This window comes from Phocoena sinus, chromosome 16, assembly GCF_008692025.1.
Source record: "Phocoena sinus isolate mPhoSin1 chromosome 16, mPhoSin1.pri, whole genome shotgun sequence".
Classification (NCBI taxonomy): domain Eukaryota; kingdom Metazoa; phylum Chordata; class Mammalia; order Artiodactyla; family Phocoenidae; genus Phocoena; species Phocoena sinus.
The window spans coordinates 13,969,395-14,076,128 of NC_045778.1; the positions used below are offsets into that span (position 1 = coordinate 13,969,395).

Sequence of the window (106,734 nt, forward strand, 5' to 3'; positions counted from 1 at the left end):
TTGAAAGCTGTCTGAGTCCAAGGAAAACTAAGTTATATAAGAAAAGGTCAGAGAGATTAGGACTGACATATACACACTATTATATATAAAATAGATAACTAATAAGGACCTACTGTATAGCACAGGGAACTCTACTCAATACTCTGTAATGACCTATATGGGAAAAGAATCTAAAAAAGAATGGATATATGTATATGTATAACTGATTCCCTTTGCTGTACAGCAGAAACTAACACAACATTGTAAATCAACTATATGCCAATAAAAGTGTAAAAAAGAAAAAAGGAAAAGGTCAGAAACTTGACCTGAGTCAAACGTCTGACACGAAGTACTACAAACCGGAAGCAAAACAGAAGGTACTTGACAATTACACTCGTGGGAAGCAGTATAAAGACATTTATGCCAATAACTGAGTTCCCATTCTGGAGAGCCTAGGTTTCTAAACTGTTCACTTCCTCTGTAGAGAGAGGAAGGCAGTTGAATTCCAGGAAATGCCACTGGATTCGAAACAGACGGGAGGCGTGGTACCCCCTAAGTGATGAGGGGGTGGAAATATAAGTCTGGGCTTCCAAAAGCCCTCTGAGCTTACACGAGATAAAACTGCCTTTTCTAGTGCCAACTCTGGTGACCTGGTTGAGTACAAATTTCTGGGAGCTGATCAAAAAGGACCAGGCAGGACCCAGCTTCTCCCGTGGGCTACAGATGCTACGGGAGCTCCAGCTGAGGGTACAGAGGCTTCTAAGTAAATGCCCTGAGCTGGTGATGCAATCCCGGTGATTTGGTTTCTTTCTTTCTTTTTTTTTTTTTTTGCGGTACACGGGCCTCTCACTGTTGTGGCCTCAAAAAAGAATTGTTTTGGAGGAAAAAAAAAACTGTTTTCATTTCAATGACCTTTATTTATTTGTCCTGATTTTAAAAGTAATATATGCTCCCTATTAAAAATCAGGAAAATACTAACTCCAAAAGAATTAAGAAAGAAACCAGGGCTTCCCTGGTGGCGCAGTGGTTGAGAGTCCGCCTGCCGATGCAGGGGACACGGGTTCAAGCCCTGGTCTGGGAGGATCCCACATGCCGCGGAGCAACTAGGCCTGTGAGCCACAACTACTGAGCCTGCGCGTCTGGAGCTTGTGCTCCGCAGCAAGAGAGGCCGCGATAGAGAGAGGCCCGTGCACCGCGATGAAGAGTGGCCCCCGCTTGCCACGACTAGAGAAAGCCCTCGCACAGAAATGAAGACCCAACACAGTAAAAATAAATAAATTAATTAATAAACTCCTACCCCCAACATCTTCTAAAAAAAAAAAAAGGAAAAAAATAATAGAGTCGATAAAGCCCTTAATTTTTTTCTTTCCTGCTAAGTAGGTTAAACAAACTCCTACAAGTTTTGTTTATGCTGTTATTTTGCTTGGCAAAATATACCCTCAGAGAAAATTCATAGGTCAGTTTCAGACTGGACCATTCCAGTCTTCATTGGATAATCAAAATTAATAAGGTCTTAGTGTTCATATGTATGTACCTTTTTTATTTTTCCTCAGGCTGTGTTGGGTCTTCATTGCAGTGCACAGGTTTCTCATTGTGGTGGCTTCTCTTGTTACGGAGCACGGGCTCTAGGTGCGCAGGCTTCAGTAGCTGCAGCACGTGGGCTCAGTAGTTGTGGCGCACGGGCTTAGTTGCTCCACATGTGGGATCTTCCCGGACCAGGGATCGAACCCGTGTCCCCTACATTGGCAGGCGGATTCCCAACCACTGCACCAGCAGGGAAGCCCAGGGAAGCCCAGGGAAGCCCCTGAGCATTGTTTTAATAGCAGCTATTGATAGATAATTCATATACCATATAATGCACTCATTTGAAGTACACAATTCAGTGGCTTTTAGTATGTTCACAGAGTTGTGCAACCATCACCACAATCAATTTTAGAACATTTTCGTTACCCCCCCCCAAAAAGAAGTCTGTATGCATCAGCGATCACTTCCCATTTCCCCCGACCCCTCCATCCCTAGGCAGCCACTAATATACTTTCTGTCTCTATAGATTTGCCTATTCTGGACATTTAGCGTAAATGGAATCATACAATATGTGGTCCTTTGTATCTGGCTTCTTTCATTTAGCATAATGTTTTCAAGATTCATCCATGTCATAGCATGTGTTACTACTTCATTCCTTTTTAGTACCAAATAATATTCCATTGTATGGATACACCCTATTTCGTTGATCTGTTTATCAGTTGATGGACAATTGGGTTGTTTTCACTTTTTGGCTATTATGAATAAAGCTGCTATGAACATTCGTGTGTGTATACCTGGGAGTGGAATTGCATGGCTACGCACTGTTTCGAAAGATTAGGGTTTTAGGTTGAAGAGGCAGGGAGGGTCAGAGGAGGGAGGAAGAAGGAGGGTGAGAATTGGAAGGTATTTTGCATTTTGAGCAAAACCATGGAGGTATGGAATAAAAAGGCATGTGCAGGAAACTTGAAGTGGTTCTGTATGGGGAGTGGTGATAAATAAGGTTAAAGAGCAAAGAAGAATTCAGGTCTTGGAGGGCCTTGCTGGTCTACCCTTTCTTCTGAAGGTACTGGAGAGCCACTGAATGGCTAAAAGCAAGGCAGGGGCAGGAAACTTCTGGAGGTCACGTGGAGGATCGGATTTGGTTTCACAGCTGGGATCCTACCTGTCAGGCAGCTCTGGTCCACATGTTGTTACCTGCAGAGAATTTTGCTCTTCAGAACTATCCACATTAAATATTTGGACTGGCTTATTGGAATCAAAATAATGTAAAAAGGATTGGTGATATGCGATATATTCATAATATGGTTAAGGGAGTTTTAAGATAAGCCATTTTTTTGTCTTGAAAGACACTGCAAAATTGGGTGAGGCTTATTTCTGTTGGTAGCAAAATGTGTTTGGATTAAGTTTTCAACAGTGAGTGGGCCAATTTGCTTAGATTCTATTCCTTTTCCCCTGCAGTAAGAAATGTTCATTTTAGCTAATAAAAAGTATACCAGAATTGTGATTGAAATGGAGAAGATGACTCATGATTTGAACTTGAATCTTCGGAAATTAAAATCCCTTCTGCATTTGTCGCTCTTAAAAATAGGACATTCAGAGGGTGCTCCTTGTTTATTCCAGGTTGAAGGACAAGAAGCTGAATTGACATGTTGTCATTCAGAATGAATTTTTTTGTGTCCCTGTGCTATGAGAATTATTAGACATTATTAAGAATGTTGTTATTTCCTCTTTCAAAGCTGCACATATCAAGCTACGATTGATTCTGAGCTTTATTTATTTTCCATTCCTTTTCAGTTAAGGACCTTCAAAAATAATATATCTTTGTGTTGATTCCAAATTGAATTTGTCTGACTATTTAAACAGCCTGCCGCTGCTTTTTAATTTCCTTATTCACTCAGTAAACAGCAGAAGTGGAAAAATATGAAAGGATTTGGAAAAGTTGTATAAAACGTTCTAGTCTCCATTTTCTAGCATTTAATTTATTGGATTTACTTCTTCTTTTTGAAATTAAATACAGGTTGGGGAAGTTTAAAATGCTATCAATATGTATTAAGTCCACAAATATTTATTGAATACCTACTGTGTGTCAGATACTGTGAGAGACTTGGGGGATAAAATGATTAAAATGAAGGTCCCTTTAGAGGTTTTCATGACTTACTGGAGGAGATAAGAAGGATACACAAATGTCTCTGCTAGGATGCAGAGGGGATAGGGCCCAGGAGTGGTGCAACTTAGGTGCATGGGGTGTAGCCTATTTTTATGGGTGAATTAATAAGGGTTGTGCAGAGAGGGGGCCTGTTGATTAAATTTGTTAGGAAGCCCCGCTTAAACAAAAGTAAATGAGCAGTATAGTAAAATGGCTAAGAGTGTCTGAGCTGAAAACCAGGATCTTTCTCTTATCAGTAGTGCAATTTTGGTCAAATTATTTAACCCTAGAGTGTCCTCATCAGTAAAATCAATGTATTCTGTAGAGTAAGTAGGGAGGGTTAAATAAGATACGACATGTACAGCAATGAGAACAGCCTGGTATAGCGTAAGCTCTCAGTAATGATTATTCTTGTAGAGCGGAACTTCTCAAGTCCCAAAGTACTCACAGGCATATTGACAGAGGAATAAAGAAGATGTGATATTTACATACAATGGAATATCACTCAGCCACAAAAAAGAAGAAAATAATGCCATTTGCAGCAACATGGACGGACCTGGAGATTATCATAGTAAGCGAAGTAAGCCAGACAAAGACAAATATCATATGATATCACTTATATGTGGAATCTGAAAAAAATGATACAAATGAACTTATTTGTAGACTCAGGGACGTAGAAAACAAACTTGGTTACCAAAGGGGATGGGGGGAGGAGAGAGAAATTAGGATTTGGGGATTAACATATACACACTACTATATATAAAATAGATTATCAACAAGGACCTACTATACAGCACAGGGAGCTATACTCAGTACTTTGTAATAAGCTATTAGGGAAAAGAATCTGAAAAAGAATATATATATATACATATCTGAATCACTTTGCTGTACACCTGAAACTAACGCCACATTGTAAATCAACTATACTTCAAATTTTTAGAAAAAGAAAATAATAAAATTCAATTGTGAGAAATAAAAAAAAAAGAGAGAGAGAGAGAGAAGTCATGCAACTTCTCCCCAATGTTTGACCATAGAACACTTCTGGGGTAGGGAGATCAGAGGTAAAAAAGACAGCCCTTGGGCTGGGCCCTGTAAGATGGGAATGACTAGGTCAAATAAAGATGGGGTACAGGATATTCTAGGGAGAGAAAAGCAAAAGCAAAAAACAAAGTGTCATTTTAATTGAGGGCAGCAAAAAATCTTTTGTAGAAGGTATATTTATTCATGGGGAAAAAAGTGGACTTAGTGGTGGAAGGACTACAAGCCAACATGATTGTAGTGGACAGCTACTATTTTGGCCTGCCAGAATCCATTCCCCCTTCTTCAGGAAATAGCTTCAGAATTTTCCTTGGGGAACCACCAGAGGTGGGTATACTGTGAAGTTACCGAAGCCTAAGCCTCCAAGCTTCTCATTGGCATGACTCTATCTTTCCACCCTGACCTTCCTCATTCACAGTTCCCCTTGTATTTAAAGTATTAGAAGGGCTGAAGGCATATTTTTGAGTCCAGTTAAGGGGAAGTTGAGTTTGTGCTTCAACGGATAAATTTATGTGGTTCATAGTCACTCGATTATAGTTCAGTGTTTGCTGGCATCCTAATGTCTTCCTAATGACTTCCAGGAATACTCACTACTGCCCACTGCGGTGACTGATCTGATATGACAAGAGGACATTGACAGCAAACTGGTTAATGAGTGTCGTCAATTTGAAGAGTATTTAAGATGAGTCAAATTTTGTGAAGAAAAATTGAAATATCTTGAAATCATCCAGCACGTTCATAGGAGAAATGTGAAAAAAGTCCCAAATTTGGCAATGATAATAATATAATAATAATTTGGCATAAAATACACAGAAAATTACCAATACAATATGAAGTTGAAAGTGCATTTTAAAGTTATCGGTGATTTCAAAAAATGTTATTCAACCATAGTAGAATAAGGACTGAATTATCTTTCTATTCTCCTTAAAAAAATGATATTTTGGGGCTTCCCTGATGGCACAGTGGTTGAGAGTCCGCCTGCCGATGCAACGGACGCGGGTTCGTGCCCCGGTCTGGGAAGATCCCACGTGCCGCGGAGCGGCTGGGCCCGTGAGCCATGGCCGCTGAGCCTGCGCGTCCGGAGCCTGTACTCCGCAACGGGAGAGGCCACAACAGTGAAAGATATTTTGAAGTGATTGTTGTATGAATAAGTGATTGAAGAGTATTCAGCCAAAAACTGTAGGAAAAAAAACAACAATAATAGAGATATTCTAGGGAGGATTTTGTGATAATGGTGACCTTCTTTTGTTTTGGGGGATTTGGGGTTTGTTTTTTCTTCTTTGAAATATTTTCTTTCAATATCTAATTTTGAAGTTTTGAGTTTGTAATTTCTGTCTTTTTCTTAGAAAGCTCCTCCTGCCCCCCAGTTGAAAAAATGTTATAACTCACAAAACTTGATCTGCCTCTGAGAACCACCCTTCTTATCACACTCACTTTATGACATTCAAGTGGAGCTGGGTCCATTCCAGACTCTACAAGGGCAGGTGTTTGAGGGCTGGCCTATGCTACACTGCATTTAATTGGTTGGAGAGAATGGTTCAGGGGTTCAGGGTCACATGACCCAATCAGAGCCAAAGAGACTCAGCTGTGGCTTGTGTTGGAAGCTGGTGGGTTGGGAAGCAGAGCCTCCACGGACAGCAGAGCTGCTGTGGCAAGGGCACAGATCAAGGTCATGCCTTACATCTAAAAATGATGAAGTTATAAACCAAGGTACCAAGGTGGTTAATGAGATATTCTGTCCTTCTACCATGACAAATACACCTTCATTATGACAGAATCAAAATGCATAAAACAGTGGGTTTTATATGATGGAACACTGTCAAATACCCAATGACAAAGGAATTAAATTTTGACTGAGCATAATTGGGTGTTTTGTTAGTGGGCTGGTGATGATTAGATAAGTAATTAGTAATTAAATAAACACACACACACACACACACATACACCACAAATTATGTACTTATTCCATAGCTTTATTTTCCTTTTATTTATATCAGCAAAAATCACTATTTTATTATCAAGGTTTTCACATAACTTATATTCTACTGACAGTAATGATTGAATAAATTGAAAAATGAAATTTGAACATATTTTCATCAAAAAATATAGAATTCAGGTAAATGTAAATTAAAAAAATAACAATATTTGTATGTTTTCAAAGTTATTTAGCTTTTAATATTTTAACATTATCTATTAAAATAAAATAAAAATACATATTATAGTTAATATTAAAAATGATAAATCAAAGATATATAATATAGCTTAAGTTTTAAATTAATTTTGAAATTTTAATTTAATCTTATTAAATTAAAAAACACTACTCACAATTCTAGTGTTCATTGTTCTTCTAGTTGCCACTGAATTAAATCAGGATCCATTTGTGTGTGTAATAATCTAGACCTATGTGTAAAAGACTTTAATATGATTCCTTTAATATCGTGAAATGTTTCTCAGCTACCATGTGCAGATATTGCAAACACCGCTCTAATTGTTGACTTGCTCTGTAACGATAAATTGGGACATGAAGAAGCAGAAGAAAAATGAATCCTTGGCACTCCTGGGGATTAATATTTCATTTGCTAGACTTACTGCATTCATGCCAAGTGAAAGGATTTGACAAATGAATTCATTTGTCTTTTCTCTTACCCAAAGTCTTCCGTCTTTCAAATCCCCCCTACATTTCCAAGCAGTTCCCATCTCTGACATTGTCAGTGGGACGACGTGCAGAATTTCATGGCCTTCAAATGCAGTTAGTTTGAGGAAACAGAACAAGAGATGGGGAGAAGTATTTCCTTGGGACCTAGAAGTTGTTATGCACAGAGCAGATTTTTAGCACGTCCTCTCATGAATATAAACATAGTTATGTGTGTGTGTGTTTGTGATTAAATGGAATCCTCTAAACCATGGGGCCCAGGACAGGGGTGCCTCTTGCCTCTGGGAAGAACTGCCCACCATTCTATTGCTCCGCACAATTCTCGGGGCTTAGTCTCCCAGATACACGTCTCCTCTCCAGGGTTGAGAGGGGTGGGTGGGAGATGGAGGTGAGGGGAGCTGTGAGTGACAGAAGGCCATCTCTCCCCTCGCTCTCACTGCTCTCAAAATCTGTTTTCTCCTGTCTCTCTCAAGGACTCTGTATAGTCTCTCTAATGAGTTAAGTATTTCAAAAAACCTGACTTCAGCTAACCTCAGATCTCTGGGTGGAGGTGGAGTCGGGGTGGGGGGGGGGGGTGGAGAGGTGACACTCCTGAGGGAAGGAGTTGTGAAGGGTCTGGATGTCTGCTTAAAATAGGAAGAGGGAAGGTCACAGGAAAACCAAACAGAAATTAGTATCTCGGTAAATTACACTGCCAGTAACTGGCATGGCTACTTACTTCCCAGTTGATTGGTGGGAAGGTAACTTTCAATTGTTATCTTCAGCCCCTGAATTACAATGGGGGCAATTCTGGAAGCCAGGTTAGAGAAATGGAAACGGGTATTAGAGATAACACCTGCAAATCCCACCACCTGAGAGTGATGGTGTTTCAAAGGTCAGCTGACAAGGGGCGTGGGTGAGGCCTCAGTCTGGAGGTCTTCAGTCGCTGGGAGAGTCTTTCCCAGAAGCTTAGAGTGACCCTTTGTCTTCAGGAACGGGTGTTTTTGTTTTTGTTTTTGTTTTTTTGGAGGTGGCTTGCGGGATCTTAGTTCCCGGACCGGACCGGGGATGGAAGCCGCATCCTTGGCAGTGAAAGCTCGGAGTCCTAACCACTGGACTGCCAGGGAATTCCCAGGAACAGGTATGTTTAAACAGGACAGTGACCAGCTAGCCAGCTTGCATTTTATAAGCCTAGCATAGAAAGAGGGGCTGTTTTGCGTCAGATTGAGCAGGCATAATTACAATATGGGTTACAAAAATGGTAAAAGACAAAAACCCAGAGGGAAAAAATATCAAAACTGAATTGTAATTTTATGTTGTGAACTAATTGGAAGATTTACATGGCCATTGAAATTCTTTCTGGGCCTCCGGGAGAGGAAGCTGCCTTCTTCAGGATGTTTGAACTTAATTACCAGGGCACCAGAAATGGTTCTGTTTATCTAAGGGCCTTCACACACCTTTCAAGTTGAAAGATAATCCGTATCGTTGAAAATTTAGTTGAATTTTAACGCGTCTACAGATGAGTGGGAGAATGTTTGAAAAATGTGCTTTGTACTGTATGGGAAATTCATTTGGGTTTAAAAATATATATAGCAGCAAATTGCTTTTATGTTCTTAAAAATATTTTTAAAAGGTAAAATACAATAACATTACAAAGTTTTAGAGAAACAACAACAAAAAAATTCGCTTATGATCTTACCAGCCTGCTACAAGAACTCATCTTTTTATAATCTTTTGTGGACATATGGTTTTCACATTGTTATGCAATTTTGTATCCTGTTCTTTTCTTCCTTATTATAAAATAAGTTTTTTCTTATGTTGCTACATATTCCACATTTTAATTTAGAATTTCAGTGGTTACATGATATCCCTTCTAGGAGATGTGCCAAAATTCACTGTTTTCTGTAGGATGAAATATTTAGACTTTTTTTCCATTAAAAAAATGCAATGAATGTATATAGTGCCCCTCCTTCATCTCTTGTCCTGGTTCCAGACTTTCAATTATTTCTAAGAAAAGGGATTAATGGGTAAAATGGTATAGGACATTTTCTTGGCTCTGAATAGTTATTGTTAAGTTACTTTTCAAAAGGGTTGTTCCATTGAAATAAAACACTACAGTGTATCAAACCAGCACATTCATTATACTCACTAGCGTTTTGTCTTTCTCTTTTTTCTAATTTAATAATAGCCATTTTTAATGTGTGTTTTTTCATTGTGAGCTAGAGCTAAATGTTTTTGCTTGCATTTACTTATTTTTTTATGTCCATTATGTATTTAGGGCTCAAAGATGTGAACCTAAATTCAATTGATGACAAATTTATTACGTTTCTGAGAATTTGTTAGAAGACAGTAATTTACTCCCAAGTTAAGTGAAAAAAATTTTAGTTATATTTGAATTAAGAATTGAATGTTTCTAATGAAGTTTAATACTTTTAGATAACTGTTTTCTCTGGTTACCTCAGTCTCAGACTAATTTCTCTCAAAATGTTAATAAGGATTCACTGAAGAAAAGAGTTCCGTGATCAAAAATGTTGGGAGAAAGCACTGAGGGGGATGGTAGGCAAAAAGAAGAATGCTTTTTGTGAATAGTTTAGACAAATTGAATCATATAATCCCATATTCCCAGTTTGTAGGGTTCTCACTCTCTTCCAGGGGAACCAGGCTCCAGCCTCCTGGGGCTTTCCGAAGCATATTAGCGTATTGACAGCTCTGGGAGGTCCTATGCTAAATATATATATATTTTTTAAAGAAGATGTTGGGGGTAGGAGTTTATTAATTCATTTATTTATTTTTGCTGTGTTGGGTCTTCGTTTCTGTGCGAGGACTTTCTCTAGTTGTGGCAAGCGAGGGCCACTCTTCATCGTGGTGCGCGGGCCTCTCACTATGGCGGCCTCTCTTGTTGCGGAGCACGGGCTCCAGAAGCGCAGGCTCAGTAGTTGTGGCTCACGGGCCTCGTTGCTCCGCGGCATGTGGGATCCTCCCAGACCAGGGCTCAAACCTGTGTCCTCTGCATTAGCAGGCAGATTCTCAATCACTGCACCACCAGGGAAGCCCTGCTAAATCTTTTTAACAAACACGTTTTTCGTGGGTGTGATCTGGAGAGGTACCTATGACCTTCTATTCTTCAATTAGAGGCATTTCCCTCCTTTGACTCTGCCCCTTCCTACCAAAGCCAAATGAGTAGGAAGCGGGTGTCGGAGCAGGGGTTGCTTCTCTGGGTCTGAGGGAGAAGCCTTCATTTGCCCTGGATCTCCGTTTTCTTGCTCTTCTTTGTGGTAAAATCTGCAGCGGTGGTGGTGGCTGAGGATGCTTTGGGGTGCAAAGAACATCCCCTAGAGCTTTAGGGGAGCTTAATAGAACCTCTAATTATGTTTATTTTTTTCATTTTATCTTTTGGATGTTTCTATTTCTGTGTATTTGATCATGTAGAGTTGCATATGTTTATAATAAATACACACGTATTAGGGGTACACAACCGAATCTGGATACCAGTGATCTAAAATGGCTAAGAATAGCTTGTGAGTTTAAAAAGAAATAAAGAGGCTGTTCATTCATTTATTCAAAATTATACTTCTTGAGCAAATATTGAGGGTCAAACCTACTAGGCACCGAGGATATGATAAGAAACAAGGGTTCCCTACCTTCACAGAGCTTTTAGATCTCAGGCTGGAGGGACAAAAGTTCTAGTACCTCACATGTAATGAATGTGGCTCATTAGACAAGAACTTTGGGATTTGGAGCAAAGTTTTACCTAGAGTTTCCTTTCTGCACATGTCCATCTTCAAACTGTGATGGCAAACTGTGATTCTCATTAAGAATTTGGGACTGCTATTACCTGGCCTTCTTTCTTGCTATGTGTTTCCTTAGTAAAGATAGGATGTACAGTATGTTTGATTCTAAAATCCGTGATTCGCAAACCTGAGTGCACTTTAGAATTAGTCTAGCTAAGAGGTTCAACGTTATATGAATTGTCCAGTTGATTGATATCAACTTGGGGTCACGTGATGACATCAGTTTGCTAGGGCTGCTGCATGTAACAAAGTGCTACAAATGGAGTGGCTTTAAAAATTTTATTTTCTGGAGGCTAGAAGTCTGAAATCGGGGTGCTGACAGGTTTGGTTTGTTCTGAAGGCTCTGAGAGAGAATACGTACCATCCCTCTCTCCTAGCTTCTGGTGGTTCACTGGCAATCTTTGGTGTTCCTTGACTTGTAGATGCATGCTCCCCGCCTCTGTTTTCATCTTCACATGGCATTCTTTCTGCATGTGTCTGTCTCTGTGTCCACATTTCCTCTTTCTAGAAGAACACCGGTTATATTGGATTGTCTCACTCTAATGACCTCATCTTAACTCGACCATCTGCAAACACCCCATTGCCATATCAGATCACATTCACTGGTACCGGGGTTAGGACCTCAACATCTTTGGGGAGGGACAAAATTCAACCCACAACAGATGGTTAGAATGTGCTGGCAGCTGGATCTGGAGTCCTACTCTGAACCTGCCCCTGTGGCGGGAACTCGGGCCACGCACCTAGCCTTTGTGGGTCTTGCTCTCCAGGGTGATGGATCCTATCCTTGTCATCCTGACACTGGTTTCTATTGGAAAGAATGTGGTTACGTGAGACGGGGAACTGCAGAGGACTCTTGGCGCCTCTAGAGATTTGAGAGGCTTTGTGCTGATATTGAAAATGAGAGAGAAATGGAAAAGGTCATGAAAGTATATTGCCACCATAAACACAGACGTGGCAGAAGACAGGACATATACGTAAGCGACAGTGATTTTTATCTTGGTGGGGATGCATTACTCAGTACTCTCGGAAATTATCCTCCACACTAAGGACTCTGTGGGGTATCCTGCTGTCTGTGACTAGGAGTCTCATTTCCTACCCTGTACTTCCCTTTATTACAGGTATTACTACAGTCTGTGCATTTGCTTATCTGCCTGTCTCTTTGCAAGACCGTGAGTCCCTCAGTACTTCATTTTTACATCCTTACCATTTGGCAGGGCACCTGGCATTGAGTAGGTGCTCAATAAACGTTTGCTAAATAAATGAAAGATTTAAGTCACTTTTTATTAAACCACGTGGTAAAGGTATCAAAAATTAAAAATAGTCAAAGAATCAAAACAAAAGAAATAGTCAACATTAGAGGCGTGGATAGATACATTATGACCAGAACCACACAACAGATTATGTTTTCAAAGAAAGTTTAATGACATGAGATAGTACATACTTAAGTTAAAGAGCAGTGTATAAAACTCTATGGTATCATTCCCATTTTATAAAGGATGCTCTATATCTTGGTGCATACGTATGTAAGGGCATAAAACATAATTACGTGTATATATTAGACATACAGGACTGAGGGAGGAAGGAAACAGACCCACATATGATCTGTGATCATCTCTGCTTGGTGAACTAGTTTTTATTTTCTTTGATAAAAATGTCTGCATTTATATTACAAATTTTCTACATGTATTTTTATGTTCTGCGAGAAATTGATGGACTGGGTTAAAAAAATAAAACACAATCTAAGAAGCCTTCATGAAGAGTTGTGAAGGCTGTTTTCACAACGAATAAAAAGGGGAACAGTATCATTCATTACCCCAAGGGTAAATTCGAAATTTATCCTCAGGCCTTGAGCGCCTTAAAGGAACCCTCTGCTGTTTCATTTCGAAAAGCAACTCCCTGGAATAACCCCACCTGCCCCAGGACGACCGGGGTCAGCCTGGCTGGTGCCATGTGAGGCATGGCAGCTGCTTGCAATTTTGCTGTTTTTCCCTGTTGCAGTCCAAGGTGCCTTTAAGACAAGAACTCTACACAGAACTGGCCCCAAGTGGTGGCCTCCCCTCTGTCCCACCGAGGCTGACTCCTTCTGCAGGTACACAGACGGCCTCAGAGGCCAGAGTGGCAAACACAGCACAGCCATGCGCCTGTGCAGAGCGGCTTGGCTGGCCACAGCTTAAAACCTTCAGGTAGATAATTTCTTATTTAGAAAGAAAAAAAAATCATTGCAAGGATTCTCAAATGAGGGCTGTTGACACATTCTGGGACTAATTTAAGAAGGTGGCAGGGTTTCAGAATTGGCCCTGATAGAGGAAGATGAGGAAAGGACTGGAAGCTTCTGAAAGGAGAGGTAACCAAGGAGAGTGGGAGACGAGGCTACATTTATACTCGGCTCGCGGGTCAGGCTGACCTGCTCCGGAGAGGGAAGTTGAGATTGGGGCTGAGCGTGAACCTGAGGCAAACGCAGAAATAGAAGTGGCTCAGGCCCGTGCTGCTTGACTCTCACAGGCACACAAATCCCCCTGTCCCAACCCCCAGGGATCTGGTTAAAACGCGACTTCTGATCCAGTCACTCTGGTTGGGGTCTGAGGGTCTGCATATCTAACATGCTCCCAGGCGGTACCTATGCTGTCGGTCCACGGACCACACTTTGAGAAGTGAGGGCTTGGGATGCAGAGGGGGCAAACGACGAGCTCTGAGGGGCCCAGAGGGGTGCAGTTCACCTCATTGAGCTTGCAAGCTGTTGGGACTTTCGAGTGACAGGAGACATTGTTTCATCAAGTGGGAGGCCATCTGGTCACAGCCAGTCATATTTGGGAAGCTATGTGGTAAAAAGGAGGTCAGGGTTTTGAGTCTTGTTGACACGGGCGTGAATCTTAGTGTTTACCTTGTAGGGGATGGGGAAGCTTTGAGGGTTTAAGCTTCTACTGGTCAATTCCTTCCTTGACCTCCTGGCTAAGTGCCTCCTTTGTGCTTGAGACATGGCCAGGTCTTCAGTGGAAATGGCCCGCTGCCACCATCCTGGCCAGACTGAGGGACGCCTCCCGCCCGGAGCCACTTGCCCGGAAAGGGAGAAAGGTTTGAAAGGCCAGACTTAATAGCTGCGGTCAGGGTACACACTGGACCCTCAGGGCCTCTTCTCACAATGAGGTTGGCTTCTTGGTAATGTTACCTGTGCTTTACACCCTCGGTACTCAAAGTCCGATCCACGGCCCAGCTGGATCTGCATTACCTTGTTAGAAACACAGAATCTTTGAGTCCATCTCTGACCTTCTAAATCAGAGTCTGCATTGCAAGAAGCTCCCCAGGTGATGTGGGTGCACGTGAAAGCTTGAGAAGCACCACCTTACATGACATGCTCCTTGGCACCCTTCTGTCCAGGAAAAGAAACTCAGTACAGTAAACAAATGCTCGCATAGCCGTACTGTGGACTAGGCAACGTTCTGAACACATTTCAGATATGAACTCTCTAAGAACCCATCAGTCACACCGTTGCACTCTTCTCTCACCTGATGCCTGTGTCAGGGCCACCCGGAGGGCAACAGGTGCCTTGTCCCATGGAGCCCCCACACTGGCCAGGCCAGCTGGGGGATGACTGGAGCCTTTTTCTGGGGCTCATCATAAGGCAGAGCATGGTGTGGGAGGGGGGAGCTTTGTGTGAGAGGGGGCACGCTATCTGGACCAGCCTTTTCTAAGCGCTGTGGAAATCTTTCTGGATTCTGCCTGTGACTGCATCTCAGAAATGGGGTTGGTAGACTGGCTTCCATCCTCTCTCCAACCACTCTTCAACCTCTAGAGGGAAGGGAAAATGCTGTTTTAAATCTCAGGTCATGCCGATGGGGTGAATCTCTGGAAGGGGAGAACCTGAGATGGTGCTTCCAGCTTCTCACTCTCAAGGGTGGGGACTTTGGCCGCACAGAGAAGTGGTTTAGAGTTTGGACTCTGAAGAAAGACTTCTTGAGTGCAAGTCTGCATCCTGTCCCTTACCGGTGGTATGGACGTTGGATATTTGACTTAACATCTCTGTGCCTCAGCTTCCCATCTGTAAGAGGGAGATATAAAGTACCTACCTTATAGATGTGTGGTGAGGATTAAATGAATTAAGACTTGGCACGTATTTAGAAGCAACCAGCTAATGTTACCTATTGTTGGGGCGGTTGTGTCCCACGTCAGACTTTTCCTCTCTCCTTCGTCCAGGCACGTTGGGTTAGGGCCAGAGCCAAGCTGGAGGATTCCAGGGTTGCTCCACGATGTGAGGAGGGGATTGCCAGGTCTTCCAGGACAGACAGGGATTAGGGGCTGTATTCGTTTCCCATTGCTGTGGTAACGGATTACCACAATTTCGTGGTTTAAGACAACACAAATTTAGTATGTTACAATTCTGGAGGTCAGAAGTCTGAAGTGAGTTGCACCAGGCTAAAATCAAGGTATCCACACAGTGACGTGCCTTCAGGAGGCTCTAGGAGAGAATTCATTTCTTTGCCTTTTCCATTTTCTAGAGGCTTCCTAGGTTCATGACCCCCTTCTTCAAGCCTCAAAGCCAGCAGCCTAGCATCTGCAAACCTCCCTTGCAACTCTCCCTTTGCTTCGGTTTTAACCTGTCCTTCTCTCTCACTTCCCTACCTTCGACTTTCACCTATAAGGACCCTGGTGATTACACTGGGCTCACCTGGATAATTCAGGTGAGCCTCTTCATCTCACAATCCTTAATCACGTCTGTGAAATCTCTTTTGCCGTGTAAGGTAGCATTCATAGTTTCCAGGGACTGGAACATGGATATTTTGGGGAGATAAGCATTATTTTACCTACCACAAGGGCTAAAAAGATTAAGCAGCGTTTACTTTGCTAAGTAAAGGAAGAAAACCCATGTCAATGCTCAGATGAGGTTGGTAAGAAGCTCTTGGTAATCACAGGGCACTACCGTTGTTGGGCATTTCTACATGCCAAGCCCTGCTATAGGTGCTCCTGTGGTTTTTAGCATTTAATTTGCATACTAACCCAGTTTACAAATGAGGAAACAGAGGCTGGGAGAGATGGGTCCGTTCTCTGGTGGCAGGGCTGGTGTTTGAACTCCAGTGTGTCTGGTTGCAAAGCCCAACCTCTTCCCATCGCGCCATGATTTTTTTTCAGAGTAAATAGAGCCCAGCGACGCAGGCTCATTCAGAAGGCTAAACGTCCTCCCTGGAATCCATGTTTACTAATACTGCTTGAATATTTCTACAGCTGGGAGCTGGCCAGAGCGGAATTTGGCAGTGGCCTTTGGAGTCTCATTACCCAGGGCGGGGGAGGGCTGGGGGAGCCCCTTAGGGAAGAGGTCTCCATTTGCTACGGGCGCCCCCGCTTGGGCTTCATCTCAAAGCCCCGTGGTTTCCAAGGCAATGTGGCCCAGAAACCTAGTGCCCTGCACTGCCTGGCCCAGCCTGATGCTCAGCTCAGGGTAGGCTCCTTTCACATAAATAAGTGAGAAGATCTTATATATAGTGTGCAAACCACTCCACAAAATCAATTCGGCCCCTCTGGCAGCAAAACTTTTGGCATTAAGACTACTGGAAGAGTTCATGAATAATGGAAATCACACTAAACGGCGGGAGAGAGAAACATGGTTTGGCGAGAGTGCTGTTTTCTTGAAGGCAGAATATTCAAGAGTGGAAACAAACTTGGACAAAGCCGCTCCCCGATGGGATGATGGCCAAGCGGAAGAGCCCCAGGAGTGACTGTGATGAAGGCGCTCTTGTACGGGCAAGGGGCCTGCTCCCTCCGTAGAAACTGGGGAGCATCTCTGTATGGCTTCTACTGGAAGCAGCTCTGGGAGATGCCAGTGACCAAATGGGTTCATGGGGGAAATGACAGAGAAGCAAACTTCGGCTTCATGTGGGAAAGAGCAACTAGAGCTGCCCATAGATGGAATGGGCCAATACAGAGAGCAGTGAGCTGTGTTCAGAATTATTTAAGGAGAAGCCACACACAGATCTGATAGGAAGTCTGGAGAAGGAGTTTCTACTGTAACCTCCAAGTCCCTCACTTGTGGATTTAAAGAAGGCGACAATAGCCTCTAAGTCCACACTTGAAAAGTGTGTTCCACCTGTAGAAGCCTTCCGGGTTATTGCTGGAGTCCCCAGATGTTTTGTGTATGCTCAGATCAGTTCTCCTATGGTTTTTTGTTTTAACTTTCCAAGGCAATTTTTATTTATTTTAATTTATTTTTTCCTTTTTATTTTTAAAAATTAAAAAAAATTTTTCTTGGAGTATAGTTGCTTTCCTATGTTGTGTTAGTTTCTGTTGTACAAAAAAGTGAATCAGCTATATGTATATATATATATATATATATCCTCTTTTTTAAGATTTCCTTTCCATTTAGGTCACCACAGAGCATTGAGTAGAGTTCCCTGTGCTAAACAATAGGTTCTCATTAGTTATCTATTTTATACATACTAGTATATATATGTCAATCCCAATCTCCCAATTTGTCCCACGCCCCTCTTCCCCCCTTGGTAACCGTAAGGTTGTTCTCTGCATCTGTGACTCTGTTTCTGCTTTGCCAATAAGTTCATCTGTACCATTTTTCTAGATTCCACATATAAGTGATACTATACTGTATACTGTAAGTGATATTTGTTTTTCTCTTTCTGACTTCACTCTGTATGACAGGCTCTAGGTCCATCCACATCTCTGCAAATGGCACTATTTCGTTCCTTTTGATGACTGAGTAATATTCCATTGTGTATATGTAACACACTTTTTTTTTTTAACATCTCTATTGGTGTATAATTGCTTTACATTGTTGTGTTAGTTGCTGCTGTATAACAAAGTGAATCAGCTATATGTATACCTATATCCCCATATCTCCTCCCTCTTGCGTCTCCCTTCCACCCTCCCTACCCCACCCCTCAAGGTGGTCACAAAGCACTGAGCTGATCTCTCTGTGCTATGCAGTTGGTTCCCACTAGCTATCTACTTTACATTTGGTAGAGTATATATGTCCATGCCACTCTCTCACTTCGTCCCAGCTTACCCTTCCCCCTCCCCCCTCAAGTCCATTCTGTACATCTGCATCTTTATTCCTGTCCTGCCCCTAGGTTCTTCAGAACCTTTTTTTTTTTTTAGATTCCATATATATGTGTTAGCATACGGTATTTGTTTTTCTCTTTCTGATGTACCACATCTTCTTTATCCATTCCTGTGTCAGTGAACATTTAGGTTGCTTCCATGTCCTGGCTGTTGTAAATAGTGCTACAGTGAACACTGGAGTGCATGCATCCTTTCGAATTACGGTTTTCTCTGGCTATATGCCTTTCCTGTGCTCTTTTGAATCATCCTGCTTGTTGATGTCATCTGCCTGTGAGTCGCTAGAGGAGGGCCTCTCATGCCCATCACGACTCCGTCTATGCAGCTGATTGCCAAATGCTTTATGTACCAAATGCACCGTAGTCCCAAAGAACTGGAAGAAGGCAGGAGGGTGCTAGTAAATGTTTGGTCACGGGTTCCCCAGAAAAAAAGAAGAAAGTTTCTGAGTTATAGTATTTTTCACTTTCTGTGGTATAAATACTTCCACCATGGCTGATTGCAAGCTATCAACTTGTCAGCTGGCTTGCGGAATTCCTGAGACATTAACAGGTGCAGGTCAGCCCCAGCACACCCCTGGAAAGAAGTTTTCATTGTTTCTCTTTGTCCTTCAGAGCCCCTGCTTCTTGTGAACAGAATGCATTGTGAGAGCAGCCATCGGGTTTCTGCAGGTGGCACCCTTTTCCATGGGGGGCCAGTCTGAAGTTCTGGGGCAGCCTGGGGGGTGGCATGCCATCCTGTTTCTCATCCCCACAGCACAGTGTTTTCCTGGCTCTAGGCACAATCGGAAGATACACTCACCATTTCAAGAGAGACCTTCCCACGTGTGCTAATAGTTCCCTCACGGGGTCTCTAGATCATCACCCTTCAATCTCAGTTTAAATCTAGCTGTTTCTGCAAAGTGGACAATCATCAGAATTTAATGGCGGGCCATAAAACAAGTAGAAAGCTGTGCTGCTCCTTTCTCCAGAGATTCTGATTTGGTAGATAAGGTATGGAGCCTGGAAAAATGTAATTGTCTAAAGTTCCCTGGGTGATTCTCTTGATGAGACAGGTTTGGAAGTCACCATGCATCTTTGCTTTGGGAAGGAGTTTAGTTAGGGAGCATAGCCTTTAATAGCCCTTCCAGAAGAGTCAGCGCCATCACATCTGCTTCTCAATGGGAACGATGTCCTAAGAAGTGAAGCAGTGAATCCAAGGGATAAGACTGTATCTTCCTTCTGCCCGTAGCAGAGCAGGTTCAGAAAGCCACACCACAATCTGAGACAGTAGCTAAGTAGCAGAGTGAGGTGCCTAAGTAGCTCTGAACCATGTGTTATACTTGTTTAATTGGAGTATAGTTGCTTTACAATGTTGTGTTAGTTTCTGCTGTACAGCAAAGTGATTCAGTGTTATATATTATATATATATAGAGAGAGAGAGAATGAGAGAGAGAATTTTTCATATTCTTTTCTGTTATGGTATATTATAGGTATTGAATATAGTAGTTCCCTGTTCTGTACAGTAGGACTTTGTTGTTTATCTGTCTTATATATAGTAGTTTGTATCTGCTAATCCCAAACTCCTAGTTTATCCCTCCCTGACCCTTTCCCCTCTAGTAATCATGTCTATTTTCTATCTCTGTGAGTCTGTTTTTGTTTTGTAAGTCCGTTCATTTGTACTATTTTTCTAGATTTCACATATAAGTGATATCATATGATATTTGTCTTTCTCTGTCTGGCTTACTTCACTTAGTATGATCTAGGTCCATCCATGTTGGCACAAGTGGCATTATTTCTTTCTTTTTGATGGCCGAGTGATATTCCATTGTGTATATGTGCCGCATCTTCATTACCCGTTCCTCTGTTGATGGACACTTTAGGTTGCTTCCACGTCTTGGCTATTGTATATACTGCTGCTATGAATATAGGGGTGCATGTATCTTTTCAAATTATAGTTTTGTCTGGATATATGCCCAGGAGTGGGATTGCAGGATCATATGGCAACTCTATTTTTAGTTTTTTAAAGGAACCTCCATGCTGTTTTCCATAGTGACTGCACCAATTTACATTCCTACCAACAGTGTGGGAGGGTTCCCCTTTCTCCACACCCTCTCCAGCATTTATTATTTGTAGACTTTTTGATGATGGCCATTCTGACCAGTGTGAGGTGACACCTCATTGCAGTTTTGATTTGCATTTCTCTAATAATTAGAGAGGTTGAGCACCTTTTCATGTGCTTCTTGGTCATCTGTATGAACCATGTGTTCCCAGTGACCATCACCCAGTGCCGCTGGGCTGTGGCTGGACTTTCCCTCGGGCTCTGCTAGCCCTGCCCCCCTCCCTCATCCTTTTTCCCTAAGTCTTCCTCGGCACCTTGCGTGCCTGCTGCACAGCTTGGATACTGCGTTTCTCCTGAGGGCAGAGGAGCTTTCTTCTCAGCCTGGCCTAAGAGGGAATGATATCAGACACAGGCAAAGAAGGTAGAAAGGGCAAAAGAACTAAGGGGGCTGCAGTGGGAAGAGACCGGGGTGAGGGGAGGTCTGAAACGTTTCAGAGTCCTCACCCAAAGTGACAACCCAGGCTACAGAGCCTGCTATGAGCAAGGTGGGTTAGAACAGCAAGGCTGTTTACAGGAAGAAGGCTTAGGATTTATGGCTAGGGCTGCGGATAAATCACAAATGAAACCTGGGTAAGACTCTCAGTAGCCATCTGTCTCTGCATGTGGAACCTCATTCCCTCTGCCTCTGATATCGTCCTTCTCTGAACTCTAGCGCATTCTGTGCTGTACACACCAGCGTTGATTACTAGGATTGCTTACTGGGTTCACACTGATGGCCTCCTTAAAGACCAGCTAGCGTTTGGATCACATGACCTCACAGGTCCCTTCCATCCTCCTAATTTCCAAATTTGCTGCCAAGACACTTGAGGGCGGGGAATAGGTTTTCTGTGTCATTGTTACCTCTCCCAATGAAGTGTCTCCTAAACAGGGGTTACCGGAGAAATACTGTGTCCAGCTGGCCTCCTACCTCTCCAGAGAACAAAGATGCAACTGCAGAGCCCACGTCTGCCAGCCTCGGGGCTCATCTGTTACCTATAGCTGTAGATTACAGCTCTGGTGAACTGTGGATGACTTCAGAATCCCATCATAGGTTAAACTTTAGCCAACTAGTGAGGTGGAAAGGAGATGCACATTTCATTCAAAGGATCCTGGAACCTAACACTGGGTTCTGTGCACATAGTGATAAGAGGGCTTTGTAGGTGTGAGAGACAGTCTGCAGACGTGGCCTCAAGAAGAGAACAGGAGGGTTATGGGCAGTATTAGAAAGTCACGGGGGACAGCATATGGAAGTACCCAAGAGTGAGGTCAAAGAACCTGGCCTTACCCTCAGGAGTTTACACGAACCCCCTGTGGCCTGGGTGACGCCACTTACATTCTCTGGCTCTCAGGATAGAATTTTGATTTTATATAGTTGACACTATCAGTTGTTTCTTTTATTTCCTAAAGATTTGAACCAGACTCATAAATGTCATCCCACTCTCAGGAAATTCACCCAGAGTTTTGTATTAGTTCACTCTAGTTATATTTGTTTTATTTTTACATTGAGATCTCTGGAGTTAAAAATGATGTGGAAGTATGGATGTGTTTCATTTTTTCTTTGCAAATGGCCCTCCAGGTGTCCCAACACCATGCATTAAAAATTCCATATCTTCCCCAGTCCTGTGAAGTACAACGTTAATCATAGGCTAAATATACTCTGCAGGTGTTTATTTCTAGACTTTCTATTGTGTTCTATTTTTATGTCTGCTCTTGGGCTGGCATTAGCTGTGTTCATTGTAAAGCCTCCTTAGACATTTTCATATCAAACAGGGCTATCCATCTCCTGTTTTTTTCTCCTTGTTTTTAGAGCTTTCATGGTGTTTTAGTCGTTTGGGCTGCTATAACAAAAATCATAGACTGGGTGACTTATAAACAACAGAAATGTATTTCTCACAGTTCTGCAGGCTGGGGAGTCCAAGATTAAGGCACCAGCAGACTCTGTGTCTGGTGAGAGCCCACTACCTGGTTCCTAGATGGCTGTCTTTTCTCTGTGTCCTCGCATGGCAGAAGGAGGGAGGGAACTCTCTGAGGTCCCTTTTACAAGGGCGCTAATCCCACTCATGAGTGCTGTACCCTCATGACCTAATCGCCTCCTAAATGCCCTACTTCCTAGTACCATCACACTGGGGGGTAGGTTTCAACATATGAATTTGGGGGTGGGACACAAATATTCAGTCTATAGCACATGGCTATTGTTATGTGTCTCTAAGAACTTGAGAATAAATTTGTCTAACTCTAATAAAAAAGTAAATAAGTAAACAAACAAACGAAGGGTGCAAATGAGGTACTGAAGCGAGTTAAAATCTCTGCTCTGGTACTAAGTGTGGAAACTTGGTGAATTATCCCGCCTCTCTGGGTCTGGTTTCCCATCTGTAAAACAAATAGGAAGATGTAATGCAGAGCACTATAAATTGTCGTGAGGACAGCGCAGGCTCTGAGTGAGTGGAAAGAAAAAAAGGTAGCTGTGTGCCTGGGGAGCCATTTAGCCATCTCTTCCTGTCTGCAGGTTCTAACCACTAGAGGAAAGATATAAGCACCCAGAAGGTGATCATTGTTAGCTATATGGTGTCACGTGTGCAATAATCCTGAATTTCAGGGTTTCCTGGTGAAGTTGGAGTGGAGACCAAGCGAGGGCTTCCTGCTGCTTCTCAAACCCAAGCCTTCGTCCCTGTCTGTGGGGAGCGCTGGGTGGCACAGTGGGCTCCAGGCACTCTTACCCGGTGGGCTTCAGCAGGGCGGGAGCCTGCTCACAGCATCCATTGCTGGCAGAGAAAGGAAGGTCCTTGAGAGAATGGCGGTCCCCAGGCAGCCTCTTGAAGTCCTGACCCAGGTATTCTCTCTGTTGGGGCAGGGAATAGAAAGGATCCTTTCCCTTTCTGCACTTCCTGGAGGCAAGGGAGAGAGACTGGGCCGTCCCATCCTCTGCTGCTCTGTGGGGAGGAACCACAGGGGCACAGAGAGGCTCTGGGACTTTTGCTCCAGGAACCCTCCACCGTGGAGAGGGCTGTGAAAACTCTGCGGAAGCATGGACAGGAGGCTGAGGGCTCCCGTCTAAGGTGGTTGTGCCTGTGGTGCTGAAAATAACAATTAGACTCTTATGAAGAGCTTGGGCTCGAGGTATTTGCAAGTCTGGCAGTTGGGTGGCACCAGGAAACCTATCGGATGAATACCCTTTCCGACACCTGTCTTAGATATAATCTGCCATGTGTCCATCCACCTTGCATGGTCTGAATATCATTTCCTGTTGAAGTTTCTGAAAGCCAAGGGCAGAACAGCTGGAGCTTTAGAGTGCCAGATGCCCAGGAATACATAATGAGTTGGTGATTTTGAGAGAAAGAAACAGGATGTCTGTTGCTGGAAAGGGTACCCTGGGGGAAGGGGGACTTTTTCCTCCCCAACATGCCCGTCCTCTGACCCTCACTGCTATACTAGGACTTCCTAACCGGTCTCCCTGCTGGTCATTTCTTCGCCCTCCACTCTTTCTGCACCTGCGTTCAGCCTCCTTAGACCCAGAGGGAGGGGGAAGCCAGAGAGCAGCTGGGGTTGCAGCCAGGCCAGAGGGCTGGTTTGAAGGTAGAACAATGAGTTTACCTAGAAATCGTCAGCACTCTTTTCAGGCGTGTGGGAGACTGGGTTGCTGCTTCGTTGCACTGATGGTAACATTGACAAGTGAGCCGTGATGTGTGTAATTACAGAACTTCCAGGCTGAATTCCTTTCAACCCTAAGCTGAGATGGTTTCTTCTAGTTATCACATGAGCCTCTTGGGCCTCCTTGAAGATGGTTACACAACTGGATAGAAACTCAATGAGGTTTATATGGTGGGACATCCAAGGAGCAAGAGGGGTGCTTCTTGAAGCTTTATGGTTCTGGCGCAGGTCCTTGAATTGAGGCGTGAGTCGAGCAGTTAACCGGGGAAAGAGCATCTGATGGCTGAGGGAACAGCATGTACAAAGATCACAGGACAAGGACACAGCCTAGTAAAAGCTCGTCAAGAAGACCTGTTTGGGACTTCCCTGGTGGTCCAGTGGTTAAGACTCCACACTTCAACTGCAGGGGACCTGGGTTTGATCCCTGGTCAGGGTAAGATCAGGATGGCTCCCCCCAAAAAGAAAAAAAAGATGTTTGACTATATATAAAATAGATAACTAATAAGAACCTGCTGTATAGCACAGGGAACTCTACTCAATATTCTGTAATGACCTGCATGGGAAAGAATTTTAAAAAGAGTGGATATATATACATGTATAACTAGCACAACATTGTAAATCAACTACACTCCAATAAAATTTAATTAAAAAGAAGAAGAAGCCCTGTTTGGCTGAAGCACGGTAGGCAGGGGAAGCAGGGTCAGGAAGGGAGTCAGGACACATCAGATTGACAGAGCCGCTCAACCCCCATGCACATTGGAAGTGCCCGGAATGCTTTCAAAACACAGATATCCTGGCACCGTCCCCTCAGCCGTCTGAATTGACTTTTGGGCTGTCTGGTTCCTCCACTGAAAAGAATATTGTTGCTGTTATTGTTGTTTGAGAAGAAATATTTGTTCTCTGAACTTTTACTGAACAAAAGGCCGTTAGCTCAAGAAGGTCAGACCCTCTCTGAAGAGTTTGTGTGAGGATAAAGAGAGGACATAGCCTTTAAAGAGGTTGTGTCTTTCATGGGAGATCCAATAGGAAAATAGCTGGGCCTCCAGCTGAATAATTTTCAGACAGTTGAAGCTGCTGAAATACAGTAGCTGCCCCTCTTGGGGAGGTAACCATCTTTTTTTTTTTTTTTAATTTTATTGAAGTATAGTTGATTTACAATGTTGTGTTAATTTCTTCTGCCCAGCAAAGTGACTTCGTTATACACATATGGATATATATATATTCTTTTTCATATTCTTTTCCATTATGGTTTGCCACAGAGTATTGAATATAATTCCATGTGCCATACAGTGTGACCTTGTTGTTTATCCATCCTATATATAAGTTTGCCTCTGCTAATCCCAAACTCCCAATCCTTCCCTCCCCCACCTCCCCTCCCCCACCTCCCCTCCCCCTTGGCAACCACAAGTCTGTTCTCTGTGTCTGAGTCTGTTTTTGTTTCGTAGATATGTTGATTTGTATCGTATTTTAGATTCCACGTATAAGTGATATCATATGGTATTTGTCTTTCACTTTGACTTACTTCACTTAGTATGATAATCTCTAGGTCCATCCATGTTGCTGCACATGGCATTATTTCATTCTTTTTGATGGCCGAGTAATATTCCATTATATATATATATATATATATATATATATATATATATATATATATATACATACATACACACATATATGCCACATCTTTATCCACTCCTCTGTTGATGGATATTTTGGTTGTTTCCATGTCTTGGCTATTGTAAGTACTGCTGCTGTGAACACAGGGGTGCATGTATCTTTTCTAGTTTTCTCTGGGTATATGCCCAGGAGTGGGATTGCTGGATCATATGGCAACTCTGTTTTGGGGGAGGTAACCATCTTGATGACCAGAAGCTTGGGTGAAGTGGGTGGAGTTCCTGTCAGTTAAGTGAACGGGGGTTAATGCAGGAATCGGGCAAGGAAATACAGAGAGTGGTCCAGGCAGTAGCTTTCAAGAAAAAGAAGATGTCACATAATAAAGCAAGCAGTGGCAGAGCTTTTCTTCCTTGCTCTGAGCCCCGACTCCACCTCAGGCTCTCCTTTCCTCCCTTTGGTTAGCTCAGTTAAAAATCAGGCAGTGAATGCCGTGGAAGTCAAGCAGTTGGTATTGAAATAAAAATTTCCAAAGACTTAAAATCTTTAGACGTTGATCATTTCCTCTGGACTGATTCTGGTGTGTGTAGGGAGGTGGTGGGTGTGTTGAGGGAGCATCAGAATTGCCATCCTGGGCTTTTTTCCGAAATTGCTGTAAATCTAGAAAATGCTGTGTGGCAGAAATCTGTTCAGGTTCAACTAAATCGTTATTAAACTTGTTTTGTACAATCTAGGGGAAATTCAATGATGCCCTTTCCAATAAGGTCTTGGGGACATTTTGGGGGAGGATGATTATGTTTGAGATTCGCTAATTTTGAAAAATTGATCCAAGATGAATTTCTCTTCTGATGCTCTTCAGGTTGATTTCTGAAGCTTTTTGACAGGAAGCAAAAGAGGATGCAATGTTTTGTCAGCACACAAGACTGCCATCAGTGTGCCCCATCAAACAGTCCAGGTTGTTTTTCAGAATTTCAAGATAGAGGTTAGTGGCCAGAGTAACCTGACGCCGTTAGGTCCATTTCACTTTTCTGGGTGTCCCTCCCCGGCTTTTGTGTTCTGCTTACCCTTAACAGCCTACACCCATGACTCACCTCCGAGGATTTCCTACATGCTACTGGAGCCACTTTATTTTTATATTTTTACAACTCATTTTTAAAAATTGAAGTATAGTTGATTTCCAATGTTGTGTTAATTTCTGCTGTACAGCAGTGATTCAGTTATATATGTTGAATATAGTTCCATCTGCTAGATAGTAGGACCTTGCTGTTTATGTATACATCATAGCTTACATCCGCTAACCCCAACCTCCCGCTCCAGCCCTCCCCCAACCCCCTCCCCCTTGGCAACCACCAGTCTGTTCTCTATGTGTGTGATTCTGTTTCTGTTTCATAGATAAGTTCATTTGTGTCATATTTTAGATTCCACATATAAGTGATATCATATATTTGTCTTTCTCTTTCTGACTTACTTCACTTAGGATAATCTCTAGTTGCGTCCACGTTGCTGCAAACGGCACTATTTCACTCTTTTTGTTGGCTGAGGAATATTCCATTGTATATACGTACCACATCTTTATCCATTCCTCTGCTGATGGACACTTCAGGTTGCTTCCATACCTTGGTTATTGTGAATAGTGCTGCTGTGAACATTGGGGTGCATGTGTCTTTTTTTTTTTCCCACTCTGTAGATTTTTACTTGCACCCTGTGTGCATATATCTAGGGCACAGAGGGCCACCAACATGCGCCAGTACAGTGTAGGAACCCTGCCTTACATCCATTAACTTAAACCTATCTTTAAGATCCTGCTTTGAACAAAAAAGAAAGCTTAGAAGGCAATATATTGAGTGGGAATAAACATTGAAATATAGCCATCATGTCTTCAACTTCTACAATTGTCTTTATGTGCCAGCTAACATTTATGCAGCCTCTTACAGATCTTTTACCATGTAATTGAAGTTTTAGAAGCTTTGATAAAATCACTAATAGTATATAACCATGCAGAAAACACATCACGCTGACAGCACAGAGGCAAAGATTTTGCACAGCTTTCCACATTGTGCAGGTTACACACAATACAATATCAATCTTATTCCTAACAGATCCTGAAAAAGATATTTCAAGGCCTAGCTGTAAACTACAGTACTTTATATCTATATTCTTAATAAAAATAAAATCCACAAATCTTAAAAAGGAATTTTAAATGCAGGGCTATATTGAATTGGTAAACTGCAACACGAACTGGCACAACAGAGGTAACTGAATACCAGTCTCACTCTATATGATGCAAGCATGCTACTTTCCCACTAATTCTTTTTTTTTATGTAGTTATTTTTTTAACATTTTTACTGGAGTATAATTGCTTTACAATGGTGTGTTAGTTTCTGCTGTATAACGAAGTGAATCAGCTATACATATACATATATCCCCATACCTCTTCCCTCTTGCGTATCCCTCCCTCCCACCCTCCCTATCCCACCCCTCTAAGGTAGTCACAAAGCACCGAGCTGATCTCCCTGTGCTATGCGGCTGCTTCCCACTAGCTATCGGTTTTACATTTGGTAGTGTATATATGTCCATGCCACTCTCTCACTTCATCCCAGCTTATCCTTCCCTCCTCCCATGTCCTCAAGTCCATTCTGTAGTAGGTCTGCGTCTTTGGAGTGCATGTATCTTTTTGAATTATAGTTTTTTCCAGATATATGCCCAGGTGTGGGATTGCTGGATCATATGTAATTCTACTTTTTGTTTTCTGAAGAACCTCCATACTGTTTTCCACAGTGGCTGCACCAACTTACATTCCCACCAACAGTGTAGGAGGGTTCCCTTTTCTCCACACTCTCCCCAGCATTTGTTTTTTGTAGACTTTTAAATGATGTCCATTCAGGCTGGTGCGAGGTGATACCTCATTGTACTTTTGACTTGCATTTCTCTAATAATTAGTGATGTTGAGCATCTTTTCATGTGCCTGTTGGCCATCTGTATATCTTATTGGCATAATGTCTATTTAGGTCTTCTGCCCATTTTTGGATAGGGTTGTTGTTGTTTATTTTTTTTTGTTCAGTTGTCTGAGCTGTTTGTATATTTGGAAAGTAAGCCCTTGTTGTTTGCGTCATTTGCAAATATTTTCTCCCATTCTGTGGGTTGTCTTTTCGTTTTGTTTATGGTTTCCTTTGCTGTGCAAAAGCTTGTAAGTTTGATTAGGTCCCATTTGTTTATTTTTGTTTTTATTTCTATTGCCTTGGGAGACTGATCTAAGAAAACCTTGGTGTGATTTATGTCAGAGAATGTTTTGCCTATGTTCTCTTCTAGGAGTTTTATGATGTCATATCTTATGTTTAAGTCTTTAAGCCATTTTGAATTTATTCTTCTGTATGGTTGGAGCCACTTTTTTCAACTCGCCAACACAGGCCTAAAATGCTCAGAAATTTACACTAATCCCCTCCCCTGCCCAGAGCACCTAGCCTTATGACTATCTGTGCAGGAATAGGAAAGCCAACTCCGAGGTGTAGTTTATACTGCAGGGCACACCTCAAGACCAGGCTGAGAGGGGGATTGTCTGAAACTGTGCCCCTGCTTGGTTTCTTACCTTCCTGCTTCCTTCCGCCTCCCATGTTGGTCTCACCTAAGGGCACTTCCTAAATAAGTCACCCGCCTGTGACTCTCTGACTCAGGGTTAGCTTCTGGGGAACCCGTCACCTTCCCCATAAGACAGTGTTGTGAGAATTAAATGAGGTAAGTGCATGTAAAGCACTTATTGTTTGGTCCCAATATGTACTAAAAAATTGTTAAATATTATTATCATGCTTCTCATGTCTGTGTTTTGGACTCTGATAGATTGGTACCAAACTTGGAACATCAATCCATCGGGTTGGGCACTGTGAGGAAATAGTGGAAGAAGTCTGAAGAGCGTGTGAAAGTGCATCTTAGCCTCCCAAGGCCTCACCACCCTGGCTACCTATGCAAATGTCAGCAGAATGGGTGCAAGGGTACCCGCAGTACGGAATTTGCTGCGGAGAGAGTCCACCTTATTATTATTATTTTTTAAAAGATCGGTAAGCCCATTTCTCTAAGAGTTGGAAATTTCAAATGTTTGGCCATTTACCATGACTACTTACTTTTAAAGAATTCTCTCCAATACAAAAATTGAAAGATATACTAGTGGTGGTCATGAGGTCCCAGCATCCCAGTGGGCGTGAGGCTGGGGGAGAAATCACAGTGGTCTGAACACCCTCCATCTCATGAATTAGGTAGTGTTGCTCTGTGGTTCACCACCCAGAATGGAAAACTAAGTTTTATATTCATGTCGATATGACTCACAGAATTCAAGAGACTCTTTGAAAAATCTGTAGAGTTTGTACTGGTAGGTTACTTTTTCTTTAGACTTCATATGTGAAATAAAATTAGAAGGCAACCTTCAATGCATATGCACAAGCTCTCTAGGGATTTATTTATTTTTCTGGAAAGGTTTATTGCAGGGCCAAGCAAGGAGAACATATGGCTTGTGCTCAAAAACCCCGAGCTGTTTGATGGTTTGGGGAGAAAGGTTTTTTATCTCTAGGGTTTTTTTTTTTTAAGGCAAAAATCAGTAATCTTAGTATTCAAGGGGCTTTTGAGATGTCATCTCAAACTTGGCTCAGCCAAGTTTCACTAGGGTGATCCAGCCCTTATTCTATGGAGAGAAGGGAGGAACAGTGAGGGCAGTGTCTTCTTGGAAAGAGCCATACTCTCTTCCATCCTCCTACCACTTGCCTTTTCTCTTTCCATAGCTCTTATTTTCTAACTCTTTAATCACTGTCACGAAGCACTAAGCAGCAAGGCTGGCACACAGCTTGAGAAATGCGGGAAAAGACAATACTGTTCCATTTTGTCATGTGCAGAGCTGTCCTCTCTCCTGGATTTCTTGCCTGGGTATTTCACATGCTGAGTACACAGGTTTATTTACTGAGTGATAACTACGTGTCAGGCACTGTTCCAAGTGCTTTACGTAAATCATCTCACTTAATCTGCACGAAAAACTCAGTGAAAGTTCTTTCCATTCTTTTCTGGATGACTAAAGCTTGGAGAGGTAGTGTATCTTTTCCCACACCAGTTAAACTTAACATTCCATGGGTATTATCCCTCCAGTTGGGACTACCATGAATCATCAAATCAAAAGGATGTTTATTTTTATCCGATTGGGAGGAAACAAAAAAAAAAAATGCCCAAACTTTGGTTGGCATCCAAGCAGAGAGATGTGAAGCAAGTTCTTTTCTTATTGATTGCCTGCTCCGTCTAACCATTCTTGTCTTTGGGATTGAGAATGTATTCAGACTCAAAGGATTTAAATACTCCTTCCATGGGGCCCCATTTGGGAATCACCCATTTCATCTACATTCTGGAAATGCATGTCACTTCCATGTTCTGTTCCTGGAGAACTGGTGAGCAACAGGAGGGAGTTGCTGGCAAGTCACTTCACGTCTCCTACTGTTGTTTCTAACACTTTCACGTCTGTGGATGTGCAACTGTATGATTGACTTGTTTCCACCCAAGAGTTATCTGCTCCCAAATTATTTCCATATTTTGTAGACTATAGTCTGTAAATGTCTAACTGACGAGGCACCTGCACATGAACCAGTGAAAACTCCCGCATCTGAATGGCTTAAGTAAAAATACCCAACTTAAAGACACTAGCAGCACAGGGTGAGATTTTCAAATGCAGCCAAAGGGAAGAGCACGGCTTCTCCTCTGACAGGAGGTCAGCAGCATTGCCACGCCAGTGCATACATCACCTGCCTCCTAATTGGAAATTTAAGAGAGCAAAGTCTTCATCTGAAAATTAAGTCAGGAGATATGGAATAATCTCACAAATTAGCACTTTGGAAGGAAGAGGTGCATCCAAGGCTCACGGTGCTTAATTCAACTTCGGTGGCTCTGGTCAGTGCCCCTTCTCCCTCTTTATTTTTTAAAATTGTGTTTAGCCTTTTTTTTTTTTTTTTCTTCCTTGTGTTGTTTCTTGATTACTTACACACATACACACACACACAGAACACATTCTCCCTGGCTAACTTTCAAGTCTACGTCTCTTATGCAATAGTCACATTCTTCTAGAAAAGAGGAATTATTGCTGCTTGCCCACTGGCATCCAATTAGGGCATTCAATTAAAAGAAATCCCCCATATATTTCCGTAAGAAAAAGTCTGGTAAATCTTTAGCTTGCAGAAAAGCATTCATTTCAGAAATGCTGCACTCATTAAGTTTCCAAATTCAGAATTCACTTTGTTTTTTTCCTCTGACTAGTAGAATTTATTCTACTTAGCCAATGTCACAGTGATGAAAAACTGAATTTTGACAACTGATATACCATACAGTGGAAGTAAGTGTGAAAAAAAATCTTAGAAGCATAGAATTCCTGCTTTTGAATGTCTATAATGAAAATACTTGAGTCACCTCTAAACCAGTACAGTTTGTGGTTCCTATAATGCTGATATGGGGTTGTTGAAATCCTTGATGGTTTGCCAGGCATTGCCATAGGAGAGATTTAGACCAAGACTTTCTATATGTAAGACCCCACAGGTATGCGTTATGTAAAAGGTGTCTGATCTGGACCACCCACCTTTAAAAGGTGTGTAAATGTATTGGAAACTCACTGTCTTTTTCCTGCGGTTATTTTTTATAGTTGTCAACTCCTTTCCATGGAGTCATAGGGAATTTGCCGCTCAGAAAATCCCCCCTTGTGACCTCACTGGAGACCATTCTTCCTTCTGAGCTTGGGCAAATATTACACTACCTAGAAGTCCAGAAAATTTTAACAGATTTTTCCAAAGGCTTTTCTCAGATCTGCTTCTGAAGAAAAGACTGATCTTCATGAGTCCACCAATGCAAACTTTGACTTAATTGCTGGTGGAATCCCCCAAAATCCGCTTATAAGAAGTCCATTAGGGGAAAGACATCATTTTTGTTTTTTCCAGAACTGTACCACGTCTAATGACATAACCATATTAGCCAAGAGCCAAGATCCAGACCCCTCATTTACATCATGGTATTGCACGCTGCTGGCAATACTGAAAACAAAGATGACGGTCATTCAGGCTGCCTGGTTCCTAGAGGACACACAGCCCCCATGATCCAGCACCTTTAAAGTTTTGACAGTTTTTTTAAAAAGCAATGAAAATTACACACATGATAATGATGGTAGTCCTTAAAGAAAAACTGGAGGCATTTTATAGCTAAACAATTTTACTGGCTTTTCGTGAAATAAAAAACACAAAACAAACCACCATGGTTAAAAGGCCATAATCAGCGTTAACCAAATGAACCAGCCACTTGGTAACAGTAGCTGATAACAAACACTAGTGGATATTATTGCTTATACCCAGGTTCATTTATATGTCCATTACATTTTGGCAAGATTACAATCACATGGGAGCTTTGGTTGTATAAATTCCATTCTGACTACTCATTGAAAACTCAACTTCTACCATTTTATGATGGGATATATGCCGATTCTTCCTCTCATTCTGTCTCCTTTCTCCTTCCATTAATGACTTACAACCTACTGACCCAAAATTAAAGTAGAGGCATTTACAATCATCCCATCCTTCCCTACTCTACTGCCCCCTCCTTTGTCATGAGAGGGTGATAAAGGAGCCTCTTTATTGCTGGGCCTCTCCCAGCTTTTGAATCTGGTGTGTATCCCCTGCCAGTAATAAATGTCCATCTGTAATCTGGATAGATTTTCAAATATATTTGGCTGTCAACATTGGAGTTTGGATTCAACTGTCTCTTTTCCAACTTCTGAAAGCTAAAAAAAAAAATCAACAGCTTTTAGCATCAGTTAATTGACTTCCTGAAAGAATAAGTCCCAGCCTCCACCACACAACATCCCTTGACAGGTATGGAAGGAAGTGTGGCCTTAAAATGCTCTGCGTGAGTGCTGTAACATTTTAATTTACAGAGAAGCAGTGATTGACGGCCTCTCAAAACTCCCCTGCTCAGTACTTTCTATTTTAACACTGAAAACTCAGAATGACAAAGGGTCAGAACTAACTCACAATAGCACCGTTTCCTAGACTCTTGGAGTAAAATTCCCGTCTTCGTTGGAGAATGCAGTGACCCTAGACGACCCAGCCTCCAGCTTCGTGCCTTCACAGGCCCCGCTGAATTTCAGCAGGGGTGGGTGGTCTGCCTTGGTATACTTCTGCAGCAACGTGAGTTTTCCCTGGGAAGAGTTAAAAATATGGGTCTTACAAAGTGAAGTTGGCCGCAGGTGAGAGACCTGAGGAAGCCTGTTTCCAGTGGGGAGGTGTGACAAGCCTGCAGACGTTGGGACAGAGTCCGGGGACCCTTTCCCTTGCCCATCTCGATTCAAGTCAGTGGAGAATCTGCATGCAGAAACACGGCAAGATCAAGGAACACTGAGAGATGTACATCCTAATACAGCAATCCGAACACCAATGCTCTTACGGTATCTTCTGTATTCAGGTCCACCAGAGAGTTTGCCCTGGATAATGCTGGGATTTAATAAGCCCTTCTAATGATTATAAAGATTGTCCGTTAAGTCTAGATGTTTTATACAACAGAGGATGTGATATCACTGTATTTTACATGGCACATATAACCATACAATTACTAGCACTTACATGGCAAATATCGTAAATATTACACATTCTTGGAGTTGACTTTGTAATTATACCGATGCTATTCAGCAGAACACAGATGAAACACTCCCTAACTTGCACTTTGGGGAATTTCATTCCAACCCTTTACTTCACGACAGAAGGATAACCCTCTAAGTAATAACGCTTGGTGATCACATGGGCAAAGAGAATCACAGGGCGACTTCATGGTTAATGTGTGGCTTGTAAAATAAAGTTAATACACAGTATTTTCATTTACAAGAGACCATATAAAAATATTTTCCAATTTGGAATTCGAAACATGAGAGCTGGATTTTTTTTTTCCTTTGTATAAAAGAAATGAGATAATGGACTAAAGTTTTATTAAGCCTTCTAACAAAAAATGTACAAGTTTAAGGAATGCAGTGGGCGTCAACTTCCCTTTTTGTCCAGGCTCATGGATGGTGAGCTTGTGCTTTGATCCCAACAAAGATAAATGCATGAAAGTGGAGGAAGAGCAGTGCCTGCCACCTGAACTACACCTTATCTCTAACAGTAAGACCGACTTTACAGCAGTGCTTTGAAAAGTGGTATGTCAGATTTCTGCTTTTTTTTTTTTTCTCTTCTGCCTCAGGCGACCGCTGGAGATGAATTCCAGAAGCACCACTTTCGTCTCGAGTGATGTTTATTTAGTGCAATATCTTCCTTCTCTCTTTCCCTTTTCACACGCTGGTAGTGGTCTTCCTCCTTCAGGTACCACACGGGGGGCCAGCGGTGCCGCTCAAAGTATTCCTGGTTGTCTGGGGAAGGAAAGATGCAAATGATGATACCTGCTCTTCATTCATGGCTTCTCTGTGCTAGTAGGTTCTGTGTTTAGGCTTCTTATATATGATGATCGTGTGCTCATCTTAACTACCCAATGGGCAGGGACTGTGGGTAGGGCCAGTGGCAGACTGTGACACCAAAGTTTTGAGAGGTCGAGTCACTTGCCTAAAATCACACAGCTGGACACAGAGAGCCTGAAGCCAGGACCCCTTCATTTCAGAGCGTAAGCTCTCTCCCAAGCATGCCTCCCTGGACAAGGGCGAGCCAGCAATCTCTGCTCGCTCCACAGCAGGGCATCCTGACCGCCCCCTCCGCCCAGATCCCCCCGGCCGTGAAGTTCTCCAGAGACGATTTCCAACCTCCAATTCCTTGGGTCACGTCACGTGAATCTGTGACTACCGTACAAGGAATTCTCCATGAGCTGGGGGCTGCCCGCGTTCATTCTCGAGGGCAGTGAAGGTAAACCCTTCAGTCACAGGTGAGGGGAACTGGACAGATGGGGACCGCACGGCCTCACCTGCAGATTTCGATTTGATTTCCTTGCGGAACTTGGAACAAACACTGTTGTAGTTGGTGCAGATGTGGTGCAAACACCAGGCGGCCAACTGGTGGGCATTGTGAAACTGCAGGGAAGTGACCAAAAGGGGGTCAGACTCTTTTCTAAAGTGGGGCTACAAAGAAAGAAAAAGCCACGGGACGGGTCAAAGAAATAAAGGGCCCAGATGACTAATTCGGAAACCTCTTGTTTTGACTACAGGGTTTTGACTCTGCCCACGGTTCGGACGCCAGCCACGTGTAAGCGTTCGGCACACTCCTCCCCCCCCCACCCGCCCAGGGATATGTGCGCTAAAAATAATCACTGTATCAGATCAGGAGTCTAAAGTATGCCTTGCCCTCCTCTTCTCCCCTTCCACCTGCCCTCTAATGATAAGTGGCCGTGGCCTCTGGAAGGCACCAGACCACGGGAGAAAGCAGCGATGTCATCTCTGTTTAAGGAGCCTCGGCAACAGAATCCGCCGTGTTGCATGTCGAAGCTCAGGTGGCTGGGGCCAGAGATCTAAAACAGGAGCATGAAAGATCAGTGCAGGAGCACGCAGCATGTGTGCCTGTCCTCTACCTGTCCTCTGGTTACATAAGAAGAGCAGGCCGTGTGGGCGGGGACGGAGGGATCCAGACCCTCGATCCACCCTCTCCTTTCTGAGCAGATGCTTAGGACAGTGGCAGCTGAGGAAGCCGTGACTGCAAAACACCCGATGCTCAAAAATCCACAGTCCACTCCCCATTCCCTCCCCCAGTTTGGCAGGTCCCCCCATCCCTCACTCTTTCTGTCCAGGCCCCTTTCAGACAGCCATTCTGTTGTCTGTTGCTCTTGAAGTTTCTTTGAGCAGGTGAACCCCTGAAACCTACAGTGCGCTTCCTCCAGGGCCCCCGTCAGTGCCCTGAACAAGAGGCCAAGAGAAAAGCCAACGCCCTCAGAAACTAACTCAAGAAACTCTCTGCAGATCACAAGCCCAACATGACAGACAATTCTAGCAGGTGCTTCCAACTTCTCTTGATAACAGATTTCCTTCTGCAAGTCAGAGCAGAGCAGTGCAGTACTGGCGTTGGCTTGTACCTGCTTAAGAGCATCACGGGGGGCATCCCTTCTGTACTCTGAGCTCGGTGACTTCACGTTGTTAAAGTTGGCCAGGTAGGGGTATTTACACCCCAGAAACTGGAAGATGCAACAGATCAGGGTCCCACCTGTCCCCAGGCTGACTGTTAAATACTTACCCCTTGGGTTAGGGTCTAACAAATGAGCTAAGATGTGGGAGACTCTGTCCTAAACTCTTCCTGCCACGGCTTGTCAGAGCTTAGCAGGAATCATATTATTTCTTTGCAGGGTGTATGTGTGGGCGGGGTCGGGGGAGGGCAAGGGGTGGGAATACACAGCAAACAAATAGACACAACTGTAAATCATTACCTCAAGTGGGCTGGCCCTATATGAAGTTCTGGGTCATCTGATTGTTCTCGAGGAGGAATACTTACTGGAGAGGGCACAGGTCATAAGCTGTCCTCTAGGCCTGTTTCAAAACACCCCCAAATTCCCATTTGGACAGTGTTGATGGGGGCTTGCTGATTTGACTTGTGATTGATGTCTGTTCTCAGTTTTAACTGGAACCTCTGTGAGGTTGTTTTTCACATTGGATTTTAATAAGTTGTGCTTGTGTCTGTTTCCCTCAGTGGCCTAGGACGGCCCCAAGGGCAGAGAATCTACCGTGTTTGTATCTCCATGTCCTCTCGTCTAGGGTGGTGCCTGGTACAGGGGGAGAAAATAACAAATCCTTGTTGAATGTTAAGTCAGAGTGAGCAGGTTGCCGTGAAGTCCTGGTCCACCGTTTTCCCTTCTGAGAAATCTGGATTGAAACTACCTGACCTAAGACTTAGTAAACCAATTCCCTGAGAGAGGGAATGAAGAAAGCCAAACCTAATAGGCCACAGAAAAAACTAAAGAGTCTATTCTTAGTTCCTTCAGAGTGTAAACTCATTGCCAGTAAGTCTAGGCCAGGGACTAGATAACTCTGCATATGTGCCCTGTATTATGAGAGGGCTTCCTCTCTTTGGTGCTCTTTCTGGAACATTCTCTCCCACCTGATTCTCAAAATAATCTGTAAGGTTGACAGGGTGTGAATTACCATCCTTATTTCCTACAGATGAGGAAACTGAGGCAGAGTTTAGCTTTGTGCATTAAGTAAGTTATGTAGTGACAAAGCCGAGGCTGGATCTCAGACCCTCTATAGAGGAAGGGGGCAAGTGTGTATGGGGATTATGGAACCACAACGTCAACAGTAACAAGTACTGATGTAAAAAAAAACCCAGGAGAGCTGCAGTGAGACGTGAGGCATCCATCACTGGACTTCACGAAATTCTAGAAACTGTCTGATCTCGGCCAATCCGTGTTTGAGAATTCAAAGAAGGAGAGAGAATGCCTTCTCCTCCCATACCCTGAGTTGTTCTCCCACATGTGAAGCTGGTGCCTCGGGGCAGCGGGAGGGGGGCACAAGGGGGCTGGCGTGTGGGTGGGGTCCTTGTTGTTTTATTCAAACAAAGCCCAGCAGGGTGAACAGTGCATGAACCGTAAAACTCTCAGATCTTCTCGTTGCACACAGTGGGGGGCCTCTGTGACTCGGTGGTGACATCTTTATTTAGACAGATGCAACAGTGGAATGTTTCATCAGCGTTAAACCAACTGGTTGAACACACTGAAAAGGTGAAAGGCAAACTGCTACAAACCTGGGCCAATTCCAAATAAGAGAGCACTTCCCCATCGATGCCCACGCCACTCATGGCGGCCCTGGTCAGCTCCTGGACAGCGTGCTGCTCTGGGGAGGAGAGAGGGAGCGGGAGAAAGTTAGCGCCTGGAGGCCGTGGCCCGGGAGCAGCCACGAGGGGAGGAAGCACGGGTCACAGCTCCACGGGAACTGAACCCAGGGCCCACTCTGCCGCGCGCCTTTCAGCACGGGGAGTCCTGGTCTCCAGCCAGTGCACCAGCGACTCCGGGGATACTTGTTAGCCTTCTGAAATATCTAGAGTCCTCCAGACCTTCTCTGTCCAATATGGTAACTACTGGCCACCTGAGACTATTAAACTTAAATTAATAATTAAAAGTAAACCAAGTAAAAACTTCAGGTCCTCAGCCACGCAAGCCGCATTTCATGTGTCTTGGCCAATGCGGACATAGAAAGTTTCCATCACTGCACATAGTTCTGTTGGAGTGTGCTGCCCTGGACAGGCCAGTACCTGCCTAGACTCCTCTATTTTTTTTTTTTTTTTTGCGGTGCACGGGCCTCTCACTGTTATGGCCTCTCCCATTGCGGAACACAGGCTCCGGATGCGCAAGCTCAGCGGCCATGGCTCACGGGCCCAACCGCTCCGCGGCATGTGGGATCTTCCCGGTCCAGGGCTCGAACCCATGTCTCCTGCACTGGCAGGCGGATTCTTAACCACTGCGCCACCAGGGAAGTCCAGTCACTGGGTTTTAAATTTTAGGGAACTGCAATATTTCTTGATATTCATTTAACACTTTGCCTTGCAAGGCATTTTCACCCCAGAAAATGACTTTTAAACACTATGGTCTAAACACTCTATACTACACACCAAACACTATATAAAGGATTAAAGGAACCACCTTAGGAAGCTATTTACTAAATAATCATAACAGTTAATAATAGCATTTAATAAGAAAAGTAATCATACATAGAAGTCTATGGTTCACACAAGAAGGTTTCTTTGGGTCAGTTTCTTTCATGGAGAAATCAGTCCCATGTTTTCATCACCACACTTAATATTTAAGCAAAAATGGCACTACTTCAAGATTGATCCCAAACCTTGTTCAACAGATTTGCCTCCAAATTACTTTTGACTATTTAAAAAAATTCAATCTGTTTTCAAAGGACAAATACTTGTAAAAACTGGATAGTCAAATGGCTTGGGACTCTTACTTCTGAAAAAAAGAATTGCCCAATGCAGCCTCCTAGAGTTAGTATTTAAAAAGCAGCAATACTCATTTGAATCTATGACTTCAGGTATATTGGTTAAAAACCATTTAAAAAAATGAATAGCAATACTTCAACCATCTCTTGTTATCCAACTGGTGAAGATGAGAGGTAAGGAGAAAACTTTGATCTCCAGTTGGTTGAGTGTAGTAGAAACCTGGAATACAGAGAAGTAAATCTTTTCTCTAAAGACACTGGCAGAAAGTCAAGGGCAGATATGACTGGTTGGTTTGTTCATACATTCATTTTCATTTAATGATTCAACAGATCTTTACTGAGAACCTCATATGCTCAGGCACTTTTCTGCATGCAGGGGATAAGCCAGTGAGCAAAACAGGCACTATTCTGCTTTCACGGTTAACAGGAGTCAACTAAATGTAGCAATAAACACCCTTATTGCTAATCGAAACCTTTGGTGAATGAAGAACAAGGTTAAATTCAAGAAAAGAAATATTCGAAAGCGTGTATCTTATTTTGACCTGCTTTGGCTCACCAACTGAACAAATCTAGAAATGATACATAAGATTCTGTGAAGTTAAAGCTAGTCTCCCTTTTTCCCAAAATGGTCTTGACAATGTCAGAACATTTTCTAAAATAGCTTTAAGAAAACCACTTACATAACGCTTACTAGGTGCCAGACACTGTTCGTAAGGACTCTCTCTCTCTTTATATAATCTCTTAACTCATTTAATCTTCATAACTCTGTAGTAGAATATTATGATCCCCATTTTAAAGAGAGAGAAAGCTGAGACCCAGAGCAGTTAAATCAAGTAGGAAATCAGCCAGCCAGTAAACAGTGGAGCCAGGATTTGAACCCAGGCAATCTGGATCTGTAGCCTATGTTCTTAACCACTGCCTCCTACTGCCTCTTTCTTCCTTTTTTTTTTTTCGTGGCTGCGTTGGGTCTTCGTTGCTGCGCGCGGGCTTTCTCTAGTTGAGGCGAGCAGGGGCTACTCTTCGTTGCAGTGCGTGGGTTTGTCACTGTGGTGGCTTCTCTTGTTGCGGAGCACTGGCTCTAGGCGTGTGGGCTTCAGTAGTTGCAGCATGCAGGCTCAGTAGTTGCGGCACTCAGGCTTAGTTGCGCCGTGGCATGTGGGATCTTCCCGGACCAGGGATCGAACCCGTGTCCCCTGCACTGGCAGGCAGATTTTTAACCACCGGGTAAGTCCCCTGCCTCTTTCTTAGACACTGCGTCTGAACACATATTATGGGGATAAATGGACACAACAGCTTTATTTCCAGTTCTGTGGTCCACCCGCAAATGAGGCAGAGGGCATAGAGCATGGGCCTCAGGGGCAGGGGCCATGCATTACTCAGCTTTAAATGTGCATCAGCAGGACCTACTACAAAGTAGGTGCTTAAAAAATAGGTGCTGAATTGAACTGGGCTGTCTGATACATTTGATCCGTTCATATCACCCTGTACCAGACAGTCCTATATTGGGTGATAAAAAATAAATTTTTATTCCCTGGAAATCTTATTTTTGCTTAAATGCGATTTTGATAAATATGACAGTCAGACACCGCATGGCCCTGAGTCATCAGCCTTACCTGCAAGCGCAACCAAGTGTGGCAGGCAAAATCTGTTTGCCAAAGCAATTAGTTCCAGTGGGTCCAGGTCCAAGTTAGGTGACAACTGCTTGGTATAAAGATAATCCAGTACCGCCTGCATTGACATCTTGTTTATGTTCGGGAGATATACCTGAAATGTTATTTGAAAAGGTAAGTTCTGCTGAAGAAGGCAGTGGGCACATTTTCAGGCTCTACTGCTTGTAAATACCCCCACTGTGTGATTCCTTGTTAGTGAGTCTGGGACACCTTGCTTTGAGGCTGTGCAGAGAAGTCATTTACTATTTATGGCTTTAAACATAACCGTTCGATTTGTAGATGACAAAAAAGTGGGGCTGCCTGACATAGCCTGATTTGGAATTTTTAAATGGCTGTTTGGGCTTATATATCAGACAAATGGGCTGTAAATGTATGACATTATAGGCCCTCCTTGCCAAGTACCTTATAATACTCGGTTGTGGGGAAAGAAATCTCCTAGCAACATGACAGGTGTTGGGGGGAGCTGCAAACTGCACTGTTGCTGACACATGACAGAGCCCAGCTCTCTAAGATGTCAAAACAAAGGATGAGCAGCCACCCTAGTTGCCACAGTGACTGGCTTGATTCCAACCTTCTTTCACTAAATGCTAGCATGGAATCAACTCTATGTCAATAAAAAAAAATTTAAAAGTATATGTTAGCGTGACATACACACTATTTTTCCTATGGCATGGACATAGAACTACTGGAACATTATCAGGTGTCAGCAGATGCAGAGAATCCAGAGAAACCTGTGCTTGGGACATCTAGGGGAACGGCTGGGTATGGGGAATTGTTCCCTGGAGGATCCCCCTAATCTCCTTCCTGAGTACCTGTAGTTGTTGCCCGTATTCCTACATGCTAGAGTTTGCTGGGGAGCCAGGGACTGCCTGGGAAGTAGAGTTCTGAACGTCTGGGCCTGGATCAACAGGGATATACACGTCATAGCAGGTATTCTTCACTTTAGGTTTCTAACTCCACGAGACGTACCCTGGCAAAACACAGAATGGTGCCACTAGTGCTTGCTATTTGGAATGATGATAAGAATTAACCTAATAGAAGGCCTCCTATGCACAAAGTATTGTGGCTAATAAGCTTTCCACATGCATTATCTATTTTGATCCTTATATCCTCCTAGGAGGAAGAGACTATTATTTTTGCCATCTTACAGATAAAGGGACGGAGGGTTCAGGGAGGTTAAGTCAGCGCCCAGGGTCACAGAGCTAGGAGGCTGGGGCTGATATCTGAACCCAGGAAAATATGATTCTAAAGTCTACGTTCAGAACTGCTGTGTAGGACTGGAAACCCTTCATGGTAAGGAAGAAAGCTACACTACAGCACCTCATTTCACGTACAGTTTTAGAATTAGATTTCTAAGTTCAAAAGGATGAAGAGTCATACACTTCTGAATTCTGGTACTTAAAAACCTCTCTACACAGCACAGAAAAATATATATCTAAATATGATTACATTTATGAATTATATATGACATCTGTATATTATATATGATTACATCTATACTATAATCTCTCTCCATATATTTGTATGTATGTGTGTATATGTATATATATATATATATATATATATATATATATATATATATATATACACACACACACACACACATAAAATGCCTCCACAATCGACAAGGGCCTTGTGGCCATTGCAGTCTTCTAGTGGTGTGGTTGCAGAACTGTTTAAGTTATAGCAACCATCTACATAATTTTTCTGCATAGACACCAGCCACTTCAGAGAGGGAATATCCTTTCAGACAGTTGGAGTTTCCCTAAGTGTATGAAAGGGAGGGCCCAGAAAAATCCCTAGAAATATTAAGAGAATCACTCCCTCCCCTCTCAGAGCGAAAACAATTATGATTCTATTAATAAGCTGCATGGGTTACTACCATCAATGACTTGACAAGTGTGATCATTTCAAGTTTCTAGCACAACCTCTACAATAAATAAACCTGGCAAGTAGAAACTATTACTTATATCATTTTGAATAAACGAAGCTGTTGTATTGTAATTTCTATTCCAGTGAATCTAACACTGGTTATATTTGTGTGTATATATGTTTATGTACACATGCGTTTATCTTATACAGACACGGAACTTATGGCAAATATGGCAAATGACATATGGCAAAATTTCATTCTCTAGAATGGTGCTTGGATTAGTACACCTTTTAGATAACTGAGGTTAATTAACTTGTGAAACTTTAAAATTTGGGCCAAGTAAAAATATATACATTTTACAAAGTGCTAAGTGCTCTAAAGTGTTAGTGATAATAAATATAAAAAAGTCCCAGAGCTTCCTATGAGCACCTGTTCTCTCAGGGATGGGGATGTCTGCTGTTTCTGAAAATAATGGCTTGGAGGACAGGGCAAGAGGCTGGGGCAGGCCCAGAGATGTGTTGCTAAAATGCTCTGTGACCTTTGACAAATCACACCTCTCTGAACCTCAGTTCCTCATCCGTGACATGGGAGAGGTTTGGAATAGATGACATCTAAAGCTTCTCTTCACTGAGATTACGGATTTTGAAGACACCCAGATGACTTTAGCAATTTTTTGCTAAGAGTGTGTTTTAAGTCATGCAAAATGGACATCCTAAATGGAAGGAAGTTGTTTCTGGCGGCCGGAGATGACAGTGGATTCCAGCAAGCAGCCCTGGCCCAACACTTCCACTGTCTTCAGAGCATTCTGACATCTGTAATCATCCATGACCTACTGTTTCCTTCTTGCTTAATATAACATTAACATTTTTTTTTAAAGCAATGGCTCTTTTGGGCAAATAATGTTAGGGACCCTCAGAAGTAACCAGCAAATGAGAAAAAACGAAAACACTTTCGGAACACGCATTCTTTCCCCCTCAATGCTGATTCTCTTTAAAAGGCTGTTTCTGTGATTTCAACATTTATAATGAACTGAATAGCAACAGGGCGACCGTTTTATAGAACTTTAAAAAATAATAGAAATACCAAGAAATGAATGAAAAATGTTGTGCCCTACCTGCTGAATGTAGCTTTAAAAAATATAAGAATATAATGCTACCCTAAACAACGACCCATATTCCAGTTTAGTTGGTTTAAAATTTTAATTGCGAAGATCGGCTCAGACTATCAGGCTTCTAATTAGAGATGGTCTCATAGAGAATGAGAGAGTATTCTAGATCCAGAGCATTGCTTCCTACAAGCCGGCCATGCATTTTTAATGAACCACTTGCTGAGTACCTCTGGGGAGAAAAGTATGCTTACTGCTACATTAAAAGTAATGAGAAAAACAGAAGTAAATTACAGTGTCTTCTAAATATTAAATGACAAAAAAGTTAAAGGAACATCAGTGGGCATATTTTATTCCTTTCTGGATATGCATGTGAATTCTATTAATGCAAAAAAACAAAAAAGAGGCTGGATTTTGTGGAGGATTTTCAGAAGACAAAGAGTTAAAAGGTGGCCTAGAAAGAAAAGGCCCATGTGAATACGCACCTCAATTAACCATCAAGCATTTATTGAGCCTTTAACCAAATGCCTCTTCTTACCCCCATAACCATCTCTACTACACTTCCCTAGTTTAGGAAGGGAACTGGGGGCTTGTTACCTGAAGGCTTTTGGGGGACAAAGATCTTGAGCTCCTCGTGGAAACAATTTAACAAGAATCCTCCAGGATAATAGTCACTGACACTCCTTGAGCCTTTGCATGTTCTAGGCACCAAACCTGATGCTTTACACACGTATCCTCATGCCTTACCTGCCCTTCGAGAAAGGTTCTCTTGTGGTCCCCGTTTTAGAGATGAGGACACAGGTCTAAGAGGGTCAGACTCTTGCCCAAGGTCAAGCTGAGACTAGAGTTCATAACTATGTACTATTTCCAGGGTAGACTATTTCCAGTCTACCCTGGAAATCACGAGAAAGGGCGGGAAAGGCTGGACATATCCACAGCTCATGCCATCTTCGTATACGAGGTGCCCTGGCACAGACCTTCAGTGCTTGTTTCCATGGCCTTTGTCTCTTGAGCTGGGTTGAATCTCTACATCCCTATCAGGCTCAGCTGCAGTTCTCAATGGTGAGTGACCTAGTCCTTGGGGGTGGGGGGGCAGGGTGAAGCTAAACAGGTGTCATCCCTGGGAGAGGATGTGGCGCCGCATACGCGTGTGGTTCACATCGGCTGCCAAGTTTTTGTTTGGTCACCTCTCCCGCACATTTTAATCTGGACACAATTACAGTCCATTCTGGGAAGGGATAAAAGGGGATTAGCATTTGTGAGGTCAGCTCATGACAGTGTCCCTTCGTGGGACAATGGGCTCCTGACCTCGACCAACTTCTCTCTGCTGGGTGAAGAGCAGGCTATCTGCGGCACTCCTGGCACACACTTCAGAGAGCTGGAAAAAGAAGGGAAGCGAGCCTCTGGACTCTTTATCTCAGGAGATTACTGAAGTCGGCGACGTGCCAGTTGGATGAGGTTTTATGAATTGGTGGCTTCCCCCAATTTTCTTGGAAGTGAGAGGGAAGGAATATCATCAACGCTACCGGCATCCAAATAGGACTGAGGTCATCTTGCATTTAGTGCTCACGACGTGCTCTGCAAGTATCAACTGTCACACCTCACAACCACATTACGGGTTACGATCGCCTTTTTCCAGATGGGGAGGCTGGAGCCCAGCAAGGTGGTCACTTGCCCAAGGCCACTCAGCTTTTTACGTAGGGGAGTTGGGGGATCTGAGCCTCAAGCCCTTTCTTCACTGGGTGGCCTCTACCAGCTGCTGTCATCTCAGTAACGATGCTCCCAAACACCTTTGATGGCCCAGGAAACACTACATTTAGCTACAGGTAAGGACCTCCTGGTTTACAAAGGCTGGCAGACACCAGAAGAGGCCATCAGGATAATTCTAACATCTTTTCCCCCAACAGCAGACAGTCTTTGGCTGGGGGTTGGTTTAGGAGCAGCTATAGTTTTTTCTGGAAGCAGAAGGGTGGCCTAGTGACAGCTGGCCATCCTGGCTTGTGATTCTAGGATTCTGTTTCCCTACTTGGGGATGCAAATGCGAGCGTCTGGGTCACAAAGGGAGTGCTCGGATTTCTGGTGTGAGCGCCCCCCCCTTGGAAAAGTTAGCTATTGTTTTCTGTATTTCTGTTAAAAGTTTGGAGAGATGCTGAGATAAACATAACAAGCCTCTTAGGACAATAAGCTTGTGTCCCCATGTTTTATTTTTTCTTAAAAAAGATGGTTAAGAAATACCTGCAAAACTCGACAGAAAAAATGCCTACCTCTAGACTAAAGTTAGAAACGCTTGAAGGGAATTTTTCTGTCTTTTCCAACAGTTCGTAAAAAGGTGGAGATACAGGGTCTCCAAGATACTGCTTGCTCTGCTGTAAGAATATCCCTCTTTTGGAGATAGGGCCAGCGTTTGACAGGTTACCCAGTGGCTTCTACTAGATGTAACAAGCACTCCAAGAGGCCTTTCAGAGGAGTCACCCTTTGCTCCATTACTGTTTCCCTAGAGTTGACACACTCTAGAGTTGAGACAGATCAGGGCGCAGCCTCGGAGAGTTGCAGCTCCAGGCACCTTGAGCGTGACCTAGTGCATCCCCCGGTCTGCGGATGAGGAGACCGAGGCACAGGAGGTGGCTTTTTTAAGATTCCCCCGTCTGTTACTAGCAGAGCTGAGCCCAGGACATAAGTGACTAAAGACACTTTTCAGTCTCCACCTTCTGGAAGACGGTCTGCCCTGCTTCGATGTGATTTTGAGAGTACCCTGCCTGGTGACATTTGTTAAAAAATATAGCTGAGCATGTTTTCAGGGACAAGGAGAGCTGTGAGGATGGAAGGATACAGGAGCACATAGGGGCTCACACAGAACAAGTGAGCGACAGACAACAGCTCCTCATAACTGCAGAATTAGGAAGACAGTGAAGGGGCTTCCCTGGTGGCACAGTGGTTGAGAGTCCACCTGCCGATGTGGGGGACACGGGTTTGTGCCCTGGTCTGGGAAGATCCCACGTGCCGCGGAGCGGCTGGGCCCGTGAGCCATGGCCGCTGAGCCTGCGTGTCCGGAGTCTGTGCTCCGCAACGGGAGAGGCCACAGCGGTGAGAGGCCCACATACCGCAAAAAAAAAAGACGACGGTGACGTGACACTGAAGCACTGCCTAAAAAACTATTCCGGATTTCCCTGGCGGTCCAGTGGTTAGGACTCCAGTCTTCCACTGCAGGGGACCACGTTTGATCTCTGGTCGGGGAAGTTCTGCGTGCCCGGCAGTGTGGCCAAAAAAAAAAAAAAAATTACAAAACAAACAAACAAACCTATTCCAAGTTAGCAGTTAAAGAATCGAAGTCCTCTGGCCAGTTAAACACTTCCTAACATAAATACACATGCACATTCATAAAGATGCCGCTTGGGCTTTTCGGAAGGCACCTACCTCACTGTTGGCGCTTTCGACGAACGACCCCCCCGAACATGGCAGCCATCCACTTGCAGCTGCAGATCAGCAGTGGTTTGTGGGCACTGATGGCTCCATCGTCCAACTTAAATGTCACATCTGCCCAAGGATGGAGGAAGCACAAGCGTGAGCCAACCTCCCCGAGAAACTTCCACCCACGCGCCTCAGCCTACATCTCTCGTCTTCTCTCCTCCATACCTTGAAGCACTGATGTCGTGTCCACCCCTCCCCAACCTCCCCGGCACTCCCCGACCCCCCGCCTTGGGCACACCCAATTCTCACCGTGTCCTCCGAGGATTAAGGAGTAAGCAGTTAAAATTACACAAAGGGTCACAACACAAATTCTCTGAACCATAAAGTAACGTAAAGGAGAGGAATATTCTTTCAGCCTTATTTTGAAAAAATTTCAAACATAGAGAAACAGTGGCAAGAATAGTACGACGACAACTTGCTTTTCACATGCTTAACATTTTGTCATGTTTGCCTTAGCTCTCTATATATTTATATATTTTACATTTATGTAGACATATTTTAACAGCGTGATACTTCTAACTACTTTATTAAGAAAGAATTTTCTAAAAATAACATTCTCCTAACCATTATTATTTTTAAGAAAATTAGGAATAATTCCCTAATATCATCCATTATCTAGTTCATATTCAAATTTTTCTAATTACCCCCAATTGTATTTTATAGGTTTTTTTTTTTTTTTTAAACAGAATCCAATTGAAGCTCCCACACTGTATTTGGTTAATATAACTCTGTAGTAAGAAAAGGAGATTTATCACGTTCACTTAAGGTCTATTGTTGACTTTACTGTGGGTTTGTGACATTTCATTAAACTTTCACGACTGCTTCTGTACCATGACCGTCAATGTCTGGAGTAAATATTACGGCAAAGCTTTCAAAATTAATGAACAGATTCAGCTACCCCCTATTACACGTATATTACTATGACAGGCATTATGAAAGAGAAGAATACACGTACCCCTATAAATAGAAGTCAGGAAGTCAAAGTTTTACAATGAAACATACACAGAGAGGACAATTACAGAACAAAAACGGCACAAGCCTGTAAGATAGGACAAGCATGGGCCAGTCGCCCATCTTGGATACAGACCACCAGGGTGCTTAAGCAATTACATAAGGGCGCTGTGGGCAGCCCTCAGCACAGTTATCAAAGACAACGAAGGGGCAAGAAGGATACAGATGAGCAGGGTAAAGGAGGGTGAGAAGTGAAAGGAGAGGGATTAGAGACAGATGAGGCTTTCCGGATGGGAATGCAGAGGGTCACCGAAATGGCCTCAAGGATTTCATGGCCTGGGGAACAAAGGCCACTGATTTTTGTCATGGGTGCGTGCCGGAGGGTCAAAACAGACTTGATCAGGGAAGGAATCCTGAAGGGCGGTTGTGAGCATCAAACCGACTGGCTGAGGCTCGGGGGTAGCTCGACCTACCCTTGAGGAGCGCTGTGACAGCACGGGGCCTTTAGGGGGCAGCTTGCGTTCAAATCCTGGCTGAGTCATTTACAACCTGTATAACCGTGGGCCAGTTACCTAACCTCTCTGTCCCTCCGTTTCCCCATCTGCAAAACGGAGATCATCACATTTAACCCTCAAGTCTGTGAGAATGAAATAAGTAAAATACGTGGAACTTGGGTACGTGGGGGAAGAGTACTTAGGTACGCTAGTGATGGTTACCCTTCCCCTCCTCGTGTCTGGCTAACGTTTGATCAAAGGCAACCAGAGGTATTGATGACTTTGCCATTGGACCCGCTCACCTGAGAATGTCCCCTTGCTGAGACACTCTTTTATCCGGTTGGCTTTCCGGTACGTGAACGCTTTCGTAATCTCCTGGTTCATGAAGGCTTCCTTGTTCATGATGTTCTCCACCATCATCCGCAAATCAAACATCTCTAGGACCTCTGCTATCTGAGCCAGGCCCACCAGATCCCTTTCCTTTTCATCCAGTTGCCCCGTATAGAGAAACTGGAGCAGGGTCCGGAAAGGGCCTGGCTGGACGGATGGGTCCATCCTGACCACAGTCATGGGGCCCACCCGCTTCGAAATGGGGTTGACCTGCATCTCCTTGTGCATGGCAACAAAGCCCTTACTCCAGCCTGACAGGGTCTGTGTCTCTGCCGCTGAGCCCTCGGCCTCCAGCCCCGGGGTCTCCTGCTGGGACAGGTTCTGGCTTGAGGACGTCCACTGATCGGCCTGAGGTGTCCTTGGGGTGCCCTCCTCCCTTTCCTCGTCTGGATCAAGACTCAGGGGCCGCCCCTGGAAATCCCTGCTCTGCTTCTCTTGCTCACAAGCTCCTTCGCTCCAGTGGGGGGTTTCTTCACATTCCATTAAAAAGAGATCATAAAATTTGGAAGAGGAGGTAGCAAGGTAAATCCGGTGTGCAAAGATCCGCTCCTGGTCCTGGAGGATGAACAGGACGTCAGCGCACAGAGGATTGTCCAGTAAACAGGCGGCTTCGTTCGTCCCTGTGGAGGGACATTCTGGAACTTTGATTACCGGTGGAGGGGCTTTTGGAGGTAGGAATGGTGCCTGAAGTAAAGGTTTCTGGACTTTCTTTAGGTGGGATTTCCAGAACTGCAGGTGCCGGCGGGAAATGAGGGCGGCTCGGATTGCATTGTCAAATACATCCTTGATTCCAAACTGGTCAAATACGCTTGTTTCGTAGTAGGGTATGCCCAGTTCCTTTGCAAACCTCTCGGGCCTTTTTCTGGGGGCAAAATATCCCCTCTCTTTATGGGCCTGAAATAGAATACTTTACAAATTAGCATCAGTCTTATTTCAGGAAAGAAAATAGTAACCAGGGCCTATCTAAGCACCTAAATGGATTATACATTTAAAATCCTATTCAGGCTTTTAACCAGACTCTTGAAAAATCTACCAACCTTAAGACTTGCAAATATAAAGGACTTATGACTGCAGGAAAAAAAAAAAAGTGCTTCTGGTAGTAACAACAATAACTCAAGTATCAGCCATTTGCTAGCTATGTGATCCTGGACAAAGTTACTTAACCTCTTTAAGCCTTGGTTTTCCCATCTGTAAAATAGGAAGAATAATAGGGAGTACTTGCATCTTAAAGGACGATTGGAAGGTTTAAATGAGATATTTGCCCAGCATAGCACCTGTTCCATAGTAAGTGCTTGATACATGTTAGCTGTTACCACCATTGCCACCATCATCGGCATCATTTTCATTATTATCCCCTTATGCTTACATTTTGCTGTATACCTTAAAAATCAATCCATAGTCATTTTCTCACTTGAGCCTCACAGCAACTCTATGGGTATTATATTTGTTCTACATTCTGAAGAAACTGAGGCAGAGAGTTTAAAGGGTTTGCCTAAGGTCACATTTGCAAGTTGCTGAGAGACCTTTCCTAAGCAATGAGAGTCTAGAACTCCCTGGTTCTAGATCAAACGGTCCATGTCCGACAGCTCATTAAGTCTCCTCTATTAGGTTTGTGAGTCTTATTTCATATCTCACCGCTTCTCTTTACTTCCACACCCTTCAGTCAGGCCCTCATCATCTTTTGCCTGGACTAGTACATGAGCCCCTGGACTCATCTTTCTTCAGATTCTCCACATTTTCTCTCACAGTGCTTACTGTTGCACGAAAATTCCTCACATAATACAAGTATGACTTAGCCGCAGTTCTTTAAAAAAAACTTCCTCTGGTTCCACAGAGCCCATGGAATAAAGTCTACACCCTTTAGACTGGCACACAAGGCCCGCTTACAATCTAATCAAAACCCAGGAAGCCAAATGTCTGGAAGCAGTACTGGCAGATGAGTGCTGTAATTACGGCATAACCGTGGTCAAGACACAGATGGATTCCAGAACGTAGGCAAGATGGGATCTGTCGTTATACTCTTCACACACACATCCTTGGTTCTGAGACACACTCTTAGGAGATGATCTTCCTAAATAAATACTTGGCTTACGAGACCAAGGGTGATGTGTGTGACAGGCACCGGCCTTAGGAACAATAAGAATACTGGGTAGAATTTGGATTTGAGGACCTAGATGGAAAACTGCAGCTTGTTGTAAAGGCGGAAGGGAAGTGCAGAGAGGGAGAAGGGTTAACTTCATCACACTGATGAATCTCTTTAAGGCTTAGCTCAGATGCCACCTCCTTCATCAAATCTCAGAACTGTCTATGGAAAGGACTGTCCCCTGGAGCTCTGTAACTCTCCTCCAGGCCTCCGCACATCCACGGTGTGAGGCCCAACTATCCTAACCTTTGAAACAGAAAGTTCCGGGGCCAGGGGCTAATCTCTCATTTGCCCGGAGTCCTCTTTCCCTCTACGTGGCTTATGCTATTCAATTCCTAGTCCATGCATTTAAGAATAGAAGGAACATGAATTGTTTTCAGAACATTCATCCAAGACATACCTAGAACATCAGAAATTATCTCAACAAAGTACCATTTGCTTTTGCTGTGAGCGCATAAAAACTTGTATCTGTGTAAAATTTTCTAACGACCCTATTAAGGCAAGTACCTGCCTGGAAGGAAGGTATTAATATCAACATTTTGGGAAAAGCTATGCTCACCAGCAAAAAACGGAGTTAAGCATAAAACGTATAAAATTATTTTTTAAAAGAGAATATTGAAGGAGCACAACTTTTGGAAAAACTCTTATTCCATGTCCCTGCCACCAAGATCGGTATCCACATTTTATACAGACTGAAACAAACTCTCCTTCAAGCTGTATTTTAAACCTGTGACGCTCTAAACATATCACCGCTAGAGCCATTTGAAAAGCAGTGTTGCAGTTTTGCAACCATTGGTCTATATAATTTTTTAAAACTTGACACTGCCAACTTGGGAATGAAATACTCTCAGAGGTTGGATGGAGGAAAATGAGAAGATTAAAAACACCTGGATGGGGCTTCCCTGGTGGCGCAGTGGTTGAGAGTCCGCCTGCCGATGCAGGGGACACGGGTTCGTGTCCCGGTCCGGGAAGATCCCACGTGTCGCGGAGCGGCTGGGCCCGTGAGCCATGGCCGCTGAGCCTGCGCGTCCGGAGCCTGTGCTCCGCCATGGGAGAGGCCCGCGTACCGCAAAAAAAAAAAAAACAAAAACAAACAAAAACAAACACCTGGATATATGTGTTTGCATGAACCTGATGTTCCTGGGGGCAAGAATTATGGCTGATGGCTCTGAATGTCAGTTAACTTTACTATAATGTAATTTCCAGAGAGACATTATTATGAGTAGCTAACATTTTGTTTACTACTTTACAAAGTTCAAAGCACTTTTATACACTCCATATCATAATTAGAGAATTCACTTCAATCGCTGGTCAACCATTTTACAAAAATGGGTTCCTGCCTAAGAGGTGAGAGGGGTCAGGGACACAAACCCCTTCCTCATGTTTAACAAGCAAACCTAAAGCATATGGCTGATTGATGGGGCCCCAGAGCCACTGAAGAACAGAACCCAAGGCTACAGAGACATCTGCTACCTCTAAATTTTAATGTGGCCGGCACAGGGAAACCCTGAGTCCCTCGGCTTACCTTGCTAGAGGGCGTCTGGCTCTATTAACAGCCTCAAGATCGGCATAGCGGAGATCTAGCTGGCAGCCAACTAGAACAACAGGTGTGCGAGGGCAGAAGTGCTTGATTTCTTGATGCCACATCGTTTTCACATGATGTAGGGAATTGGGATTAGCGATCGAAAAACAGAGGACCACAACGTCGGACCTAAAAGGAAATCACACAAGAAGCTGTATTTTGCCTTTTAACTTGTATTTCCTCTTTTATCATTATGGTTCCTCCCCTCCCCCATCCATCTAATGCCATATCATGTCACAGTTTAAAAAAAAAAAAGACCAGATATTAAAATACATCTTGGCGTCATGCAAACAGCCCATTAAGCCTCCACATTCCAGCACCCACACAGCCCGAGTTCATTTCCATGTGGCACTGCAGAAGGCCTATGCGTCGAAGGGTTTCCAATGACGTTATTTTACAGTACGGATGGTTATCCAAACTAGACTCAGTTCTGGAACCACAACATGCTGAACTATTTCTGTTCATCACAAGAAATAGTTTCAAGATAAAAGAAAATAATAAAAAAATACCATTTACCACTGTAAACAGAAAGGTGACGATGACTCAATGAGATAAAGCAAACAGTTTACACATTACAAAAAAATGTAACAGGTATTTGCTGTACAGGGTCGGCAAATACACAGAAGGATTTCTGCCCTTCTTCTCCCTTAAGCACACATGGAGAGAGCACAACCACTTATCTTTTTCTGAAAAGGAAAAGTCCTGAATTTGCAGGAATTTCGACTTTTCACTAGGTGTAAGGCAAGAAGGTAGTATTTAACATAAAACTAGCCGGAGTTAGTCAGACGGCTAATAAGATGGATGAGAAAATGTTGGAAGCAGATTTCTCAAATGTGAGACATGACGCAGAGCAGATATATGGAAAAAAGGAAAATTATTTTATAAGTCAGTTGTGACATAAGGATCTTCCATGTTTTATATAATAACTTATCATTCTAGGAGCCAAAGAACTGTTTTACAAAACAGTTGTCAATTATGGAGTTTGACAGATAACTGCTAAAAGGTATCTTTAGTAAGAATTATAAACCATCTTTCTAGGTTCAAATGTGCAGAATGATGACTGTGAAAACATGGAGGCAGAAGAATATAAAGAATAGAAAGAGTTGTAACCAAGGATTCAAGACTATTTTGCAGTTATATTCAGAAATAAACTCACAATTTTATCAGATGTTAATTTATTGCCTTTACTGTTTATATAATGAGAAGAATCAAGTCGATGAATCAAAACACCATCTTTTTAAATCATTAATGAGCTTCTCTCCCTACATATCAATGAAGAGAAACAAATATATCCAGGCAACCATAAAATTTCTAAAAATAATCATTTGCAATGCAGCGAACTGCAGGGTGCTTACATTAAATGTAATTCACAAGTTGAGTATTTAAATTTATATCCAAGAAAAACTGCACCAGACCACGACAAGTAGAGGGGAAAATCCTGACATTAAAATATTTACTAATTATAAAAGAGGACTCTAGGACTCAAAGCAGATGAGTGGATTAATCTGCATGTTTCAAATGCCCTTGAAATAAAGATCTTATCAAAGATTCTTGGGTACTGGAAAATATAATGTGTGTAAAAATATGCATAACTATATAAATGAAAGGGAAGCATGTCTTGTCTTTGGGATTCTGATTTAGTTAGCAGAATATTCTGTGCACAGTCTCACTTCTAATCAACATAAATAATAGTATCCAGTAAAGTCAAGAATGCTTTGAATTTTACATTTTTTAGGAGCTGAGTTTTCTATTATTCATAATCCTATTTATATAGGATATCTGATGCAGCTCTGCTGTAAGCTTCAGCCTGATCATAAAATAAAGCTGCCAAGAATTCTGCACAGTGAGAATAATATGGCAGTATCTCAGGTTCAAAATCATAGGGAAAGAATTGAGAAAATGTATCCACCACCTAAATGTGGAACAGTACCTATTGATACATGTGTAAAATTTTTTCTAATTGGTGCCTTCTATTTCCATATTAAGGCACATGGCTATAAAGAAAATCATTCTCAGAGTTTAATTTATATGACAGACATGTAGCAAAATGTCAATTCTGCCATCTAATTTTATGATACAGCATGTGAGGTTTTGAAATCAGAGCTAGCTCTGTTGCCAAGGTTACCGTGATAACACTCATGCCACTGAACCTATACTAGTTTCTCTCCAGATGACCTGTAAACAAGTACAGACAGGACCTTGGGGGCTGGAAAAAAAGGCATCTCCTGATGATAGCAGCACAATGCCATTGCACAATACAGGTCCCGAGGGCCCAACTTCTAACTATGTCACGTCAATATCTCAGTGCATGAAATGCTGTTGGAAAGCCAGAAAAATAATTCAATGCTCTGTAAATATTTTGCCTCAAAAGGATGATCGTTAAAGAGAAGAGGCTGTACTGAGAGCAACGCTACCTCTGAAGCGAAAATAACTTGAGTCAAAATTGTATTTGCATCCTTGGAATAAAGTTTTTCTTTTTCCTTTTTTGAAATGCATGTTTAGATGCTATGGGAATCTGTCCCCATGATTTGACATTAAAAGTAGTTTAAAAATTAGATCATATTTTATCTACCAACCTGCTTAAATGTCTTTAACCCTTGTTGATTTAAATACAGATTCAAGTCAAGAAACATTATGTACAGAGGCCTGCCATACGAATGTAGTGTTCTAAACCTGATTTTAAGCAAAAGCCTGAGAATCAATGGCCATAGGGATAGAGCTATAGAAAGACGCTGCTTTGACATATTCCTTCGCATCCCAGCATTCTTTTCTAATTCCTAATTCTCAACACATCAGGATCCTCTCTGATATAAACACCTACATAATCAAGTAGCTATTTTGAGAATGCCATTTATTCCCTCTAGATTTTGAGCCATTTTTCTATCTGGTCGAAGAGGCACAAGACCTGCAGCTAAGAATACCTCCAGCTTTAGGCAGAATTCCAAGGAGCTAGAGATACTAAATAACTTTTAATCAAAACATTCATTCCTGGGTGGAGACTGTTCAATGTCTGACACAAGCTGGTGTTTAAAAATGCCATTCCTGTGAAAGATAAAAAGAAAAAGGCAAGTTCTAGCATTTCTGCTTCTCTGGGCTCTGTTACACTTTTTTACTTTGAAGAGTTGAGTTTAAAAATAATTGGGAGGGGGAGGTGTGATGAGGACATTCTCACAGATTAGGCAGCAGAGTTGGCCTAGAAATGACCTCAGGGTTCCTATTTCAGCTGTAAAAAGAATCTGATGGGATTTAAGTGGAGTCCTACAGCTATTTGGAGGAGAAAGCACGAGAATTCGAGAATGCAGAGGCAAAGCACATAGGAGACAAAACTCTAAACTCCAGAACTTGGATATTGAGAAGGGTAGGAAAGGTTTGGATTATTTTGGACTGGGCTAAGTGGCTTTATTAAAGAAAGCCAGGATTACAAAGGATTTTAGAGTGTTGCTGGCCTATGAATGTTTATATTTTGGAGGAAAATGTGATTTATTGTTTCTAAGGGGAAAATATCAATATAAAAGTTTCACTAGGGTACTGACGCATCAAATAATGCCCATGAAATAATGTTTTGATTAGACAAGTGAAAAACAATCCAAAGTAAATCTATGTGTTGAAACAATTGCGGATCTCTAGCTTCATGGAGGGGTGGGACCAGAGAGAGACCTCGTCATCCCCAAAATGCTTGAGCTGATAAAGCCAACCTCAGTTGTAGCAGTTCTTCTTCAGATATTAAACAAACAGAAAAGCATATTTTTTTCCAGCTATCTTTCAAGGAGAACACTGGCCAAAGATAGCATGTGAAAGATTGGCAGAGATATTTGGATAACATAAGGCGTGCAAGCAAAGTTGGGGCCAATCTTTGTTGGAGGATTGAAGAAAACAAAATCTGAAAACAGTGCATCATACCCACATACCTTGGCCCGGGATAGACTTTTTAAAAAGTGTACTTTATTCATTACACTCTTTATTATATATGGCTATGGGCGTAGAGTGAAATTTTTTTTATGTGAAATCTTTAAAGAATAGATTGAAATTAAATACATGGCGGATTTTCCTTTTAAGGTAATAATATGTGTACATATACATTTTTTTTTTTCTTTTGCAAGCTAGACTTTAAACATTAAATGCCACACATTTTCATGGGCTGTCTTTATAATATCTACAGTCAAATTAGCAAACTTGGTGGGAAAAGATCAGGGAAGCAAACAGAAGCTAAGTTTATCCTTTGAAGAAGTGATTAAAAAGGGTAGATAGGGCTTCCCTGGTGGCGCAGTGGTTGGGAGTCCGCCTGCCGATGCAGGGGACACGGCTTCGTGCCCCGGCCCGGGAGGATCCCACATGCTGCGGAGTGGCTGGGCCCGCGCGAGCCATGGCCGCTGAGCCTGCGCGTCCGGAGCCTGTGCTCCGCAACGGGAGAGGCCCGCGTACGGCAAAAAATAAAAATAAAATTAAAAAAAAAAAGGTAGATAATCATTATCAAAAATTTGCTGTTAGGAATAAATTTTCTATGTTCTTTCCTATCACAAAAGTGCTTTCCATCTTTTTAGTTTCTCTTCCCTTTTCTTCCCTTTTCTACTTTGCCGTCACTGTCCAGCTAAGGAGCCATGGGCCTTGGGTTTTCTTATCTGCTTAGGTGAAAAAAAATAATTGCTAAATTATCCTTTATCTAAGTAAGACCAGGCCAACGCGGGCAACATGAAGGATAGTGGATTCCATGCAGTCCTCCAGATAGCTGTGAGCAGGGCATCCGAGGGCCCTTCTCTGGTGTGCCAGTTTTGCTTGGGTCTCTTGCTGATGAATACTTGGTAACCAAGAGTAAGCTACCAATTCTATTTACCTGAGTCTTGCTTGGAAGTATCTCCTTTTTAACATATACTTTTAAGCCTTTCTATGTCACTACTGCCTATTATTATTTCTTTAGTAGAGACTACCATATCCTTTATATATTGGTAGAGATCATGATCACATTTCAATGGGTTTCTTTGTCAATGTACACAAGTCCTCTTCTGGCAAAGGCTCAAGTAGGAGTCCCTGACCTCCTTCTCCCCACTGATAACCGAGGTAGCCTCTACGGAAACGTTTTCAAAACCATTCATGTCAGCAATACACCTTTCATGCATATAATCTGACAGCGTTGTGCAAACAGACAGATCAAAACAGCACAAAACAGCTGGGAGCATGGCAGAGAAAAGGAATGTGTAACACGTGGCTTTGGAAAATTTTAGTAGGGGAGCAGCCCGGTGTGTATGAGATGCAGAGGGAGTTGTCAGTGATGGTGAACATAACCACCTGGAGATGAATGGCTGTGTAAGCTCACACTCATGGAGAATGGAGAGGCCTGTAGGGGAGTGCCTGGCAGGGGATCTAGGGAGAGCAGGGCAGTACCATGCAGTGCCCTGGATGTGAGCAGAGAAATCAAGTCAATACTTTACCAATAGCAGTGAGGCTTCTTAAGTACAGATGTTATGTGGGGAAAACTGTGAAAACACCCTGAAATATATCCAGATTGGGGAGTGATTAGCATGCGTAACTATTTCTTCCAAGCCCATAACTGCATGTTTAGTAGGAAGCAACATTTTAAACCAGTCTTCCCCCACCCTCCAAAAATGGGACCAAGCGATGCACACTCTCAAGTACAGGGTAGCCATGTCAACATCCCACCAATGCCACCAAATCCTAAAATAGATAATACTCAAGTCTTAAAAATGGTTGGTTCTGCCATCATAGTGCAAATATCACAGAAGGCAATGGCCTGACCATACAGAAAGCTGTGGGTTATCATCTTTTGGAAACCAGCTTTTTTTTTAACTTGATATCCCATTTTTCTTTCTATGCTCCCTTTAGTGTACAAATCTTCTCTGACTTATAATGGGGTTATGTCCTGATAAACCCATCTAAATTGAAAATATCATAAATCAAAAATGCATTTAATATACTTAACTTACCAAACATCACAGCTTAGTCTCGCCTACCCTAAATGTGCTCGGAACACTTACGTTAGCATACACTTGGGCAACATCTAACAAAAAGCCTATTTTATAATAAAGTATTGCATATCTCATGTAGCTTATAGGATACTGTACTGAATGTGCAGAATGGCTGTCTGGGTACAGAGTGGTTGTAAATGTATCAGTTGTTTACCCTGGTGACTGCGTGGCTCCCTGCCAGCGCGCAGCAGCATGAGAGCGTATAGTACCACATTTCGCTAGCCTGGGAAAAGATGAAAATTCAAAGTATGTTTGCTACTGAATGTGTATCGCTTTTGCACCGTCGTAAAGTAGAAAAACTGTAAATAGGACTATTGTAAGTCAGAGACTGTCTGTGTTCTTACCCCTCACACAATCATCAGAAGAAGTGGAGTGCATGTGAAATTGGGTGAAGCACAGTCATTAATTAAAAGAAATAGCTTAAGCAATCTCATTTAACTCCTGATCAATGAAAGCGGGAAACCCTGATACGGAGAAGGCTTCCTTGACAGGAGAAAGTGAAATTGTGGTAATAAATTCTCTGCCTAAACTCCACCTCATTCCCATGTCTCTTCGGCTTGCCCTGAAGCTACATGACTGAGGAAATGTCTTCCTGCACTGTTTTCTCCTAAGAGCAAGACCAGCTGCACATGTAACGATGCCTACATGTCAGCTAGATGGCCAGATGGGAGGGCTCTGGGATTAACCTCCCGACTCTTCTGAAACGAAACTGGGTGAACCAGCAAGATCATCCCACCACTCTTACCCAGGCTTCTCCCCAGTCCTCTGTGAATCAATAAAGGTACAAGGACTTGCCAAGTCACTTATCCAGTATCAATAAGCAACCATTCAATCATTTCTCCCAGAAATATTAACTGATAACCTACTATGTGCCAGGTGCTCTTCCAGACATTTGTGTCTTTAACAAGTTAAAGACACAAATCACTGTTCTCATTGTGCTAACCCTCGTCATGCTTATATTCAACTGGAGAATAGAGACAAAAAGCAAGAAAAATAGGTAAGATATTTAGTATGCTAGGTGGTGACAAGTGCTAAGGAGGAGATATAGTGGGGAAGGGGGACAGAAATATTGGGGAGCAGAAGCTGCTGCTGAAATGAGGTGGCCGTGGAGGGCCTTACTGAGAAGGTGACATTTCAGGAGAGAACTGAAGTGAAGGAGCTGACACGTTGCTATCTGCGGGGAGAACACTGTGGAAGAGGGAACGGCTAGTGCAAAGGTCCTGAGGCAGGAGCATTCCTGGGGTGTTTTCCTGAGGGCGAGGGGGAAAACAGCAGGAGCTGAGCTCAGAGAGGCGATGCTGGGCTGAGGTACAGAGGGCCTAATGGGTGTCTGGCTCTTACTCAGAGTGAACTGGTAGACGATTAGGGGTTTTTGAGCAGAATGACTTAATTTATGTGTTAACAGGATCACCCCACTGCCATCATGAGAACTGACCAAATGGTGGTGGGGCGTGGGTTGTCAGGAGGCATAAGACAGAAGGAGAGGCCAGTTAAAAAATAATAATCCAGAGGGAGATGGTGGTGACTTCGGCCTGGGAGCGGTGCAGGTGGGGAGAAGCGGCTGCGTTCTTTATACACGTGGAAGCTAGAGCCACCGGGGTTTGCTGATGGAGCAGGTGTCAGATATGACCAAAAGGAGTCAAGAATGATGGTGGAATTTTTGCTCAGAGAAATTCTTTCTTCCCTGTTTCTGGTACTGACATCTTTAGCTCAGCACTTTAACACTGAATTGTAACTCTTTAAAATGTTGCTGTCTTTCCCCACTACTCTTTGAGTCTCGTTTTTAGGGATTTTGTTCTGTTCCTACTAGTTTCTCTCCCATTGTGCACAACACATTGTTTGTTACAAAAGAAGCCCTCGGTGACTGTTTATCAAATAAAACGGCCTTATAGATATTGCAGGATGTAGATGCAAATATGTCTGCAGACTCAAAATCTAAAAGAAATAACTTTGGGCCTAAAATAAGTCAGTTAGGGGATATGCTTAAAGTTTTAATGAAAAAATGATATGTGAGCTATTACATTTCTTCAGACAATTATGGCTGAAAGATAGCTATATAATATCGCTGGTATATAGCAGAGATTATCCACTAAAAATATATCTTTAAATTATTTGGATTTATCTTAAAAAATCTATTTACCCATCTAATTGGATACTTTCATAATGGCAGAATAAAAATGGATTAATGATCTCTTCTAGGAATTAGATTGTATCCAGAAACAAAGGAAATATAAAGAAATGGGCAGGTTACTTTCAGGATTAATTCTGGGTTAGCTTCACAGAATTAAGGCTTAACATAACATCCTCTATTTCACAGACCATCTTGTTTTTTAAAAAACATGCCAACTCTCCCGCCCCACCCCAAAAGTACTATAATAGAAAGATAACCAAGGTGATAAGTTTAGAAGAGATTTATGCTTATTTGTTTTATCGTTTGGTAATTCAGTACTTTGTCCTTCTAACTATATTTTCTAGGCTGAGAGGCAGAGGAGTTCTGGGGAGAGAACAAAGTAGTGGAATAATTTTGGAAATCTAATAAATGGTCAAAATTCAAAGTTATTGATACGATTATTGTTAAGATTCACTAAGAAGAATATCTGTGAAAGTGGTCTGTAAACCATATGGTACCAATTATTGTCAGACAAATACGATTATGGGTTCAGAAGTCACCAAAGACATATCTTGTATATTGCAGCTAATAAGAATGGCAGGACATTCTCATCAAGAGATCTTTCCCTTTTGGCTGACGAGCTCATTGATATGGAATTGCTGAAAGATGGTAATAGAAGCATCCTCTGAGGACACTGCAGAATTACCCAGCAGCTGTCTCTTTCTTCTTACCACCTAATTTATAAGGGAAAACTGTATGGGCTGAAATCTCTTATTTCTTCATCAGATGATTCCAGTATAGAAACATCACAAACTGATGTTTTCTCTTTGTCCAAGGATGAAAAGTCAACAAACTTAGCTGTATTTGACCCAACTTGTCAAGCTTGCAGTTATTAAGTAGTAACAACAAAAAGGTAAAAAGAAGGCAGAACACACGATGTTAATGTATTGAACAGTATATATGTTCCTTATTCTCCTTACCCATCTCAGTGGCCACATTACTCATATGTCTGCGGCATCTTTTGGGTCCACAAATGCTTTTCTGGGCTCAACCATAACGGACTGTCTTTCCCAGTCATGTGACCAATGTTTGGGCAGCAGCCAGCATCCTTCCAGGTCCCGGAACATGACTGACCCCAGTCATCAACCAAGCCCTGTTCCTGTCTCATTTGGCACTGCTGCTTCTCAAGGACAATTTCATCCCGGGAACAGGGCTGGGTTGGGCACAGGGATCCCAGCTCTTCTGATATTGTGTCTTCTGGTTACAGTACAAGATGTACCAGTTCAGAGCAGGAAGGACAGTGGAGGACAGTAGGCTGGGGATGGCACAGAGCACGGCACAGACATATTTTCTCTGTGCCAGATGGTTTGGCATGACTGCAATCCTATGCTTGAGTACTTTAGTACAGAATCCATAAATTTCCAGTACATTAAAAATTTTTAATTACTTGTATGCATTTAGTCTAACATATTTTTGTTTTGGATTAGCACAAAGCAGTAATAATCCACTTTCAACTGTTTTAGTTAATGCCCTCATCTATGGGTAAATGGATTACCATAAGTATATAATTATTTTTTTAAATGATTCTTGTAAAGATCTTGGAAATGATACCCAGAGGAGAAACAAACTATAGTTGGAAAAACATTAGTGTTAATACATGTAATTCTGTTTAAGAATACTCATTCAAACAAAGCATTCCCCCCCCCCGCCCCAATTTATAAATTCAAAAATTTGGCAAAAAAGGGGGAGGTTTGGGGTGGTGTGGCTTACTATGCTTCCCTCCTTTTTCTCTTGGTCTCGCACCATTCTCTAGTTCCAGAAAGGGCCAACTACGAAAGAGAAAATTGTTACTATTTGATGGAGAAATGGAAAACTTTCAGGAATGTGGTGTCCTTTATTCAGTTATCACAGGGTACCTGCTCAAATATATCTTCTCAGAAAGAGATACAAACAGAACCACAGCCAAAGACACAGGCCACTTGGGTGAATTACGATCCACACAGCTGAGGGCTCTGTCTCTGGGAAAAGGGATCCAGCATGATTTGGGGACAATTTGATAGTGTCCCATCATTAGCTTTGAGATGCCAGAACCATTCCATTTCCCATGTTCAGCTATTAAGGATCTCGTCTTATTTTTTTCGCCCCGAAGTTCATACAGATGATTTCTGTTGATATTTTCAATGAGAACTAAGTTTAAGTTCTATACATAATCAAAACATACATTGTCAGCCATGAAAATTTCCTCACATATCATAGACTACTTCGACTGCCCATAAAAATATTTTATTTAAAAAACTATTGAGCTACAATTGAAATGCACTAAACATTGTACACTTAAAGTGCTCCATGTGATTAGCTTTGACATAGGTATACACTCTCCATACTGTCATCCCAGTCAATAAAACAAATATTCCCATCACCCTGAAAGTGTCCTTGTGCCCCTTGGTAATCCCTCCTTCCCTCCATCCTCTTTCCCAGGCAGCGAATGTTCTCCTTTCTGTCAGTATAGATTACACTGCATTTTCTAGAATTTTACAGCAAGGGATCCACACACAGTATGTGCTCTTTTTTCCCCGGTTTCCCTCACTCAAAAGCTCTCTCCAGCATTCATGAGATTCTTCCCGTTTGGCTGAGGTTCCGTAGAGAGTATTGTGATATTTCCGTGACAGTGTTTAGCAAAGCGTGGCCTGAGGACTGGCTGCTTTCGGATCATCCAGGTACGGGCTAAAACATGCCGGTTCACCTCCCCCCAGATCTCTGACATCAGATAACCAGTAGCTTCGGCATAATCAACTATGAGAAGTAGCAGTTTTAGTCGAACCTCTTAGGGAACAACTACTCCTGTCCCTTGGTCCAACTAGCTGCTCTACTAATGTCTTTCTACTGTTTTCTATAACTTGGGCAAGTCTTAGTCCTTTATGCCACAGCAGGACAAAATATCTTTAGGAAACAAGCTGCAGTAGTTTTCCTAGATCTCTCTGGACCACACATTTAGAAGTGTGGTTTGGATGACTTTTCCATAAAGTACCCGCATTGGGAACTTTCCTCCCTTTGCTGATTTGTTATCCATTTATAAAGTCCACCTTCAGGGCCAGGACTTGGGTGAAGAGTGAAGCATTGGCCTCAGGTGCAAAATTTAAAGAGGTGCCCAAAACCTCAGTAATCCAGATGAACACTATTTTTTCAAAAATCAAAATTAAGGTAAAAAAAAAAATCCATGATGAGCAAAATACCAAAATTTTAAATAAGGTCAGGACCAGTAACATTTGCCATGCTGAGCCTGAGACAGAAAGAAAAGATCAGTTAGCAGTGATCCTATCTTTTTTTTTTTTTTGCGGTACGCGGGCCTCTCACTGTTGTGGCCTCTCCCGTTGCGGAGCACAGGCTCCGGACGCACAGGCTCAGCGGCCATGGCTCACGGGCCCAGCCACTCCGCGGCATGTGGGATCTTCCCGGACCGGGGCACGAACCCGCGTCCCCTGCATCGGCAGGCGGACTCTCAACCACTGCGCCACCAGGGAAGCCGGATCCTATCTTTTAAAAATTATGATGATTTACATTTTACACCCAAGGTGAGTGCCTCACCCTCATCCTGGCCCTGGCCCTCTTCCACTTGATATGTTTCTCCGTCTGACAGGCTGTTTGCCATCCTGAAGTCATCATCAGAATGTTAGTTCTGGCCAAGCGTTTAGAAAAGTGCCATGGGCGAGAGGTACTTCAAAATACTTGACTGAGGCACGTTAGTTGTTTCTTGCTTTTTTCCCATGCCATTAACCACAAGTTCAGCCAGTCCCAAACAAAGACATAAACACTGGTCACCCACAGTCCTGAATCTTTTAAAGGGCCTCAACCAGGCATTCAAGATGAGATGTATTCATGCTGTATCTGATTACATGTGCCTTCAACGTGAAACTAGAGCTGTCTTATCTAAACAGATACACAGAAACCGTGGCTCTGATTGATGTTATCATTTAAAACATGTAGTGTACTTCTCATTGGACGTAAAAACACTTGAGGAAACTCAGTGTGTAAGAGTGATCTATATAATAAGAGTTCTAACTGTACTGAAAATATGCCTAGAAACTCTTCGGCGTAAGGGTAGATACAGTGATTCTGCGTGCTTACGTAAAACTGGGGGGAGAAAACATGCCACGGAGAGTACCCAAGCATCCCACTCCCTCTCAGAAAGTCTGCTCGGTTGTAACATTTTTACTGGAAATGAAAGGACTCATGTTTAGTCACTCATGGATGCATATAGAGAATTAAGTCATTTGCTACGTATTAAAGAACTTAAGAGGAACAAAGGGAATATTAGTTAGAGCTGGTGATAGATGGTGAACGCTGGTCTTCCATGTCCACACAGAATAGTGTAAGAATTAGACTGGACTGGGAATAAATGTAAAGTAAGTTGGCCGTTAGTCATCATCGTCAACCACAAAAGCCTGGGGGGAAGGGCAGAAGCAGGCTTTGGAGCCAGACAGAACTACCAGGAAAAGCTCAGTACCACTCTCTCCTAGCCGTCTGACCTTGGCCCCTTTCTGTACGCGCTCGCTCAACTGTGAAATGAGCCTAGTTTACAGGGTCACCACAAGAATGACGTGGCAACAAGATACGTAGAGCCGTGAGCACAGGCCTGGCTCGTGGGGAGCCCTGATCAAATTGTAGCTGCTGTTATCACCACCTCCAGCCCCACAGGCTTTACGTGTTTGAAGGTTATGTGACCCCAAGACACAGCAATGGTGAAGGTTTTCAAGGAAAGTGAACAATAAAATGGGTAATTATTTATGTGTGGTGTGACTGTAGGATGGCGGCAGAGGGGCCCAGGTATTCTGTTGAAGGCAGAGCCCATCCTACTTGCCTACATTTTCAGTGCCAGGTACCTAAGTGTACACACTTCCTTCTTTTAATAGTTCTAGGGGAAAACTCTTGGGTGATATCCCTTTAAAAAGAAGCTATTTTTTTTTTTTCTTGCCAAAAAAGAGCAGCTGATCACAGTCATGGCTACTATGTACAGTTTTGTTCTTGACATTTTAAAAGATCCAGGAAAGAGCTTCAAAAGTTCATGCGAAAATGGATAGAAAGTAGGTGGTAGGAAGAAGGAAGGCTACTAAAAGTTGGAGTCATTCGCTCCAGACAAAAGAGGCTTTGAAGTATTTCAAATGTGTTAGGTAAGTGTTAGGGTGTTAATGCCACTCTGCTACCTTTCATGTCCATCGAACAGAAGGACTCCTATCACTACTTTTTCTTGGATGGATGATCTCCCTTCCTGGAGAAAAGGGGTTGACCAGATGACTTTTTGAGATCTCTTCTCATTCTAAGCCACCATGCAAATATAGAAGAGCAAATGGATACCCAGCTCATCAATGCGGGGTGGTGGTTTCAGTTGCATTCTGTTTAAAATGAGGTCAAGGTAGCTTGGCACAACGCAAAGAGTAGGAGTCAGGCAGAGCTGGGTTTGAATCTAGTTTTGAAACTCACTATTGGGCAGGTTATGGTAGTAAAAGAACTCAACTCTCTACTCAACTGCAGTAGAGATAATTTCTGCCTCCTAGGGTTCCTGGAAGGATTAACTAAACTAGTGTTGGCAAAGCACCTAATATTTTGATTGACACACTGTAGGGCTTTGATGAATTGGAGCTGTTAATCTAGCTGGCTAAAAAAATGGGTTGAATAATTACCTTTAAATTATAACAAGAGCTTTGACATTCTGGTTGTAGTTATACCACATGAGGAAAATTGCAAATTCAAGTCAGCAGACTGGCACCACCCTGGCCCACCCTGCAAACTAGAACGTGCCTGTGCCAAAGGAGGTTTGAGGGGGTAACCTGTTAACTAGCTTGGTGCTAAGAAGCCGAGGAAACTGAAGGTGAGGTCTAAGGCATCTTGGTATGAATCTGGTTTCTCTCACTGTCACCATAAGAATCAAATGAATTATTTTAAAAAGGTTCCAAATACATTTCCGAGTCTCAGGAATGTATCACATCTCGCTGACTTGTAATTCATACCAAGTATAGTAAAAACATCAGTGAAAAAACAGGTTTGCAAACCAAACTGAATGTCAGAAACTGTAATTATGATTCTTCTCCGTAACGAATGATAGGGAGCTAAAAATGGAAGTTATACAGAAATTAAACAGCTCTCACACAGCAATGAGATCCAGTGGTTGGAGCCCTATACTGAATAAAAGATACTACTACCAGACTTTTCCATACAATGGAACTTTTTGGTGCTATAGCAATGCGGTCTGACATATTTAGCGTTTATAGACAGAGGCTGGAATCCGAGACAGAACAGCCCTGGTTTTTGTTCTTTACCAGGGGTGGGGTCTGTGGCAGGAAGCCTGGAGGCTGCGGAGAATCAGAAAAGACAGAGGAAATGCAAGGCCAGACATGCACATAAAAGTGAGGCCCACAGAGAGCTCGGTCAGAAACACGGGAGGGCTTCCTGAGCCCCTCTGTGTGGCTCAGGGAGTCAGACTTGGCTTGGAAAGCGCGTCCTGTTTCCACCAAAGGGGTGGGGGATGGCTGCGGTTGACAGAGCAAAACACTGTCAGAGCCAGAACACTGCACTTTGAACTGACAGAGTCACATGAGAGACCAGCTTATTTCTGTTGGGAGGGACCAAGCACAGGCATGACATACATCAAGAAGCTGGATGAGGCCCAGTGTAGATGCCTGTCAGTATCAGACCTATGAAGGTCACTGTGCCATTAAATCACCCCTAAGCAGGAACCTCCCACGATAATGAAGCAGTCTTTCTATTACCACAAAACAAGTTTTACATGGTGGAACCAAGTTAAAATTCATCATCCCAAATACATAAATTTCAAGTGGCAATAAACCACTGAGCTGTTGAGACAGCATGTAGAAGCTAAACCCAATATCTCAGTAAGTTCATCTCTATTCACCACACCTTTTTAGAAGTTGGGTACAAACAGTCCTTTGAAATCTATTGCGCCGTCCTTACTTTACTTCCAGTCATCATTTAATTATGCTTCCTTAAAACCACAGGTATTACGAAATCTGACGGCATAGTACTTACAAGCAGGTTCACTGATTCTTATTTCTGTGCGTGTGTAATAACGAGACAACAGAAAAAAACCCAAATGGCAAAAACCCAAATGGCAACTAAGATAAGAATCAAGAACATCGTGGAAAGGGAAAAAAAAAAAAAAAAAACCCAGGAAACTCAAGAAGAAACCTATCTGTAATGCTGGATATTAAGTTCAACAGTTCTCGTTGTTCAAGGGGACATTAAAATCAGTTTTACCTCTACATGCCTCTTTCTGAGACACCCTTGAACAAACGCCTAAATTGCAGATCTTTTCAGTGTGTGAACGACTTCTCAGGACTAGGGCAAACCCTTTCAGCGGTTTATTCAGTATTTTAGACCACTTGGATAAATGCCAATAGAAGTTCAGAGGCTTACGAGGGCTACTGGCTTGAAGAAAAGAGAGGTCCTTTCAGAAAAGCTTATCTCAATACAAAGGAGTAACTCGTTTGGAGTATCTAATCCAATCCTGTGAGGTAGCGTGATGCTTGATGTTAACAGAGACCTAAATTCTACACTTTCTAAACTTAAAAGGAAACGTCTTCATTTACTATTAAGGGGTAAGGAAATCTCCTCCTTATCTGGATTTTGATAGTTATAACAGATTCACTGAGAGGGACTTTAAGACCGCAGGAGTCCCGGAGACTCCTTTGGAGTTATGGTGACAAAGAGAAGTTGCTAAATATTTTACGGTACTTTGACCTTGTTCCCACTCATATTAATGTCCTAGATTTATCTTCCGTTTACTGGATTTTTCCTCCTCCTCCTTTTTTTTTTTTGAATGAAAAGTAGACATTAATGCTTCAGTTCATTTTGGAAATGTGCCTTTGTGAAGAACTTCAGAGATATTTTTCTTTCTTTTTTAAAAATGACCTTCAAATAAAAACAATAGACTTTTCAGACAACAAAGCCCAAAGCAAGTAACATCAGACTGCAGTATGGTCACAAAAAGACCAAAGAGACCTTCTGAAGTGGGGTGGCCAAGTGCTGAAAAAACTTAAAACATTCTAAGAGAAGGTAAATTAAGTATTCAGGAAGACGACAATCGAAGCGGCCCAAGGTTGGAGAGCACAACAGAATCCGCATCCAGCAAACGTCCAGTTTAACTAGCACTGGTTGTTTTAAATAAAGTACTTCCTGGGAGGAACCAAGTGGCCACGCAGAGCGCTTTTCTTGACATCAGGAAACAATGCTGTTTTGGGTTTTGCTCTTTTTTTTGGTCTTGTCTTTTCTTAGACACAGTGCAGAACCCAACACATCTCGAGGCCATATTATGTGATTTTTGTTGATTTACGAAGCAGAGATGGGTTTGGGAAAGGAAATTGTACTGAAGTTGAACTGAACTGCACTAGTCTTGGTTTACCTGCCATATGCAAAACGCCTGTCTTTGTGATGATCGCCGAAAGTATCCCAAAGCCTGAGAGAGACGCTCACTTCATCAACGACGTCCCGGGAACGCTCCAAGACCTGCAGGAGAGACAGCACCCATGCTCACTGGCAGTCAGGGGCTCCCCCTCAGAGCCCCCGAGACACACTTGCATTTAGTCTTCTTCTTCTATCGAACAGGACTTAGCTAAGTCCTAATTCTGTTCCTGGAGCCACGTGCCTCGAAAGCCCTCCCTGAGGATACCATAGCCATACTCCAAGTCGGCCTTCTGGATTTTGTTTTCTCTTGTGACACTAAAAAGGTGAGTTTTGTCTCAAATACACAAGTTAACCCCTTCCCCTGCTTTTAAAAAATCAGACTGGCCGTATTCAATTGCCTGTGGTAAACCATAACGGAAAAGAATATAAAAGAATGTATACATAGGTATACCTGAATCACTGTGCTGTACAGCAGAAACTAACACAACATTGTAAAGCAACTAGACTTTGATAAAAAAAAAATCAAGTAACTAGAAATCCATAAAAAGAAATAAAAATCAGACTGGCAACAGCAATGATGTACCCTTAGGATTCTAAAGAAACGCCGTCTGTCTTACCTCCTGGCAGACCCGGTACTGGTCAATGGCCCACACTGTGGGTACGTGGGTGGCCAGCAGCTGGTACTGTGTCAGCGTCGTATTACACGCTCTGGCGCAGATCAAACGCGTCTTCCCCACGGCGTTGTCTCCCACGACCACGCACTTGATGGTTTCCACGTTGGGTCTTTCGTAGTCCATGTCAGTGTCCATTTATAAAACTCTAGAAGAAGAGAGCGGACACCACATTCAAGACACTGGTGCTTTCCAGAGCAGTCAAAGATGGGAGGGGGCCAGGCGGTTTTCCCTTGGTCCAGGTACTTCTTTGGAGGTACCCAGGCAGAAGCCAGAAGTTTGGAAGTTCCTACTAAGCCAAACTGAAACTCAACTTTTCTTTTTATATCTCACACAAGTACAAAAACACCGGATTGTTATTTTGACCCCAAACGGATGATTCCGGTTAACATGTTATTTTCTCCTTGGTTTTCTCTAAACACAACCTGCCTACTGGAGCTCCATCCAGGCGAGTCAGGGCTGCTTGCACACATTTCTAGCTCACTAGCTACTCACGTCAACCCGCTAAAGACACTGGGCACCTGCAGGTTTAACCTTACACATTCGGTCATAAGCAGCCTTTGCAGTATGAGTGTCCGTTACAATCTTCCAGTGATCCAAGATCTCTCATTAAAAAGCAATTTCCTGTAGCTTCTAAACTATCCTGGTGACTTAGGGGAGAATCCAAAGTGTGAGCAGAAAGGGACTACTTGACTTTAAAGAAGAGCAAACTGTAAGTGTGAGATTGGATACATTATTATTTTAATTAATTTATTTTGGCTGAGTTGAGTCTTCCGTTGCTGTGTGCCGGCTTTCTTTAGTTGAGGCGGGTGGGGTTGCTCTTCGTTGCGGTGCGCAGGCTTCTCATTGCGGTGGCTTCTCTTGTTGTAGAGCATGGGCTCTAGGCGTGCGGGCTCAGTAGTTGTGGCGCACTGGCTTAGTTGCTCCGAGGCATGTGGGATCTTCCCCGACCAGGGATTGAACCCGTGTCCCCTGCATTGGCAGGCGGATTCTTAACCACTGCGCCACCAGGGGAGTCCCTTGATACATTATTAAAATTAATTTATCCTTATACTCATTCATTAATTTTTATTAATCAAATTCATTAAAAGATATTCTTAAGAGGAGCACGATAAAGAAAGATTTTGAAAAAAATTTCCCTTCCTCTCTGTTTTCAGAGAAGAAATCTGGACCACGTGGTAGAGAATGATTTTACCAGAATGAGGAGCTACTTTGGAATCTTCCTGAAACCATCAAAAAGGGTTAAAAGAGGGTTGCTGGGTGAGGGGTGAAGAGGCAGAGGAAAGCTACTGGCAGCTCTGCTTCCCCAAAACAGGAACCCCACAAGTTGCAGAGCGGACTGCTTCCCAGTAGCAGCTGGATGGGCTGTAGCAGCTGGATGGGTGGTCAACCATGCAAGATTTTAACGTATTATGATTGCTCTTCTGAGGAAGTCTATTGTTAAACTGAGAAAACTGTTGGATGGTCATTTTCTTAAAAAGAATCCATAATGGTCTTAACAGCCATGGTTAAAAAAAAAAAGAAAAGCTCAGGGTAGGGCCTAATACATAATTGGGAATCAAAACATGTTTAAAACAATTTTTTTTAATAGATTTATTTATTTATTTTTGGCTGCGTTGGGTCTTTGTTGCTGCATGCAGGCTTTCTCTAGTTGCAGCGAATGGGGGCTACTCTTCCTTGCGGTGCGCGGGCTTCTCATTGCGCTGGCTTCTCTTGTTGCGGAGCACGGGCTCTAGGCATGTGGGCTTCAGTAGCTGTGGCATGCGAGCTCAGTAGTTGTGGCTCATGGGCTCTAGAGTGCACGCCCCGTAGTTGTGGTGCATGGGCTTAGTTGCTCCACAGCATGTGGGATCTTCCCGGACCAGGGCTTGAACCCGTGTCCCCCTGCATTGGCAGGCGGATTCTTAACCACTGTGCCACCAGGGAAGTCCCTCAATACATGTTGAATTCAATTGACTTAAGAAAAATGATAATTTGGATAATATGAGATTAAGGATATAGAGGGAGAGATAGAAAAGGAATGCTAAAGAAGAATGCTTTTGCACAGTTAGGACCATCTGAATATGGGTAACACCATCACAGGAGGTGTTAAACCCGAGGCTGGAGAACTATCTGGCAGGAATGGAGTGGAGTGATTCAAGGAACAGATGTGTGGTGAGGTTAAGATCTGATCCTACACCCGAGAAGAGGCTTAAAATAGATACCTGTCCCCCACCTGGTAAATGCTGATTTTGAAGGTCTTGTGTGGGAAAAGAGTCTTTAAATATCTCCAATTCTGGTGATTAGCCAGGTGTGGTGATTCCAAAAATCAACCTCTTTAAAATCCAGCCTTAAAATTCTATGATTGTATTCTCGATTTAATAGTATAATGTGGCAAAAGCATTACTTTGGCATTAGATGGGTGGTGCTTAAATTCTAGAACATTTGGCAATGTCTGGAGGCATTTGGCAATGTCTGGAGGCATTTTTGGTTGTCACAATGGGTGTAGGGAAGGGCTACTGGTTTCAGGTAGGCAGAGGCCAGAGATGCTGCTAAACATACTACAATGTACAGGGCAGCTCCCACAACAAAGAATTATCTGGCCCCAAATACCATAGTGCGAGGTTGGGAAACCCTGCCTTGGATGGATGAGAGTTTGAATCCTGGTCTCCCTGCTTTCTAGTCATTTCTTTGACTTTAGGCAAGTCAGCGGCACTGTCTGAGCCCTAGCTTCCTCGTCTGTTAGGTGGGAATGATAGTACCCATCTCCTAATGCGGTGAGGGTTCGGTGAACTGATGTTTTCAGTCCCCAGGGCCGTACCTGACACACTGGTGGCTTCAAAATTATAATCATCATGCTGAAATGAATACTTTTAGATGACAACAAAATTGAGTCAGGTGGAAGACCAGGATTCGATGCAAAAATCATAAACTTAATAATCATACAGATCTATAAAAAGGATACATTTTAGGAGAGCAATTAAAGGGTAATTCATTGAAAACTGCAGCACATAGATACAAGATGGAGCACAGCTGACCTGATGCAAAGAAGGCAGAGAAAGTTCTGGGTGGGGAGGGGGAGAGAGGAGGTCGCAGTTAACCGAAGGATAACAGAGTTGCAAAGGTAGGTTAAAAATATTTTTATGGGGCACTTCTAGATCCTAGAACAAAAGTGGTAGGACTTCACAACAGTCTTTGACAAGATTCTGGTGATATTACCATGGGGTAGCCTATGTCAGAAAAAACCAGGTTCCATTTGGAGTCTCACAACTCTGGAACCTGAGGTCTATTGCTCTGAATGTCCTAAGTGACATCAAAACTTTATACTTTTGAGTGAATTTTATTTTATTTTTTAGATAGATAAAAGTCAAAGAGAACCAATCCATAAAATTGGGGAGACTGTTTGGATTTAGTAAAAATTCAGACATGACACAGAAACTGTAACATTGGTTTTCTCGTGGGCTTGCAAGCTTACTCTGATAGCCTCCCCCCAAAGAGGAGTCCCCCAAATAATTTGAATAGTGGCAGCTCAGGTGGAATAGCTGTGTAGCTTTTACAGAAGATGACTTGGAGGGGGATAAAAGCCCTTCTGTTTTTATATTAAGGCCATGATTACAAAAATATCATCACTTTACTTATTTATAGACACATCTCATGCACAGTCCTAAAAAGAATTTCTGCATCAAAGGTGAGAATAACAACCGTTGGTCCTCTCATCTCTAGCAATCTGCGCAAAACTGAAGTGACTGCCAAAGGTGCTGAAATTTGTGCAAAGGTGACAGCATATAAGGGAAGTGAAAGGCAGGCAGAATTAAATTCTCATAGCCTGGATCATGCACTCTACATGGGGCACTTCCAGGAAGAGTTTGCTGGCTTTCCAAAATCCGAGGCTCCAAATCTCTCCTTTTGGGTAGAAATTTACTTAGTGGTAGTCTAAAAAGTACTTTAAGAGTATGACGTCACAGCCAAGGATGTAAACTCCTGCTCTTCTTGTACTATAAACCAAGTATTCATCTGTTACGCATAAACCAATAAACATTACATTATGGTCTAATTATAAAAATATGCAATTGTATCCTCTTTTGCTTGTTATGGGCTCAAACGTATCCATATCTAGCACTCTTACGGTTGAATGCGCGCTTACGACCATCTGGATAATGACTCTCTGGCTTCTGATTTTTATTCACCCGGAAAAGAGAGTAATAAATATTCCTTTAACATTGTTAATAAATTTCACCACCATAAATCCTGCTGATCTATGAAGATACCCTTTTGCCTTTAGATCCATATCTGGGGAGACAAGGAAGGTATAAAAGGGAAAGAATAGCTAGGCGGAAGTGATACTGGTAACCTGATACTGTGGCAGCTCTGTAATCTCACTCAAAACTGACTTGAACTTCATTTCATACTTTCACTGAATCTTCAGGACATGGATGCTGACGGTTAAAATGCTGCCTGAAAAATCTACTTGTACACTCTCTAGAAGTCAGAAGTTTATTTAAAAGCAGGTGAGTGATAAAAATAAGAAATGAAAGAGGAGAAATAATATCTGATATGCAGAAATAAAAAAAAAACATAAGAGAATACTATGCCAACAAATTGGAGAACCTAGAAGAAACTGACAAGTTTATAGAAACATACAGCTCACCAAAACTGAATCAAGAAGATATAATCTGAACAGACCAACCGCTAAAAATGAAATAGAATCTGTAATAAAAGAAAAAATTCCTTGAAAACTGAAGTCCAGGATGGGATGGCTTCACTGAAGAATTCTACCCAACATATAAAGGAGAACTTATACCAATCCTTCTCAAACTCTTCCAAAAAACTGAAGAGGAGGGAACCCTCCCAAAGTCATTCTATGAAGCCACCATCACCCTGATACCAAAACCAGACAAAGACACTACCAAAAAAATTATAGGCCAACATCCTTGATGAATATAGATGCAAAAATCTTCAACAACATATTAGCAAATTGAACCCAACCACACATAAAAAGGATCATACACCATGATCAAGTTGGATTCATCCTAGGGTCACAAGGCTGGTTCAACATACATAAAATCAATGTGATATGCCATATCAACAGAAAAGACCAAAACCGCTGTTGATCATCTCAACAGATGCAGAAAAACCATCTGATAAAATTCTACATCCATTCATGATAAAAACTCTCAGCAAAGTGTGTATAGAGGGAACATATCTCAACATAATAAAAGCTATTTATGACAAACCCACAGTCAACAGTGAAAAGCTGAAAGCTTTCCCACTAAATTCTGCAACAAGACAAGGATGCCCAGTCTCACCACTTTTATTTAACATAGTATTGGAAGTCCAAGCTACAGCAATCAGACAAAAAAAAAAAAAAAAAAAGAAATGTGTCCAAATTGGAAGGGAAGATGTAAAATTGTCTTTACGTGCAGATAACATGGTATTCTATGTGAAAACCCTAAAGACTCCACACAAAAACTATTAGAACTGATGAACAAATTCAGCAAGGCAGCAGGATACAAGATTAACATACAGAAATCTGTTGCATTTCTTTACACTAACAATGAAATATCAGAAAGTTAAAAAAAAATCCCTTTTAAAATCGTGTCCAAAAAAAGATACATAGGAATAAACCTGACCAAGGAGGTGAAAGACTTACGTACTGAGAACTATAAAACATTGATAAAGGAAACTGAACATGACTGAAAGAAATGGAAAGATATTCCATGCTCTTGGATTGGAAGAATTAACATATATATTTTTAGCTTCATTTTTTATTGGAGTATAATTGCTTTACAATGTGATGTTAGTTTCCTCTGTACAATGAATCAGCTATATACATACCTATATCCCCTCCCTCTTGCACGTCCTTCCCCACCTCCCATCCCACCCATCTAGGTCATCACAGAGACCAAGCTGAGCTTCCTGTGCTTTATAGCACGTTCCCGCCAGCTGTTTTATGCATGGTAGTGTATATATGTCAATCCTAATCTCCCAGTTCATCCCACCCTCCCCTTCCCTCCCTGTGTCCACATGTCCGTTCTGTACATCTACGTCTCTATTCCTACCCTGCAAATAGGTTCACCTGTACCATTTTTCTACATTTCACATGTATATGTTAATATACGATATTTGTTTTTCTCTTTCTGGCTTCATTCTGTATGACAGATTCTGGGTCCCTCCACATCTCTACAAATGACCCAATTTCGTTCCTTTTTACAGCTGAGTAATATTCCATTGTGTATATGTATCACATCTTCTTCATCCATTCATCTGTTGTTGGACATTTAGGTAGTTTCCATGTCCTGACTCTTGTAAATAGTGGGGCAATGAACATTGGGGTACATGTGTCCTTTTGAATTATGGTTTTTTCAGGGTATATGCTCAGTAGTGGGATTGCTGGGTCATATGGTGGTTGGCAGAATTAATATTGTTAAAATGGCCATACTACCCAAAGCAATCTACAAATTTAATGCAATCCATATCACATTTTTCACAGAACTAGCACAAATAATCCTAAACTTTATATGGAGGCACAAAAGACCCAGAATTGCCAAAACAATCCTGAGGAAAAAGAACAAAGCTGGAGGCATAACCTTCTCAGGCTTCAGAATCAAAGCAGCATGGTATTGGCACAAAACCAGACATATGGATCAATGGAACAGAATAGAGAGCCCAAAAATAAACCCACACACTTATGCTCAGTTAATCTATGACAAAGCAGGCAAGAATATACAGTGGAGAAAAGACAGTCTCTTTGACAAGTGGTGTTGGGAAGGCTGGAGAGCCGCATGTAAATCAATGAAATTAGAACACTCCCTCACATGGTACACAAAAGTAAACTCAAAACGGCTTAAAGACTTAAATATAAGACATGACACCATAAAACTCCTAGAAGAGAACATAGGCAAAACGTTCTCTGACATAAATCGTGGCAATGTTTTCTTAGGTCAGTTTCCCAAGACAAAAGAAATAAAAGCAAAAATAAACCAAAGGAGCCTAAACTAACAAGCTTTTGCACAGCAAAGGAAACCATAAACAAAACAGAAAGACAACCTGCAGAATGGGAGAAGATATTTGCAAACGATGCAACTGACAAGGGACTAATTTCCAAAATATACAAACAGCTCATACAACTCAATATCAAAAAAAAACAAACCACCGAATCCAAAAATGGGCAGAAGACCTAAATAGACATTTCTCTAGAGAAGACATACAGATGGCCAACAGGCACATGAGAAGACACTCAAAATCACTAATTATTAGAAAAATGCAAATCAAAACTGCAATGAGGTATCACCTCACACTGGTCAGAGTGGCCATCATCAAAAAGTCTACAAACAAACAGGGCTTCCCTGGTGGCGCAGTGGTTGAGTCCGCCTGCCGATGCAGGGGACACGGGTTCGTGCCCCGGTCGGGGAAGCTCCCACGTGCCGCGGAGCGGCTAGGCCCGTGAGCCATGGCTGCTGAGCCTGCGCGTCCGGAGCCTGTGTTCCGCAACGGGAGAGGCCACAGCAGTGAGAGGCCCGCGTACCGCAAAAAAAAAAAAAAAAAAAAAGTCTACAAACAATAAATGCTGGAGAGGGTGTGAAGAAAAGGGAGCCTGTTGGTAGGAATATAAATTGGTGTAGCCACTAGGGAGAGCAGTATGGAGGTTCCTTAAAAAACAAAAGAGAGTTACCATATGATCCAGCAATCCCTATTCTGGGCATATATCTCGAAAAGATGAAAACTGTAATTTGAAAAGATACATGCACCCCAGTGTTCATATCAGCACCATTTACAGTAGCCAAGACATGGAAGCAACCTAAATGTCTACTAACAGAGGAACGGATAAAGAAGACATGGTATATATATACAATGGAATATTACCAAGCCATAAAAAAATGAATGAAATAATGCCATTTGCAGCAACATGGATGGACCTAGAGATTATCTTACTAAGTGAAGTAAGTCAGAGAAAGACAAATTTCATGACATCATTTATATGCAGAATGTAAAAAATGTTACAAATGAACTTATTTATGAAACAGAAACAGACTCACAGACATAGAAAACAAATTTATGGCTACCAAAGGAGAAAGGGAGGGGGAGGGATAAATTAGGAGTTTGGGATTAACAGATACACACTACTGTATATAAAAGAAACAACAAGGTCCTACTGTATAGCACAGGGAACTATATTCAATATCTTGTAATAACCTATAATGGAAGAAAATCTGAAAAAGAACATATATGTATGCATAACTGAATCACTGTGCTGTATACCTGAAACTAACACAGCAGTGTAAATCAGCTATACTTCAATTAAAAAGAAACTGGTAAGTGAACAAGATATTGTGGAGGTTGGGAAGTGAAGGACTTGGTGAGGTGCAGGGAGGCCACCGCCGCTCTGGGTACCGGTGCCCTCCACAAGGCTGGCTTAGAACAGCGTGGTCCCGATCTTCTAGCTCTCAGGTTACGCCATCAGCTTGGTTATCCCATATCTGCCCCCGCCATTATTACTGCCATCTACTGGACTTCACGTCACTCCTGCACATCCACCACCGACTCAGTCTTCTTGCTGTGTCCACAGGATGACGCACCCCACACCCAAGCCTCAGAGCTTCTTCGCCTCTTCAGTGCCAGTGACATTCACCACACCGTACTGGAGCTATTCGTACCTTTTGGCCGTGTGCTGGATATCGCTGTCCTTCAGAAACATTTTACCTCTGAAATCTCCAATTCCAAAATCCTACTCTAAGAGCAAAAAATCCTATCTTTACAGCCCAGTGCTGGGTGAAATATGGCCATGGCAGCAACTCCCATCAGGAGATGGAATCTATTTCCCTTCCTCTTGAATGTGAGTGACTTCCTGGCCCAACCCGAAAGAATGTGGTGAATGTGACACTGTGTGGGTTCCGGAATGAAGGCCTCCACAGGCCCCGCAGCTCCACCTTCGTGCTACTGGAGCAACCTCAAGGCCGTCATCTGAGGCCCGCCCAGCAGAAGATGAGGATTCAGTGAGGAAAACCGAGGCAGTCCGGCCGACGGCCATCACCAAATGCCACATAATGTGAGGCCATCTTGAATCCTCTAGGCCGGCCAACCCTCCAGCTGAATGTTGTTTTATGAGTGAACCGGCTGAAACCAGCTGAGGAATCACCCAGCCAACCTACAGAATCCTAAGAAATAATAAACTGTTGCTTTAAGCCACCAAGTTTCGGGGTGGTTTGTTTCAGAGCCATAGTTAATTGAAACATACACATTATTCTTTAAGAAAATCTCCAGAACCTCGACTCCTCCATTAAAAAATAATATATACATTTCCATATCAGACGATAGGCCCCTCTTGGATGATCTTTTCTACCTAGGGTTGAGGAATCATGCCAACTCTTATCTACACTGTCACCCTCAACTTCTTGTACTGCACCATGCAGTAGGCAAAATAATGGTCCCTCGAAGATGTCCACGTTCTAATCCCTGGGACCTGTGAATATGTTCTGTTACATGGCATGCGGGAATTAGGTAGCAAATGGGACTGAGGTTGCTAACCAGCTGACTTTACTATAAAGAGATTATCCTGGATTATCTGAGTAGGCCCCGTGTAATCACAAGAGTCCTTTACATGTGGAAGAAGGAGGCAAGAAGGAGGCAGAAGGTCAGAGTCGGAGAGAAATAAAGGACGACTCTGAAGATAGAGGGAAGGGCCCTAAACCAAGAAATGCAGGTAACCTCTGGGAGCTGGGACAGGTAGGGAAGCAGATTCTCCCCTGGGGCCTCCAGCAGGAACACAGCCTGCCAACACCTTGATTTTTACCCCGGTGAGACCCGTTTCGGGCTTCTGACCTCCAGAACCATAAGATAATAAATCTGTTGGTTTAAGACATTTAACTTTGGGTAACTTGTTACAGCAGCAGTAGGAAACTAACGCAGCTTGCTTTAGCCGCACAAAATGGCTTTCAAAATTCTAAACATTGGGGACTTCCCTGGCGGCCCCCGGATTAAGACTCCGCACTCCCCATGCATGGGGCGCGCGTTCCATCCCTGGTCAGGGAGCTAAGATCCCACGTGCTGCACGGCGTGGCCAAAAAAAAAAAAATTCTAAATGCTGTGTGTACCTCCACAATTCTTCATCTGCCTGGTGAATTCTATTCATTCCCTAAAATCTTCTTCAGATAATACCTCCTCTAAAAAGCTTTCATAATTGCCCCACCTCCCCACAGACTAAATTACTTGCTCCTCTGTACCAATAAATGGTTTTAGGAGAAGCAATCAAAAACACAGATACTCTCTTTCTCTTCCTCTCTCTCACACTCATTTTTTCTTATATTAGCAAATCACTGAATGGTGGTCTGTGACCTTTTCATTTTTTTCCCTGTGGCTGTAACTTCAAAGTGCCCGTCTTGTTCACTGAATGAATCATCAGCTGTTTCTGGGGTACTACTATATACGGAAGTGCTTGGAATATATGAGCATACAATGCCTCTCTTCCATAAAGCTGGGTCATGGGTCCCTAATATACTCCTGGGCAAACCATGGGCAAAACAGCGATGGAGCCTAACATGACCCTAGCTGCCCTAGACTCCTTTTCAAAGCATGTTCCTTCCTGTGATGGTTCCCCACACCCACCTTCAGTCCTTGAGATGATGGCCTTTGTGCTGTCCTGTTCTTCTCTTAAGAAACAGGTTCTCAGGACGTTTCAGGCACGTTCGCTTCCTCAGTCACACGACAGCTAGGTGACTGTCAGAGTCTTGTCTCCATAACTGAATAATTCAGAGGCACCGTGGCTTATAAAACGCTAGATGTTTCCGCTTGTCCCAGGTGGGTGCACGTTAGGATAGGTCCACTATCTGAATCCAGGTAAGGGTGCAGATCTCTTCTAACACTAGAAATTCAGACATTAGAGCGGGTGGCAAGGAAAGATTTATCACTTGTCTAAGATGCCTCACTGAGCATCTCCTAATTCCTCCGCATCACCCCACTCTCGGAATATGCCGTCTCTTACTGTCACTTTTTCCGTATCTTTTGTTATATTTGCTACCGCAGTCAAGGCCAGGTGAGCAGTCTGCTTAAAGACAGAAATCTAAGGCCCACAGAGGGGCCTTTGTACTTTAAGCTCCATTCGGCTGTTATTAACAGTTTGAACAGGGCTCTTGCACAGCCACTAAACTTTCTTGTCCTTTAGAAAAGCATATACTCTGAACTTTAAGAAATAATTTAACTTGGTCATTAAAAATACTAGCGGAACAAATTTCAGCGTCTTTGAAGAGTTAACTTTGAAGGAAAAACTGAGAATTTTACATTATTGGCCGGAACAAAAGGGAAACGTTAAGACTTGCATAATAACTATAGCCAACAGCCAAGTTTCAACTGTGCAGATTTCATTATCCTGAGCTCTTAATCACCAGTCCTAGTCAGGCAGGAGCTGCCTTATGCATTATATAAACATCTCAGCTGGAATGGAGAATGGGTCCAGACCTGGGGAAAGAGACAGTCAGGGCTGGGCTGGGCTGGGCTGGGCTGGGCTTCCCTAAATCAAAACTTCACCAAAATATATCTCTAGGATAATACTGCCTTTCATCATTCAAAGCAACAATATTTTTTCAATTGAAAGTTGTGATCAAAACAAAAAAGAGATTAAGTAACAGAAAAAGCACTGCAGAGAAGTCCAGGAATACAGATAATACAGAGACACTTTTAGAAACATTCACTGGTTCTCAGCAGAGCCCTGTAAAGACCTACACCAGATCACGTTCCTTCATTTTTTAAAACTCAGTGTCAGTGGGGAAGGTGGGCCAGGATTAGAAATAGACTTCTCCTTCTATCTATCCACTGCCCTTAATAAATGCTGTCTCAGTGAAAAAATAAACAACAAATCGGAAACAGCTTAAAAGGTGCATACAAATTCCAGGGTAGGTTTCAAAGCCACCATAAGTAAAGTGTGTGCTACATGCCTACAAACATGCCATGTAACCCCCACCTTTGATGTTGACTGTGCCATTATTTCTGCTCAAATGCCCTTTCTCGTGCCCCTGATCCACCCGCTGAAATAGTTCTTAGGACTCGGGCTGTCATAGTTAAAGAAACAGGGGCTGCACTTAGTGAGTGCCAGGCCTACAGGTGGACAGCAGCAGACAGGCCAGGGGTGGTGCTGGCCCTCAGGGACCCTCACAGTCAGGTGGGGAGAGACCACTAAACCTGGGGACATAACTGTACATTTGATAAGCTCCCTGAGGAAGAACGAAAGGGGTTATGAGAGGAAATGATGGGTGGGAGGTCTCCACGAGGAGGCTCCATTTCCCTGCTCTCTGAAGAAATGAGAAGGGCCCCGTCACGAGATGGGAACGAAGCAGGTGGGAAAAGCTCAAGTGTAGGGAACTGGGGCAAGAGAGGGCTGCAAGGCAGGAAGGGGCCAGGTCACACACGGCCTTTTAGGCCACGGTCAGGAGTCTCGATGTTATTCTCAATGAAGTGAGAAGCCACTGAGGTGTTTTCAGCAAAGGAATAACAGGTTCTGATTTGCTTTTTTTAAAGGATCATTGGTTTCACCGAGACTGCCGTGTGGAGAGCATGTGGGGGGATTCTGAGCAGTGGCCGAGGCCCAGCTAGGAAGCTCTAAGTTCTCCAGGAGGGAAAGAAAGGGTGGTGGCTGGGACCAGGGTGGAATCAGCAGAGATGGAGCGAAGCAGAAAGATTCAAGTTCATTTTGCAACGAGAAGCACTTAGCACATTCTCCCTTTATCCTGTCTCCTAGGGTATTTATCAAAATCTTGTTTTGTAATATTCACAGTTAGGCTTATATGTTTCTCATTTCCACCTCACCAAGATTATGCACTTTTGACAACAGAGACTGTTATTCACCTTTAAATCCTCAGATCCTTTCATGGTGCCTTGGCTGTATGTGGCTTGCCGTAAATATCTGTTCACTTGCATATACAAGCACAGTCATTCCACCTTCCTTAGGAAACCTTCCACCTGGGGCTGGCAGAGACCTGGCGCTCGGCTGTCTCTGGTGACTGATCATTAAGCCCATGGCCTCGAAAGCTGCGGCATGTTGCCAAGCCTGCAGAGGAACACGTTGAGGGACATCTGTGTGGCCCATCATGAGAGCTGTCTCTGACAGATGGCAGTGCACCAGCCATGGCTCCCCCAGCAGGAAGAGCATCAGTAACCATGGGAACCACCACGGACCAAGGTCCAGGCCCCTCCACCAAACGGGAAGGCAGGGGGCAGGGAGGAGCCCCGATACAGGCAGGTAAGAGTGGCTTCGGGCTGGACCTGATTTAGAAAAATAAAGGAATGTGGTCTTTCACTGTGCTCTAGTGCCTATAGCCAAGTTATGAATCTTGATAATATTTATGTATAAGGGATGTATAAAGTTCTCATCCACTTTTAGACTTTGACATCCTAATTCAAGGGATTCCCAACTCTATTCACTGCTTGGCTGAAAAAGAAGAGGAAAAGGGAGGCATATGTATCCACTACATAGGGAGAAAGATTCATAACTGATATGAACATGAGTCTGGAAGACAGAGTTCAGTCTATGCCTACAAGAGCCACATCACAAAAGGCAATTAGCTGGACTTAAGGCAAGTTAGCCATGAAAGCACAGATGCCTTGGACCCCCCTCTACCCACATCTCACTAAAATTAACCTTATTCTGTACAGATAGCAGACTCCAAAACAGTACCAGAAACTAAGAAGAAGAAGTATCCTTTCACCAGAAACTGAAAAGATCTCCACCCAGTTCACTTCCATGGAGCCAAATGAGAAGGTCACTCTTTTCCACGGGGAAAAGAGTTGGCCTGGAGGGAAGCAGGAGGCTCTTTGCCACAGATGCCTGGAGTGATGCGAGATGGACTCACTGGGACAGGGTGGAAAGAGGAGATTGTGGAGCCGCTGGAGAGCCATTATGACACCGGCAGGCTGCCATCATTGCCCCTTCCTGAGGCTGGGCCGGGCAGACAGCACCGAGCATGGAGGAGACTGGTTTTTGCTTCCTTCAGCTGCCTCCACCAGGCTGTTTCAGCTTTGACACTGCAGACAGAAGTGACTGAGCTTGTGATACTGACGCCAGAGGGAGTGCGCTGAGGGCGTACAAGGCTGGACGTCGGCATATCCTCTGTGGTGACACTCCTCACGTTAGTCCTTATCTCGCCCTCCCAAGTCCTCTCAACCCGAACCAAACTGAGTAGCTTTGCTTGTCCGCTGGGGACTGGGTGGGTTCCTGGATCTCTACAGAGCCCTGCCTTGGTCCCTGAAAGCCTAAGGTTATTCCAAGCATTTGGAATGTAAATATGCTTCAATCCTTGGCCAGCATAAATCCTTCTTTATATGCATGGACTAAACAGTGACCATTCAACATATGGTCTATTAAAAACCCGGACACAAAAAAATACATGCACCCCAGTGTTCATTGCGGCACTATTTACAATAGCCAGGACATGGAAGCAACCTAAATGTCCATCAACGGAGGAATGGATAAAGAAGATGTGGTACATATACACAATGGAATACTACTCAGCCATAAAAAAGAATGAAATAATGACATTTCCAGCGACATGGATGGACCTAGAGATTCTCATATTGAATGAAGTAAGTCAAACAGAGAAAGACAAATATCATATGATAGTGCTTATATGTGGAATCTAAAAAAATGGTACAAATGAACCTATTTACAAAACAGAAACAGAGTCACAGATGTAGAAAATAAACTTATGATTACCAAAGGGGAAAGTGCGGGGGAAGGATAAATTGGGAGATTGGGATTGACATGTACACGCTACTATATACCAAATAGATAACTAATAAGAATCTACCGTATAGTACAGGGAACTCTACTCAGTACTCTGTAAGGACCTATATGGGAAAAGAATCTAAAAAAGAGTGGAGGGACTTCCCTGGTGGTACAGTGGTTAAGAATCTGCCTGCCAATGCAGGGGACACGGGTTCGATCCCTGGTCTGGGAAGATCCCACGTGCTGTGGAGCAACTAAGCCCGTGTGCCACAACTTCTTGAGCCTGTGCTCTAGAGCCCGTGAGCCACAGCTACTGAGCCCACATGCTGCAACTACTGAAGCCCATGCGCCTAGAGCCTGTGCTCTGCAACAAGAGAAGCCACTGCAATGAGAAGCCCGCGCACCACAAATAGAGAAAGCCCACGTGCAGCAACGAAGACCCAACGCAGCCAAAAAAAAAAAAAAAAAAAAAAAAGAGTGGATATATGTATGTGGATAACTGATTCACTTTTCTATACAGCAGGAACTAACACAACATTGTAAATCAACTATACTCCAATTAAAATTAATAAAAAAGGAAAAGTACAAGCAATTAGCTAAAGACATAGAGAAGATTCTTCTACTGAAGTAGATATGCTTTAAGAAACATAAGAAAAGAAATCCTATCCATGTACTTGATGACACAAAAGAAGATAATGCAGGTGTACTAACAGCAGATGAGGCTATAAGTAGGCAATAGGACATGGTAAGTAAAGGCCATGTATAAATGGAATATGAGTCAGCCAAATTCAAAACCATACTGGCAACAGTCAATAGCAGCCTTGAAAATGTAGTAAAATGAATTCGTGAGGTAGAGGCCAAACAAGAGAAACTCTAAATATAGAAGGAAGGCCATCTGAAAATGATGTAACGGAAGATATCAGGTAAGAGGCTGTTGAAAAGCAATCCCATAGATAGTAGGGCTCTTGAAGAAATAAGGTTGCAAAATGTGATTTAATAGAACAAATTTTTCCCAGTACTAAAAGGAGGATGTAGTGGGGAGAAAAAGAAGGAGAAGATAAGAAGACTCCAAAGCTATATATTTTTCAGGAAAAAATAATTGTATAATAATCCTGTAAGTATCTTAGCAAAACATCTTCTAAAACTAATGGCGAAAAACATTTCTATCAAGAAAGGATAATACAGATGACCATATACTTCACCAATGCATTATTTTAATGCAGTAGAAACCACAGAGCTTTCAAAGGAAAGTGATATAATAACAAATTTGTGAATCAGGTCAAATTAATATTGGTGTGAAGACAACATAAAGTTATTTTTGGATATTAAAGACTCAGGGGGTGGGACTTCCCTGGTGGTCTAGTGGTAAAGAATCCGCCTTCCAATGCAGGGGACGTGGGTTCGATCCCTGGTTGGGGAACTAAGATCCCACATGCCACATGCCGTGGGACAACTAAGCCCACGCGCCACAACTACTGAGCCCGCGTGCCTCAACTACAGAGAGAAAACCCACACGCCACAACTAGAGAGAAGACCACACGCTGCAATGAAAGATCCCGTGTACCGCAACTAAGACCCAATGCAGACCAAAAAAAAAAAAAAAAAGTCATCTGCATTACTAAAAAAAAAAAAAAAAAAGACTTGGGGCAAAACCTCAAATGTCTTTAAGGAATTAAACTGCTCAAAGATACTTGCCAAAACACCCAGAGATAATTAAAAATGAAAAAAATGGACATTTCAGTTTCAAAGAACTGTGGAAACCAGAACCAGTCGAGAATATAAGACCAGCCTACAGTTATTTAGCCTTTGGTTTCAAATTTATATAGAAAAATTATCTGTAAAAGATAATTAGAAGGTAAAAAAGGGCAATTCATAGTAGAAGCATAGCAGTAATAATGACCCTTCATAGATTAAAAGGCATGTAATAAAAAGGAAGACAAATTCTATAAGTAAAAAGAGAAGTTAATGCAAATAACTGACATGAGATGAATAATCAGAATCACCATCAGATGAAGAAAGCAAAAGTGAGATACAACACACGGAGGGCTTGAGTAGCATAAAAAGTGGCATTAAGTTAATAGATACCCCACATTTAAAAAAAAATCTATAAGAGAGTGCTTTCTTTTCAAGTGTTCTTGCCACATTTATAAAAGTTGACTACATATGGACTGATCATAAAGACAAATATCCTTCAAAACATAAGTTATAGCAACCAAATTCTCTAGCCACAAAGAAATAAATGAAAAAGTTAAGAGGAAAGGTTTTATGACAGCAACCAAGAAACTCAACCACTTGGAAATCTGAAAAATACCCATCCAAGAACTTTATAAATGGAAAATGTTTTAAAAGCAAATATATTTATCACATCTTTATTAAGAATAAGGAAAAATTGCAAACCACCTGTCTATGATAAGTCGGGGGATAATTATTTAAGGTACTTGGTATGTGATCTTGGGCAAATTACTTAATCTTTCTAAGCCTCTATTTCCTTGTCTGTAAACTGGGGATAATGACTTCCCTCAATGGTGGTTGTGAAGATGAAATTAGATAATGCTTGTAAAATATTTTAATCACTATGCCAGCCATCAAGAGAACATTCAGTAAGTCTGATCTGTTAAGATTATCATTATTTAAAATTATGTTTACATTAAGTTTGCAGTAACTGAGAGAAGTGCTAATGTATCACTACGGAGGGGAAAGTGCAGAAGAGTCATCTGAAATATAGTTGACAAAAACTACATAAAATGAATATGTGTAACTAGAATAAAATCAAGCCTCCTTGTTCTCTCCCTCTAAGTACCACCTTACCACAGTGACACATCTAAAAGGGACAAAAATGTGACTTTTAGAAAGCCCTGAAAACAATACAGGTCTTGAAGAATAGAGAGATGTGGTTCACATAATGTATCAGGCATCTTGCAGTGAAACTTCTAAAAAGTCTCTTTTGGATGTTTCCCTGAAGAGTTCTGCCTCCATGGCAACTGCTCAAACCTGTCTTTTTGCCTCTCGGGACCCTAGAGCTTTTCCCTTCAGGTGTTGCTTCATCCCCTCTCACAGGGCTGGCCATTGCTCTCTGCCTCTCTCACGTGCATTCCCCTCAGCCAACGAATGGATCTTCCTTGGGGACCTGCCCTTTGTTTGGAGGGGAAGAGATGGGTGGGTTTTGATAAGTGAATACTTAAAATTTAATAAATTGTGCGCTTGCCATCTAAAGGGCAACGATACCAGTCTCCTCCTCCTGCAACAATACATGCAAAATAAATTGGAGGGAAGTACACTAAACAGATGCCAGTGATTGTGGCTGGATCACGGGGCTGTAACTTGTTGCCAGTTTTCTGCTTTCCCGTAGTTTCCAAATTTTCTACAGTGAAAATATATTACCTCTTTTTGGTAAACTGCGATAAAATTCACATGCTGGGCTTCCCTGGTGGCGCAGTGGTTGAGAATCTGCCTGCCAATGCAGGGGACACGGGTTCGAGCCCTGGTCTGGGAAGATCCCACATGCTGCGGAGCAACTAGCCCCATGAGCCACAATTACTGAGCCTGCGCGTCTGGAGCCTGTGCTCCGCAATGGGAGAGGCCGCGATAGTGAGAGGCCCGCGCACCGCGATGAGGAGTGGCCCCCACTTGCCGCAATTAGGAGAAAGCCCACACACATAAAAGAAGACCCAACACAGCAAAAATAAATAAATAAAATTAAAAAAAAAATTCACATGCCATAAAACTCACCCTTTTAAAGTGTACAATTCAGGGTTTTTTTTTTACTATAGTCACAAAGTTGTACACTTATTCCCACTATCTAATTCTAGAACATTTTCATCATCCCTAAAAGAAACCTTGTGCCCATTAGCAGACATTCTCATTCCCTCCTCCCTCCAGCTCTGGAAACCATTAATTTACTTTCTGTGGCTATGGATTTTCCTACTCTGGACATTTCTTATAAATGGAACCATACAAGAGATGGCCTTTTGTGTCTGTCTTCTTCTACTTAGCATAATGTTTTCAAGTTCATCCATGTTGTAGCATGTATTAGTACCTCATTCCTTTTTATTGGGTGAATAATATTCTTAGATGTGTTACTTCTATAATGGGAAAAGTATTTTTAAAAAAGTAATGAGTACATAAGCATAACCCTTGATTGTTAATTCTACTAAGAGTACACTGGTACACTCCAGTGATAATATAAAATGATTTTTGATGATAGATTGTTTTTCAAAATCATGTATTTAAAAAGCATAGTGAGCCTATTAAACCTGTTTTTTTCTGACTCAACCTCTCAACTAAAAAGAACATAGGAACCTAGGGCTTCCCTGGTGGCGCAGTGGTTGAGAGTCCGCCTGCCGATGTAGGAGACACGGGTTCGTGCCCCGGTCCGGGAAGATCCCACATGCCGCGGAGCGGCTGGGCCCGTGAGCCATGGCCGCTGAGCCTGCGCGTCCAGAGCCTGTGCTCCGCAGCGGGAGAGGCCACAGCAGTGAGAGGCCCGCGTACCGCAAAAGAAAAAAGAACATAGGAACCTAAATGATATCTTGCTGAATATCAGACATAGCAATTGAGCCAAAAGAGACAGCTGTGGACAACCAGGATACTTAATATACGATTCTATCTCAAAGAGATGAAAAATTCTTGGCTTTTAAATTCTGAGTGTTTAAAGGGAATACGTATGGTAACGAAAATGAGCAATTTTAAGAAATTGTTGGGAACTTAGCCCATGAACTATTCTGTGGCAATCAACTGTAGTTAAGATTTTTTTAAGTTGGATAATGTAGTATAATCAGCTTTATATTCATTAAGAAAAGAAGTTCCAAATTCGTTTGTATGCCTGTTGTGTATTTGTATACCTGAAAATCACAAACACATAAATATTGCACACTCAGTGCGTGAATCTAATGTTATAATTTTTACTCGGAAAGGCAGATTCTACATATTCTCATTTACAAGGGAGATAGTTTGATCAAAGCTGACTGCAGCTAGCTCATATTAAGGAAGGGTTCAGTCAAAAATCAAATTCGGTAAATGAGTGACTTACCCAGGACATAAAATTTGAAGCAGTTCAGACATACTGAGGGTGCAGTGGGGTGGTGACCAGAAGTGGGGTTGTTGATCTAGGTGTTGGTTACAGACGTATGTTCTGTTTGCAAAAATTCATCAAACTGTACACTTGTGATCTAGACACATTTCTCTATGCATGTTATACTTCAATATCCTTTTTTAAAGTCAAAAATATATATAAAGCAACAAAAGACACTATGCATTGTTTTCAGAGGGCCTGTAGTCCTCATGTGGGTGAGCCTTAGCTAAGGGCTGGATCAGGAAGCTTTGTCAAGAATTGATAATTAAAATATTGGTCAAGTCTTTAAAGAGAGGTCAAAGTGCTCGTTTGAGAAAGCTCATATCAAGTCTGCAGACTAGATGCCCTTAAAAATCCATCCTTGTATAGAGAAGTCTCTATAGTCCTCTGTCATAAATTGTTCATTGCAAGTATTCTCTAAAGATGTCACTTGGGTTAGCATCTGTAGCACCAAAAGACCACCTGCTGCGAAACCTTCAGATATGATGCCACTCAAACAATTGCATTTAATCATTTATGAGACTATATAACATGTCGGTTAGGATTAGCTTATGCTCTCATTCAGGCAAATGAAGAAAACTATTCCCCCCCCACCACCTGCCCCCCAGGACTTCTTAGCAACATTAGACCAGAAACACAAAAATGCTGGTAGACAAAAACCTTAAAAATCTCTTATTTTATTCGAGGTTATTGGCTGCCAGCAACGTGCGGATTCTAGCTAGTATTTTCAGAACATGTTCTTATACCCTCCAACTCTAGGTAGGAATTATTACATGAAAGATTGTACATTATTTAAAAGCAGGATGAGGCACTGTTAGTGGGAGTGGAAGATGGTATCATTATTTTGGAGTGCCACTGGCACTCAAAAGACTTTAAAATGTCCATAACATTCATCCAATTATAAGACTTTACTCCTAAAAAACGATTTAGGATTACAAAAAGATTCCATTAAAGGAGTGTTCATCATATTACTGTGGAAACAAAATATTGGAAACAATTTTAGAAATCCAACCACAGGGGAGGGGTTTTTAAAAAGTGTCCATATAATGGGAGAGTATATAGCAGTTAAAAATATGTTATAGGAGTACATTTATTATTTCAGTTAGAGGTTCATGAGTAACACCATTCCTTAAAAATCACGTACCTAAAAAAAATTATGTACCTAAATATACACAAAAATATTTGGGATAGAGATACATTAAAATATTAATGCCAATTGGGATTATAACTGATTTAATTTTTCTTTTTTTCTTATCTACATACATATTCCATCTTTTCTATAATGAACATGTGTTATTTTATAACAAAGACATTTTACAAAAAAGTGAGGTTGGGGAGGTAGGAAAACCAGGGACTATGATATTTATGTGTGTGAGAATACATTCTTCTTTCATTAAGTGGAATTAGTGTCTATTCTTTACTTCTTCTCTGCATATCATGAAAGCTGTAAGTGACGTTGCCTTTCATATGGCAGGAAACAGCCTTGCTGCTGTTGGCACCTTTCTTTCCATTCTGAGCACCCATCCTACTCCATCAACAGCATCATCTTGGAGCTCCTGGTCATTCAGCTCCCTTGACTTCTATCAAAGGAACTAATATCTCAATAGGCCCAAAGACACAAATTACACAGCCACTCAGCCTAGAACAATGCAGCAAGGCTACACCGGCTGCACACTAGGTGTAGAACAAGCCCATGGGAACACCTCCTTCCGTACTCTTTCCAGATCAAATCATGAGACTTTGAGAGATGTCAGTTCTCATGTCAGAAGAGAGTCCCTGGTCTACTTCAAATAAATCAATTTTTTAAAAATTTAGAATTGGAAATATTCCGAAGGTTTGCCGTTGATTTTTGTTTGATACACACAAAGGGAAACAATTTCCCTTCCTTGAAGCCTCTTTCCAGGAGCCTTAAGGATCGGCTGCCAAATTTAGCCTTGGCTCCATCTCCACCATGTCTGATATTCCTCCAGGCTATTGATGTGAGGCCAAATCTCCTCTCTACTCAGAGTGCACAAGAGCAGATGTCTTGATGAAAGGGGGTGTTGGTGAACCTATATTGAAAAGAGCCAGGAGGACATGCTGTAATGAATGCAAGCACACAGCTTCACGGCCTAAGGTGTTAAAAGTACATTCACACGAAAGAAGCAATAGCTTTGGTCACATCATATGAGAAATCAAAGACAGGAGGGGAAATTATAGAGAAGGCAGTCAAGAAATCAGCTGCTCATTCGAATCACTGGGGGAATTTGTTTTGTTTCAAATACTGCTGTCTGCGCAAGAATGTCCTTGGTAGCACTATTTGTAATAGTCAACAGCTGGAAACAAACCATCGACAGTACGATGGATATAGAAATAATAAATTGGGGCCTGTTTGCACAATGGAATATTATACAGCACTAAAAATGGATGAACTGGGACTTCCCTGCTGGTGCAGTGGGTAAGACTCCACGTTCCCAATGCAGGGGCCCGGGTTCGATCCCTGGACGGGGAACTAGATCCCACATGCATGCTGCAACTAAGAGCCCGCATGCCGCAACAAAGATCCCACGTGCCGCAACTAAGACCTGGTGCAGCCAAATAAATAAATAAAATAAAAAATTTTTAAAAGATAAAATTGAAGAGCTTCTTTAAAAAACAATGGATGAATTACGGCTGCATATATTATAATGAATCTTCCAAACGTAATATTGAGGGGAAGAGGCCAGACACAAAAGAGATTGCATTTATATAAAAGTTCACAACCAGGCAAAACTAATCCCTGGTATTAGAAGTCAAGGCAGTGGTTGGCTTGATTGGGTAGTGATTGAATAGGGGCTTAAGAAGGGATTCTGGGTGCTGGTGATGTTCTATTTCTATATTTAGGTGTTGGTTAGATTAGGTGAAAGTGTGTGGTCAGTTTGTGATAATTCTTTAAGTTATATACTTATGATTTGTGTATTTTTCTTGAAATAAGATACAGTTCAATAAAAATGTTTTAAAAATTCAGATTCCTGGGCCCTGACATGAATTTACTAAAGCTGTAGGTTGTAAATTCCTGGGGGTATTCCAGTGTATAGCAAAGGCTGAGAATCACCAGGACCAGATGAGCCATATCCAGCGGTGCGCTGGAGCCAGCCTCTACAAGCCCACGAACCAACTGTTAAATTTTCAGGACTTTTGCAAGACTGTTAAAATAGGGTCAGTATTGAAAATTAAAGCAGATAACGTTTCAATTCAATAAAGTATACTAAAAACAAAGGTACTACTCAGAACTCACCACTTTGTATTTATTTTACTGTTATCTATATTTTGAGGTCATTTGTGCACATTTTATCTGTATGGTGGAAATGCTATATAATGGTGTGCTACTGTACCATCTCTTTCCAATTCCAGCTCAGTCACAATGATGGCTTCAAACTGGCCATGATGGGAGTATTTATACCAGTGAAATTGGCAACCGCTTCACATCAGGGCTTGCTTTATTGTTCTGTTGATTGTCTTGACTTAAGAAAGTGATTTTAAAATGTTAATAATGCAGATTAAACTTAAAAGTGTGTAATATGTTTAGCTGTTACATTATGAATAGTACATTTAAGGAAATATCTTATTGTATTTAAAAGCTGTTATCTGGTTCAGCAAAGAAGTCATTCATATCTTTTTTTTTTTTTTTTTTTTTTTTGCGGTACGCGGGCCTCTCACTATGGTGGCCTCTCCCGTTGCGGAGTACAGGCTCCGGATGCGCAGGCCCAGTGGCCATGGCTCACGGGCCCAGCCACTCCGCGGCATGTGGGATCCTCGCGGACCGGGGCACGAACCCGTGTCGCCTGCATCGGCAGGCGGACTCTCAACCACTGCGCCACCAGGGAAGCCCCCATATCTTTGATGAATGCGTACAGTTCTGACATATGTCTTCGTTATTTCACTTTTATCTTACTCATTAACATAAGGGAAAATATCAGACAACGTTTATATGGGAATTACACTCATCAGTTGTACCATAGGTGAGTTCTCAAAAAGCAACAAGTGTTTTGTGAGACTAACCAATTAGCTAGATGGAGTTCACGACAAAGAGTATTCTTTATTTTATTATTATTTATAAATTGTATGCTACACACATCCTTTGTCAGTAAAATTTTTAATCAACTTATGTATGCACATAAATGCATTCCTTTTTTCCCCAGAGTGCTGGTTGATTTACCAGCATATCCCTTTCAAGTTTAAGACTCCATGACTCTCTATTATAATTTAAGAAAGAAACAAACAAAATAAGATGGGAGCCTTACAGCCTCCAAGGCATGAGTTTCAGCATCAGATAGAGTAATGACTATACTTTAGAGAGTACAGTATATTTCACTACTCAAAATGTGGTACTCGGACCAGTAGCGCTGCCATCAGTGAGGAGCCCCTTGCTACACCTAAGCCTGAAGAAAAGGACATACATCTTGCCATTTGTCACATCTATCAAATACTGAAAAGGGAAACTGAGCCACTAGGAAAATAAAGGCCATTCTAGGCCACTTGGATTATTAATGTCAAAAACGGGGGAAAAGTGCAAGTAAGAAAATAATCGTTCTCAGTAGCTTTCCTGCATGTATATGATGAATAGGACACATTGCCAAAGGCTTGGTTCCCAAAACCCAAAGCAGGGCAGCAAGGGCCACATGACAAAGTGTGGTAGCTGGAGAGAGGAGTGTGATGAAACACTTCCCAGAGATGTAATTTAGGCCAGGGTAGCTATCAAGTGCTGAGGGTGAAAGGGGGAAATTGTAGTGCTTACGTTTTTCCCAATCAATAAAGCAGTCGGCAACCCAGGACAAAGAGAAAAGACAGGGCCAATGCACAGGAAAGATTCAATACTAGAGTTAATTGAAATGATGGGAGGAAGCTCTCACATGTTTTGAAATTGAAAGCAAAAATGTTTTACTGGCAACACTATTCTCTGGAAATATTTCTTAGTTATTTGGCTGAAAACATAGTGGATGCTTTGAGATGCAAAGGTCTATGTGGAAAACACGTTAGATACTTAAACAGTGTCTGGAAGGAAATGAGAGCCACAAATCTCCAAGAGGAGCTTGGTATTAGTCTGAGGTAGAAACCGAAGCAATAAAATAATTCAAGTAAACCCTGGCAACCCTAGATCATGAAGAAGACAAATGTAATTGTACCCAGGCGTGCCCACGCCACGGGTACTCAGAGACGCCACTGGTACTGAGACACGATTGGGCCCATTTTCACCCAAGAAAAAAGGTCACTATAATCATCCCTTGCAATATCAGACTTCAGATGACTGAAGAACATTTAGCAGCAACATGACATGAATGCCCTTATGCGTTATAACATTTTCCCTTAAGATACTTGAGCAAGCCTAGGAAGAGAACTCACCCTTATTGAGCACCTACTATCTGTTTTACATGTGTGATTTCATAGCATCCTCATAACCCTCTGACAGAGGTGATACTGTTAGCATTTTACAGACGAGCAAAATAAGGTTCAAAGAAGTATGTCACCCACATCACATAGTTAATAAAAAGCCAGAACTCCAGAGACAAAATTAAAAAGCTCCATACTTGATGAAAACAGGTATCTCAACAAAAACAGCTTGGAAGGGATCAAGAGTATGGAGCTGTTTTGGTTCGAATACGAGGCAAGACTGGTCTATATTGGTGTCAGTGAAGATAAGTGAGGCTTCTCCTAGAACCCACCTTATCTTTACATTGCTGGAATCCTCTTATCACCCACTTCTGGATGTATATTAGGTTTCAGATGTATTTCAAACTTGATAGCTGTAATTTGGGCTAAGTTGGAGGCTTCTGAAGACTTGGCACGTTTCAGGCAATGTTATGTAATAGAATTGAGCCCTGGGCTGGGCCTTGGAAACCTGGGTTCAGTTCCAGCTGTGCCACTTATGAACTGTAAGAGTGGTGAGTTACATTGCTTCTCTGGGTGGCAGATTTTTTTCACCTACATGAGGTTGGATTAAGTATCCTTAAGAACCTTTCTGGGTCCATGATTCAACCCTCCATGACTCAACTGCTTACAATTGTGACTTCCATCAAAATATATTAGAAATGACCTGAAGAGTTAACAAGTCTGTCCAGACAAGACTGCTGTGTGGTTCAAGTTACCAAATATAAAACAAAACAAAACAAAAAAACAAAAAAACCCCCAAAATTCAAAAAACCCTACAAGAATACTTACTTAACTCCTGTACTCTACCATCTGCAAGAATAACCTGGAATTTAACGTTTTTAAAGTGGTTTTTCCCCCCAGGATATATTTAAAACAAATATATATTCAAGTTCTTAGACAGATCTGGGTACAAATCCAAGCTCTACCTCTAATTAGTTCTCTGACTTAACATATCTGAGTTTCCCTTAGGCTTCTGTAAAACTGGAATTAATAATGAATATTAGCTGTAATGCAGTAAAGTGTCTGGCATCTAGTAGGAGCATAATAAGTACTGGTTATTGTTATTCCAGTGGTCATTAGGGGTCTGGACTACCACTGGGTAACAATTCAAAGGAAACTTCTCCACAGAGGGATGGAGCCTGAGACTGTACCTCATTAGCACTGGGATCTTGCCATTCATCTGTGTCTATGCAATAACAAACTCAGGTGCAGAGTGGAGAAATGTAATCATGCTTCTTCTGGACCTACTGGCATCTATCTCTTTCTTTCTTTGTAAAACCTTCTAATTCACCCTCAGTGGATAAAACCTTATAAGAGAAATGCTGATGTATTTGACAGGACAGCTGGAGGGAGTGTCTGAAGACAGGAGTGGCCTGGGACATCTGGAAAGAGTGCCTGTCAGACCCACATTTCATTTTAGTGGCTTTTTTTTTTTTGCCTATTTCCCAGTTTCTGCCCAATGCGCACAAAGAACAAAAGATTCTAGGAGGAGGTGACTTTACTTTGCATATAAGCCCCACCAAAAAAAACAAACAATTTTGATGCTGACATGTCAATAACCAATCCATACACATCCCATCCGTTTGAGTGACTGCTTCTTGCCCTCCGAGCTGCCAAAGCTCTCCCTTTCCCCATCCCCTCCCCCAGCACTCAAACACTCTCCCACCCCCTCCCCCTTTCTACATACGCCACACTTTTTGTGACTTATTTTTACTTCCCGGTCCAAATTTTGCTTTGGTGTTGCCAGGTTGGTGGGAAGCCTGGGTGAACAAAAGATGAACACAAGAACCAGATTCCAATCGCCTGTACTCTTTGAACTCTTGGTTTGAAATTCTACATTCTGTCTTTCTTCAATCTCTCACCCTTTTATTATCTATCCTGACAAAAATGTGCTTGGAAATTTTTTTCCATGCATACAGAGAACTGCAAAGTAGTCCCACAGGGTGGAAAATGCTGAACTTCTCGTAAATGTACCATTGACCCTCAGTTCAAACTTCTGGCATGTATGATCTTGATTTATTTTCTCACTTTTCCTACATGAATGTTTAATATCTTGTCTTTTAAATCTGTTTGTGAGATCCTTAAAACCAGAGACCCCATGGTAAAAACTTTCTTAAATTTTTGACAGGGCCATGCCAGAAAGTACATATGAATACTTAATGTTTTGCTGTTTTACAATACTTAAGAGAATGGAATTTATTCTTTTGTTAACAGCTGTGCCACTGAATGTTACTACATAAGCTGTAATTACCAAGTTATCTCAGGCAAGTCGCTTAACCTTTCGTGGTCCCAGTTCCTCTACTGGAGATAAGATTTTTCCAATTAGAGAATTTAGGTTTTGGAGTAAGACAGCACTTGAAAAGAACTATTATTTCTTCCATTTACTAGAGAAGCAGGAATTGAACCTATTACCTAACCTCTCTGAACTTTCAATTCCTTACCTGTCCTTTGGAGACCAAGGGAGTAGTTACACCTAACAGGGATTTTTTTTGATGCAGACTGAGAACGTAGTATAAAGAATGCGGCACGTTACCTGGACTTTGGTTCATGCTCAAAAATGTCAAGTATTATTGTATCAGTTTTCTTTCAGCTTAGAGCGCTAAGATTAGCATAGATGTAAAATCTTAATTATCAAGCACCCAGATCCCCAGTATCTTCAGCTATTTTGGCACCACTTGGATCCCCAAAGTGAAAATGAAAAGCCTTTAAAACACATACTGATTCAAGGCCCATTTTAGTACCACTTTGCTCAGGGTGAATAGACTAATTTTAATAATCATTGAAATTGTGATATTCATAATTGAGTCAATAAAAACATGACAAAGACGAACCGTTTTAAGACAAATGACTAAGAAACTTGTTCTGAAGTGCATGCTCAGAATTAGACACAGGATGTCAGCAATTTACGGTCATGGGTTTGCACAGAGAACACTGACCTGGCTCGCTGGAAGTGAAGAACAGAACACCCTGCTCACAGCTGGACTTACCTACACAAAAGAGAGAAATACTTTATAAATCCTACTGCTTGCTAGGAGCACATGGGGAGCCACTGACATTTTAAACATACATTGTTTTCCTTTTTTTCCCCCCAAAAGGGCAGAATCTGCTTTACTTCTGCCAAGTGTCAGTGTTAAAATGGCATTTCTTGGGGTCATATACATCCCGAAATGGCTAGGTTAACTTTTTGCAGCATTTCTGGAAGTCTGTTTCTGAGCCTTTGGGGATGATACAGAATAAAGCATGTAACCACAAACTCAGGAATAGGAACAAGGAAAACCTTACAGGCATTTAACAATATGGAAGTCAACGAAGTGGACACGCTATTCTTCCAAAATAGCATTTTTTGGACATTATCGTACGTAAAAGTCCAAATGATTCTGGTTTTTACTATTTGATTACATTTGTATAGTTAATAGGTTATGCTGTTGTGCCAGTGACATCAAACTACCTATGTTTCTATTTTCACCTCTGTGATCACACACAGCCCCTATGCACTTAAATTTACGCTCCTCTCAAAACAACGATCAGCGGCGCAAGCTTAGAGTACTATGATTTCATTGCTTCCGACTGAGTTTTCAGAGTCTTCCACGCTGGGATGAACACGTTAAATCCCCTTCCCACGAAAACGTCCAAATACAATCCAGGTATCTCAGAGGAAACCCAGTTGAATAATAATTTGCCGCCCACTTCACCTGCGGAGCGGTGTGTAGACATTATTTACATTGAAAAGAGCTTGTGTTTCTTTTCTAGCAATCAGTGACCCTCTTGGGCATCTACAGAGTTACCGGAAATGAAATATAACTCCAAATTTCTGAAGAGTGTTTTTAAACAAACTTATCTGTATGTTTAGAAAAGCCTAGCGTTTGCTGCACACACAGCCGATTGGCTATTTATATCTGCTGATAGTGACAGCACAGTTATACAGAGATGAAAACTACTGATAACATACTTCTGCAGCTTAGAGAGGATCCACAATACGGTGTAGAATATGCAGCACTGCCCCGGTTGGTGGTGGGGAGCCCCAAACTAGTGAAACCTCAAGCTGAGCGTCTGGCTGGGGTTCAACAGAGCTGCGTGCACAGCAAGGGCTGGGGGAAGTTCAAAGTCAAGGAGACTCCTCTGGTCTTAACTTCCTAGGTCTTCCTAGGTCTGGGTGCCTTTGTGTATATACCGATCTTCGTACCTTTCCCCGCCCCCAACCCCAGCAAACGTGTGCAGTCAGCTCGAAAGGCACCGCTCGTGTGCTGACGTGCAAAACCAAGTCAGAACCCTGCGCCTGGCGCTCCCCTCTAAGTTTCTGGCTCCTCCAAGTCTAAATATTGACACTGCTCCTCGGTTGAGATGTTTGATACTGCTGAGGGTAGAAACGGCAGAGCGACAGTAGGATCGGGTGGTCCATTTTTACATAGCTGGGCCTTCCACTTCGTCTTCTGTAGTAGGGGTTGGATTCCCTGTCTGCATATCCCCACCCCCCGTTTTTCTCCCCGAAAGCTGAGCGCGCAGAGACAAGGTAAGGTGTTTTGCCAGCCCCTCATGGCAGCTCCTACTGTTGTCACAGCAACTCACAACAGACTCCATGGACACCGGCTGGTGGTGGGGAACGCCGAACTCTGGGCTGACCGGTCAGGGGGGTGCAAGAGCCCAAGGGGCTCGGGTATCCCCCTCTGCAGTCCCACCACCGTCCTTCCAAGGAAAAGAGCCCTCTGGTCTGCGCGGCACCCCGCCCCGCCCGCCTGCAAAGGGTGCCTGTTGTGCATTTTCTCAGCTCCAAGTTAGGGGTGCGGCTGGACGGGCGCTCCTAGGAATCTCTTCTGCTTGCCTCTGATGGCGGGGCTCCCGGCCTCGCGAGACAGGCGAGGGCGGCTCCCAGAGCAGCTCGGTCCCACGACTCTCGCTCGGGACGCTGCCCGCCGCGTGGCGCGCGGCCCGGGGCTCCCACAGGCCACCCGCCGGGGCCGGGGCGGGTGGAGCGAGGCTCCGCGGCGGCCGCTCGGAGAAGTTTCACAGCATAGCGCACTCACGACACAGAACCTACCCTGAAGCCGAGCGAGACGCCAGCTCTCTCCGCCTTCAAGGGCTGGGGGAGCGGGGGGCGGGGGGCGCGCTGGCCCCCGCCACTCAGCAGCAGCCACGACTGCGCGCGGTCGCGGGTGTGCGGGGCTCCTGCGCGCGGCGCTCCGCCCGCCGCCCAACTTTGCACAAAGGCAGCATGGCACTGCCTCGCCTCCCGGGCTCGCCCGGCGCCGCGGCCGCTCTTCCCGGTGCCGGGCCGGAGGGGCTCGCCCCTTTCCGCCGCCGCCCCCCAGCCCTCCCCTTTTCCTCCCGCCCCCACCCGGCTCTCAGGCTGGCTGGCCGGCCGGGCGGAACAGAGCGCTCGGCACCCAGCTCCGCCGCCTTGGCGGCCGCCGCTCGCTCCGTGACGTTAGCAGCCTTCGCGGCTATTTATAGCCACACGGTTGGATTTCATTCATGAAACCCGGGCCTGGTGTGTCTGTGCGCTGGGGCGCGGGTTGCAGAGGTGCCTCCGCTTGACGCGGACCCGGGGGGGGGCCCGGCCTCGGAGGCAGACTGCCCGGGGCTGACGTGCGCAGTGCCTGGCAGACCCCAGCCCCGCTCGCTAGCGGCCGGGCGGGGAGGGGCAGGACGACCAGCACCCCCCCCCCCCCACCTCCACCCCACCCCGTCCTCTGTCCCCAGCACTCCACCCATTCCCGTACAACTGCTGGCCCTTTGTCCCAGGCTCCGGAAAAGTAAGTTGGGCCACTAACCGGCTGGGCGGCATGGTTTTCTTCCCCCAAGGAGCTGACCGGCCGCGGACTCCGAGGGAGGACATGGGCTTTTGTTTCAAAACCGAGCCCAGCTGCTGACTAAGGGCTGCGTTAGCCCAGCCTGCTCCTCCCCTGGGCGCTGCACGTGTTGGCCGGCTCCCCCCTCTGGGTTACCTTCCTCTGTGACTTGGCTCGTGGGGGTCCCCGCAGGGGGCGGTAAGGTCACACGGGCTGCCCTCCCCCCCCACCCACCCCGAGTAAGTAGGCGATTTACAACCGCCTACAAATGGCTGAGTGAGGAAGTGAAATTGATTCTGGCCGCTCGTGGGTTGTCAAAATTCTTGGATGCCCACGACAGTCCGTCCTTCCTCGTGAACTCTTTCTTACTCTTCCAGGCTGACTTTGAGCTTTGAGGACAGGACCAGGAGCAGTTTTCATGCACGCACGTAAAAGGTACTTATTTAGTGTCTACATACAGTGTGCCAGGTACCCTGTCAAGCTCTAAGGAGGTGACAGCGAACACAACCAACCTGGTGCCGGCCCTCAACGTGCTTTCAGTCAGCCTATTAAAGTTACTGTGTTTTAAACCTCCTTATAGTCCCAGCTTATAAAGAGGCAATTAGGCGATAAAGGTATTGATGTGTTCAGCTACCTTAAGGGGCTTGTTCCTTTAATAAACCTTCACCGAGGAGGCTGTCTGTGTACTAAGGGCTGGGGATACAAAGATGGCAACAGTGTCCTCAAGGAGTTCTCAGCTGATGGGTTCCTGAAGGTTTGCAGGGCTGGGAAAGAGGGACCCACATTCTATTGCAAAGGCTGCCTCTTTGTGTTATCCCTCAAGAAACAGAACATTAGAAAAAAATTATACATGCGAACATACCCCCCTCTCCCTCAGTTTCTTCCAAGAAACCATCTTCAGATTCCCAGATGGAATACTTGCTCTCCCTTCGTAGGCTCCCCAGATGAGTTTTACTACATTGGATATTCCTACTCTTCCTCACTAGTTTATATTCCCTTTGGGGACCAAGTCTTGCCTGGTGCTCTCTGAATTTCCCAGAGATCCCGGAATATAGTGATATTCAGTGTTTTTACAAGGAAGGTTATTAAGGGCAACCTGCTTTGTTTAAGCCATCCTCACTGAACTGTCTGTTGGGAATGGAATTATTAGTCCCTAATCCTTGATACCCAGAGAAGAGAATAATGAAAAGTCAAGTATGGGCGTCTACTCTAAGAACTTCAACACAGATACATGAGGGTGTGATCATTTACTTGGCACAAAACAGACTTTGCTTGGTCTATTTAAAAGTGACTCCATTTTGAAAGGTTTAATCAATATATTATACATTTTTTTCAGGAACACATTTCTTTCTTGGGAAAAGTTAATTAACCCTGTTCACTCCTAGCAATCAGTTCGCTTTATTGCAAGCCATTTCTCTTCAAACTGTCCAGAGGGGCTAAAAAATAGTGTAAAACCTCAAAAGAAATAGGAATCAACATGTATTATGGCCTTCAAATGTGGCAGGCAATGGGTTAGGCTAGGAGATTCCAAACACATTGTCTCAAGCCTCACAGCAGCGGATGAGGTAGATGCCATTGTTAACATAACCATTTTATAGATGAGGAAACTGAGGCACACAGAGGCAGTTTCCTGAGATTTTGACAGCTGCATTTCCACCTGGGTCAGCCTGTGCTAAGGCCTTATTTTACCACTAATTGGCTTTTTGACATCCTGCCTCTTCTCAATTTCTTTCACTTCCCCAGTTATAAATTAAAAAGAGTTAAATGGCTTGTTTAAGCAGCAGGTAGGTTGTAGGACCAGAAGGACACCTATACAAAGACCCCAGTTGGTAGGCAACTGTTCAGACGTTGCCCTCCACCCCTAGGGGGCACTGAGGCTCAGATAGGCCTTCCAAAGGATGCTTCTTCTCCAGGGGGCAAAGAATTAACCATCATTATGGAATTACCCAGTTGGATGCCTACATCTGAGGGAAAATGACTGGAAGAATGTCCAGGAAAATAAATTGGTGTAAACAATAATTCGGGTGTGGCAGAGGAAAGGTCATGATTTAAGGAAGTCCTTCCTAACCAGGGCAGTGATTTGAGAAAGAGGTTGCCACAATGGTGCAATGTAGCCCCCAAATTTTACACATGAAACTCAGGATTCTAAAAAAGTTGGACAAGATGAGTACAGACTATATTTTGCCAACAGGAAAGGAAAAGAACAATAGCAAATAATCCTCTGAAGCACTGCCATGAATCTTGTTATTGCCCTGTTCTTGTTATTACCACAAAATAATCCACATGTGTATACTAAAATTGTGGCTTGCTAATAAAATCAATACCATTCACTTTTAATAAATATAAAAATTGGTGGGACTTCCCTGGTGGTGCAGCCATTAAGAATGCGCCTGCCAGTGCAGGGGACACGGATTCGAGCCCTGGTCCAGGAAGATCCCACACGCCGCGGAGCAACTAAGACCGTGTGCCACAACTACAGAGCCTGCGCTCTAGAGCCCGTGAGCCACAACTACTGAGCCCACATGCTGCAACTACTGAAGCCTGTGCACCACAACTACTGACCCCGTGTGCTGCAACTACTGAAGCCACACACCTAGAGCCCGCGCTCCACAATAAGAGAAGCCACCGCAATGAGAAGCCTGCGCACCACAACGAAGAGTAGCCCCCGCTCGCCGCGACTAGAGAAAGCCCAAGTGCAGCAACAAAGACCCAATGCGGCCAAAAATAAAAGAAAAATTTGGTACTTAAGCTTAATTAAACCAACAGTGTGTATTTAAACACTCAGGATTGTACTGCACAAAAGTGGTGTGAACACTTCTGACTACCTTTTATGGTAATTATTTACTGAAGTCACAGGATTAAAAATAAATTCTCACAATCAAGATACAGAAGTTTCATCATCATAAAAGAACTCCTTCATGCTAAATCTTGGTATTTGCATCCCCCCACCAACCATTTATCTTTTCTCCATCTCTAGAATTTTGACATTTTGAGGCTTACTTTAATAAGAGCATACAGTATGTAATGTTTTGAGATTGAATCAAAAATTTGTTTTACTAGGCAGAATGGTCTTGAGGTTCATCCAGGGTGTTGCATATATCAGTAGTTCATTTCTTTTTATTGCTAAGTAAACTACTGGATGGATATACCAGAATTTGTTCATCCATTTTCCCATTGAGGAACTTTTGAGTGGTTTCCAGTATTTTGCCATTAAGAATAATACTTCTGTAAACATTGCATTGTAGGTATTCGTGTGAACTTAAGTTTTTTATTTCTTTGGGATGAATGCCCAAGAATGCCATTGCTGGGTCATATGCTAAGAAACTGTCAAACTATGTTCCAGAGTGGCTGTACCATTTTACATTCCCATCAGTAATGTATGAGAAATCTAGTTTCTCCAAGATCTTACCAGTATTTGGTATTATCTGTATTAAAAAATATTTGTTTTCAATTGTACAGTAGCTTTGTAGGGACAAGTCATTGTGGTTTTAATCTGGATTTCCCTAATGACTAATGATGTTGAACATCTCACGTCCCATGTCTCTTTTTGCTGAAATATCTGTTCATCTCTTTGGCCTACTTTGTAATTGGATTTTTTTAACTACTGAGTTTTGAGATTTTTTTTTTCCTTCAAAAATATATCCTGGAGCAGAAGCAAGAAGAACTACAATCCTGCAGCCTGTGGAACAAAAACCACATTCAAAGACAGATAGACAAGATGAAAAGGCAGAGGGCTATGTACCAGATGAAGGAACAAGATAAAACCCCAGAAAAACAACAAATGAAGTGGAGATAGGCAACCTTCCAGAAAAAGAATTCAGAATAATGACAGTGAAGATGATCCAGGACCTTGGAAAAAGAATGGAGGCAAAGATGGAGAAGATGCAAGAAATGTTTAACAAAGATCAAGAAGAATCAAAGAACAAACAAACAGAGATGAGCAATACAGTAACCAAAATGAAAAATATGCTAGAAGGAATCAATAGCAGAATAACTGAGGCAGAAGAACAGATAAGTGACCTGGAAGACAGAATGGTGGAATTCATTACTGCGGAACATAATAAAGAAAAAAGAATGAAAAGAAATGAAGACAGCCTAAGAGACCTCTGAGACAACATTAAATGCAACAACATGCGCATTATAGGGGTCCCAGAAGGAGAAGAAAGAGAGAGAAAGGACCCGAGAAAATATTTGAAGAGATTATAGTCGAAAACTTCCCTAACATGGGAAAGGAAATAGCCACCCAAGTCCAGGAAGCACAGCGAGTCACATACAGGATAAACCCAGGGGGAAACACACCGAGACACATAGTAATCAGATTGGCAAAAGTTGAAGACAAAGAAAAATTATGGAAAGCAGCAATGGGAAAATGACAAATAACATACAAGGGAACTCCCATAAGGTTAACAGCAGATTTCTCAGCAGAAACTCTACAAGCCAGAAGGGAGTGGCATGATATACTTCAAGTGATGAAAGGGAAGAACCTACAGCCAAGATTACTCTACCTGGCAAGGATCTCATTCAGATTCGATGGAGAAATCAAAAGCTTTACAGACAAGCAAAAGCTAAGAGAATTCAGCACCATCAAACCAGCTCTACAACAAATGCTAAAGGAACTTCTCTAAGTGGGAAACACAAGGGAAGAAAAGTACCTAGAAAAACAAACCCCAAACAATTAAGAAAATGGTGATAGGAGCATACATATCGATAATTACCTTAAACGTGAATGGATTAAATGTTCCAACCAAAAGACACAGGCTTGCTGAATGGATACAAAAGCAAGACCCATATATATGCTGTCTACAAGAGACCCACTTCAGACCTAGGGACACATGCAGACTGAAAGTGAGGGTATGGAAAAAGATATTCCATGCAAATGGGAATCAAAAGAAGGCTGGAGTAGTAATACTCATATCAGATAAAATAGACTTTAAAATAAAGAATGTTACAAGAGACAAGGAAGGACACTACGTAACAATCAAGGGATCAATCCAAGAAGAAGATCTAACAATTATAAATATATATGCACCCAACATAGGAGCACCTCAATACATAAGGAAATGGCTAACAGCTCTAAAAGAGGAAATCGACAGTAACACAATAATAGTGGGGACTTGAACACCTCACTTACCCCAATGGACAGATCATCCCGACAGAAAATTAATAAGGAAACACAAGCTTTAAATGACACAATAGACCAGATAGATTTCATTGATATTTATAGGACATTCCATCCAAAAAGAGCAGATTACACTTTCTTCTCAAGCGCGCACAGAACATTCTCCCGGATAGATCACATCCTGGGTCACAAATCAAGCCTCAGTATATTTAAGAAAATTGAAATCATATCAAGCATCTTTTCTGAGCACAACGCTATGAGATTAGAAATCAATTTCAGGGAACAAAACGTAAAATACACAAACAAATGGAGGCTAAACAAAACGTTACTAAATAAGCAAGAGGTCACTGAAGAAATCAAAGAGGAAATCAGAAAACACGTAGAGACAAATGACAATGAAAACACGATGATCCAAAACCTGTGGGATGCAGCA

The 106,734-nt window shown here is 42.7% G+C and overlaps 1 protein-coding gene across 1 annotated transcript; it reads right to left on the reverse strand.

Moving 5' to 3' along the window:
- Positions 1-32,701: 32,701 nt before the first annotated feature.
- RHOBTB1 (Rho related BTB domain containing 1) lies at positions 32,702-100,672 on the reverse strand. The gene is given in 15 exon segments (XM_032607986.1): positions 32,702-34,898; positions 35,441-35,546; positions 38,197-38,285; positions 41,009-41,159; positions 47,458-47,490; positions 47,492-47,577; positions 49,259-50,198; positions 50,201-50,240; positions 53,015-53,200; positions 69,576-69,679; positions 70,195-70,396; positions 80,830-81,085; positions 83,062-83,263; positions 98,333-98,383; positions 100,432-100,672. Coding segments are annotated over 11 exon segments (2,097 nt in total). The 5' UTR covers positions 70,387-70,396; positions 80,830-81,085; positions 83,062-83,263; positions 98,333-98,383; positions 100,432-100,672; the 3' UTR covers positions 32,702-34,728.
- Between the last annotated feature and the right edge of the window lie 6,062 nt (positions 100,673-106,734).